This window comes from Petromyzon marinus, chromosome 59, assembly GCF_048934315.1.
Source record: "Petromyzon marinus isolate PM22_M1 ecotype Great Lakes invasive population chromosome 59, UKy_Petmar_22M1.pri1.0, whole genome shotgun sequence".
NCBI classification, from domain to species: Eukaryota; Metazoa; Chordata; class Hyperoartia; order Petromyzontiformes; family Petromyzontidae; genus Petromyzon; species Petromyzon marinus.
This window is the reverse complement of record NC_133725.1, coordinates 6,443,309-6,587,487: the sequence shown is the minus strand read 5'-3', so window position 1 is coordinate 6,587,487 and position 144,179 is coordinate 6,443,309. Positions and strand designations below refer to the sequence as shown.

Sequence of the window (144,179 nt, the reverse complement as noted above, 5' to 3'; positions counted from 1 at the left end):
ATTTGGAGTTTGTGCGTGTCTCTCTCTCTCATCATCATCACGGTGGCTAGGAGATGTTAACTACCCCGCCTGGTATACAGGAGGTCGTGGGTCCGATCCCGACCCTGTGGCCTGCTGAGTTTGTCCGTCTCTCTCCATCTCCCCGCGGTCTCGTGTTTTTTTTTCTTTCTCCAGGTGCCTCCGATTTTTACCTCCACATTTAGAATCAACGTCACGCGTTTAGATTGTTTGGCTGATATCAATGTCCACGTGACGGTAAGCCCCTTCATTTGTGGCCAGGTCGCTAATAAAAGGTAAGCTAATATCTCAGTGGGCCTTTCCCTGGTGAGATAAAAACAAGGTATATATAGTTTTAGTGTTTTTATTATCTTTCCTATACTTTGTGGTCGTCCATAAATGACTTCACGCGAATTTGAACGATTTTTGACCCCTACCCCCCCGTCGTTACAAAAAGTCAGACCCTCCCTCAAATATGACGTCACAAAGCTCTGCCCCCCCCCATCCCCCCCCAAAAAAAACATGCTTCAAATCGCTTTAAACTATTGTCATTGTAGTGCGTATTTAATGTGGCGCTGCACTCTGATGTTGTAGGAGAAAACATTTATTAAAAAGTCTATTTAATTAAGTAGAACGTGTTGTCTATATTTATTTAAAGTTGCGCATTTTGATGCGACGTCACATTTCTCAAACCTCCCCTTGTCACACATCGTCACAAATGTCTGACCCCCCACCCCCCACCCCTAGATGCGTGACGTCATTTATGGACGGCCCCTTTGCACTTTTTAAATGTTTGTTGTTGTAACGTTCCGACCTGCCGCTACTGGACAACTGTGAAAAAAAGAGCTTCATAGCTCGTCTGATTCCTCCGGCATAAGCGTCCCGATATAACGAAGGCGTTATCGTCCGGGTAAATATTGCACGTGCCTTTTGCACGCTTGTGATGGAGGCGACGTTTGTGTTGTACCGCCTTCTTCTGGCAGGGCCTGGGTATGGCTCCTCCTCGACCAATAACAATTCCCGCCACTAGGTGACTGTGACGTCACCTACCTTGCCACGGGCCAAGTCAGACCTGATTGGTCACCGCCGTGCCCCTTATAAATCCCAACGTTCATCCTACAAAGTCCCATCGCAATGGTGGAGAGTGTGTGCATCCACATTTCAAGCAAGCAAGCAGCAGCATCAGCATCAGCATGCAACATCACAGACGGTAACATGATAAGTAGCATCATTGGTACCAATGATCAACATTAATACGTAAAATATATTTAGCTTCGCAACATAATTTTCATCTATTTATTTGCGTTTCTCCCTTGCGATTGGACTTTGCAGGATGAACGCTGAGATTTATAAGGAGGCAGGGCACTGATAAGGGGCCGTCCATAAATGACGTCACGCACCTGGGGGGGGGGGGGGTGGTCAGACATTTGTGACGATGTGTAACGAGGGGGGAGGGGGTTGAGAAATGTGACGTCACATAAAAATGCGCAACTTTAAATAAATATAGACAACACGTTCTACTTAATTAAATTGCCTTTTTAATAAATGTTTTCTCCTACAACATCAGAGTGCAGCGCCACATTAAATACGCACTACAATGACGATAGTCTAAAGCGATTTGAAGCATTTTAAATTTTGATTTAAAGCTTTCGTGACTGCAGTAATTCATATTCTTAGTTTTTTCGGTAAAGTCACGTTGAAGAGAAACAACAAAATAACAAAATATATATAAAACAATAAAAAATTCTCACGACGTTTCGACCATAACTCAAACGGTCATGTGTTGATGATGACCGTTTGAGTTATGGTCGAAACGTCGTGAGAATTTTTTATTGTTTTATATATATTTTGTTATTTTGTTGTTTCTCTTCAACGTGACTTTACCGAAAAAACTAAGAATACGATTTGAAGCATGTTTTATATTTTTTTGGGGGGGGGGCAGAGCTTTGTGACGTCATATTTGAGGTGGGATCTGACTTTTTGTGACGCCGTGTGACTAGGGGGGGGGGTCAAAAATCGTCCAAAATCGCGTGACGTCATTTATGGACGGCCCCTAAGGGGTTGACAGCGATGGATGATTTCCAGTTCTCAGACGCGCGTTCAATACCCGTCCATGGTACGGTTTCTAATAGGCAAGGCGCGCCTTCCTGCTCATCCGTCGTACGGTTTTCTTATTGCCCGCGCGCCGTGTCTATGCGGTGTGCGTTTTACAATCGGCCGGTCCGCTCCGCGCCGATCCGATGTGGGAATTGTAATCCCCCTCCCCGCCTCGCCCCAAAGATCCCCGAAGTGCTGTTAGCGAGCAGCAGCAGCACCTATGCGGCCGTCCATAAATGACGTCACGCACCTATGGGGGTGGGGTCAGACATTTGTGACGATGTGTGACGAGGGGGGGGGGGTGTTTGAGAAATGTGACGTCACATCAAAATGCGCAACTTTAAATATAAACAACACGTTTTCTTAATTAAATACAATTGTTAACTATTTGATTATTTAAATTTACTAAGGTCACCTTTTATTTATTCCATGAAGGAGCATTACGCTTCTCCATGAGAGAATGGAGAAGCATACATTTTGATTTTTTTTCGAATAATTGTTATTAAACATTTTGATTCTAATTATTCTACCAGGGCTTTTCATTCTGTGGAATGAATGTGATTGTTATAATTATACTGTCCATTTTGCTTCGTTCTACTACAAAGTTTCAAGTATTTTTTAATAGCTATAATTACTTTTAATACATAAGTTCATTTCAGTTAATATATTTTGGTATAGCCCTGTGAGCCATTCGGCTCTTGAATCGGGTGCAACCACATCAAACAAAAACACGAACATGAAAAACATCTTAAAGTGACTATGTGTGACTGTGCAAACAGAAAAAATCCACGAAAAAAAAGACAGCAAAAACATTCTTGAAAAAAGCACCGCACACAAACGCTGTGTGCAAAAAATCCCAGTGGGATGCAAGTCAAACAACAACAACCACAAGACAACTTAGATTAAGGCCATCAGTCTAACTCCGTACTACAACAAAACAAACATGTCCAAACTAAAACACGTTTTCGAAATCACCAAAAAATAAAGCCATAATTGCAATGTAACCGTGATCATAGGGACTGTGACCGATTTTTTTTACAATAAACTACATAAATAACATGTAACACCAAATCCTAGAGCCATAGCTGGCTGCATGAGTTACTCCACAACAACAGAAGCATCAGTCGGAGTATCAAATTTTTCAATGCACCTTTAAGATCAGCACGCTAAATCAAAATACAGATAATACTTTGCAGCGTCATCTGGAGCGAAACATTTTATTTTATTTTACGCCAATGAATAGCAGTGGCAGCTAGGGGTGTACAACTCCTCTAGAGCAGTTTTGAGTGAAGATCTCATTGGTAGCGATTCAAGTTGCAGTTTATTGGCAATAGCATTCCAGACCCTGGGGGCATCAATAGCAAAGGCCCTTCCTCCAGTTTTTGTACGGCAATAGGGAATGTGAAGCTGGTAAATGAGCGAAGACCTGAGGTCAAATTTGTTCTTTGAAACAGAGATGAGATTCAGTAGGTAGTCTGCGGATTTTTTTGTAAGTACATCGTGAATAAATAAGATCTGGTGCCCAAGCCGTCAAACATTAAGAGATGTTAAGTTTGACCCAATGTAGAGATCACAGTGGTGAGTCCTATATGGGCAGTTCAATGTAAATCTTAAGGCCGAGTGATAGATGGAATCAAGCTTCTTCAGTACAGTACTTGGGGCTGATTTATACACGATGTCACAGTAGTCAAGTAGAGGCAGTATGGTATCTTTTATCAATTCCAAACGGAACATAGGGGGGGAAGCAGTGCTTGTGTCGATACAGAAAACCAATTTTTATTTTTGTCTTTTTACCAATATAATCAATGTGATCTTCAAAATTCAGTTTTGAATCCAGGATGACACCAAGATACTTAAAGATCTTGACTTGCTCTATTTGATAATTATTTAAGGAATGCAATTGGGGAAAAATAACTTCCTGCTTTAGTCCCGGTGAGAAGCATAGCGCCTTGGTTTTGGAGGTATTCAGGACTAGTTTAAGAGCAACTAGCTGATGTTGTAGTTTGTCGAAATCACCCTGTAGCTTAGCAATCACGTCATCCGGAGAGCGGCCAGCAGTACCCAAGTCATTGACATAAAGAGAGAATAAAAGGGGGCCGAGGATGGAACACAGCCTGGAGTCCGTGGCAATGTTGCCTTGGCAGGAACACAGGTTGGGGTCCGTGGCAATGTTGCCTTGGCAGGAACACAGCTTGGGGTCCGTGGCAATGTTTCCTTGGCAGGAACACAGCTTGGAGTCCGTGACAATGTTGCCTTGGCAGGAACACAGGTTGGGGTCCGTGGCAATGTTGCCTTGGCAGGAACACAGGTTGGGGTCCACGGCAATGTTGCCTTGGCAGGAACACAGCTTGGAGTCCGTGGCAATGTTGCCTTGGCAGAAACACAGCTTGGGGTCCGTGGCAATGCCGCCTTGGCAGGAACACAGCTTGGGGTCCGTGGCAATGTTGCCTTGGCAGGAACACAGCTTGGAGTCCGTCGCCATGTTGCCTTGGCAGGAACACAGCTTGGGGTCCGTGGCAATGTTGCCTTGGCAGGAACACAGGTTGGGGTCCGTGGCAATGTTGCCTTGGCAGGAACACAGCTTGGGGTCCACGGCAATGTTGCCTTGGCAGGAACACAGCTTGGAGTCCGTGGCAATGTTGCCTTGGCAGGAACACAGCTTGGGGTCCGTGGCAATGCCGCCTTGACAGGAACACAGCTTGGGGTCCGTGGCAATGTTGCCTTAGCAGGAACACAGCTTGTGATCCGTCACACTATTAACTAGGCCTCACTCAGGCTGCGCCATGGGTGCGATCAACCAGGCCTCACTCAGGCTGTGTCATGTGCAGTATTAACTAGGCCTCACTCAGGTTGCGCCAGGTGCACGATCAGCTAGGCCTCACTCAGGCTGCGCCAAGTGCACTATTTACTAGGCCTCACTCAGGCTGCACCAGGTGCAGTCAACCAGGCCTCACTCAGGCTGCGCCTTGTGCATGATTAACCAGGCCTCACTCAGGCTGCGCCAAGTGCACGATTTACTAGGCCTCACTCAGGCTGTGTCATGTGCAGTACTACCTAGGCCTCACTCAGGTTGCGCCAGGTGCACGATCAGCCACGCCTCACTCAGGCTGCGCCACGTGCACGATTTACTCGGCCCCACTCAGGCTGTGTCATGTGCAGTATTAACTCGGCCTCACTCACGCTGCTCCAGGTGCACTATTAACTAGGCCTCACTCAGGCTGCGCCAGGCGCACGATCTAGCTAGGCCTCACTCAGGCTGCGCCAGGTGCATAGTCAGCTAGGCCTTACTCAGGCAGTGTCATGTGCATGACCAACCAGGTCCCACCCAGGCTGCGCCACGTGCACAATCAACCAGGCCTCACTCAGGCTGCGCCACGTGCGCGACCAACCAGGCCTCACTCAGGCTGCGCCAGGTACACACACGAGTGCACATCACCACATTATTACACACACGAGTGTACACTATCACACACACACACGAGTGTACACCATCACACACCCACACACGAGTGCACATCACCACACCATCACACACACGAGTGCACATCACCAGACTATCACACGCATACAGAGTGCACACCACCACACTCATGATAATTATAAGATTTCAATATATTCTGAACATCTGCAGATTTAGTTAGACGATGAATATGTTGCAGTGAATTTTATTCTAAATTTCAGCTTTCCAACGCCTCCTTTTTAATGTTTCTCCTACAACATCGGAGTGCAGCGCAACGTTAAATACGCACTACAATGACAATAGTTTAAAGCGATTTGAAACATGGTTTATTTTTTTTGGGGGGGGGGCAAAGCTTTGTGACGTCATATTTGAGGGGGGGGGGTCTGACTTTTTGTAACGTCGTGTGACGAGGGGGGGGGTCAAAAATCTTCCAAAATCGCGTGACGTCATTTATGGACTGCCCCTAAGCAGGCGACCGGCACTGTGGCACACGAGGGGGATGGGTGGTCAGGAACCACGCCCCAGGCCGCCTTTGTCTCCCCCAGTAGCGATGTCTACTCTGCACCGCACCAGGTACTCATTTGAGGCCGAGTCGACCTAGGGGAGGCCCAGGACCGGTTCGGATAATCGCCGCCGGTGGTGTTGGCGGTGGCCGTGGGAGCGGGGATCGAACTCGGGTTCGCCCGGGTTCGTAGCGCAGTGTAGCGCGAACTGCTGCGCCACCGCTCCTCTCACCCCCTTCCCCTCACTCCCCCTCCCCTCACCCCCTCCCCTCACCCCCTCCCCTCACCCCCTCCCCTCACCCCCTCCCCCCCACCGTAGGGTCACGTGGGTCGGGGTCCTTCCTGGGCCGCGTCGCGTAGCGAGGGCGTCGCGGCGTGGAGCCCACGTGGGTGGGTACAGTGCGCGGCTAGTACAGTGGGTGGGTACAGTGCGCGCTAGGACAGTGCGTGGATACACGCGTGCTCGTACAGTGCGCGTGCGAGTGAGTCCACGCGGGAGCGACGCGTGTCGCGTGAGTACAGTAGGTGAGTGTACACACACACGTGTGAGTGAGTGAGTCTGTACACGCGTGTGAGTGAGTCTGTACACGCGTGTGAGTGAGTCTACACGCGTGTGAGTGCGGGTACACGCGTAAGTGAGTGGGTACACGCGTGTGAGTCTGTACACGCGTGTGAGTGAGTGGGTACACGCGTGTGAGTGAGTCTGTACACGCGTGTGAGTGAGTCTACACGCGTGTGAGTGTGGGTACACGCGTGAGTGAGTGGGTACACGCGTGTGAGTGAGTGGGTACACGCGTGTGAGTGAGTGGGTACACGCGTGTGAGTGAGTGGGTACACGCGTGTGAGTGAGTGGGTACACGCGTGTGAGTGAGTGGGTACACGCGTGTGAGTGAGTGGGTACACGCGCGCGTGAGAGTGAGTGGGTACACCCGCGCGTGTGAGTGAGTGGGTACACACGCGCGCGTGTGAGTTTACACTCACACGTGGGTCCGTGGGTACACGCACACGTGGGTCAGTGGGTACACACACACGTGGGTCAGTGGGTACACACACACGTGGGTCAGTGGGTACACAAACACGTGGGTCAGTGGGTACACACACACGTGGGTCAGTGGGTACACACACACGTGGGTCAGTGGGTACACAAACACGTGGGTCAGTGGGTACACACACACGTGGGTCAGTGGGTACACACACACGTGGGTCAGTGGGTACACACACACGTGGGTCAGTGGGTACACACACACACGTGGGTCAGTGGGTACACACACACGTGGGTCAGTGGGTACACACACACGTTGGTCAGTGGGTACACACACGTGGGTCAGTGGGTACACACACACGTGGGTCAGTGGGTACACACACACGTGGGTCAGTGGGTACACACACACGTGGGTCAGTGGGTACACACACACGTGGGTCAGTGGGTACACACACACGTGGGTCAGTGGGTACACAAACACGTGGGTCAGTGGGTACACACACACGTGGGTCAGTGGGTACACACACACGTGGGTCAGTGGGTACACAAACACGTGGGTCAGTGGGTACACACACACGTGCGTACGTGTGTGAGTTCACGCACGCGTGTCAAAGTGAGTTCACCAACACCGCTGATGAATATCGCCCCAGGTCGACTCAGCCTTAGATGTGTACCCGGTGCAGTTTTTAAGAAATCAGCGCTCGGGGAGACAAAGGTGGCCGGGCGTGGTGTTGGCCACCCCCCTCGCGTGTCGCGCGGGCCTTAATAGGTGCTCGCTAAAAGCACTTGCCCCAACCGAACTATAGGGGGAATCTTTGTCTTTGGTGTGTGAGAGCGGTGGTGCAGTGGTTAGCGCGCTGGCGCTCCGAACCCGACCACCCGAGTTCGATTCCACGCTCATCTGACCCGGTCCTGAGCCTCCCCTAGGTCGACTCGGACTCAAATGAGTACTTGGTGTGGCCTTTAAACATCACCACTGGGGAGACAAAGGCGGTCGGGCGTGGTTGCTGGCCAACCACCCCCTCGCGTGCAATTCCGGCCTTCACAGGTGCTGCTCGCTCACAGCACTTGCCCCAACAGTCTGTTCAAGGCTACACGGGGGACCTTTGTCTTTGTGGTGTGTGTGTGTGTACAGGGGCGGAGTATCTTGTGGTGATCGACTACTAAGGTGGACGTTGTTGAAGTGAAGTCATGTCGGCCGCCACAGGACGCAAGCCGGATAATAAAGTTTGTGTCCGGCTTGTGTGAATCTTCTCCATTCACTCACCTGCACAGACTCACCTGCACAGACTCACCTGCACAGACTCACCTGCACAGACTCACCTGCATTCACTCACCTGCACAGACTCACCTGCACAGACTCACCTGCACAGACTCACCTTCACAGACTCACCTGCACAGACTCACCTGCACAGACTCACCTACACAGACTCACCTTCACAGACTCACCTTCACAGACTCACCTGCATTCACTCACCTGCACAGACTCACCTTCACAGACTCACCTTCACAGACTCACCTTCACAAACTCACCTTCACAGACTCACCTTCACAGACTCACCTGCATTCACTCACCTGCATTCACTCACCTGCACAGACTCACCTGCACAGACTCACCTGCATTCACTCACCTGCACAGACTCACCTGCACAGACTCACCTGCACAGACTCACCTACACAGACACACCTACACAGACTCACCTGCACAGACTCACCTGCATTCACTCACCTGCACAGACTCACCTACACAGACACACCTACACAGACTCACCTGCACAGACTCACCTGCATTCACTCACCTGCACAGACTCACCTGCACAGACACACCTACACAGACTCACCTGCACAGACTCACCTACACAGACTCACCTGCACAGACTCACCTGCACAGACTCACCTGCACAGACTCACCTGCATTCACTCACCTGCACAGACTCACCTGCACAGACTCAACTGCACAGACTCACCTGCACAGACTCACCTGCATTCACTCACCTGCACAGACTCACCTTCACAGACTCACCTTCACAAACTCACCTTCACAGACTCACCTACACAAACACACCTACACAGACTCACCTGCATCCATTCACCTGCATTCACTCACCTACACAGACTCACCTGCACAGACTCACCTGCACAGACTCACCTGCATTCACTCACCTGCACAGACTCACCTGCACAGACTCACCTGCACAGACTCACCTTCACAGACTCACCTGCACAGACTCACCTGCACAGACTCACCTGCACAGACTCACCTACACAGACTCACCTTCACAGACTCACCTTCACAGACTCACCTGCATTCACTCACCTGCACAGACTCACCTTCACAGACTCACCTTCACAGACTCACCTTCACAAACTCACCTTCACAGACTCACCTTCACAGACTCACCTGCATTCACTCACCTGCATTCACTCACCTGCACAGACTCACCTGCACAGACTCACCTGCATTCACTCACCTGCACAGACTCACCTGCACAGACTCACCTGCACAGACTCACCTACACAGACACACCTACACAGACTCACCTGCACAGACTCACCTGCATTCACTCACCTGCACAGACTCACCTACACAGACACACCTACACAGACTCACCTGCACAGACTCACCTGCATTCACTCACCTGCACAGACTCACCTGCACAGACACACCTACACAGACTCACCTGCACAGACTCACCTGCACAGACTCACCTGCACAGACTCACCTGCATTCACTCACCTGCACAGACTCACCTGCACAGACTCAACTGCACAGACTCACCTGCACAGACTCACCTGCATTCACTCACCTGCACAGACTCACCTTCACAGACTCACCTTCACAAACTCACCTTCACAGACTCACCTACACAAACACACCTACACAGACTCACCTGCATCCATTCACCTGCATTCACTCACCTACACAGACTCACCTGCACAGACTCACCTGCACAGACTCACCTGCATTCACACACCTGCACAGACTCACTTGCACAGACTCACCTGCACAGACTCACCTACACAGACTCACCTGCATTCACTCACCTGCACAGACTCACTTGTATTCACTCACCTGCACAGACTCACCTGCACAGACTCACCTGCACAGACTCACCTGCACAGACTCACCTACACAGACTCACCTGCACAGACTCACCTTCACAGACTCACCTGCACAGACTCACCTTCACAGACTCACCTTCACAGACTCACCTGCACAGACTCACCTGCATTCACTCACTTGCACAGACTCACCTTCACAGACTCACCTTCACAAACTCACCTTCACAGACTCACCTTCACAGACTCACCTGCATTCACTCACCTGCATTCACTCACCTGCACAGACTCACCTGCACAGACTCACCTGCATTCACTCACCTGCACAGACTCACCTGCACAGACTCACCTGCATTCACTCACCCGCACAGACTCACCTGCATTCACTCACCTGCACAGACTCACCTACACAGACACACCTACACAGACTCACCTGCACAGACTCACCTGCATTCACTCACCTGCACAGACTCACCTGCACAGACTCACCTGCACAGACTCACCTACACAGACACACCTACACAGACTCACCTGCACAGACTCACCTGCATTCACTCACCTGCACAGACTCACCTACACAGGCACACCTACACAGACTCACCTGCACAGACTCACCTGCATTCACTCACCTGTATTCATTCACCTGCACAGACTCACCTGCATTCACTCACCTGCACAGACTCACCTGCACAGACTCACCTACACAGACTCACCTGCACAGACACACCTGCACAGACTCACCTGCATTCACTCACCTGCACAGACTCACCTTCACAGACTCACCTTCACAGACTCACCTTCACAAACTCACCTTCACAGACTCACCTACACAGACTCACTTGCACAGACTCGCCTACACAGACTCACCTGCACAGAATCACCTGCACAGACTCACCTACACAGACTCACCTGCACAGACACACCTGCACAGACTCACCTGCATTCACTCACCTGCACAGACTCACCTTCACAGACTCACCTTCACAGACTCACCTTCACAAACTCACCTTCACAGACTCACCTATACAGACTCACTTGCACAGACTCGCCTACACAGACTCACCTGCACAGACTCACCTGCATTCACTCACCTGCACAGACTCACCTGCACAGACTCACCTGCACAGACTCACCTGCATTCACTCACCTGCACAGATTCACCTGCACAGACTCACCTGCACAGACTCACCTGCACAGACTCACCTGCATTCACTCACCTGCACAGATTCACCTTCACAGACTCACCTTCACAGACTCACCTGCACAGACTCACCTACACAGACTCACCTGCACAGACTCACCTACACAGACTCACCTGCATTCACTCACTTGCACAGACTCACCTGTATCGCAGAGTGCTAAACACTGAACCTCCGCTCCTCACTTACTCACTCACCCACACACTCACCCACACACTCACTCACCCACACACTCACTCACCCACACACTCACTCACTCACACACTCGCCCACACACTCACTCACACACTCGCCCACACACTCACTCACACACTCGCCCACACACTCACTCATACACTCACCCATACACTCACCCACACACTCACCCACACACTCACTCACCCACACACTCACACACTCGCCCAAACATTCACTCACACACTCGCCCACACACTCACTCATACACTCACCCACACACTCACCCACACAACAACAGCAACCGCCATTCGCCACTGTGGCGGTGACGTCACCACGACGCTTGTGCCAGGCCATGTGCACCCATACACTCACTTACTCACCCACACACTAGCCCATACACTCACCCACACACTCACTCATACACTCACTCACACACTCACCCACACACTCGCCCACACACTCACCCACACACTCATTCACCCACACACTCGCCCACACACTCACTCATACACTCACCCACACACTCGCCCACACACTCACTCACACACTCACTCACACACTCGCCCACACACTCACCCACACACTCACACACTCACCCACACACACGCCCACACACTCACTCACTCACCCACACACTCACCCACACTCACCCACATACTCACTCACACAATTCACCCACACACTTGCCCACACACTCACTCACACACTCACTCATGCATTCACCTACAGCCGCTAGCCAACAGCCACCCCCACACTCACCCAGCTGGGGAGGACGTGGAGGCAGGGTGTGTGTGAGGAGGAGGATGATGATGGAGGAGGAGGAGGAGGGAGGAGACAGAGTGTGCATGAGGATGATGGAGGAGGAGGAGGAAGAGGAGGAGGCGGGATGTGCGCGAGGTTGAAGCTGCTCCCTGCGTGTGCAGCAGAAGCGCGGGGCCAAGCGCAGCCGGGAGACGGACGCCTCGGAGGAGGAGGAGGCAGCGGCGCTCAGGGGCCCAGCCAAGGCCTCCCGGGGCCGCGGGGGTTTGGGGGCCCGAGGGTCGGAGGCCAGGGGACGAGGGAAGGCCCGGGCGGGTGGACCCGGAGAGAAGTCCTTCCCCAAAACGTCGTCGCTCTTCAAAAACAACCCCAGCATCCCCAGTGTGGAGAGGTGAGAGTGCGAGCTTTGTGAGCCGGGCGAGCGGGCGCAGTTGGTGAGCCGGGCGAGTAAGCGCGGTTGGTGAGCTGGGAGAGCGCGGTTGGTGAGCCGGGAGAGCGAGCTTGGTGAGCCGGGCGAGCGTGGTTGGTAAGCTGGGCGAGCGAGCGAGCTTGGTGAGCCGAGCGAGCGAGCTTGGTGAGCCGGGCGAGCGAGCGAGCTTGGTGAGCCGGGCGAGCGAGCGAGCTTGGTGAGCCGGGCGGGCGAGCGTGGTTGGTGAGCCGGGAGAGCGAGCTTGGTGAGCCGGGCGGGCGAGCGCAGTTGGTGAGCCGGGCGAGCAAGCGTGGTTGGTGAGCCGGGCGAGCGAGCGAGCTTGGTGAGCCGGGCGAGCGAGCGAGCTTGGTGAGCCGGGCGGGCGAGCGTGGTTGGTAAGCCGGGAGAGCGAGCTTGGTGAGCCGGGCGGGCGAGCGTGGTTGGTGAGCCGGGCGGGCGTGGTTGGTGAGCCGGGTGGGCGTGGTTGGTGAGCCGAGCGAGTGAGCGAGCTTGGTGAGCCGGGCGAGCGAGCGTGGTTGGTGAGCCGGGCGAGCGAGCGTGGTTGGTGAGCCGGGAGAGCGAGCGAGCTTGGTGTTCGTTTAGATTATTTACATTATTTGACTCTTATACATTTCCACGTGATTGTGATGAGCCAACTTCGTTGAGCTGTCATTTGTGACGGCCAGGTCGCTTCTCAACAAGAGCTGCGCGGGCAGCTCAGCGGGGCACTTGCCTGGTAAAATGAAAAAATAAATTGATTATAGTTTGGTTGCCAGGAGGGGCAACCAGCAGCATCCTCCTCCGCCATCTCGGGGGCTCTTGACGCGGCTGCGGCTGCTGCCGCTGCCGCTGCTGCTGCTGCTGCTGCGACGTGACGGACGTGCGACGGGCGCCTTCGCATCCTTGACACGGCCGGCACCGCGAACCGGAGGGGGGAAAAAAAAAAAAAACCCCAAACCGCGAATCGTCAACGCCGGTCGCTGGAAGGCCCCAAACGCTGCGTTTTAGGTCGTAGTTTTTTTTTAGTTTCACGGCGAGGTCAAACGGCACCGCGGACGTCGCGCGGCGACGGCGACGCCGCCAGGTTTGTTAGTTTATTTGTTTTGCGTGCGTCGGTGTCACGGCTCTCTCGTGTCTCCTTCCCGCAACTCCCCCTAGGCCCGTGGTGTCGCAGTGCAAGGAGGCCGTGTTCGCCGGCAATGCGTTCTCAACGCTGGACCTCCACCCGTACCTGGTGCGGGCTCTTTCTTAGGCTGTAGCCCTGGTGGAGGCCACTGCGTTTCAAGGACAATGTGTAGATTGTTATTGAAGCGGGTGGCTGGGTGTGTGGCTGGGTGGGTGGCTGGGTGGGTGGCTGGGTGGGTGGCTGGGTGTGTGGCTGGGTGGGTGTGTGGCTGGGTGGGTGTGTGGCTGGGTGGGTGTGTGGCTGGGTGGGTGTGTGGCTGGGTGGGTGTGTGGCTGGGTGTGTGGCTGGGTGTGTGGCTGGGTGGGTGGTTGGGTGTGGCTGGGTGTGTGGCTGGGTGGGTGGTTGGGTGGGTGGCTGGGTGTGTGGCTGGGTGTGTGGCTGGGTGTGTGGCTGGGTGTGTGGCTGGGTGTGTGGCTGGGTGGGTGTGTGGCTGGGTGGGTGTGTGGCTGGGTGTGCGGATGGGTGGGTGTGTGGCTGGGTGTGTGGCTGGGTGTGTGGCTGGGTGTGTGGCTGGGCGTGTGGCTGGGTGTGTGGCTGGGTGTGTGGCTGGGTGTGTGGCTGGGTGTGTGGCTGGGTGGGTGGCTGGGTGTGTGGCTGGGTGTGTGGCTGGGTGTGTGGCTGGGTGGGTGGCTGGGTGGGTGGCTGGGTGTGTGGCTGGGTGGGTGGCTGGGTGTGTGGCTGGGTGTGTGGCTGGGTGTGTGGCTGGGTGGGTGGCTGGGTGTGTGGCTGGGTGTGTGGCTGGGTGTGTGGCTGGGTGTGTGGCTGGGTGTGTGGCTGGGTGTGTGGCTGGGTGTGTGGCTGGGTGTGTGGCTGGGTGGGTGGCTGGGTGGGTGGCTGGGTGGGTGGTTGGGTGTGTGGCTGGGTGTGTGGCTGGGTGTGTGGTTGGGTAGGTGGGTGTGTAGGTGTGCCGCCGCCACCACCACAAGGGGCGACTCGCCCTGCTGCCACCCTGTGACCCTGTGCCGTCTGTGTCGTCGTCCCTCCAGGTGTCCACCCTGGACAAGCAGATGAAGCTCACCCAGATGACCATGTGAGTGCCGACCGTCTGACCCTGCATCACAATGTCAGCTGTTGTCCCCTGCGCGTGTGTGCATGTGTGCGAGTGTGCGTGTGTGCACGTGTGCGCGTGTGTGTGTGTACATGTAGCGGTTCGCGCTATGAACCCGGCGACCTGAGTTCGATTCCGGCTCACGGCCAACACCAGTGACGATTATCTGAAGCGGTCTCGGGCCTCCCCTAGGTCGACTCGGCCTCAAATGAGTAACTGGTGCGGTGTGTCAACATTGCCACTAGGGAGACAGAGGCGGTCGGGCGTGGTGCTGGCCACCCACCCCCTCGTGTGCCGTGCCGGCCTTCAAGGGGGCACACTAACGGCACTGACCTGAAAAGTCTATTTAGGATACACGGAGGTGGAGGGAGGGGATCTTTGTGTGTGTGTGTGCGTGGAGCACACTGCGCTGCAAAGCGTCGCATTCCAAGCTGAATTCCCCGCCACGGCTAACATTGGTGGAGAATATTCGAACCGTCCCTGGGCCTCGCTTAGGTCAACCCAGGCTTATAAATGTGGTGTGGGGGGAGACAAACTAAACTAAACTATTTTAATTTCACCAGGTAAGGCCCACTGAGCTACGTGGCTCTTTTTCAGAAGTGACCTGGCCATCATCATCATCATCACGTGGGAATTTATAGCGGCAGCCAAATTCTCTGAAAGCATGACGTCGATTCTAAATGTGGAGGGGGAAACCGGAGGACCCCGAGAAAAATCCACACGACCACAAACCAAACACGCGAACTTCAGATATACGGCAGGCGTCAGGGTTGGGATCGAACCCACGGCCACCCGTATATCAGGCGAGGGAGTTAACATCTCCTCGTCACCACGGCGGAAAGGCGGCCGGGCGCTGCTACTCGCGAACAGCGCCTCGCCCCCAGCACGCCTGCTGAAGGCTACACGGGGGGCGGGACCTTTGTCATTGTGTCCGTCGTGCGTGCAGGGTGCAGAGGCAGGCCATCCCAGTGCTGCTGCAGGGACGGGACGCTCTCGTGAAGTCTCAGACCGGCTCAGGTCTCTTCTCCCTCGCCACTCGCTACTCACCGCTCCAGTCCATTCGTTCCACGCGCTCGGGACCCCCCCCCCCCCCCCCCCCCCGTGTCGGGGAACTTTTTGTTGTTGTTGTTGTTGTAACCGCAGGATGCGAATTGGGATATATATACGGTGATGCGATCGAGCGAACGGAACTACGTCGCAGCGCACACACAAGGCGTCGGGATGCTGCTGGATGCTTTCTAGATGCTGCTGCCCACGCGCCTCGGTCTTTTGTTCAGCCCGCGGTAACGCATCTCGCGTGTTAGCCGCGGCCTGTGCTTTAGCCCGCATTATTTGTTACGACGCGATTTTTGCACAACGCGGCGTTGTTCAGGAACTCGCCGACGTTGTAGGAGAACACGACGGTCGCGTTTGGGAGGAGGCAAATTGGGCAATGCACAACAAGTCCGCACGAATGGGTTCCCGGTCCAATTCCACTTCCTGTCCTGTACGTTGAACTTCTTTCGCGCCACCGTACGTAGCCAACCGTGCTGATCGGAGGTGCGGTGGAAAGACAACAAACACAAAAAGCAGTTCTTTAGAAATTAGTTTGTCAATCTAGACGACGATGATGATGATGATGATGATTTAAAAGTACACTGCTCCCAGTGGCTTTTTAATATCGGAAGGGAAGAGCGTTCCAGACGGCCGAAGGAGCGCATCTGAAAGCGCCGCGCGATGCAGCGGTGACCACCGCCTTTGTTCGATGGCCGAGCCAAAAGCCGCTGCTGCTGCTGCTGCTGCGAGGATGATCGGAGTGTCGCGTGATGATGATTTATGCTCTTTGAAGAGATCAGCGAGGTGTTCATTTGTGGCGAGCACATTGTGTGTGATGAGCGCTACTTTGTAACATTCTGCCACCTCGTGGCTCGCCTTTGCAGCCCCGTTGGGTTGTGGAGTTCAGCAAATGTCTGCTACCATCGCTTACCTGTGAACAGCTGGGATCACCGGCGCTCTAAACAACAACCATAGACACCGGCCCCATCCGTAGAGTCAAAGCCTGTCCCCCTGTCCTGTGGCGGTGGGACTTTAGGGCTCCACGGTGGCTAGGAGATGTTAACTACCTCGCCTGGTATGCAGGATGTTGTGGGTTTTATCCTGACCCTGACGTCTACTGCTGCTGTATATTTGGAGTTTGCGTGTCTCTCTCTCTCTCATCATCATCATCATGGTGGCTAGGAGATGTTAACTACCTCGCTTGGTATGCAAGAGGTCGTGGGTTCTATCCTGACCCGGACGCCTGCTGCTGTATATTTGGAGTTTGCGTGTCTCTCTCTCTCTCATCAACATCACGGTGGCTAGGAGATGTTAACTACCTCGCCTGGTATACAGGAGGTCGTGGGTTCTATCCTGACCCTGACGCCTGCTGCTGTATATTTGGAGTTTGCGTGTCTCTCTCATCATCATCACGGTGGCTAGGAGACGTTAACTACCTCGCCTGGTATGCAGGAGGTCGTGGGTTCTATCCTGACCCTGACGCCTGCCGCTGTATATTTGGAGTTTGCGTGTCTCTCTCATCATCATCACGGTGGCTAGGAGATGTTAACTACCTCGCCTGGTATGCAGGAGGTTGGGGGTTCTATCCTGACCCTGACGCCTGCTGCTGTATATTTGGAGTTTGCTTGTCCTCTCTCTCTCTTTCCCCGTGGTCGAATGGATTTTTCACCGGGTCCTCCGGTTTTTCCCTCCACATTTGGCATCCACGTGCGGTTAGAGTAATTGTCCCTTGCTATAAATTCCCACGTGATGATGATAAGCCACTTTCGTTGGGCTGTCATTGGTGATGTCCAATGACAGGCACTAACCAAGTAAAATAAAAAAAAATAGTTTAGTTTTCGTCCGTACTTATGTACTTAATTTATCAGCATTTATTTTTCATGACTTACCTTTTTGGGATCAAAATAATTTAAAAAACGCGGCGCATTTTCTGACCTGCCCTTTTACTGGCCATCTGAAATAAAAAAAATAAAAAATAGTTGGTCGTCTTTCTTCGTGACGGGGGCCGCACGCCGCTCACGAAGATTCCCCACCGCGGCCACGAAGCGTCTCGCACGTGGACAGCGAGCCGCGCAGCAGCGTCACCGCGTAGCCCCCGTGCGTTGGCACCACCGTGACCCACCCGTGACCCCCCGACCCCGACCCCCCACCGACTCTGACCCTGCCGCCCGCGTGCGCAGGAAAGACGCTGGCCTACGCGGTTCCCCTGGTGCAAGCCCTGCAGGCCGCGCGGCCCAAGATCACGGTGCGTACGCTGCCCGACCCGAGTTCGATTCGCGCTCACGGCAGTCAAGGCCAGTGACGGTTGCCCGAGTCGATCGTGCGACTTTACCCTTCGGTCTCGTATGAGGATCTGGTGCGGTGTGTAAAATCATCGACCACTGTGGAGACAAAGGCGGCCGGGCGGGCGCGGCGCTGGCCACCCACCCCCCTCGTGTGCCGTGCCGGCCTTCGTAGGTGCTGCTACTCGCTAACAGCACTTGCCCCAACAGTCTTGTCAAGGCTACATGGGAGTGTCTTTGTCTTGTGTTGGGGAGCGGTGGTGCAGTGGTTAGTGTACTGCGCTACGAACCCGGCTGCGACCCGAATTGGACAAACAACAAACGTGCTATTCAAGAATCAGAATTAAGAGACAAACAACGTATATACTATTTAATAGAAGAATTAAAATAAAATTAATACTTACAATTTCGTCAATGGTCTTCATATAAATAGCCCAACCAGGATATGTAAAGTTTAACACGTAGACTTTCGCGACCAGTATTATACATAAGAGGTTTTTTGGGGTTTGATCACGTAAGTATAAATGTGTCGTTAAACCCGCCACCACCCAACACAGCCAACCAGTGAGGGTTGTCACTTAAACAGAACGTGGCCAATTCGTCACTAGTACAGCACCACCGGTGTGCTGGAGAGCCAAGCCACAACATTTACAATCTTGAGTACGACGCTTCGCCAGTAATGACAACCAGCTTCATCAGGCATTATTGAGGATATTTAAACATTTTAAACTAAACTAACCTTAAACTCTTTTTATTTTACCACTGAGCTATATAGCTCATTTTCAGAAGCCACCTGACCACAAATGACAGCTCAATGAAGTGGTGCATCATCATCATCACGTGGAAATTTCTAGCGGCAACCAAATTACCTTATCGCGTGATGTTGACTCTGAATGTGGAGGGAAAAATCGGATGACCCGGGCAAAAAATCCACGCGTCCACGGAGGAAGAGAGAGAGAGAGACACGCAAACTCCAAATATACAGCAGATATCAGGGTCCAGATTAAACCCGCGACCTCCTGCATGCCAAGCGAGAGAGTTGACATCTCCTAGCCACCGTGGTGCCCCTGCCATCGGCCAACTGAACGCCGGCTGCAATAATCGATGCTCAAGTTTAAACCTGGTGTCTTCGTCTTCCCCTTCCTGGCAGAGAGCGGACGGTCCCTACGCCCTGATCATCGTCCCCACCAGAGAGGTGCGTACGGACAAATCCCCCAAACGCCCTCACCGGAGTGGGTGGGCCCTGCCGTCGAACCCCGAACTCCGCAACTCTGGTTTCGTGAGCGGCTAATCCGGGGGGTGGGCAAATTGTTTGACTCGCGGGCCACAATGGGTTGTCAAATTTGACAGAGGGGCCGGGCCAGGAAACAGATGGACGGAGTGTTTGTGTGAACTAATATAGATGACGTGTAAAAATCATTACATGAAAGGATTTGGCCTTTTAACAGTTAGCGAAGCATTTATTTGCAAGGCAATTGAACAAATTGCACGAACGTGAACAATATAAAAACGTGTCGTAACTCCCGGTCAAAGTGCGCCATCTAATGTGGAAATGAGGGCATTACAGGAGAAAGGTAAAATTTAATTTAGTAATAAATTAAATTTTACCTGGATTAAAAAGTCCAACGGGCCATGGTGTACTTTGCCCATGTCTGGGCTAATCCGGCGATTCCAGTCGGCGGCGGAGTCGTTTGGAAGCTTGCCGTGTTTTACGCGGAGGAGGTCAGTTAGTTTGCTGCTGAGCAGATCTACCTGCTACGATAGGCTCTCTGCAATTTTATTTACTTATTTTGCCAGGTAAGGCCCGCTGAGCTATACGGCTCTTTTTTCAGAAGCGACCTGGCCACAAATGATGGCTCAACGAAGTGGCTTGTCGCGTGGGAATTTATATGGAGGGAAAAACCTGGAGGACCCCGGAGAAAGGACCACGCCGACCACGGCCGCGAGAGAGACGTGCAAACTACAAATACGCATGCGTTGGCGGGGTCGGCATCGAACCCACGTCCTCCTGTATACCAGGCGAGGTAGTTAACATCTCTCCATCTCGGTGTCCCAAGCCTGGTGGGTCACTCAACTGCCGTTAATAAATCGTACAACGAATGGGCGAGCACTGTTAGGGCGTGGGGCGGTGTGCGGGGAGCCATTGAACGGTTCAACCCCTGCCTCCAGGTCAGGCTGTAACCAGGTCCCGGACTTGTCCAGGTGTGAACCTCAACACCAAATCTCGCAGCAAGACGAGAAGGCACGTGTACTGTATGTACGTAGCCTACTGAGCTTATCGGAGGTGCGGGGGAAAGGACATCAAACTAAACACACGAAAAGCAGTTTAAAATGAATTAGTTTTCAATGTACTATCGTAATGTAGTGTACTGTGAAGTGTATCGTAGCGTAGTATATAGCAGTGTATAGTATGGTGCAGTGTACTGTATAGTAGTGTAGTGTATGGCAGTGTGTATGTATGTACGTTGAACTTCTTTCGCACCGTACGTAGCCAAACGTGCTAATCGGAGGTGCGGGCGAAGGACAACTAAACTAAAACATACGAAAAGCAGTTGTAAAGAAATTAGCTGTCAGCCTGGATGATGTCCTCTGTGTGCTCCTCAGCTGGCCATGCAGAGCTTCAATGCTGTCCAGCAGCTGCTCAAGGTGAGGGTCTCTGGGGTGGAGGCATCCTGGCGGCCACTGGCAGGTGTTGCCACCGTGCCTGCTGCCTGTGTGGTGTGTGCGTGTCTGTGGTGTCCCTGTGGGGTGCCTGTGGTGTGCCTATGTTGTGTGCCTTTGGTGTGTCTGTTGTGTGCCTGTTGTGTGCCTGTGATGTGCCTGTGGTGTGCCTGTGGTGTGCCTGTGGTGGGCCTGTGGTGTGCTTGTGATGTGTCCGTGGTGTGCCCGTAGTGTGCATTTGGTGTGCCTGTGGTGTGCCTGTGGTGTGCCTGTGGTGTGTCTGTGGTGTGCCTGTGGTGTGCCTGTTGTGTGCCTGTGGTGGGCCTGTGGTGGGCCTGTGGTGTGCCTGTGGTGTGCCTGTGGTGTGCCTGTGGTGTGCCTGTGTTCGGCCTGTGGTGGGCCTGTGGTGTGTCTGTTGTGTCCCTGTGGTGTACATGTGGTGTGTCTGTGGTGGGCCTGTGGTGTGCCTGTGGTATGCCTGTGGTAGGCCTGTGGTCATCTGGCCCATGTGACACCTGCCCGTGTAACATCAGGCCCCTGTAACACCTGCCCATGTGACACCTGCCCGTGTAACCACCTTCCCGTGTGCCACCAGCCGTTTTCGTGGGTGGTGCCGGGCGTGCTGATGGGCGGAGAGAAGCGCAAGTCCGAGAAGGCCAGGTCAGTGACCCCCCCACCCCACCCCTCCACCACCCCCCCTCCCACCTGGGGTTTGTTTGGACCGGGTGGCTGTGCCACCCACGACCGTGCCAGCCTCCTCCTGGCCGCGCTCCACAGCCTCTCGCGCGATGCCATCCCGAATGCCACCCACTGGACATCATCATCATCTCATATTCTTGGTTCTTTCGGTAAAGTACCGAAAGAACCAAGAATATGAATCCCTGCAGTCACGAAAGCTTTAAATCAAAATCATCATCTCAGTTAAAAATTAAAAGAGCTTCGTAGCTCATCAGATTCCTCCTGCAGTCTAAATACAAATTCTGATCGGCGGTGCCAGCCTCCCGGTGGTGTCTTTGGGGCACTTTTGGGGAGGGCACCCCCGGCACCCTCTGCCAAGTTGACGCTCTCGTGAACGTCCTTACCCTGAGCCGCATAAAGTCGACCCGTAGCGAACTCGGAGAGATGCGGAGGGACACGCGGAGGCCCGTAGAGATACGTAGACCCGTCGAGACGCATCGACCCACAGAGGTGTACGTAGAGTAAGCCTCTGTAGTAGTCCGCGCTCCTTCAACGGAGGAGGAGGAGGAGGAGGAACAGCAAAACTCCACCGACTCTGTCTGCTGAAGCCCTCTCATCGTGGCCGGCAAGCAGGAGCGGACCTCGACATTGTGGTCATCTGTGCAGGCGGACGGACGGACACAGCTGATGCACGATCGCTCGCAACCTTCGCGCGAAAGCGTTCGGCTTCACTTTGGCCTTCGTGGAAATAGCCGGAGGGGGCGGAGGCGGGAAGGGGTTGTTTAATAGAAAATGGCGATGATGGAGCCCCCCCCCTCCCCCCCCTGCACTGCCCCCACCCCCCGCCTGTCCCCCACAACCCCTGAACGCAACCCGGTGTGTTCAGGCTGCGCAAGGGGATCAACGTGCTGGTGGCAACGCCGGGACGCCTCGTCGACCACATCCACCACACGGAGACGCTCTCCTTCGCTCGGGTCGCCCACCTGGTGCTCGATGAGGCCGACAGGTGAGAGGGGCGAGGGCGGGGAGTGGTGAGGGAGGGGTCGAGGGAGGGGTCGAGGGAGGGGTCGAGGGAGGGGTCGAGAGAGGGGCCAGGGAGGGTCCAGGGAGGGACCAGTGAGGGGTCAGGGAGGGGCCAGTGAGGGGTCAGGGAGGGGTCAGGGAGGGGCCAGGGAGGGGCCAGGGAGGGTCCAGGGAGGGTCCAGGGAGGTTCGAGGGAGGGGCCAGGGAGGGGCCAGTGAGGGGTCAGGGAGGGGTGAGGGAGGGGCCAGGGAGGGGCCAGGGAGGGTCCAGGCAGGGTCCAGGGAGGGGCCAGGGAGGGTCCAGGGAGGTTCGAGGGAGGGGCCAGGGAGGGGCCAGGAAGGGGCTGCCCCCGTCGGCTGTGGCGGTTTGTGGGTGGCTGCTGGTTAAACGCACAGCTCCCTGCAATGGCTGCCTCTCATCACCGCTGGCAGGAAGGCGATCCTTCCCCTAGAGGGAGCCCTAGAGAGAGCGCCCCCCCCCCACCCAGTGACAGGGTGTCTTGGCCTATTCAACTGGAACGAGGTTGTAGGTGGGGGTTGATGTGTCCCCCCGCACCGCCGGGAGATGTGTCGCAGGCCCGTCGGTTGGGCTGACTGTTAACCTCTTGGCGGCGCACCCAGGGGCGGTGTCACGTCGTGGATTGGCGGTCGATGGTTTTTTTTTGAAGATCGCCGCATTATACGCTTCGACACGTAGCCAAAGGTCTCCCCCGGGTAGCCTTGGACAGGCGGCTGCCCCGGGGCAGGCACTGTTAGCTGTGCGTAGCGCCTATTAAGGCCGGAACGGCTAAACGCGGTGGGTGGTGTGGTCAACATACCCCCCCGGCCGCCTTTTTCTCCCCATTGCTGATGTTTACACGGCGTGCCGAATACTCATTTATGGCTGAGACAACCTTACCAACATGGCTGCCCATGTCTACGGAGAATCCGTGTCTTCCCCTTACAAACATGGCTGCCCATGTCTATAGAGGCTCTGTGTCATACCATTATCCCCCTCCAACCGTGTCATTCCCTTACCAAAATGGCCCATGTCTATGGAGGCCCCGTGTCTTCTCCTTACCAACATGGCTGCCTTGCACATGCTGTGTGTGTGTGTGTGTCTGTGTTTGTCCAGGCTACTGGACCTGGGCTTTGAGAAGGATCTGACCGTCATTCTCAACCGCCTCGAGGAGCAGAGTCCCACTCACCAGAACGTGCTGCTGTCGGCCACACTGAACCAGGGTACACTCGCCAGCACTCCTCACCAGTACTCAATGTACATTAGATCATCGATTATCCGGCGGATTAGATTTTCAAAAACGCCGGATAATCAATAATCATCGTTATTTAAAATAGCAAACTTTTTCAATATTCTTTTGAAAAACATGCTTTTTAGGTGTTGTGTGTATGGTTTTTAATCACACTATGAAATTGGCATAAATAAGCATACAAATAGACCTTAAATAAACATCCTCCTGTAAAAATGCACCGTATTTACCGTACCGTACTTACCACGCCAATCTCGAAGGCTCTGCGTGGGGACGATGATGGGCGGGGTGTAACATGGCAGGTAGTTATTGTCTGAATCCCACGCCGTCGGCTCTGGTGGAGGTTCGTTGGAAGCCGGATGATCGATGATCTTACTGCGTGCAATGCTTGTTGAACTTCTTTCGCACCGTGCGTGGCCAACCGTGCTCGTCGAAGGGGCGGGGATGCGGGTGTGGGAGGCAGTGCCGGGTTACCCTCGTAGCACAAGTAGCTACATATGGCTACGGGCCCCGCACTTTCAAGGGCCCCGTGCTAAACGCTTTCAAGCTTCCGTCTTCAGGTGGAATAGTCAACGCAGAGTATCTGTGTCAGGAGCACAGTTCATTAGACGACCGGGATTATATACAGGTTAAGGGAGGGGGGAGGAGTCAGTAAGGGGGCGTGGGTGGGTGGGAGGGCTGGGTTAAGCAGCCTTTTGATAGACTGCTGCGGGTAACAGCCACTTCGCACTGCACGAGAGTGGGTAAAACCCACCTTTTGTTATGCTGCGTGGGGGGTCGGGGGGGAGGAAGAGACATGCTGCATTTTTTGAAAGTGGCGGCAAACGGCTGTTCAATTATAAGGTAGCTAAAATTTGACATACAACCACTGAGAAAAGGAAATGGCTGTACAAAAAATTGAAAGGCAGCTAACGTTTGACTTCATTTATAACATCTTTCCAGTGATTGCTTAATTTGAAACCATCCTCTCGGTTGAAGTTGTGTTTGTAAATCTGGATGGCCTCGTGGACAAATCTCTGATAATAACCGGTAGGTTTGCAGAGCACCTTGGTATCGGAAAAAACAATATCACGATCACCCACAGCGTTGTAACAATGATCAGCCACGGCAGAAGAATTCGTTCTGCCGTGTTTCAAATCTGATTTGTGCTCGCGAATTCGGCCATCAATTCCAGTTCAGTGGTCCTGCACTTGCTCTGTTACTAGAGTACTATACCGCCTTCAACTTTTATGAACGACCGGGTGTTTAAGGTTAGAGATTTGTCGTATTATCTGGGTGTTTAGCAAATGAAAAAAATACAATTGCTTTACTATGCAAGTAAAAAAAAATTGTGTTTTAATATTTACGTTTTTTTTTTTTTAATTTAGGGTCCCTTTATAACAACATTTGCTACAGGCCCCGCACTTAGCTTCATCCGGCACTGGGGGGGGAGGGGCAACAAACTAGACATAAACGCATCCCACTGTGCGTTGATTAACCGTGAGTAAACCAACCGATAACAGGAACTGCATATTCTCAGATTAGCCTGATCCACACTACATTACCCCCCACCACCCCCGCCGCCGCCGCCTCTGCTGCTAAACTCACAGTGATGACATCACCTTCACTTCCTCTATGTAAGGCCGAAACCAGCGGGGAGACGTCTTCACAATGTTGGCGAATCGCCTGATGTACTCACGGGGCGAAACGTCACGGGGACTCCATGCCTCTCAACCCCTTATCAGTGCCCTTTTTGGTCACCCCGTGCCCCTTATAAATCTCAACGTTCATCCCGCAAAGTCCTCCCACACACAACCGGTGTGCTGAACGAGTAACTAATTGTTACTTTTCGATTTAAAGCTTTCGTGACTGCAATGATTCATCTTCTTTGGTTCTTTCGGTAAAGTCACGTAGAATGAGAATAAAAGAATAAATTGATAAAATAAAATAACACAATAATATTCTCATTGTGTTATTTTATTTTATCAATTTATTATTTTATTCTCATTCTACGTGACTTTACCGAAAGAACCAAAGAAGATCATTGTTACTTTGTTTTGTTTACGTGACGAACCTTTACCACAGTTGGCTGTGTCGGGTGCTTTGGTGGGTTTAACGACACATTTACATTCAAGTGCTCTAACCCCTCCCCCCAAAAAAAAAACAACTCTTTATTACGGATAATATTGGTCGTGAAAGCCGACTCCTATGTGTTAAAATCACGAGCACTCGCCTTCTGGTGGTGGTTGCGGCGGTGGTGCTGGCGGCGATGGCCGTGTTAGCGAGCTCCATCGCGGTCGTCATGGGAATCGGCGCGGTTTTTATTGCCACGTCCTTGGCCGACTGCGGCGCCGCCCGGCGTTCGGCTGCGAGAGCCCATGCGTGTGCGTGCGCGTGCGTGTATGGGTGCATGCGTGTGGGGAGCGGCAGTGTAGCGGGTCAGCGCGTTGGGCTACGAACCCGGCGACCCGAGCTCGATTCCCGCTCGCGGCCACCACTGGTCCTGGGCCTCCCCTAGGTCGGCTCGGCCTTCAATGAGTATCTGGTGCGGGGTGTAAACATCGCCACTGGGGAGACAAAGGCGGCCCGGCGTGGTGCTGGTCACCCACCCCCTCGTGTGCTGTGTCAGTCTTCATAGGTGCTCGCTTAACAGCACTTGCTATACGGGGGATGTTTTTCTATGTGCGTGTGCGTGCGTGCGTCAGGGGTCACGTGGCTGGCCGGCATCCTCCTGGACGACCCCGTGAGCGTAACCGTGGAAACGCACGGGGGCGAGGTCGTTGCCGCGACGACGAACGGTGGGGCCCATCGGACGGGGGCGGCCGTGGAGGCGGACGAGGATGTGGAGGAGGAGGAGGAGGAGGCGGTGGAGGAAGAGGAGGAGCAGGAGGAGGCAAATAAAGAGGTGGCAGGGAAGAAGGAGGGACCAACGAAGATCTCGATGCCACCCGGGCTCGCTCAGCACTTTATCACGGTGCCCAGCAAACTGCGCCTCGTCACGCTCACCTCGTTCATCCTCGCCAAGGTGAGCGGTGAGCCGTCGGCGTGCCTTGCTCGTGGCCCGAGTTGTTCTGCGGTAGCCGTGCGGTGATTCATTCTCCTTCAGGGATCGGGCGTCGGTCGTCGTCGTCGTCGTCGTCGTTGTCATCGTCGTCGTCATGGTTGTCATCGTCGTCATGGTTGTCATCGTCGTCGTCATCCTCGTCGTCATGGTGGTCATCGTCGTCATGGTTGTCATCGTCGTCATGGTTGTCATCGTCGTCGTCATCCTCGTCGTCATGGTGGTCGTCATGGTTGTCATCGTCGTCATCGTCGTCATGGTTGTTATCGTCGTCGTCATCGTCGTCGTCATGGTCGTCATCATGGCTGTCATCGTCGTCATCGTCGTCGTCATGGTCGTCGTCATGGTTGTCCTCGTCGTCATGGTGGTTGTCATGGTTGTTGTCGTCGTCATCGTCGTCGTCATCCTCGTCGTCATGGTGGTCGTCATGGTTGTCATCGTTGTCATCGTCGCCGTCATGGTCATCGTCATGGTTGTCATCGTCGTCGTCATCGTCGTCGTCATGGTCGTCGTCGTCATGGTCGTCATCGTCGTCATCATGGTCGTCGTCATGGTTGTCATGGTTGTCATCGTCGTCGTCATCGTCGTCGTCATGGTTGTCATCGTCGTCGTCGTCATCATCGTCGTCATGGTCGTCGTCGTCATGGTCGTCACCGTCGTCATGGTTGTGTCATCACTGTCATCATCGTCTTCGTGGTCGCCATCACCATCGCCGTCATCTTTGTCATAATTATCGCCATCATCGTCGCCCTCTTCACTCGCCACCGCTGCCGCCACCATCACCGCCGTTGCCGCGGTGGGCTGACGCCCGCTGTCCGTGTGCAGTGCCAGGACGAGGCCAAGCTCGTGGTGTTCGTGTCGAGCCGCGAGGCCGCCGAGTTCCACTTCACGGTGCTCGGCCACCGTCTCGGAGGAGGAGGTGATGATGATGATGCTGACGAGGAGAACGATGATGGGGAGGGGAAGGGACCGCCGAAGGTCGCCCTGTGGCGTCTCCACGGCAGCGTGGATCAACAGGTGGGTGGAGCGGAGGGGGAGCGGGGGGGGGGGGGGGGGCGGCACCAACGGGAGCTCGCCGACTGACACGAAGCAGCAGGGGTGGGGGCACTCGACAAGCCGAACCAACGAATGAATAATCGATATCGATAGGTAGGCGGGCTTCACGCTGTCCGGCAATAATCGCGCAGGTGTTTAAAGACGTTCATAAACCCCAAGTGGGGGACCCCCATGAGGGGAACGCCTTCGGCGTGGGAGGTTCCAACGGCGCGGAGTGAACCGCTCTCCGTTTCGCACTTTGCTCACGGTCACCCTTCGGATTGCGAGCAAAGGACGTGCGGTGAAAGTAACGTCATGCATTGCGGAGAACCGTCAATTTGTGTTCTCGTTCATGTATTTGTACTTCAGCTTTGGCTTTCCGTGTAAAAAATGCGAAGTTCGCTATACCGATAGAATATACGAATCGAGGTTTCAGTGGGTAAGCCAACGGGTCTGCATTCGCCACGGTGGCTAGGAGATGTTATCTCCCTCGCCTGGTATGCAGGAGGTCGTGGGTTCGATCCCGACCCTGACGCTGCTGCTGTATATTTGGAGTTTGCGTGTCTCTCTCTCTCGCTCTCCCCGTGGAATTTTCTCCGGCTCCAGTTTTTCCGGAGGATCCGCCGATTCGAAATCGCGAATCGCGCGTCCACGCCTTCAGAGGATTTCGCCACTGCTATAAATTTCCACGTGATGACAAGCCACTTTTGTCGAGCTATCATTTGTTATAAGGCCAGGTCGCTTCCGAAAGAGAGCTACACGGCTCATTGTGCCTTAACCCCCGGGTACAATAAAAAAAATGGTTTAGTTTTAAAATAGAAAAAATATATATTCGGTGAAGTTTTTAGTTTTGGATTACGCTTGTAGTAAAGCAAAGTAATGCCCTGTCCTTGACGCTGATTGGCCTGCACCCCGAGCTGCAGGCCCCTTGATGGCCTCCTCTCCGCACCGGTGTCAGGCCGGAGAACAACGGCAAAAGGCGGACCGCACGGAGGCAACATGAATGACAAAGCGTCAGTTAACGTTTAATGGTTCGATATATGGGTTGCCTTTGGTCACGACTGTTGCCGGAATAGTAAAGGCGATCCTTCGTTTTCATCGGTGCGAGCGGGCGACACCGGGGCCCGGCAGCGCGTCGTTCTTCTTCGTCCTGGACATCTGACACGAAGAGCTTCGTGGCTCTTCAGATTCCTCCCTTCCAGTCTAAACGGAGTTTCTGATTTTCACGGTTCCTGCAGGAGCGGATGGAGGTGTTCGACTCGTTCTGCAAGGCACGCTCCGGGGTGCTCGTGTGCACGGTAAGCACGTGGCACCCTCCTGCTGGGTCTGCTGGGCAGTGTCGCTGGCAAGGCAGTCGTGCCGGCTCGCTGAAACCGCACTGGCTCAACAATGACGGTGGCTTGATAATCACAGCAGCTCACCAATCTCCGTGGCTGACCAATGATGGCGGCCGGCCAATCACAGCGGCTCACCAATCACAGTGGCTCACTGATAACTCTGGCTCACCAATATCCGTTGCCCACTGATAACATTGACTGACTAATCGTGGGCGCCGGCGTTGTGTGTTTGTTACACCAGGACGTTGCGGCGCGAGGATTGGACCTCCCGCGGGTATCGTGGATTGTACAGGTGGGTGGGTGGGTGGGTGAGTGGGTGGGTGGGCGAGTGGGTGGGTGGGTGGGAGAGTGGGTGGGTGGGTGGGAGAGTGGGTGGGTGGGTGGGCGAGTGGGTGGGTGGGTGGGCGAGTGAGTGAGTGGGCGGGCAAGTGGGTGGGCGGGCGAGTGGGTGGGTGGGTGGGTGAGTGAGTGGGCATGTGGTTGGGTGAGCGGCTGGGTGGGTGATTGAATGAGTGGGCGAGTGCGTGGGTGGGTGAGGGAGTGGGTGAGTGAGTAGAGTTGGTGAGTGTGAGGTGAGTGGGTGTGTGAGTCGGTCGGTTTGTGGGTGAGTGGGTATGGTTGGTGAGTGGGTGATTGAGTGGGCGGGTGAGTGAGTGGGCATGTGAGGGAGTTGGACAGTGAGTGGGTGAGTAGAGTTGGTGAGTGGGTGAGTAAGTGAGTGGGTGGGTTGGTGGGTGAGTGGGTGACTGAGTCGGTGAGTAGGTGAATGAGTGGGTGAGTGACTTGGTGAGTGGGCATGTAAGTGAGTGGGTGAGTGAGTAGGTGAGTAGGTGAATGAGTGGGTGAGTGAGTGGGTTGGTGGGTGAGTGAGAGAGTCGGTCGGTGAGTGGATGATAGTAAGTAGGGTTGGTGAGCGAGTAGGTGAATGATTGCTTGAGTGAGTGAGTGAGTTGGCGCGTGGGTGTGTTAGTGGGTCGGTGAGTTAGTGCTTGAGTGAGTGAATAGAGTTGGCGAGTGGGCGAGTTAGTGGGTCGGTGAGTGAGTGCGTCTTTGCAGGAGCAGTGACGCAGGGTCCACCAAACCAGGTGATGATTATATCTGGCCAGCCGTGGCTCAGACCACACCACGCTCTTACTTTCCGTGCCCGTCTTCAGGTGCTGCTACTCGCTCACAGCACTTGCCCCAACAGTGTTGTAAAGGCTATAACGGGGCACCTTTGCCTGTGGTGCGTGCGATCATCATCACCGGCATTGGCTACCCACCAATGCCGGTGATGATTATCTGAACCGGTCCTGGGCCTTTCCGAGGTCGACTCGGCCTCAAATGAGTACCTGGTGCGGTGCGTAACCATCGCCACTGGGGAGACAAAGGCGGTCGGGCGTGGTGCTGGCCACCCACCCACCCCCTCGTGTGCCGCGCCGGCCTTCACAGGTGCTGCTCGCTAAACAGCACTTGCCCCGACAGTCTGTTAAGGCTGCACGGGGGATCTTTGTCTTTCTTTGTGCGTGCGTGGATGCCTGCCCCGCGTGTTTGTGCAATTTTGGATTGGTCATTGTGCCCCTCCTTACTTAGCCGGCATTCGCAGGCTGCCCGCCGCTCGCTGCCGCCACTTGCCCCGCCAGCGTTGCGAAGGCTACCCGGGGCACCTTTTGCTGCGGTGTGCGTGCGTGCGTGCGTGCAGTACATGGCCCCGGCGAGCGTGGAGGAGTACGTTCACCGCGTGGGCCGCACGGCGCGCATCGGCCACCGCGGCAGCAGCGTCCTCTTCCTGGCGCCGTCCGAGCTCGAGTTCCTCACCGTGCTCGCGGAGCGCGGCATCAGGCACGCGTCCGGCGATACTCACCGGCACTCACAGACACTCACCGGCACTCACACTCACCGGCACTCACCGACACACTCACCGGCACTCACCGCCACTCACAGACATTCACACTCACCGGCACTCACCTACATTCACAGACACTAACAGACACACTCACCGGCACTCACAGATACTCACACTCACCGGCACTCACAAACACTCACACTCACCAACACTCGCACTCACCGGCACTCGCACTCACCGGCACTCGCACTCACCGACACTCACCGGCACTCACCGGCACTCACACTGACCGGCACTCACACTCACCGGCACTCACCGGCACTCACCGCCACTCACACTCACCGCCACTCACACTCACCGACACTCACACTCACCGGCACTCACCGACACACTCACCGGCACTCACCGCCACTCACACTGACCGCCACTCACACTGACCGCCACTCACACTCACCGACACTCACACTCACCGCCACTCACCGCCACTCACACTCACCGCCACTCACACTCACCGACACTCACACTCACCGCCACTCACCGCCACTCACACTCACCGACACTCACCGGCACTCACCGCCACTCACACTCACCGCCACTCACACTCACCGACACTCACACTCACCGGCACTCACCGACACACTCACCGGCACTCACCGCCACTCACACTGACCGCCACTCACACTGACCGCCACTCACACTCACCGACACTCACACTCACCGCCACTCACCGCCACTCACACTCACCGCCACTCACACTCACCGACACTCACACTCACCGCCACTCACCGCCACTCACACTCACCGACACTCACCGGCACTCACCGACACTCACCGGCACTCACCGCCACTCACACTGACCACCACTCACACTCACCGACACTCACACTCACCGCCACTCACCGCCACTCACACTCACCGCCACTCACACTCACCGACACTCACCGGCACTCACCGCCACTCACACTCACCGACACTCACACTCACCGGCACTCGCACTCACCGACACTCACCGGCACTCACCGGCACTCACACTGACCGGCACTCACACTCACCGATACTCACACTCACCGGCACTCACCGGCACTCACCGCCACTCACACTCACCGCCACTCACACTCACCGACACTCACACTCACCGGCACTCACCGACACACTCACCGGCACTCACCGCCACTCACACTGACCGCCACTCACACTGACCGCCACTCATACTCACCGACACTCACACTCACCGCCACTCACCGCCACTCACACTCACCGCCACTCACACTCACCGACACTCACACTCACCGCCACTCACCGCCACTCACACTCACCGACACTCACCGGCACTCACCGACACTCACCGGCACTCACCGCCACTCACACTGACCACCACTCACACTCACCGACACTCACACTCACCGCCACTCACCGCCACTCACACTCACCGACACTCACACTCACCGACACTCACCGGCACTCACCGCCACTCACACTCACCGACACTCACACTCACCGACACTCACATTGACCGCCACTCACCAGCACGGTGCAAGCGCCGTGCTGACGCCACTCAGTGGAAACTGGCGGTTATTGATGTTGCTTGTGTGTGTAGTGTTTGTGTGTATTTGTGTTTGACGTGTACCTGGTGTTTGTGTGTGTGTGTTTGTTTTGTACACGTGTGTATATGTGGTGTGTTTATCTGCACGTGGTGTGTGTGTTTGCGGTGTTGTGTGTACCCGTGTGTGTACGTGGTGGGTACCATGCGTGTACATGGTGTGTGTTTACCGGCGTGTACTTATTGTGTGTGTGTGTGCCGTGCCTGCGTGTGAGGGCAGCCTGCGGGAGCTCAAGATGGAGTCGGTGTTGAGGACTCTGCTGGGGAACTCTGGCGGCCGGGCCAAGCGGGTACGTGGCTCTGTGTGCGTGCGTCTGTGCACCTAGCCTGGCACAGTAGGGGGGCACAGGCGGTGGATCGGCCGGTCATCTCAGTCATTCGACCCGTGGCACCTACTGGGTCTGCCCCGTGACCTCCTGGTGCACCTAGCCTGGCACAGTAGGGGGGCACAGGTGGTGGATCGGCCGGTCATCTCAGTCAGTCGACCCGTGGCACCTGCTGGGTCTGCCCCGTGACCTCCTGGTGCACCTAGCCTGGCACAGTAGGGGGGCACAGGTGGTGGATCGGCCGGTCATCTCAGTCGACCTGTGGCACCTGCTGGGTCTGCCCCGTGACCTCCTGGTGCACCTAGCCTGGCACAGTAGTGGGGCACAGGCGGTGGATCGGCCGGTCATCTCAGTCATTCGACCCGTGGCACCCGCTGGGTCTGCCCCGTGACCTCTTGGTGCACCTAGCCTGGCACAGTAAGGGGGCACAGGTGGTGGATTGGCCGGTCATCTCAGTCAGTCGACCCGTGGCACCTGCTGGGTCTGCCCCGTGACCTCCTGGTGCACCTAGCCTGGCACAGTAGGGGGGCACAGGTGGTGGATCGGCCGGTCATCTCAGTCAGTCGACCAGTGGCACCTGGTGGGTCTGCCCCGTGACCTCCTGCCGGCGGGCGTTCGACACTTCACGTGGCCTGAACCTGCACATGGCCTGGCACAAGCGGCGTGGTGATGTCACCGCCACTTAGTGGCGAATGGCGGTTGTTGTTGTTGTTGTGTGTCCATGTTTGTGTTTTTCTGCATAGTGTAACAGTTAGCGCTCTGCGTTACAAATATACGAACGGGGCCCTCCTCTCGGTCGAATCAGCCTCAAAATGAGCACCTGGTGCGGTGTGTAAAAATCGCCGCTAGGGAGACAACGGCGTGGTGCTGGCCGTCCTCCACCCCATCGTGTTTCATGGCGGCCTTCATTGGTGCCGCTCGCGAACAGCACTTGCCCCAACAGTCTGTTTAGGCTATACGGCGGAGTTTTGTCTTTGTGTGTGTCCGTGTGTGGGCAGAGGCGTGATGCTCACAACAATGAGCGGAGCACCGGGCGGCTAAAATGCAGAAAGTTGTCAGAGTGGGAGCTCTGATGTTGCCACTGCCAGGCATCTATCTGGTGCATCAGCCGGTGATCTTAGTAACCCGTGGCACCGGGGTCTGTCCCGTGACCTCCTGCCAGCGGGCCCTTCGACACTTCACATGCCCGTAAAGTGCACCTAGCCTGGCACAGGCGCCGTGGTGACGTCACCGCCACTTAGTGGTGAACTGCGGTGGTTGTTTTTGGGGAGTGGTACTGCAGCGGTTACAAACCCGGCGGCCCAAGTTCGATTCCCGCTAACGACCAATAACAGCGATGAGTGCGGTGTGTAAACATCGCCACTGGGGGGAGACAAAGGCGGCCGGGCGTGGTGCTGGCCACCTTCCTCCCTCGTGTGCCGTGCCGGCCTTCATAGATGTTATTCGGCGACAGCCCTTGCCCCAACGGTCTGCTCAGGCTACCCGGGGGACCTTTGTCTTTGTCTGCGTGCAGGGTAAGTGGGAGGCGGCGCAGCAGAGGCAGGCTGCACACGAGAAGGCCACCGAGATGCAGCTGCAGTTTGAGAGCTTCACTCACTCCAGCCCCGAGCACCTGCAGCTCGCTAAGAAAGGTGCGCACGTGAGCTGTACCCTATACACACCTGTGATGTACCCTACACACACCTGTGCTGTACACTACACACACCTGTGCCGTACCCTACACACACCTGTGCCGTACCCTACACACACCTGTGATGTACTCTACACACACCTGTGCTGTACACTACACACACCTGTGATGTACCCTACACACACCTGTGATGTACCCTACACACACCTGTGCTGTACACTACACGCACCTGTGATGTACCCTACACACACCTGTGCTGTACCCTACACACACATGTGATGTACCCTACACACAGCTGTGATGTACCCTACACACACCTGTGATGTACTCTACACACACCTGTGATGTACTCTACACACACCTGTGCCGTACCCTACACACACCTGTGATGTACACTACACACACCTGTGATGTACTCTACACACACCTGTGCCGTACCCTACACACACCTGTGATGTACCCTACACACACCTGTGATGTACCCTACACACACCTGTGCCGTACACTACACACACCTGTGATGTACCCTACACACACCTGTGATGTACCCTACACACACCTGTGATGTACACTACACACACCTGTGATGTACTCTACACACCTGTGCCGTACACTACACACACCTGTGATGTACCCTACAAACGCCTGTGCTGTACTCTATACACACCTGTGCTGTACTCTATACACACACCTGTGATGTGCCCTACACACACCTGTGCTGTACCCTACACACACCTGTGATGTACACTACACACACCTGTGATGTACCCTACCTGTGTTGTACACTACGCACACCTGTGCCGTACCCTACACACACCTGTGCTGTACTCTATACACACCTGTGCTGTACCTTACACACACCTGTGATGTACTCTAGACACACCTGTGATGTACCCTATACCACACCTGTGATGTACACTACACTCACCTGTGCTGTACCCTACCTGTGATGTATCCTACACACACCTGTGATGTACACTACACACACCTGTGATGTACTCTACACACACCTGTGCTGTTCTCTATACACACCTGTGATGTACCCTACACACACCTGTGATGTACACTACACACACCTGTGCTGTACCCTACACACACCTGTGATGTACCCTACACACACCTGTGCTGTACACTACACACACCTTTGATGGGGGGCGTGGGCGTGGGTGGGGTGGGGGGGGCGTGGATTTACAATTCCCACAGCGGATCGGCCGATTGTAAATCCCACCCCATATAGACTCGGCGCACGGGCGAGCAGAAACCGCCCGTCGGATAGGCGCGACGCTCGCCGGAGAGCGGTAGAGGCTTCACGGTGGCTGCCGTGCTGTTTTTTGTGCGTGCGTCACAGCGTACCAGTCGTACGTGCGCGCGTACGCCACCTACCCCGCGTCGCTCAAGCACGTGTTCCACGTGCGCTCGCTGCACCTGGGCCACGCGGCCAAGAGCTTCGGGCTCAGGGAAGCGCCCGGGCAGCTGGCGGGGAAGCAGCGGGGTGCGGTGGGACGCCGGGCAGCGGGGACGCGCGCGAACAGGTGACGCACGCACGGGATGACGCACGGGATGACGCACGGGATGACGCACGGGATGACGCACGGGATGACGCGCACGCACGCAGGTGGATGCACACACGGAGGGGATGGACGTAATCGCACGCAGGTGACGCACGTAATCATACACGGTGGGATGCATGCCATCACACAGGTGACACACGTGGTGGTGGTGGTGGTGGTGGTCATGGGGGATTTCGTGTGGGTTGTGGTGGTTGTGGTTATAGCGGTGGTTGGTTGTGGTCATTGTGGTGGTGATCGTGGTGGCTTTTGTGTTGGTTGTGGTGGAGGTTGTTGTTGGTTGTGGTCATGGTCGTGGCCATGGTGGTGGTGATCGTGGTGGGTGGTGGTGGTGGTGGTGGTTGTTGTTGGTTGTGGTCATGGTCATGGTCATTGTGGTGGTGATCCTGGTGGCTTTTGTTTTGGTTGTGGTGGTGGTTGTTGTTGGTTGTGGTCATGGTGGTGGGTGGTGGTGGTGGTGGTGGTGGCGGCGCAGATTCACGTGGCTAATGGTCAGCGAGCGCCGACCGTGCCCCCTCTAACCGTGCCCCCTCTAACCGTGCCCCCTCTAACCGTGCCCCCTCTAACCGTGCCCCCTCTAACCGTGCGCCCGTGGTCTCCGCAGGCCGGCGACGAAAGCGAAGCCGAAGCGGCACACGGCCTTCAAGGAGCTCATCCTCTCCGAGTTTGCCAGCGGGCTGTGAGCGGGGGGCGGGGGGCGGGGGGCGGGGGGCGGGGGGGGGTGGTCGCGCGTGTTGCAGCGTGCGCGCGCGTGTGTCAGGTGTCGTTGAGGAGGCTCGTGAAGGACGCTGCTGGGCAGTGGGAGGCAGTCGCCTTCCATCAACAGCGAAGGGCGGAGAAGGGACGCTCACAACAACGAGCGGGGCTCCGGGCGGATAAAACACAGTGAGTTGGCACAGTAGGGGGGAGCACACGGGTGGTGCATCTGCCGGCCGTCTCAGTCAGTCGGCCCATGGCACTTGGGTTCGTGACCTCCTGCCAGCAGCGAGCCTTCTACAATTCATGTTCGCATTTTGACTGCAGGTATTGTGGTTAATGCAGGCATGAATCCTCGTAAAAAAAAAAAGGTTTCAGTTTTGTTGCCGGAAAAAAGGGGAAAAACCCTATTATTACATTTTCGTACTGGCAAAGGAGGTCTAATGATGTAAGTGTAGATACATTTGTGTATTTTTCGTAAAAAAAAAAAATACAACGGTATTTTCTCCGTGGAAGAACACGGAGAAGCGCCTGCTCAGATGGGGGGGGGCATGACCACCACCGTACCCCCGTGACCTTCCCGTCTTCCGTCGTGGGTGCCCCCCCCCTCCCCCCGCGCCTCGGGTCTACGTGTCTCCAGTGCCCCCCCCCCCCCCCCCCCAACGTGTCAATTCAAGTCCATCGCGATTGCCCTGCGAGCGAGTCGGTGAGCGAGCGAATGGGCTCGTGCAATACTTCGTGATTGCCCTGCGAGCGAGCGAGTCAGCCGGTGTCGCACGTCGTGAATACTCCGTGAGCGAGTGAGAGAGCGAGTGACCGGACGATTCCAATGTAATCTTCTTCTGTAACATATGCAACGCATTGAGACGGTCGCGCGTGTCCATGTCCCGATGGCGGAGCGGACTTTTGTATTGTGCTTTTAAAACTTTTCATAAACGAGAGTGTCAAAGTGGTGGTCGTTGCGGCCGCTCCTTTCTCGTGGCGTTTGACAAGCTTGCCGGAGGCGTTTATAGCCGAGTGGTCGCTCCGGCGCCAGGCACGGGCCCGTGAGACGAGGCCAATCGTCCGCTGATCGATCAATATTATTTCATCTCACGTGCCAATGTCGCCCTCAATAAAAGGGGGCATCGAAGTACATTGCACAGGTGGGGGGGGGGGGGGTTACACGGGGCAGCAGGGATGAAAAACATTAAACACGTTGTGACATCATTGGCCAACAATCAACATCCAGTGACACGAACAACACCGAACGCCTCGCCCAATTACAGCGTCTTCCCGAACTCACACGATGTCTAATGACCCCCCCCCCTCCCCCATATCATCGGTGTGTTGTTTTGAAGGTAGATTGATCAGTCCGTGGAGTTTAGCCCCAGACTCGTCGATGGGGGCCTTTGTGTTCTCCGTCCGTGGCTGTAAAGTTATGGCGTGATTCGGATGGCGATGATGATGACTAAATGTTGTGCAATCGTTTCGGTGACCGTAAACACAAGTCAGTCCCAGCTTCGCGCAGTACGGGACACTTATTCACAATTATATATCCTGGCTGGATACAACATCTGTATAGATGTAGATAGATATATATATAGTGGGGGAGAGCGGAAGTGTAGTGGTTAACGCACTACGTTACGAACTCTACGACACAAGTTCAACATCGGTGATGAATATCTAAACCCATCCTGGACCTCCCCTAGGTTGGCCCGGCCTTTAATGAGAACCTGGTACAATGTGTAAACATCAGAATTGGATAAACAAAGGCGGCAGGGTGTGGTGCTCGCCACCCACCCCCAAGTGTGCCGTGCCGGCCTTCATAGGTTCTGCTTGTTAACCAGCACTTTCCCCAATGGTCTGTTGTGGCTATACGGGCAATCTTACGACATAGAGAGAGTGAGCTGGCATTTAATGTATGAAGTTCTGAGTCAGCTTGGCCAGGATTGGACAATAGACGTGGCCTACTTTTCACTCAGGTGAGATATTTCTCAATCTACAAAACAACAAACAATTGCATCCACTTGTAATGAGGGAGCGCACCGATGGGCGACGGAGGGCTCAGTCATAGCCAATCAGTGCTAACGGTTCCATCTGGGCCAATGTTAATGGGCGGAGCTCGTGAGTATATGGAGGAACCATCGGGAAGGGTCTGAGGGGGGCGTGGTTAGAGGGATATAAGGAGAGGCAGGGGGAGCATGGAGTCCGGACTGCATCTCCGCCATCTCGTCACACCACCGGCCACGTGGCAGCCTCGAGGGCCGAAGCTCAGCCCTCTCGCTGCGCGCCGTCAACCAGCGGTGCGCGGGAGAGAGAGAGCGAGGGACACCGCACCGGGAACGGAGGAGCAGTGAGCACGCGCATGCAGAGCAGAGAGAGAGGGAGGGTGACCAGAAGGGAGTGCGGTACCGAGCAGTTGTCACTAAATAAAGAAAGGACGCAAGTCTCAACCCGTCGTGTAAGTAGTTTATTACACACTTAAGGTCTCGCACGTTTAAAAAAAAAACCCACATACTTTTCAGAAGAATTATAATTGTGTTTTTTTAAAACTTAGTCTGTCAATGTTTCTCACGACACCTTGGACACTGCCAGCCGTGTTACAAGGCCCCGCACTAAACAATTCACACGTGGACTCGCACTTGCGAGGGTCGGTTATCCGTTTGTGACGTCAGATGCAAATGAAATGGTTCCCCCCTCTCACTCCCCCAATCAGCCAATCAGGACCACTGCTCGCTACGCCAGCCCCGCCTTTCCACCCATAGCCCGCCCACCTCTATAGAGGCGCGGGCGAGCTGCTAGCTCAGAGGGTCGGCAACAGAATCGACACGAAGATACATTTAATTTTCGGATTCTGTAAAAGAATAATACAGTCTGTTCTCCCACAGCGCGTAGTTTTGATAACGCGAATTGCACGTAACGCGTTGAATGCACGAGGGCACATTTTTTTCTGTTATAACCCGGGATGCAAATTGACGCGGATGCAAATTGTATAGAACGCGATTGAGTGAGCAATACGTCTCGGCGCGAGTAGGAATAAACGGTCGTACGGCTGCCTCACACAAGGCATTGGGATTCTGCCGGATGCTTCTAGATGCAACACAGGGGCCTCGGTCTTTATACAATTCTGCATCACGCATCTCGCGTGTTATCGCGGACTATGCTTTACATTATTTTACCACCTTGTAGTAGAACACGACTGCCTTTCAAGAGGTGCAATGCTATGTGAATACGAGACGATGGTGGTCCTTAATAAATAACGTCACGATGCAGTCCTTAATGAGCCACTCACAGCTCCGGAGCCACAGGTTGTCGACCCCTGCCCATGGTAAACTGAACTTTCATGGTGAACTAGACTTCTGTGGTCAGGGGTCGGCACCCAAAATAAACAATAGCCTTTTTGTTCGAATTTTAAAGAGCCACATCTCGGCTCCGGAACCGCAGGTTGCCAACCGCAGTGCTAGAACAATAGGGTACAAGACATTATACGCCATAAAGATGGCGCCGCACCTTCTACACGATTTCCATTCTCCCTCCCTCTCCGTGCCTTCGAACATTGAGCAATCCCACTCCGCCTTCACCTCCTTCCCTTCCTCTCAAAGCCTCGCCTCGTCTCCATTGTCCATTCCCTTCTTCCATCCCCTCTTCTCTCTACTTATTCCCATCAACTGTGACCACCTCCCCTACCCTTCCCTATCCCCTACATCACCCCTCTCGTGACCCCCTCCCCTACCCTTTTTAACCCCTATCCACCCCTCTATATATAATATACTAGCGGGAAGTACCCGGCGTTGCCCGGGGGAAAAATATATTTGAAAACTTATCTTAAAAACAACATATACATACACAAATACTAAGCTATTGTGAAAGCTTTGGCGTGCCATCTGTCCATTTGTCCGTCAACAAACTTATAAGAGGCTTGCAGAAGTCCAAAAAGTTATAAAAAGTGGGGGGTAAATAGTTGATCTAAAAGATTTCCGAAAATTGTTGACCCCCCTTCAAAAATATTTTTACCCCCGCGTAGGCATATATACCTACACACCCTACACACAATACTGAGTAGTATATATTGACTATCGTAGTATATCCTGACTCTGTAGTTGTATCTACTGACAGTACAGTAGCATCTAAGGAGGCCTGCAGTAGCTACTGTCTGTATAGTATATACTGACTGTAGTAGTAACTACTGACCGTAGTAGTATCTACTGACCCTACAGTAGTATCTACCGACTCTATAGTAGTAACTACTAACTCTATAGTAGTATCCACTGACTATAGTAGTAACTACTAACTTTATAGCAGTATCTACTGACTATAGTAGTATCTGATGACTATAGCAGTATCTACTGACTCTATAGTGGTATCGACTTACTCTGCAGCAGTATATACTGACTGTAGTGGAATCTGCTGAACAGTATTATCTATTGACTCTATAGTAGTATCTACCAACTCTACGGTATTATCTACCGACTCGATAGTAGTATCTACAGACTCTACGGTAGTGTCTACCTACTCTACGGAAGTGTCTACCGACTCTACGGTGTTATCTACAGACTCTACGGTAGTGTCTACCGACTCTACGGTAGTGTCTACCGACTCTACGGTAGTATCTACAGACTCTACGGTAGTGTCTACCGACTCTACGGTATTATCTACAGACTCTACGGTAGTATCTACCGACTCTATAGTAGTACCTACCGACGCTACGGTAGTGTCTACCGACGCTACGGTATTCTCTACAGACTCTACAGTAGTATCTACCGACTCTATAGTAGTACCTACCGACGCTACGGTAGTGTCTACCGACTCTACGGTATTATCTACAGACTCTTCGGTATTGTCTACCGACCCTACGGTAGTATCTACCGACTCGATAGTAGTATCTACCGACTCTACAGTAGTATCTACCGACTCTACGGTAGTATTTACCGACTATAGCAGTAGTATCGAATGACTATAGTACCTACTGAATCTATAGTAGTATATATTGACTCTAGAAGTGTCATCTGATTCTATACCAGTATCTACTGACTCTATAGTCGTATCGACCGACTCTACAGCAGTATATACTGACTGTAGTATTATCTACTGACTTTATAGTAGTATTTACCGACTCTATGGTAATATCTACTGACTATAGTAATATCTACCGACTCTATAGTAGTATCTACTGACTGTAGTAGTATTTACTGACCGTAGTAGTATCTACTGACCGTAGTAGTATCTACTGACTGTAGCAGCATTTACTGACCATAGTGGTATATACTGACTGTAGTAGTATTTACTGAAAGTAGTATCTACTAACTCTACATTAGTATCTACTGACTAGTAGTATCTACTGATCGTAGTAGTATCTACTGACTGTATAGTTAAGCTACTGACTTTAGCAGTGTTTACCGACCGTAGCGGTATCTACTGACTGCAGTAGTATCTACTGACTCAATAGTATCTGCTAACTCTAACAGTATCTACTGACTCTATAGTCGTATCTATCGACTCTACAGCAGTATTTACTGACTGTAGTATCTACTGACTATATAGTAGTATCTACCGACTCTATGGTAGTATCTACTGACTATATAGTAATATCTACTGACTCTAGTAGTAACTACTGACTATAGTATTATTCACCGACTATAGTAGTAACTACTAACTCTACAGTAGGATCTGCTGACTCTATAGTAGCATCTACTGACTGTAGTAGTATTTACTGACCATAGTAGTATCTACTGACCGTAGTAGTATCTACTGACTGAAGTAGTATCTACTGACTGTAGCAGCATTTACTGACCGTAGTGGTATATACTCACCGTAGTAGTATTTACTGACAGTAGTATCTACTAACTCTACATTAGTATCTACTGATCGTAGCAGTATCTACTGACTGTATAGTAAAGCTACTGACTTTAGCAGTGTTTACCGACCGTAGTGGTATCTAATGACTGCAGTAGTATCTACTGACTCAATAGTATCTGCTGACTCTTTGGCAGTATCTACTGACTCTATAGTAGTAATTACTAACTCTATAGGAGTGTCTGTTGACTATATAGCAGTATCTACTGGCTATAGTAGTATCTGATTACTATAGCGTATCTACTGACTCTATAGTGGTATCTACTAACTCTGCAGCAGTATATACTGACTGTAGTGGAATCTGCTGACTAGTATTATCTACTGACTCTATATTAGTATCTACCGACTCTACGGTAGTTTTTACCGACTCGATAGTAGTATCTACCGACTCTACGGTAATATCTACCGACTCTACGGTAGTATCTACCGACTATAGTAGTAACTCCTGACTGCAGTAGTATCGAATGACTATAGTACCTACTGAATCTATAGTAGTATATATTGACTCTAGAAGTGTCATCTGATTCTATAGCAGTATCTACTGACTCTATGGTAGTATTTACTGACTCTACAGTAATATCTACCGACTCTAGTAGTAACTACTGACTATAGTCTTATCCACCCACTATAGTAGTAACTACTAACTCTACAGTAGTATCTACTGACTCTATAGTAGTATCTACTGACTGTAGTAGTATTCACTGACCGTAGTAGTATCTACTGACTGTAGCAGCATTTACTGACCATAGTGGTATATACTGACTGTAGTAGTATTTACTGAAAGTAGTATCTACTAACTCTACATTAGTATCTACTGACTAGTAGTATCTACTGATCGTAGTAGTATCTACTGACTGTATAGTAAAGCTACTGACTTTAGCAGTGTTTACCGACCGTAGCGGTATCTACTGACTGCAGTAGTATCTACTGACTCAAAAGTGTCTGCTGACTCTATAGCAGTATCTACTGACTCTATAGTCGTATCTATCGACTCTACAGCAGTATATACTGACTGTAGTAGTATCTTCTGACTATATAGTAGTACTGTATCTGCAGACTCTATAGCAGTATCTGCTGATTAAAGCAGTATCCACCAACTATAGTAGTAACTACTGACTCTACAGTAGTATCTACTGAATCTATAGTAGTATTTATATATTTTATAGTAGTATCTACTGACTATAGTAGTAACTAAAGACTCTCCAGTAGTATCCACTAAATCTATAGTCGTATCTTTTGACTCTAGCATAGTATGTTCCGACTATAGTAGTAACTACTAACTCTATATCAGTATCTGCTGACTCAATAGTAGTATCAGCTGACACTATAGCAGTATCTGCTTTCTCTATAGCAGTGTCTACTGACTCTACAGTCGTATATCCCAACTTTACAGTAGCATCTACCAACTCTGCAGTAGTATCTACAGACTCTATAGTATCTACTGACTCTACAGTTGTATCTCCCGACTCTGCAGCAGTATCTCCCGACTCTACAGTAGTATCTCCCGACTTTACATAGTATCTACCGACTCTATAGTCGTATCTACCAACTCTTTAATAGTACAGTATATATTGTCTCTATAGGAGTTAACTACTAATTTAACAGAGTGCCGTGGTGAGGCCTAGTCCCGTGCAGAGCCCTTTGCCTCGTCGAGATTGCCCAGCCAGCTGCGGTGGCACCTTGGCAGGCTGGGGCTGGGCTGCTATACCCGCCTACCCCCACCGCCCGCTCTACAGTAGCAGTAACTCAAAACTCTACAGTAGTATCAAACTATTCTACAGTAGCATCTACCTACTCTATAGTCGTATATACCGACTCTATAATAGTACTAACTTCACAGAGTGTTGTGGTGAGGCCTAGTCCCGTGCTGAGCCTCCGGCTTCGCCTAGATTGCCCAGTCGGCTGAGGTGGCACCTTGGCAGGCTGGAGCTGCGCCGCTACCCCCCCCCCCCCCCACCATTAACGCGAATGACAATTCCCCCTCCCCCCACCGATCGCGTGTGTGCATTTCTAGGGCAACCACGGGTCAGCTTTCTCAAGCATGCGCAGATACGTGCTTTGGCGCACACTCAGCGTAGTAATATAATAATTAATAGTGCAAAATTGTTCATTTAACTACTTTAAAGTTGACAGATGTGAAATACGAATAGCGCTGGCTCACCCCCAGGCTTATCGCGTGTTAGCTCGGTACTTTTTTGAAACGTACACCCCACAGTTTGCGAGTTAAATCCATCGCAAGTTGTGTCCACAGACAGACAGACCCACAGACAGACAGACAGACAAAAAAATACTTCTATAGGTAAGATATGTTAAGCCCCTCGGTCAAAGGCGTTCTAAAAATATAAAGTAAGGCTGCGGTGGACATCCGCTCCAGTGCGCCTACTTAACTTTTTCCGCCACTCCATCATCGGTCTCGACCGCCGAACATCGTCCGCGCCTAGCGATGATGCGTCCTGCCCAGGCCCAGCCACTCATCACGTTCACTGTACAGTGAACATCTCTGCGAAGGGTTCACTCTTGTATACGGATGATAACGCAGTGGGGCATCCTGGGAAAGTCGCCGTTAACTTTTGCAAAAGAGGCACACCCCTCTCTCCCCATCTCTGTGCCAGCTATTGCCCAGAGGCAGCTTTGTAGCCAATAACAAACCGCCATGGGTCAATGCTGAACGCACCGGCAGCATCTTGCGGTCGTTAAGTCTAAGATTCTCGAGATCTCGCATACAATCGTAGCACTGGCTGCACACCGGTAACACGAGTGTCGGAATGTCGCCCCTGGTCAATCCGACATGCCACTCAGCCTTCATCAAGTGTAGAATGTCGTGTGGTATAGCCACGCACCATTAGCCCCACGGGAGGCTGCAACTGAGCCAATTCATTGATAATTTCCCCTGCATTGCATCCGCAGTATATACCACCCCTCTCCCCCCCACCCTATATCACTAAAGTTACATTGAGGCTAATTTGAGTAAACAAAGCTGTACAAATGAGAGAAGAGCAACCAATCAATCGCGATGATTGTGGAATTGCGACCCTGAGCCTTGGCGGTCGGGGTGCTGTCGTGTGGGTGCGGCTGGTTCACCGTTCAATGCCGACTGGAGATGATTAACTCGGGTTGTGTCAACATTGTGGTTGGACAACAAACAAAAAACAACCCTCTCCATATCTGAAATTGGTTATCACCGTCGTCGCTGTGCGGAGTGTACAGGCACACCTCTTATAGCACTGACTCTTATAACGTCATTTCATTATAACGCTCTTTGCCCTGGAGGAAAATTACCGCGTGGATCAGCCCGCATAGTGAAGAAAGTGGGCGTGCCGTTGCCTTTAGGGCCGTATCTTCGCCCATATATATACGGTCTTGCGAAACCTAGAACGAGGTTTCTGTTGTGATCGATTCTGCTCACAGATGGTCCGACAGCCATGTCAGCGTATCGATTAATCGAGGGTTAATCGCCGCGTAGATTCACTGGCGATCCACGGGTTGAGTCATCCCATTTGGTTAGTGCGGCTTCCCACGGCACGTACGTTTACGGCAGACAGTGGTTAATTTTCCGGAGGCTCCGACCAAATGCACTGCTGAGTACATACATTTTGTACATTTTTTTTAATAAAATGCTTTAGTAAATGTATCATGTGTACAGTAAGGGGCCGTCCATAAATGACGTCACGCGATTTTGGACGTTTTTTGACCCACCCCCCCCTCGTCACACGGCGTCACAAAAAGTCAGACCCCCCCCCTTCAAATATGACGTCACAAAGCTCTGCCCCCCCCCCCCAAAATAAAACATGCTTCAAATCGCTTTAAACTATTGTCATTGCAGTGCGTATTTAATGTGGCGCTGCACTCTGATGTTGTAGGAGAAAACATGTATTAAAAAGTATATTTAATTAAGAAGAACGTGTTGTCTATATTTATTTAAAGTTGCGCATTTTGATGTGACGTCACATTTCTCAACCCCCCCCCCCCCCCGTCCTCTCGTCACACATCGTCACAAATATCTGACTCCCCCCCCCCCAGGTGCGTGACGTCATTTATGGACGGCCCCTAAGACTAATACCGATAGCTAAATGAAGCCCTCATATATCACCCATAGGTAAAAAAATATATAGCGGTTGGTAACGCATCTCCATTGGAACCATGTTATAGTTACCTCCTATAGCACTGTTTCATACAGCGCTGTTGGTAATGCATCTCCATTGGAACCATGTTATAGTGACCTCCAATAGCACTGTTTCATACAGCGCTGTTGGTAACGCATCTCCTTTGGAACCATGTTATAGTGACCTCCAATAGCACTGTTTCATATAGCGCTATTGGTAACGCATCTCCATTGGAACCATGTTATAGTGACCTCCAATAGCACTGTTTCATACAGCGCTGTTGGTAACGCATCTCCATTAGAACCATGTTATAGTGACCTCCAATATTACTGTTTCATACAGCGCTGTTGGTAATGCATCTCCATTGGAACCATGTTATAGTGACCTCCAATAGCACTGTTTCATACAGCGCTGTTGGTAATGCATCTCCAATGGAACCATGTTATAGTGACCTCCAATAGCACTGTTTCATACAGCGCTGTTGGTAACGCATCTCCACTGGAACCATGTTATAGTTACCTCATATAGCACTGTTTCATACAGCGCTGTTGGTAATGCATCTCCATTGGAACCATGTTATAGTGACCTCCAATAGCACTGTTTCATACAGCGCTGTTGGTAATGCATCTCCAATGGAACCATGTTATAGTGACTTCCAATAGCACTGTTTCATACAGCGCTGTTGGTAATGCATCTCCAATGGAACCATGTTATAGTGACCTCCAATAGCACTGTTTCATATAGCGCTATTGGTAACGCATCTCCATTGGAACCATGTTATAGTGACCTCCAATAGCACTGTTTCATACAGCGCTGTTGGTAACGCATCTCCATTAGAACCATGTTATAGTGACCTCCAATATTACTGTTTCATACAGCGCTATTGGTAATGCATCTCCAATGGAACCATGTTATAGTGACCTCCAATAGCACTGTTTCATACAGCGCTGTTGGTAATGCATCTCCAATGGAACCATGTTATAGTGACCTCCAATAGCACTGTTTCATACAGCGCTATTGGTAACGCATCTCCATTGGAACCATGTTATAGTGACCTCCAATAGCACTGTTTCATACAGCGCTGTTGGTAATGCATCTCCAATGGAACCATGTTATAGTGACTTCCAATAGCACTGTTTCATACAGCGCTGTTGGTAACGCATCTCCACTGGAACCATGTTATAGTTACCTCATATAGCACTGTTTCATACAGCGCTGTTGGCAATGCATCTCCATTGGAACCATGTTATAGTGACCTCCTATAGCGCTGTTTCATACAGCGCTGTTGGTAATGCATCTCCAATGGAACCATGTTATAGTGACCTCCAATAGCACTGTTTCATACAACGCTATTGGTAACGCATCTCCAATGGAACCATGTTATAGTGACTTCCAATAGCACTGTTTCATACAGCGCTGTTGGTAACGCATCTCCATTGGAGGAGCCACGTTATAGTGACCTCTAGCACTGTTTCCTATAGCGCTGTTTGGTTATCGCGCTCCGTTGATCAAGAACGCATCCCAAGCGCTATAGGAGGTTGTGCCTGTGTTATAAATAATATGAATAGTCAAACGACGTCCCCTTTGCGTAGAATCCGTCCCTCAACATAAAAAAAATGCGTAACGCGGCAAGGCCTCAGCGAGGGATAGGTTTTTGAAAGTCTGCGCACAATTAGACTTTGCGAATGTTGATAGCACGCTTACACGGGAAACAGGCGGTTAGGTTCCCATGTCTGAGTGAACAATACGGGAGAAAATGGAAATGTGTTATAGCGTGACTCATCTGCGCTACACGTAAATAACACTGACCAGAATTGCACAATACTACACGTAGATGATGACGTACATAATGCAACAAAATAAAATGTGAATACGTTATACTGTACATTTGGATGTTTTATTTTAGCCCAACACAAAACGTCATGGCGTACCTGAATGTTAATCTAGGGGTGTCGTGATGGCCAGGAGATGTTGACTATCTCGCGTGGTGTGCAGGAGGTCGTGGGTTCATTCGCGACCCTGACGCCTGCTGCTGTATATTTGGAGTTTGCGTGTCTCTCTCTCATCATCATCATCATCACGGTGGCTAGGAGATGTTGACTATCTCGCGTGGTGTGCAGGAGGTCGTGGGTTCATTCGCGACCCTGACGCCTGCTGCTGTATATTTGGAGTTTGCGTGTCTCTCTCTCATCATCATCACGGTGGCTAGGAGATGTTAACTACCTCGCCTGGTCTACAGGAGGTCGTGGGTTCGATCCCGACCATGACGCCCGCTGCTGTATATTTGGAGTTTGCGTGTCTCTCACTCATCATCATCATCACGGTGGCTAGGAGATGTTGACTACCTCGCCTGGTCTGCCGGAGGTCGTGGGTTCGATCCCGACCCTGACGCCTGCTGCTGTATATTTGGAGTTTGTGTGTCTCTCTCTCCCCGTGGTCTCGTGGATTTCCTCCGGGACCTCCGGGTTTTCCCTTCACATTTAGAAGCACGCGTTCAGGGTATGTGGCTGCTAGAAACTTCCACGTGATGATACGTCACTTGGTTGAGCTATCATTTGTGGCCAGGTCGCTTCTGAAAAAGAGCTACGTAACTCATCAACCCCAATGAGTTACAGTATATAGCCCTTTTTCAGAAGCAACCTGGCTATCACGAATGATAGCCAGGTTGCTATGATAGCCAGACATAGCGGCTCATGTGGAAATGTATAGCAGCCAAGTACTCCAAACGCACGTTGATTCTAAATGTGGAGGTAAAAAACAACCAGAGAACCTGAAAAAAAATCCACGCGAGCACGGGGAGAGAGACAAAATCTGCAGGCGTCAGGGTCGTGATCAAACCCACGACCTCCTGTACATCAGGCGAGGTAGTTAACATCTCGCCATGGAGAAGAGAGAGACCCGCAGACTCCAAATATACAGCAGGCGTCAGGGTCGTGATCAAACCCACGACCTCCTGTACATCAGGGTCGTGATCAAACCCACGACCTCCTGTACATCAGGCGAGGTAGTTAACATCTCGCCATGGAGAAGAGAGAGACACGCAGACTCCAAATATAGAGGAGGCGTCAGGGTCGTGATCAAACCCACGACCTCCTGTACATCAGGCGAGGTAGTTAACATCTCGCCATGGAGAAGAGAGAGACACGCAGACTCCAAATATACAGCAGGCGTCAGGGTCGTGATTAAACCCACGACCTCCTGTACATCAGGCGAGGTAGTTAACATCTCACCGTGTTTATAAGCAATGGCTGATACGCACAATCAGTGTTTCATCACCAGCAGTCAGGCTCAATTGAATTAATGCTGGTAAGCTGCCAAATGTTTACAGGCCAATAAGTGGTTTCAACAATCAGTGCTTGATCAGCAAAGTCAGGCCGGGCCTGATCCAATGCTGGTGAACGACCAAAATAAATCGTCAGCGCTGCTATTGCTGCCGATGCTTTGGTGTTGGCGCACACAACAATTAACACCAATGGGGGTCTCACCAGCTCACACGACAGCGACTGAGAGTTCGGCTGGGTGCAACACTTGTCGTGGAAAACATTTTTTTTTTACGTAGAAAACAGGGAGAGCATAGACATCGAGGAGGGTAGAGAGAGAGGCTGGGTAGAGAGAGAGGGGGTAGAGAGAGAGAGAGGAGGGGGGGGGGGTAGAGAGAGAGGGGGTAGAGAGAGAGGGGGGTAGAGAGAGAGAGAGGAGGGGGGGTAGAGAGAGAGGGGGTAGAGAGAGAGGGGGGTAGAGAGAGGGGGTAGAGAGAGAGGGGGTAGAGAGAGAGGGGGGGGGTAGAGAGAGAGAGGAGGGGGGGGGTAGAGAGAGAAGGGGTAGAGAGAGAGGGGGTAGAGAGAGGGGGTAGAGAGAGAGGGTAGAGAGAGAGAGGGGGGTAGAGAGAGGGGGTAGAGAGAGAGGGGGTAGAGAGAGAGAGAGTGGGGGTAGAGAGAGGGGGTAGAGAGAGAGAGAGTGGGGATAGAGAGAGGGGGTAGAGAGAGGGGGTAGAGAGAGAGGGGGGGTAGAGAGAGGGAGTGGAGAGAGAAGGTAGAGAGAGAGAGTGGGGGTAGAGAGAGGGGGTAGAGAGAGAGGAGTAGAGAGAGAGAGGGGGTAGAGAGAGAGGGGGTAGAGAGAGAGGGAGTAGAGAGAGAGGGGGTAGAGAGAGGGGGGTAGAGAGAGGGGGTAGAGAGAGGGGGTAGAGAGAGAGGGGGGGTAGAGAGAGGGGGTAGAGAGAGAGGGAAGGGGTAAGAAGGAGGAGAGCAGAGCGTGAAATCTTTTGTGAAATCTTTCATTTTAAAAAAAGGGGGGAGGGGGGGTTACATAAAGCAAAGCATTGAAAAAAACCCAAACAAACCAAAATGATGAATGAAGCAAAGTGCCGACTACACCGAGCATCTTCTTGTTTCTTCCGATCGTAAAAAAAGAGAGTTCCTTGTTTAATTCACGAACATTTAAACGTCCAACAGCGGTCGCGGTTTGACAAATATTTTGAGAAGGAGGAGGAGAGAAAAAACGTACGATAAGATTATCTTGTATGTGAGATATATATGTGTGTGTGTGTGTGCGGTATTGATGCATTTTATCGCCAGATCGAGGTCACCGTGCTATGACTGCTGATGAGACACCGAGCATCGAAACCGGTCAGCAGTCTTGCCTTGTCCTGAATCAACGCTGACGAAATTCTGAACACTCCCAGGAGGAGAGCGTGCGGCCTGATGGGCTGCGTCAAGACTTGGTGGGGTCCCACGGTGGCTAGGAGATGTTGACTACCTCGCCTGGTGTACAGGAGGTCGTGGGATTGATCCCGACCCTGACGTCTGCTGCTGTGTATTGGGAGTTTGCGTGTCTCTCTCTCTCATCATCATCACGGTGGCTAGGAGATGTTGACTACCTCGCCTGGTGTACAGGAGGTCGTGGGATTGATCCCGACCCTGACGCCTGCTGCTGTGTATTGGGAGTTTGCGTGTCTCGCTCTCATCATCATCATCACGGTGGCTAGGAGATGTTGACTACCTCGCCTGGTGTACAGGAGGTCGTGGGTTCGATCCCGACCCTGACGCCCGCTGCTGTATATTTGGAGTTTGCGTGTCTCTCTCTCATCATCATCACGGTGGCTAGGAGATGTTAACTACCTCGCCTGGTGTACAGGAGGTCGTGGGTTCGATCCCGACCCTGACGCCCGCTGCTGTATATTTGGAGTTTGCGTGTCTCTCTCTCATCATCATCATCACGGTGGCTAGGGGATGTTAACTCCTCGCCTGGTATACAGGAGGTCGTGGGTTCGATCCCGACCCTGACGCCTGCTGCTGTATATTTGGAGTTTGCGTCTCTCTCTCTCTCTCATCATCATCACGGTAGCTAGGAGATGTTAACTACCTCGCCTGGTGTACAGGAGGTCGTGGGTTCGATCCCGACCCTGACGCCTGCTGCTGTATATTTGGAGTTTGCGTGTCTCTCTCTCTCATCATCATCACGGTGGCTAGGAGATGTTAACTACCTCGCCTGGTATACAGGAGGTCGTGGGTTCGATCCCGACCCTGACGCCTGCTGCTGTATATTTGGAGTTTGCGTGTCTCTCTCCCGTGGTCACGTGGTCCTCCAGTTTTTCCCTCCCACGTTTAGAATCGAGGTGCGTCTTGAGCATTAGTCTACTGCCATACATGTCCACGTGATAAGCCACTTCGCTGAGCGATCATTTGTGACAGCCTGGTCTCTTCTGAAAAAAGCTATAAATCCAAGTGGGCACTTACCTGGGAATTTTTTTTGTAAATAGTTTAGTTGAGTATCTGGCAGGTTACCAGCATTGGTTCAAGCGAGCCTGACTGCTGCAACTGATGATGAAACAATGGATTGTAAATTCGTCCAGAAGTTTGCTTGTCTTGAACGAATGCAGCTGAAAGTATACTCTGCCATAAGTTCGATTGTACATATTCTTGGTTCTTTCGGTAAAGTCACCACGTAGAAGGGAAACAATAAAGTAATAAAAATAGAAAACAATAAAATTCTCACGACGTTTCGACTGCAACACAAGCAATCATCATCAGGTGTGAAAACCACAGCAAGAAAATCTGAAAAAAGTGGCGTTTTTTTTTACGTTAGCACCACGGAGAGCGATTTGGCAATCATTCACTTTTTTCAAAATTTCTTGCTGTGGTTTTCGCACCTGATGATGATTGCTTGTGTTGCAGTCGAAATGTCGGGATAATTTTATTGGTTAATATTTTTATTATTTTATTGTTTCCATTCTACGTTATTTTACCGAAAGAACCAAGAATATGAATCCCTGCAGTCACAAAAGCTTTAAAACAAAATTTAGATTGTACATGTTGTGGATTTGCTCTCCAACACACCGGTGTGCTGTACTAGTAACGAATTGGACACGTTCTGTTTACGTGACAAACCTTACTAATTGGCCGTGTCGGGTGGTGGCGGATTTAACGACACATTTATATATTTATTGCGCGATCTAACCCAAAAAAACCCGAAGTATGGATGATATTGGTCCCGAAAGCCTACGTGTTAAACTCTACCATAAGGCCTTGTGGCTGATGGGTTGTTTAACAAATGTTGGGGTTTCACGTGGAGATCCGGACATGTAAAGGATATATTGGGTGCCGGTTTATTTTGCGTACACATTTACATATTATATATACAGGGTGACCCAACAGTCAGGAAACACAGGGTTATTTCACGTGTTTTAACACGGGCATTAAAACGTTACATTGTTTAGTCTTTAAGTTAATATTGTATCTATTATTATTAATGATAACTTAAAAAAAAAGATTCCTTTCAGATGACATTTACAGAACTCGACCCAGAACTCTGAATGAATTGAGACAACACATAATTGACCCATGTTCAAAGATTACACTTGTGATCATTTCAAAGTCCGAAATTTCGATTCAAAGGAGAATTAATGCATCATCCGTCGATCCTAATGGGAGTCAGTTTACAATTTACGAAATGCCTGTAAAATAAATTAAATAACCCTCTGCGATTTGTTTAAAAACAAACTCTGCACAATCAAACTTGATTTGGAGCTTTCGTGACTGCAGGAATTGCTCTCTGGTTCTTTCGGTAAAGTCACGTGTATGAAGAGAAAATAACAAATTAAATAATAGCATTCGACGTTTCGATTGCAACGCAAGCAACCATCATCAGGTACGGCACAATCGCCCTACGTCTCCGTTCGATCACCAAGTTGCGGAACCGTCACAACGACGCTTGTGCCAGGCCACGTGCAGCTCCACGTCCTCTCGAACCGCATCAGCTCCGTCTCTTCTCCAGCCCGTCGCAGGCCCCCCCAACCCACTCTACCCGGTCACGGAGAAGCTGCGTGGGCATGCGGTGGCCGGGCACGCGGGGCTACACGACCCAGCCAACTCCAGCCTCGCCGGGCCGGAGGAGCTCACCGATGGGAATGTGCCACAGAGCCACGCGCATACAAAGATCCCCCGTGTAGCCTTCACAGACTGTTGGGGCAAGGCGCTGTTAGCGAGCAGGGGCACCTATGAAGGCCGGCACTGTGGCACAACAGGGGCGGGTGGGTGGCCAGCAACCACGCCCGGTCGCCTTTGTCTCCCCCTGTGGCGATGGTTACACACCAAAGGCAAAGATCCCCCCGTGTAGCCTTAACAGACTGTTGGGGCAAGGTGCTGTTAGCGAGCACCTATGAAAGCCGGCACGGACACACGAGGGAAGCGGGTGGCCAGCAACCACGCCCGGTCGCCTTTGTCTCCCCCAGTGGCGATGTTTACACCACACGGCACCAGGTACTCATTTGAGGCCGAGTCGACCTAGAGGATGCCCAGGACCGGTTCAAATGATCGTCACTGGGTGTCGGCCGTGAGCGAGCGTAGCACAGCGCACTGACCGCTACACACACAGCCCCCACCCCCCCCAACCACTCCACCCACCCGGTCACCCCTCCCCTCGGCAGACGCACCTGGGACCGTCCCCATAACGCGGTGGGGGAGCCCCCCCCCCCCCCACCCTGCGCGGGTTCAATAAGAGGCGCGTGGGTGAGACGGGAGCCGTACAGAAAGCCAACACGGGAGCAGGCATGGCCGGGGCTCTGCCATTCGCCGTTCTCTTCCTCGCCACCGCAGCCGGCGCCTCCGCTGCCTCGGTGCGTGACGGAACTCCGCCCGTGTGCTCCACCTGTGCACTCACCTGTGTGCACGCGCACTTACCTGTGCACTCACCTGTGCACTCACCTCTGTGCACGCGCACTCACCTGTGTACTCACCTGTGTGCACGCGCACTCACCTGTGTACTCACCTGTATACTCACCTGTGCACTCACCTGTGTGCACGTGCACTCACCTGTGTACTCACCTGTGTGCACGCGCACTCACCTGTGTACTCACCTGTGAACTCACCTGTGAACTCACCTGTGTACTCACCTGTGTGCACGTGCACTCACCTGTGTACTCACCTGTGTGCACGTGCACTCACCTGTATACTCATCTGTGTACTCACCTGTGTGCACGTGCACTCACCTGTGTACTCACCTGTGCACTCACCTGTGCACTCACCAGTGTAATCACCTGTGTGCACGCGCACTCACCTGTGCACTCACCTGTGTGCACGCGCACTCACCTGTGTGCACGTGTACTCACCTGTGCACTCACCTGTGTGCACGCGCACTCACCTGTGTACTTACCTGTGCACTCACCTGTGTGCACGCGCACTCACCTGTGTACTCACCTGTGTATTCACCTGTGTGCACGTGCACTCACCTGTGTACTCACCTGTGTCCTCACCTGTGTGCACGTGTACTCACCTGTGTGCACGTGCACTCACCTGTGTACTCACCTGTGTACTCACCTGTGTGCACGCGCACTCACCTGTGTACTCACCTGTGTACTCACCTGTGTGCACGTGCACTCACCTGTGTGCACGCGCACTCACCTGTGTACTCACCTGTGAACTCACCTATGTACTCACCTGTGTACTCACCTGTGTGCACGTGCACTCACCTGTGTACTCACCTGTGTGCACGCGCACTCACCTGTGTACTCACCTGTGTGCACGCGCACTCACATGTGTACTCACCTGTGTACTCACTTGTGTACTCACCTGTGTGCACGCACACTCACCTGTGTACTTACCTGTGTGCACGTGCACTCACCTGTGTGCACTGCACTCACCTGTATACTCACCTGCGCTCACGTGCACTCACCTCGGTGAACGTGCACTCACCTGTGTACTCACCTGTGTGCACGTGCACTCATCTGTGTGCACGCCTGTGTACACGTGCACACACGTGTACTCACCTGTATATTCACACATGCACTCACTTATGTACACGTGCATTCACCTGTGTACTCACCTGTGTGCATACACGTACACTCGTCTGTGCACTCACAAATATACACGTGCACACACCTGTATACTCACGTGTGTATGTGTGCACTCACCTGTCCACACGTGTACACACCTGCGCATCCGCATATGTACACGTTCGCTCACCTGTATACATGTACACTCACCTGCGCACCCACATATGTGCACGTTCAATCACCTGTTCTACACGTGCACTTACCTGTTCACTCACATATGCACACGTTCGCTCACCTTTCTACACGTGTGCTCACCTGTATACGCGTGCCCTCCACCCACGCGCAGAGGGCACGCGTACACAGGTGAGTGCCGCGTGTACAATCACCATCGCGACACAGCTGGCTCCCGACAAGTATGTTCAAGGCTTCACGGTGTGACGTTGGGGGGTGGGGGTTGGGGTTGCCCGCTTTGTCTCTGTCGCAGCTGGGTGTGGTCACGACCGAGTGGGGCAACGTGGAGGGTCGTCGCGTCTCCACGGGCCTTCTCTCCTCCGTCGACGTCTTCAAGGGAATCCCTTTCGCTGCTCCGCCGCGCCCCTTCAGCAAACCCGAGCCTCACCCGGGATGGAGCGGTAACACTTCGCCCGCGCACACAAAGATACCCCCGTATAGCCTTAGCAGACTGTAGGAGCAAGTTCTGTTATCGAGCACCTATAAAGGCCAACACCACGCCCGGCCACCTTTGTCTCCCTAGTGGCGATGTTTACACATCGCACCAGGTACTCATTTGAGGCTGAGTCGACCTAAGGGAGGCCCAGGATCGGTTCAGATAATCGTCACTGATGTTGGCCGTGAGCGGGAATCGAATCCGGATCGCCGGGTTCGTAGCGCAGCGCGCTAACCGCTACACTACCGCTCCCCACACATACACACACAACAACAACAACAACCACCATTCGCCACTAAGTGGCGGTGACGTCACCACGACGCTTGTGCCAGGCTATGTACACCTTGAGGCCACGTGAAGTGTCGAACGCCCGCTGGTAGGAGGTCACGGGGCAGACCCAGGTGCCACGGGTCGACTGAGATGACTGAGATGAGTGACTGATGCACCACCTGTGCCCCATACTGTGCCAACCTGCTGTGCTTTAGCCACCCGCGCTCCGCTCGTTGTTGTGAGCGTCGCTCCTCCGCCCTCCGTTGTTGTTGGAGGGCGACTGCCTCCAACTGCCCAGTAGCGTCCTTCACGAGCCTCCTCCTCCACAGAGGCCGATCTTGACACCGCTGGTACCAGTCATCGGCAAGTCCACTCAGCTAGCTCCACGTCCTCCTGTACCACATCACTCCATCTTTTCTCCAGCCCGTGCCGCGCCCGTTTAGCCCCCCTCTATCCGGCCAAACAGAAGCCGCTCGGGCATGCGGTGACTGGGAATGCGGGCTCCACCGTAGACTCGCTTGCCGGAGGAGCTCACCGATGATGGGGCCGTACCCAGATATTTCCTCGCCACTATAATTGAGTTTGGTAACATCCGGGATGGAGCGTAGGCAGGCCCCACCCCCCCCCCCCCCCCCCCGAATATTTCATCCTAACCTCTTCACCCGTCACCTCTTACATCCCTCACCTCTCAACGACGCAGCTGATCCCCGGACAGAGCGCTCATGCTTTGACCTCACGACCCCTAACACCGTGACCTCTTGAATCATCACTCGCTGACCTCCTACCCTGCGCGTGTGGTGTGTCCATGTGTGTATGTGTGTCAGCGTGTGTGTCCATGTCTTTTTTTGTGTCCATGTCCGTGTGTTTGTGTCTGTGTGTGTGTGTGGTGCTGGTTGGTAGCGGAGCCAGGTTCGTAGGGGGAGCGATAGTGTAGCGGTTAGCGTGCTGCGCTATGAACCTGGCGACCCGGGTTCGATTCCCGCTCACGGCCAACACCAGTGACTATTATCTAAACCGGTCCCGGGCCTCCCCTAGGTCGACTCAGCCTCTTATGAGTACCTGGTGCGGTGTGTAAACATCGCCACTGGGGAGACAAAGGCGGCCGGGCGTGGTTGCTGGCCACCCCAGCATCCACGCATGCCGTGCCGGGCCTTCATAGGTGCTCGCTAACGGCACTTGCCCCAACAATCTGTTAAGGCTACACGGGAGGGGTCTTTGTCTTTGTCTTTGTGTTTGTGTCAATGTCTGTGTCTGTGTGTGTGTGGGACCCGTGGGCGGCGGTAGTGTAGTGGTTAGCGCGCTGCTCTACGAACCTGACGACCAGACTTCAATTTCCGTTCACGGCCAACACCAGTGGCACTTATTTGAACCGGTCCTGGGCCTCCCCTCGGTCAACTCGGCCTCAAATGAGTACCGGAGACAAAGGTGGTCGGGCGTGGTGCTGGCCACCCACCCACCCCCTCGCTTGCCCTTCCAGGTCTTTATAGGTGCTACTCACTCACAGCACTTGCCCCAACATTCTGTTAAGGCTATAGGGGGGATCTTTGTCTTTTTTGCCCCGTTTGGAGCGGTAGTGTAGCGGGTTAACGCGCTGTGCTCCGAACCCGGCGACCCGAGTTCGATTCCGGCAAACTCCGGTGACTTTTATCTTGAGCCGGTCCTTGCGCCTCCCCTGGGTCCACTCAGCCTCAAATGAGAATCTGATTGCCACGTGTAAAAATATCGCCACGGGGGTGGTGGCCGGGCGTGGTTGCTGGCCATCGCCACCCCCTCGTGTGCCGTGCCCGGCCTTCGTAGACGCTGCTTGTCGCTAACAGTACTCGCCCCCCCCCCCCCCAACAGTCTAAAGGACTACAACAGGGGAGCGATCTTTGTCTCTAATTGCGTGAACGTGCATGCGGGGGGCGCGCCACAGGTACCCTGAAGGCCTACGACTACCGCGAGCGCTGCCTGCAGGCGACCGCGATCGAGACGGGCAGGCACGGGTCTGAGGACTGCCTCTACCTCAACGTCTGGGTGCCGCACGGCGTCAAAGGTAAGGACTGCGTGTGTGGGTATGCGTACACGGGAGCGGGAGAGTGGGAGAGTGGCGCACACGTGGAAGGCGGAGATTGGCACGCACGTGAAAAAGAGGGAAAGTGGCCCGCACGTGCAAGCGAGAAAGTGTGCTGCAATGGTGTGATGCCGTGCGCGTGGGCGGCGGGGGGGGGGGGGTGGTGGTATGGATTGGTCTCACACCATCATGCACATTTAAGGTGAACGTGCGAACGCGCTGCGACTAGAATAATGTTTTTTGTCTTTTATTTAACATTTGTTTTAATTGCAACAAAAATAATTCGCGGGCGCGGTCCAATCCGCCGCTGTTCAAAATGCTGAGCGATGGGGGGGGGGGGGGGGCATAAAGAAATCGACAAATTTCCAAACGGCGTGTCAAGTACAATAAATAGAGGAGGTGAGCGCAGAGGCTGTACATGTGGAGTTTGCGTGTCTCTCTCTCTCCCCGTGGTCGCGTGGATTTTTCTCCTGGTCCTCCGGTTTTTCTTCTCTCCGCATTTAGAATCAACGTAACGCGTTCATAAAGTTTTTTGGCTCAAGCTATAAGTTTCCACACGATGACAAGTCACTTTTGTTGAGCGATCATTTGTGGCCAGGTCGCTTCTGCATAAGACCTATATAGCTCAGTGGGCCTTACCTGGTAAAATAAAAAAAGTTTTTTTATTAGTTTAGAATTCATAGAGGACTGTGGGGATACGAGGGGACGTCGGAGGAGGGACCGGAGGAGAGAGCTGTGGATGAAGAGAAAGCGATGTGGATAATGGAGGGCACTGTGGATGTAGGGAACTGTGGATAGCGAGGAGAGAGCTGTGGATGAAGGAGGGAGCTGTAGATGAAGGAGAGAGCTGTGGATGAAGGAGGGAGCTGCGGATGAAGAGAGAGAGAGACTGTGGATGAAGAGAGAGAGCTGTGGATGAAGGAGGGAGCTGTGGATGAACGAGGGAGCTGTAGATGAAGGAGAGAGCTGTGGATGAAGGAGGGAGCTGTGGATGAAGAGAGAGAGAGAGACTGTGGATGAAGAGAGAGAGCTGTGGATGAAGGAGGGAGCTGTGGATGAAGGAGGGAACTGTGGATGAAGGAGGGAGCTGTGGATGAAGAGAGAGAGAGAGAGCTGTGGATGAAGGAGCGAGAGAGCTGTGGATGAAGAGAGAGAGAGAGCTGTGGATAAAGGAGCGAGAGAGCTGTGGATGAAGAGAGAGAGATAGAGAGAGAGAGCTGTGGATGAAGAGAGAGAGCTGTGGATGAAGAGAGAGCTGTGGATGAAGAGAGGAGGGAGCTGTGGATGAAGGAGGGAGCTGTGGACAGAGAGGAGAGAGCTGTGGATGAAGGAGGGAGCTGTGGACAGAGAGGAGAGAGCTGTGGATGAAGGAGGGCGCTGCGTGTGATGGAGGTGGTGGAATAAACGGACTAGAATGCTTACCTGCCTACGCGTGTTTATGTGGAGAGTGCCCACTACAGGAACACCGACCGGCCCTCTCACACCCCCCCCCCCATTCCCAACGCTCATCCCCTGCCCCCCCCCTTCCTCTTAGTGTCACGGAACCTGCCCGTGATGGTGTGGATCTACGGGGGCGCGTTCATCTTCGGCTCGAGCCAAGGCGCCAGCTTCCTCGACAACTTCCTCTACGACGGACAGGAGCTGGCGGACCGTGGCAAGGTCATCGTGGTGACCTTCAACTACCGTCTGGGGCCCTTGGGCTTCCTCAGCACGGGCGACGAGCACGGGCCTGGTGAGGGGTGGGGGTGGGGGACACGTGGGAGTAACACGGTGGGGGAGGGAGGGGGGAGAAACGTGAGGAACACGGGATACTAAACCAAGCTAAAAGCTCAACTTATTTTTTCTCTTTGATTTACGTTGCTTTGATATTCGTCATCGCACCTTTGAGGACCGCATCCCCGATGCAAACCGCGGTTTTGCTGCAGATAGTGTCCCTCGCAAGAGATGTAGCACACCCAAAAACCAAGGTCAATTCAATGCAAGGAAAATGTATGATGTTAAGGGAGGAAACAAGGTTCTTCCAAAACGTTGATGCTGCAATGGCAAAGGCCTGTCACCTACTCAAATTCTTGTTCTAGGGATAGTTAAAAGGCAATGAAATGAACTAAACTATTTTTTTTTTATTTTACTAGGTAAAGTCCGCTGAGCTTTGTTGGAAGCAATCTGGCTATCACAAATAATAGCCCAACGACGTGGCTTATCATCATGACGTGGAAATTGATAGCAGACAAATGCTCTAAATGCACGTTGATTCTAAACGTGGAGGGGAATACCGGAGGCCCCGGAGAAAAGTCCACGCAACCTCGTGGAAAGAGAGAGAGACACCGCAAACTCCAAATATACAGCAGCAGGTGTCAGGGTCTGGATCGAACCCACGACCTCCTGTATACCAGGCAAGATAGTTAACTTCTCATAGCCACCGTGATGATGATGAGAGAGAGAGACACGCAAACTCCAAATAAACAGCAGCAGGTGTCAGGGTCTGGATCGAACCCACGACCTCCTGTATACCAGGCAAGATAGTTAACATCTCCTAGGCACCGCAGCGAGGACATGCGGGAGACATGGGGCACTCTGGAGGAGATGGAGGAACACGAGGAGAGCGAGGGGGGTGGGGGACACAGCGATATGGGTGAGACGCAGGGGGGACACGGTGGGACACGGGGGTGTGTGCGTTGCTATCACTCGCCCTGGTATCCCCGAGGCTACATGGCGATGGGGGATCTTTGTCTTTGTGTCACCCAGGTAACTACGGACTCTGGGATCAGCACGCCGCCATCAAGTGGGTGAAGAGGAACATCTTCGCGTTCGGAGGAGACCCCGACAACATCACCCTCTTCGGAGAGTCCGCAGGGGGCGCCAGCGTCTCCCTGCAGGTGCGGGACAAGGGGGGGAGGGGGTGGGCATGGTGATGGTGGAGGTGATGGAGGAGGCATGGTGATGGGAGGGGTGTGATGATGGTGGTGGTGGGTCTGGTGATGGGGGTGGCATGGTGATGATGTCCTCCCACGTGTCATTCATTGACTGAAAACATCTTTAATTTGTTTTTTTTTTCAACCGACGTTGAGGCGGGAGCCTCGTGAGAAATATCGCCACGACTCGGCGTGTGTGTGGAGGCTTCCCCGACCGATGTCACGATTCGTGATGATGATTTAAACAAAACAAAACAAAAACTCTTCGCCCTTTCTGGCAATAATCCGGCGGGTGTTAAGATGCGTCACAAAGCAAAGAACACCAGAAAGCGGACAGCACAAGGGCCATGCAAACGCCGTAGCATTCGTTAGCTCGGGTTTAAGGCGTTTTACCACCGCTGAGACAAAGAAGCCATAGCGGAGACTGAAGCTCTGGTGCAGGCCAATCAGCTTCAAGGACAATTCGTTATTACACAGGCGGAGTGAGACTTCTATATTGGGGGGGGGGGGGGGGCAGGAGTTTGCTTAATAGAGACTCATAAAGACTAATAGAGTTATACAGATACTAATAGAGATACATACAGACTAATAGAGCCTATTCGAGATACACAGAGACTCATAAAGATACAGAAACACATAGAGACTGTTAGAAACACATTGAGCTACACAGAGATACATACAGACGCATAGAGATACATTGAAACTGGATGGACAGTGGGCGAGGTGTTGGCCCATTCATGTACTGCTGGCTCAAACCACGTAGGTATAAAATAAAATATACCTACGCGACTTTACCGAAAGAACCAAAGAGTATGGATTCCTGCAGTCACGAAAGCTTCAAATCAAGATTGGCTCAAACCACGTAATATATAAATAAGCAAAAAGCCCTCCACGACCCGGCGACAGAGCCAATCAAGTAAAGTCGTTAACGTCGTGGGAAAGCGTGCCCCGGTGATCAATGTGCTTCATCGGCAAAAAGCAGAGATAGGAGGAACGTTGAGAAGCCACGTCGGTTTACCAGACGCTCAACTCCTGCGTGGATCTTGGGCGTCTGTCGACGCCTTACGATGCTCCATGTAATTTCCAGTGCGAACGTCGGACAACGTTGTAAAACATGAAAATGTTGCTGGCTTTTCAACAGGCTGGCCAAAGTAGGCCCCCTAGGTTCACGACGAAGATGATATTGTGGATGATGATGATGATGACGAGGGGGCATGATGATTATGATGATGATCACGAGGGGGGGTGATGATTATGTTGATGACGAGGGGGGATGATGATCATGATGATGATGATCACGAGGGGGGGGGGGTGATGATTATGATGATGATCACGAGGGGGGGTGATGATTATGAGGATGATGACGTGGGGGGGTGATGATTATGATGATGATCACGAAGGGGGTGATGATCATGATGATGATCACGAGGAGGGGACGATGACGATGATCACGTGGGGGGGGGGGGGGGGGGTGACGATATCGTTACAGATGCTGTCTCCGGTCAACAATGGCTTCATCCGTCGCGCCATCAGTCAGAGTGGGTCGGCCCTCGCTTCCTGGGCCATTCAGAGGGACCCGCTAACCTGGGCCATCAAGGCACGCACGCACACACGCAGCACGCACGCAGAGCGCACACCGCACACAGCACACACCACGCACACACACACACCATGCACACACACCACGCACACAAGCACACGCACCACGCACGCACACACACACCACGCACACAAGCACACGCACCACGCACGCACACACACACACACCATACACACGCACCACGCGCACACGCACCATGCACCACGTGCGCATAGCACACACCGCACACAGCACACACCACGCACACAGCATCATGCACACAATATGCACGCAGCGCACACACACACAGACACACGCGCACACAGACACACACGCACCACGCACATCACACCGGTTGCGATGTGTAAATATCGCCTCTGGAAGAGACAAAGGCGGCCCCGGTCTTGGTCTCGGCCTTGGCCATCGCCCATAGGTGCGCCGGTACTCGGCCTTCAGAGGCGACACAGACTCTCTTCTCCTCCATCGCCTCGTATTCAGAACGCGAATTGGATATGACACGATCGAGCGGACGGAACTACGTCGCAGCGCGAGTGGGAATCAGTGGCCGTGCGGCTGGAAACGGCGTAGCATCGCACAAGGCATGGCTGTGTGAAAGGCTACACGGAGTGGGGCGGGGGGGGGTGTGTGGAATGTTGTCTCTGTCCAGGTGGCGGAGGTGGTCGGCTGCCCGACGGACGACTCAGCTCGCCTCATGGGCTGCCTGCGCATCAGCAACCCCGTGGACGTGATTAACGCCGTAACAGTCGCCCTGCCCCCCACCATGGGTGAGGAGTGCCTCACGGCGCCCGTGTGGCCTAGCAGCACCCGCGTGGCCTCCCGTGAGGGCCCACGGGAACGCTGTCCTTGCGTGGCCTCCCCAGGAAACATTCGTAGTGGACGACGTTTTTGGGCAATGGCCCTTCGAAGTAGCGTAATTGGTAAGGGCGTCGACGGTCCATCAGGGGCGTCCCTCATTGTACCCCCCTCGCCGAACCCCCTCTCTACACCCCTCGCCACACACCCTCACCGCACCACCACCACCCCACCACCCCTCCACCCCTCCCGACCATCTCCTGGTACCGCAGGTCCCTTGGTGAACTCTCTCACATGGAGCCCCGTTGTGGACGGCGACTTCCTGCCCGAGGAGCCGTACCTCCTCGTGGGCAACGCGGCGCGGATCGACTACATGGCGGGCGTCAACAACATGGACGGACACATCTTCGCAGGCTTCGACCTGCCGGCCATCAACATGAAGGGCAAGACCACCAGGTGGGCTGACAACAGCAACGGCAGGAACGGACGCAGGCATACCGTGTGAACCCATACGGTTTACCCCGCATTCTTGTGCAGGGAAAATGAGTTTTCAGGTCCGTACGACATACTGCCGTTTCAGTACGGATGTAGTGGGTTCGACTGAGACGTGCTCTTCAACTCGGAGGCAGCGTATTTCATTCTCAAACACAACAGGACAACTTAACACAACGACCTAGGGTGGTGACCACCCTGGCTAGCTACGTAACAACTGCTAGCTAACGTGGACCGGAGCTAACGGCATACTGCCCGGACCACGTGCCCGAAGACTCGCGGACCATAGAACGTAAATGAACGTAGATGAAGGGTTTCTTCCCCGGGATGGACAGCCAAGAGCCCTCCCGAGATTCGGCTTATATTCTCTCCGGCGTGGCCGGCTCCACTTCTGGCCACGCCTCCCTTCCAGAACCTTCAGGAAGAACCTGGGTTCCATCACGTGACCCTCACAGCCCCGCCCCCCCCCCCCCTCCCACGGGGGCCCCTCTTTTGCCTTAACTGGTCACGTGTCCACCCGGGTCAACCAGACTGTCATGGCCTTACCCGACCTTCCCTTCGGGTCGGCAAACAGCCTGCCCGCTCGGGCCGGTACTGTCCTTACAGCATGGTGACATCCATTGATGTCATTGCCCTCACGCCATGCCCCTATAGGGCCGGCACTGCACCCACAGCATGGTGACTATGAAGTCCCAACACAGGCAAAAAAAAAATAAAGATTACCTGTTTGTGTTTCTCGCCTTGTGATGGGACTTTGTAGGATGATGGTTGAGAATTGTAAGGGCACGGGGGGACCAATAAGGTTTGGAATTGGTCTATAATAAGGTAGGGCACTGATAAAAGGTTGACAGGTATGAACAGGCAACAAGCAACAGCACCCGCCGTTTTTCCCCCCCTCCCCACGTGGTGGTGACGACGTCACAAAGGCGCTGTGATGCGATACCCAAGTGGGCACTTGGAAGTGGGCGTGGCTGTGTCGTGACGTCAAAAGGGGGCGTGTTAGGTGTTTTGGATCGATAATTGCGATCCAGTACATCGATTCTGCCCCCTAAAAACATCGATGTCTGTGAACGTGAGTGCGAATTTGAGTTTGTGTGTGAATGTGTGGAGAGTTTGTCTGTTGTCCCCATGGACTGTAGTGTGAGGTCGTGTGTGAGTGTGTGGGGAGCCGGAGTGCAGCGGTTAGCGCCATGCTGCGCTACGAATCCGGCGACCCGAGTTCGATTCCCGCTCACGGCCACCAACACCAGTGACGATTATGTCAACCAGTGCTGGGCCTCCCCTAGGTCGACTCAGCCTCAAATGAGTACTGGGGAGACGAAAGTGGTCGGGCGTGGTGTGCCTTGCCGGCCTTCAGAGGTGCTGTTTCGCTAACAGCACTTGCCCCAACAATCTGTTTAGGCTACATGTGGGATCTTGGTCTTTGTACGAGAACAGAGTGAAGTTTTTTCTCCCCCTGTCCGGTATGGGTAGTCCCCTGGGTTCTCCGGTTTCCCTGCACAGGGCTAAAACCCCAGAGGCCCAGTGCCAAAGGGTATTGGGCCGAAACATCCCAATGCTGCAGAATCACCTGGGACATTTCATGACAGGTGCTGAGGTTTCGGGTACACGTAGCACCGTCGCCCCCTACTGCAAAGACTCAGAAAGACCCTCTTGGCAGAATCTTGAGGCTCCCTTGGGTAAAGTAGGGTAACAATAACGATCATCATCATCAACATCTACATCACCATCTACATCAGCTGTGTTGGAGTACTATTACCATTTTCATAACTATTTGTATTTTACCAGGTCCGACCCACTGAGCTATATGGCTCTTTTTCAGAGGCGACCTGGTCGCTTAACGAAGTGGCTTATCATCGTGTGGACATTTATAAGCAGCCAAATACTCTGAACAGGAGGACCCGGACAAAAATTCACGCGGCCACGTGGAGAACATACATACTCCAACAATACGGGTGGTCAGGGTTGAGATCGAACCCACGAACCTCCTGTATACCAGGCGAGGTAGTTAACATCTCGCCACCGATGTGCTTAAGTAGTAAGGGGCCGTCCATGAGAAATGTGACGTCACATAAAAATGCGCAACTTTAAATAAATAGAGACAACACGTTCTACTTAATTGAATAGACTTTTTAATAAATGTTTTCTCCTACAACATCAGAGTGCAGCGCCACATTAAATACGCACTACAATGACAATAGTGTAAAGCGATTTGAAGCATGTTTTATCTTTTTTGGGGGTGGGGGGGGCAGAGCTTTGTGACGTCACATTTGAGGGGGGGTCTGACTTTTTGTGACGCCGTGTGACGATGGGGGGGTGGGGTTAAAAATCGTCAAAAATCGCGTGACATCATTTATGGACGGCCCCTAACTAATTGGCACGTTGGGTTCACGTGACAAACCTCACTGATTGGCCGTGTCGGGTGGTGGCGGGTTTAACGACGCATTTATATTTACGCGATCTAACCCATAACCAAAACTTTTACGGTTCAACTAATCACTGACATCTGATCTAATAACCCACAACAACCCCAACTACTCCCCTCTGCCCTCCATCCTTCTACCCTCCCCCCCCCTTCCTCGTTTCCATCCCCCGTCGCCCCTCCCCCTCCAGGAAGGACATCTACGAATTGGCCATGGGCTTAGTGAAGGGCCACCGTGACGTGGGCATGGAGGTGTCGAACATCTACTCGCGCGACCAGCAGGTGGCCGACTACTCGGAGGAGGCGGCGCGCGCCTTCGTGGAACTCGAGACCGACTTCCTCTTCATCGTGCCCTGCCAGCGCCTCCTGCGGATGCACTCGCAGCACTCCACGTGAGGAACGCGGTGACGTGGGAGAGCCGCCCTCGCCTCGCTCGCCCTGCACTACCCTGCACTCACCCTTGCACTACCTGGTCACCTGCAATACCTGGTCACCTGCACGCCTGGTCACCTTGCATGCGTGGTCACCTGCACGCCTGGTCACCTGCAATACCTGGTCACCTGCACGCCTGGTCACCTTGCATGCGTGGTCACCTGCACGCCTGGTCACCTGCAATACCTGGTCACCTGCACGCCTGGTCACCTGCAATACCTGGTCACCTGCACGCCTGCCTGGTCACTTGCAATACCTGGTCACCTGCACGCCTGGTCACCTTGCATGCATGGTCACCTGCACGCCTAGTCACCTGCAATACCTGGTCACCTGCACGCCTGGCCACCTTGCATGCGTGGTCATCTGGCCACATGCGCACCTGCTCATGTACAAAGACAATAATTATCATTATTGTTATTAATGCTGTAGTATATGGAACCCTTGTATTATTGTCGGAAAGGCTAAAAGGCGATGATTTTTTTTCCATCATCTGATACCGGCAAACAAGGATCCCATAGATACAACTAGCCCGACCCCAGATTTTAGCGCTTTGATATATGCGCAGCCTCTGTGATGTCCACATTTTCACGTTGTTCTCCGGCCTAACACCGGTGCAGAGGCAAGGCCATGAAGGAGGCTGTGTAGCTCTGGTGCAGGCCAAGCGGTTTCAAGGACAGTGCCTCCATGATTGTTATTATCAAGGCGTGTTTGTGTGCCTGTCTCACCACAAGCACGATGTGCGGTCAGTGCAGACTTGGTGGTGCGTTGCGATATTTAGGTTTCTATTGCGTGTTTGAACACCTTAACACCTCCCGTGTTATTTCCGGACAGGGTAAAGCCGTTGATTTCTATCCTCCCCATTATATGACTCGTGCCATGCGGAGCCACGCGACTTAAAACACTTGGGTTCGATTCCCGCTCGCGGCCACCAACACCGGTGCCGATTATCTGGGCGTCCCCTAGGTCGACTCAGCCTGAAAACGAGCATATCTGGTTCGGTGCGTAAACATCAGCACTGGCGGGGAGACAAAGCAGCGGCTTCTGGCTAAGCCATCGAACAAAGGCGGTGTTCACCGCTGCATCGCGCGGCGCGTTCGGTTGCGCTTCTGCGACCGTCTGGAACGCTCTTCCCTTCCCATATTAGGAAAGCCACTGGGAGCTGCGCACTTTTACATCATCATCTAGATTGACAAACTCGTTTCTTTAAAACTGATTTTTTTGTGCTTAGTTTGTTGTCCTTCCCCCGCACCTCCGATTAGCACAGTTGGCTACAGGCGGTGCGAATGAAGTTCAACATACATACACATACCTGTCAACCCCTTATCAGTGCCTATCTTATTACAGACCAATTCAGACCTAATGGGTCACCCCGTGCCCCTTATAAATCTGAACGTTCACCCTACAAAGTCCCATCACAAGGAGAGAAACACAAACAAATATACAACAAATGTGTTTTTTTTTTCCCGTTTTGAAACGTCTGTGCGCCATATGGACCTGAAAACTCAATTTCTGTATACAGGAATACGGGGTAAACCCAGAGGCGGGCGGTAAGGGCCAGCAAGGCCTTCTCTGCTGGCCTAGACATTGTCAGAATCAGAAAATATTTTTTGGTTATAATCTTAAGTATATTTTCATTAATGCTATATGTATTTTACAAAGTTCGTTCCCATCAGTCTATTAACGTCATTTCATTGCTACTCTCTTCCTCAGTTGCGCTGCTTCTAGTGCAGCTCATAAATTATAGCTTTTATCCAATCAGATTTTCCACCTGTGCTGTCTCCGCCTCTACGGGTGAAACATCTACCCTGAGGCCTTTAGAATGTCGAGTGAATCCCCTCTGTTGTTGAAGCAAATGGGGACGATGTTATTGATTGTCATCTTCTTTAACCAATCAGATTTCGAGTTTGCCATGTTGGGCGTATTATTTGACACGCCGGAGCCTTCTAGCTGGCCTAGCCGCCTAAATTAGCATTTTTCATGTGGCGTGATCGGAGGGCCAGTTAGCTGACTGAAGCAAAATTAGCTAGCACATAACGTAGCATCATCTAAGATTCATTTAAACTTTCTTATGTGACGTTAAGATTTTTAGATGTAGTTAGTGCTTTAGATTGTTTCTTTTTCTGTGGGGAAGCCATTTTGCAGCCTGATTGTGTTATTTGTGTTTTACGGCATTTTTGCTTGCTTGGTGGTCGTGTGAGTAAATGTGACTGGTTGTTGTGAGTTTGTTCTTGTTTCTTTGGTAATGACATTGATTTGGGTTATGCGATGTCTATTTGTGACGCATCATGGTTTCAGTCACCATGTATTCATGTCTCTGCAATTAGTGTATTGTAACTCTCGTAGGTGTTTGAGCCTCGTGTTAAATCACTTTATTCCACTCGATGAAGGTTCCTGTCACTGTGAATATGGGGTGGTTACGTCGAATGACAATAGCCTATAGCCTGTAGCCCTCGTGTCATGGTGCGGTTATTCGAAGGCGGTTGAATTGCGGGAGGATAGCACTGATGGCCTCGATGTAAAATACACGACCCGCCACTGGGTAAACCACATGGGTTCTCAGCGATGTACTTGACCCTGTCCCGTCTCGATGCTTTAACACGGGCGCGCCCCCCCCTCCCCCCCACCCCTAACTTTGTGCGCAGTGGTGCCCGTACATACTCGTACCAGCTGTCCCACCCGAGCCGCATGCCCTTCATCTACCCCAACTGGGTGGGCGCCGACCACGCGGACGACCTGCAGTACGTGTTCGGGAAGCCCTTCCAGACGCCGCTGGGCTACCGGCCGAAGGATCGCGACGTCTCCGCTGCCTTCATCGCCTACTGGAGCAACTTCGCCAAGACCGGGTAACGGCAGCGGCATGGCATGGGGTGGCAGGGGACGGCACCTCGGATTAGCACGGTTGGATGCGTACGGTGCGAAAGAAGTTCAACGTACATACATAATGCCCATTGACTAACACTGCCCATAGACTCAGCACTGTCCATTGACTAACACTAACCATAGACTCAACATTGCCCGTAGACTCAACACAACTGATAGACTCAACACTACCCATAGACTCAACACTACCCATAGACTCAAAACTGCCCATAGACTCAACACTGCCCATAGACTCAACACTGCCCATAGACTCAACACTGCCCATAGATTCAACACTGCCCACAGACTCAACACTGTCTATAGATTTGAACACTGCCCGTAGACTCAACACTACCCAGAGACTCAGCACTGCCCATAGATTCAACACTACCCAAAGACTCACACTGCCCATAGACTCACACTACCCGTAGACTCAACCACTACCCATAGACTCAGCACTGCCCATAGATTCAACACTACCCAAAGACTCACACTGCCCATAGACTCACACTGCCCGTAGACTTAACACTACCCATAGACTCACACTGCCCGTAGACTTAACACTACCCATAGACTCAGCACTGCCCACAGATTCAACACTACCCATAGACTCAACACTACCCATAGACACAACACTATCCATAGACTAACACTACCCATAGACTCAGCATTACCCATAGATTCAACACTGCACCTCCGGTGAGCACGGTTTCCTATGTACGGTGCAAAAGAAGTTCAACATACATGCTCACATATGTATATACATGCAGGCGATGCAAACTGTGCACAGACGCACCACGGGCAGGTAGAGGGGAGCACGTACCAACCCCCCATGTGGTGGGGGGAGGGTGCAGGGTGAAGGGGAGGGTGGTGACATGGTGATGGAGGGGGTGGTGGTGATGGGGTTGGGGGAAGACGATGATGGAGCTGACACGGTGATGGGGTTGAGTGACTGGGTGAGTGGGTGAGTGAGTTAGTGGGTGAGTGGGTGAATGAGTGGGAGAGTGGGTTGAGTGAGTGAGTAAGCCGGCCTTTACCCCCCCGTCTCGTTCTGGTCGTGTACCCTGTAGGTTCTGCCTATTTCCTCCTTTCCACACAAGGTGGCGCATTGGAATCCTCGGGTGGAATGCTCCGCTTTGTGTCTGCCTTTTTAGCCTGGGCAACGCCGGGTACTTACCGCTAGTATAAATATAAATTACTAGCGGGAAGTGCCCGGCGTTGACCGGGCAAAAAAGACGCACACACACATCGACTTACACACACACAACAACAACCGCCATTCGCCACTAAGTGGCGGTGACGTCACCACGACGCTTGTGCCAGGCTATGTGCACCCTGAGGCCACGTGAAGTGTCGAACGCCCGCTGGCAGGAGGTCACGGGGCAGACCCAGGTGCCACGGGTCGACTGACTGAGATGACTGGCTGATGCACCACCTGTGCCCCCTACTGTGCCAACCTGCTGTGCTTTAGCCACCCGGCGCTCCGCTCGCTGTTGTGAGCGTCGCTCCTCCGCCCTCCGTTGTTGTTGGAGGGCGACTGCCTCCAACTGCCCAGTAGCATCCTTCACGAGCCTCCTCCACAGAGGCCGATCTTGACACCGCTGGTACCAGTCATCGGCAAGTCCACTCAGCTCCACGTCCTCCTGTACCACATCACTCCATCTCTTCTCTAGCCCGTGCCGCGCCCGCTTTGCCCCCTCAATCCGGCCAAACAAAAGCTGTTTCGGCATGCGGTGGCTGGGCATGCGGGCTACATGACCCAGCCATCGCAGCCTTGCCTGCCGGAGGAGCTCACCGATGGGACCCTGCCCAGATCTTTCAAGGATTTGTGAGCTCCTCACACAATCCAGTCTGGTTAAACCCAGGATGGATCGTAGGCAGGTCAGCCTAAATGTTTCTAACCGGCGAAGATGTTCCATTAGGGGGGTCCACGTTTCGCAAGCGTAGAGAAGGGAGGGAATGACCGTGGCCGAGAAGACCTGAAGCTTAGTGCGGAGCGACAGACCAGGTAGCTTCCACACAGCGTTACGCAACCGATGAAAAGATATTGCCGCTCGACTGATTCGGAGTGAGACCTCTGCTGTTAAACTGGAGCCAGTCATAAGCACACTGCCCAGGTATGGGAAACTCTCCACTCTCTCCACAACTGCCCCATCACCGATTGGGAGTTGTGGGGGTGGAGTGTCCGATGGTACAAAATACCCAGGCAGGTGCTTAGTTTTGGTGGGGCTGATGGTAAGGCCCCACCTCTTAGTGGCACGCTCCAGTCTCAGCAGCAGCGTCTCCAACTCCTCCTCTGACTGAGCAGCTATTACCAAGTCATCAGCATACATAACGTGGTTGAGCAATAGGGAGCCATCCCTTGACCGCACCCGGGCATCGATTAGCCTCCCATTATATCTGTACCATATGGAGATTCCCCCGGTACAGCTATTGAAGGCTTCACGAACTACGTGGTCAAAATAGATGTTAAATAATGTGGGAGCCAGAGGACATCCCTGTCGCACCCCAAGGTGTACAGGGAATGGCTCTGACTCCCGGCCACGTAGTTTTACCCGGGCCCGCTCACCATCATGAAGGTCCTTAATGATCGTGAGCAGAGGGTCAGGTACTCCAAAAGCACGAAGAACGACCCAGAGCCCAGGCCTACTGATGGTATCATAGGCCTTGACCAGGTCAATAAAGCAGAGATGTAGGTCTTGTTGGAATTCCCTACACCTCTGCTGTAGCAGACGGACAGAAAATATGGCATCTGTGCAGGACCGCCCTTTCCTGAAACCGCATTGGGGCTCCGCAAGCCTCTCCTCAGCGTGCCTGGCAAGGCGATGCTGAATAATCCTTGCCAGGACCTTTCCCGGCACACTGAGGAGTGAGATGCCCCTGTAGTTGTTACAGTCTGTGCGGTCCCCCTTCTTAAAAAGGGGGACCACCAGGGCATCCTTCCAATCCTGCGGAACCCGTCCAGTGGTCCAGACTGTTGTTATGATGTCATATAGGGCAGTCTGTGCACAAACGCCACCCTCCCTCAGCATTTCGCTTGGGAGATCATCTCTGCCCGCTGCCTTTCCTGGTCTCAGACTCCGGATCGCCTTCAATACTTCCTCAGCAGATGGCACCTCAGCCAGCCACTCACAGGGGGTGACTTCATCCAATATTTGAGGCACCGCAGCCTCAGCAGGGTCATCCTCACTTTGTGCCACGATGTTTTCCTGGCTGTGGGATTTTCCCTCCCCCAGGACCTCACAGAAATGCTCAGCAAATCTGCGAACCTGTTCCTGGGGGTCGGAAATTGGATCACCGTTTTTTCCCCTAATGATGGTAATAGGTGTGGCGCTGCAGGTTACTTTTTTGATGGAGTTAAATAGCGATTTGTGATCACGGGCCACTGAGGCAGACTCCATCTCCTCAGCAACCCGCGACCACCACCCATCCTTGCAGCGCCTCACGGCTCTCCGAACCTCTGAGCGAAGGCTGCGGTAAGCCTCCTCATTCTCTGACGTGGGATTCTGTAGCCGATGACAGTGGGCCTGTCGCTTTTTCTCAACCATCCTGAACAACTCCTCTGTCATCCAGGGTGTCTGGGGAGGTCTGGACCGCGTACCCAAAGCAGCCATTGCAGCTGCATGAGTCACAGTCCTAAACCTCGCCCATTTACCCTCGACATCAGGAGGAGTCGGGGACGATGCCAATCCCAGCCGCAAGCGATGATGAAATTCTCGCTTGCAACTTTCATCAGATAACTGAGACCAGGCCACTTTAGGTTGGAATGGGGTCCTGGGTGTACACCCACCACCGGAGTGGAAGAATGGCAGGCGCATCTTACAGATGACTAGTCGATGGTCAGAGGGCAGATCAGCTCCACGGTAGGTCCTGGTGTCAAGGACATGGGCTCGCATTCGCTGGTCCGTCACTATGTAGTCCAGCAGATGTTCTTGCTTGGACCCGGCATGCATCCATGATGTTGTGTGGATGCGCCGATGCCGGAACAGCGTGTTGGTAATTACAAGCCCATGGGCTGCACAAAAATCTAGCAGCCTCCTACCATTGTTATTGAGCTGATCTGGCCCATGCCCTCCAATCACTCCAGACCAGGTGCCAGTATCATGACCAACTCGGGCATTGAAGTCACCCAACATGATGACTCTATCCCGAGGGGCCACTTTAGCCAGCACCTGTGACAGGAGGTCATAGAAGGCATCTGACTCATCGGCTTTGCCTGCATCCCTCCACGGATGTTCATCTTCGGTGGGGGCATAAGTAACCACGACCACCATTCCTCGCCTCCGGTTGATGGGAAGGCGAGCCCAAAGTAGCCTGGGGCTTACAGCTTCCCACACCTCACCGCCACGCTCCCACGCCCCCTTCATTCTTTTGTTCAAAAGAAGACCCACACCCTGTTGTTTGGCAGTCTGCTGCCCCGAGTAGAGGACTGTCCACCCCTCATGGTGGCAGGAGCCAGAGCCGGTCCACCGGACCTCCTGAATGCCGCATAGATCCAGGCGGTACCGGTCCAGCTCCCGACAGAGGAGTGGCAGCCTCTCCTCTGCAGTGAGCGTTCGAACATTCCACGTGGCCACCCGTAGTGGCTTTTCGTTGTTTCTGGAGTAGCCCCGAGGGTAGGTATTCAATCTCCTGGCTCCGCCAATTGGGGTTTGGCCAGGAGACGTCATAGACGCCTGGCCCCCCGGGGCCTCCGGCACAAGCTTAGTTGTTACATATTTCACTTTAATTCGTGGTTTTGTGGTAATTAATTGAAGGTGGAGGGGTTATCAGCCCCTCGCACCCGTCCAGAGCCCCCGTTTAGCCCCTGTGGTGGACACATATGCCATGAGGGGAGGAGCCAATCAAAATTGGAACTCCCCCCACAGCACTGTCCACGACAGAGCCACACACACAACAACAACCGCCATTCGCCACTAAGTGGCGGTGACGTCTCAACGACGCTTGTGCCAGGCCATGTGCACCTTGAGGCCATGTGAAGTGTCGAACGCCCGCTGGCAGGAGGTCACGGGGCAGACCCAGGTGCCACGGGTCGACTGACTTAGATGACTGAGATGACTGGCTGATGCACCACCTGTGCCCCCTACTGTGCCAACCTGCTGTGCTTTAGTCACCCGGCACTCCGCTCGTTGTCGTGAGCGTCGCTCCTCCACCTGCCCAGTAGTGTCCTTCACGAGCCTCCTTCACAGAGGCCAATCTTGACACCGCTGGTACCAGTCATCGGCACGTCCACCCAGCTCCACGTCCTCCTGTACCACATCACTCCATCTCTTCTCTAGCCCATGCCGCACCCGTTTAGCCCCCTCGATCCGGCCGAACAAAAGCTGTTTCGGCATGCGGTGGCTGGGCATGCGGGTTACATGACCCGGCCAACGCAGCCTTGCCTGCCGGAGGAGCTCACCGATGGGACCTTGCCCAGATCTTTCAAGGATTTGTGAGCTCCTCACACAATCCAGCCTGGTTAAACCCAGGATAGTCGTAGGCAGGCTAGCCTAAATGTTTCTAACCGGCGAAGATGTTCCATTAGGGGGATCCACGTTTTGCAAGCGTAGAGAAGGGAGGGAATGACTGTGGCCGAGAAGACCTGAAGCTTAGTGCAGAGCAACACACCAGGTAGCTTCCACACAGCGTTACGCAACTGATGAAAAGATATTGCCGCTCGACTGATTCGGAGTGAGACCTCTGCTGTTAAACTGGAGCCGATCATAAGCACACTGCCCAGGTATGGGAAACTCTCCACTTTCTCCACAACTGCCCCATCACCGATTGGGAGTTGTGGGGGGTGGAGTGTCCGATGGTACAAAATACCCAGGCAGGTGCTTAGTTTTGGTGGGGCTGATGGTAAGGCCCCATCTCTTAGTGGCATGCTGCAGTCTCAGCAGCAGCGTCTCCAACTCCTCCTCTGAATGAGCAGCTATTACCAAATCATCGACATACATAACGTGGTTGAGCAATAGCGAGCCATTTCTTGACCGCACCCGGGCATCGATCAGCCTCCCATTATATCTGTATCAAATGGAGATTCCCCCGGTAAAGCTATTGAAGGCTTTATGAACTACGTGGTCAAAATAGATGTTAAATAATGTGGGAGCCAGATGACATCCCTGTCGCACCCCAAGGTGTACAGGGAATGGCTCTGACTCCCGGCCACGTAGTTTTACCCGGGCCCGCTCACCATCATGAAGGTCCTTAATGATCGTGAGCAGAGGGTCAGGGACTCCAAAAGCACGAAGAACAACCCAGAGCCCAGGCCTACTAATGGTATCATAGGCCTTGACCAAGTCAAAAAAGCAGAGATGTAGGACTTGCTGGAATTCCCTACACCTCTGCTGTAGCAGACGGACAGAAAATATGGCATCTGTGCAGGACCGCCCTTTTCTGAAACCGCATTGGGGCTCCGCAATCCTCTCCTCAGCGTGCCTTGCAAGGCGATGTTGAATAATCCTTGCCAGGACCTTTCCCGGCACACTGAGGAGTGAGATGCCCCTGTAGTTGTTACAGTCTGTGCGGTCCCCCTTCTTAAAGAGGGGGACCCCCAGGGCATCCTTCCAATCCTGCGGAACCCGTCCAGTGGTCCAGACTGTTGTTATTATGTGATATAGGGCAGTCTGTGCACAAACGCCACCCTCCCTCAGCATTTCGCTTGGGAGATCATCTCTGCCCGCTGCCTTTCCTGGTCTCAGACTCCGGATCGCATTCAGTACTTCCTCAACAGATGGCACCTCAGCCAGCCACTCACAGGGGATGACTTCTTCCAATATTTGAGGCACCGCAGCCTCAGCAGGGTCATCCCCACTTTGTGCCACGATGTTTTCCTGGCTGAGGGATTTCCCCTCCCTGAGGACCTCACAGAAATGCGCAGCAAATCTGCAAACCTGTTCCTGGGGGTCGGAGATTGGATCACACACATTGACCTATACACACACATATATGGACTTACACACACACATCTTGACTAACAAACACACACATGGACTTACACACACAGACATCGACTTACACACACAGAACTTTTAGAGCAGGTTGGCAGCAAATGGGTAACTTTGGCACAAAACAAAGAACGACATCAGGGTAGTATATTGTGGAGCCAGGGCCTGTTGTTGGTCATTTCCTTTGGTGAAGTAGATGCGTTGACCATTTTCGAGTTGAACTGATAAATGGACGACTGTGGGGGAACGATCATGGATGGGGGAGCCAAGAATGATCGACATGGTCTGATTGCTGCTGATGTATCTTCCTTGGACAAGAAGTGTAACCTCATCCACGCTTTGCCCCTCTTTGTGTAAGGCAAAGACAGGCATGTCAGAGCCGTTGTTGATGTATTTGCAAACATATTTGATGGCTTGCACCGAATTGCAGAATTCCACATTAATGTGGGCCTCGAAGATCTTGCACAGAAGAGGGCACTAGGGAACGATCCACCGGCTTTCAACCTTCATTTGAGAGTTAGTGGCAGGTCTGAGCGTTTTTTGAAATCCACCATGCTCAGTATTTCTGCGACGATATAAAGTATAGCTATGATGGCCTGACTGAGTGTTTTTCAAGAAGTTGCGTGGATACTTCTTGGTACATCTGCGGTCTTGCCTACATAGCGAATTTGGATTGAACTGCCCACATGGGCCATGGACCATTTGCTTGCAGATCACATCAAATAGGGCAGGGTCTTTATGGGGGTCAGGTAGCTCAGAACTGAGAAATGTGTAAATGTCACTTGCATGAATTGTTTCTGTCATCCATAGCAAAATGTGAGCATGAGGAAGAGCACGTTTTTGGCACTCAATGGTTTGCAAGTTACATGTTGTCTTTCCAAAGACACCGCCTTCCTTAGTCCTAATAAGCCTCATGAGTTAATCAACTTTGAGTTTGAAGACCCTTGCAATGGTGTCATGTCTGTCTGTTGCATTTAGGTTTGGATAAACCTCAACCTGGATCTCCTTCCATTTAGGATTGCAAGTGAAGGTGATAAAGAGATTGGGGCCTGCCATATTGCCTGATGTACGTCATTGCATGCTGAGTCTTCTCATGCATGTATCTTGGTCCACCTGTGAAAGATTAAGGCAAAATAACTAATCACCCCACATTCTGAGCGTTCGCGTGTACGTCAGCATTGATAGTGAACTGTGAGATGAGCATACAGTGTTATACGCAGGCGTTTTTGATTAAGCTGAATGTAAAGAAGGTGCTAACTCTCAATTCTGGCATACTCATCGACAACATACTTAGTTGAAGAGGTTTGCGCACCGTAATATGTGGTTTCCTCCTTCTCTGTCCATGATCATGAAGGAATAGAAGTCTTTAGAGGAGATCGTTTTGTGAGGATGTCTTTGTCGTGTAGCTTTGATAATTTGAGGAATCTGGACGTGGTACCCATCTTGGACTTTGCACAGTATAATGGGGTATTGTAGGGCATCATAAACTCTGCTTGTCTCAGGAAATTGTTTGATGGTGTTGTCTTGGTATCGAAGCACAATGTCTCATACCGACTTTAATGGTACCTGCTTTCAGTACAGCAGTGCATACTGACTGTGGTTGTACAGTACCTGCTTTCAGTACAGCAGTGCATACTGACTATGGTGGTACCTGCTATCACTACAGCAGTGCATACTGCTGTGGTAGTAGCTGCTATGATTACAGCACTGCATAGTGCTGTGGTGGTACCTGCTATGATTACAGCAGTGTATACTGACTGTGGTGGCCCCTGCTATGATTAGAGCAGTGCACACTGACTGTGGCGGTACCTGCTATGATTTTAGCAGTGCACACTGACTGTGGTGGTACCTGCTATGATTACAGCAGTGCATACTGACTGTGGTGGTACCTGCTATGATTACAGCAGTGCACACTGACTGTGGTGGTACCTGCTATGATTACAGCAGTGCATACTGACTGTGGTGGTACCTGCTATGATTACAGCAGTGCATACTGCTGTGATGGTACCTGCTATGATTACAGCAGTGCATTCTGTGGTGGAATATGCTTTGACTACAGCAGTGCATACTGACTGAGGTGGTACCAGCTATCACTACAGTAGTACATGCTGACTCTATAGCAGTATATATGGGCTCTATAGCACAAAGTACTCACCTGACAGAGTGGGCTGGTGAGGCCTAGTCCCGTGCAGAGCCCCCGGGCTCGCCTAGATTGCCAGCCGGCCGAAATGGCACCTTGGCAGGCTGGGGACTGGGCCGCTTACCCCCCCCCCCCACCACCTTGCCTGTGCTACAATAATACTATGTAAGCGCTATAATATTAATATTTACAGACTCTATAGTAGTAACTGCACGCATCGGGGTGGGGGGAGGGGGGAAGGGGGGAGGACATCACACTGTGAAGAATTAACCTCAGCGTTTTGTGTTTCTATTGCATTTTTAACGCTAAAGAAAATCTCCTCCTCACCCCCACCGAAGGCGGGTAAGTTGGTATGGTCGAGCGGCGAAAGTAAATAAAAAATTAAGAAAAATCGCACTAAATCGCTAATTTTACTAATTAAAAGTTGACGGACGTGAAAAAGAAATAACGCTTACCCACCGAGGGGCTTACGGCGTGATACCTGGCTATTTTTTTTAATGTAAACCCCATCATTTGAGAGCCAAATCCTTATTCTTGGTTCTTTCGGTAAAGTCACGTTGATGCGAAACAATAAAATATTAAAATATATATAAAACAATACAATTATCACGACGTATCGACTGCAACACAAGCAGTCATCATGACTGTCATCATGACTGCTTGTGTTGCAGTCGAAACGTCGTGAAGATTTTATTGTTTTATATATATTTTATTATTTTATTGTTTCCCTTCAACGTGACTCTACCGAAAGAACCAAGAATATGAATCACTGCAGTCACGAAAGCTTTAAATCAAAAGCCAAATCCTTCACAAGTGTGCGAACACACACAGACAGACAGATAGACAGACAGACAGACGGACAGACACACACACAGACAAAAAAATGCCTTTTATAGGTAAGATGATTTACCATTATTATTATTAATATCATTGAGTACGAAGACTGCTATGCAGAGCATCGCTGTCGGGATGTAGAGCAGAGCGCGACGTTGCGTTGCGCAAGTTCGACCCCCTCCCCGACCCAACCGATCGATTCGCTGGCGTAGCTTTTTTAAAAATTTTGGCAAAAGTTTAACCGTGTCTCCGGCCGGCACACAATGGCCCAGCATGACATGCGGGATCTTTAACGTGATGGCTGCTACTGATTTAGATGCAGAGCCAACGAGTACAATTGTCACATTCAGGTGGCCAAGCTCAGACAACCGCGGTAGTGTCTCTATGAGTCTATGCGTTTCCATGGATCTCGATGAGTCTATGGATTTCTATGGGGTTTATGAGTATCTGTGCGTCTCTATTAGTCTGGATCTCTATGGGTATCTATGAGTCTCTGTGCGTCTCTATTAGTCTGGATCTCTATGGTGTATCTGTGAGTCTCTGTGAGTCTCTATTAGTCTAGATCTCTATGGGTATCTATGAGTCTCTGTGCGTCTCTATTAGTCTGGATCTCTATGGGTATCTATGAGTCTCTGTGTGTCTCTATTAGTCTGGATCTCTATGGGTATCTATGACTCTCTGTGGGTCTCTATTAGTCTGGATCTATATGGGTATCTATGAGTCTCTGTGCGTCTCTATTAGTCTGGATATCTATGGGTATCTATGAGTCTCTGTGCGTCTCTATTAGTCTGGATCTCTATGGGTATCTATGAGTCTCTGTGGGTCTCTATTAGTCTGGATCTCTATGGGTATCTATGAGTCTCTGTGCGTCTCTATTAGTCTGGATCTCTATGAGTATCTATGAGTCTCTGTGCGTCTCTATTAGTCTGGATATCTATGGGTATCTATGAGTCTCTGTGCGTCTCTATTAGTCTGGATCTCTATGGGTATCTATGAGTCTCTGTGCGTCTCTATTAGTCTGGATCTCTATGGGTATCTATGAGTCTCTGTGCGTCTCTATTAGTCTGGATCTCTATGGGTATCTATGAGTCTCTGTGCGTCTCTATTAGTCTGGATCTCTATGGGTATCTATGAGTCTCTGTGCGTCTCTATTAGTCTGGATCTCTATGAATATCTATGAGTCTCTGTGCGTCTCTATTAGTCTGGATCTCTATGGGTATCTATGAGTCTCTGTGCGTCTCTATTAGTCTGGATCTCTATGGGTGTCTATGAGTCTCTGTGGGTCTCTATTAGTCTGGATCTCTATGGGTATCTATGAGTCTCTGTGCGTCTCTATTAGTCTGGATCTCTATGGGTATCTATGAGTCTCTGTGTGTCTCTATTAGTCTGGATCTCTATGGGTATCTATGAGTCTCTGTGCGTCTCTATTAGTCTGGATCTCTATGGGTATCTATGAGTCTCTGTGTGTCTCTATTAGTCTGGATATCTATGGGTATCTATGAGTCTCTGTGCGTCTCTATTAGTCTGGATCTCTATGGGTATCTATGAGTCTCTGTGTGTCTCTATTAGTCTGGATCTCTATGGGTATCTATGAGTCTCTGTGGGTCTCTATTAGTCTGGATCTCTATGGGTGTCTATGAGTCTATGTGCGTCTCTATTGTTCTGGATCTTTATGGGTATCTATGAGTCTCTGTGAGTCTCTATTAGTCTGGATCTCTATGGGTATCTATGAGTCTCTGTGGGTCTCTATTAGTCTGGATCTCTATGGGTCTCCATGAGTCTCTGTGAGTCTCTATTAGTCTGGATCTCTATGGGTATCTATGAGTCTCTGTGCGTCTCTATTAGTCTGGATCTCTATGGGTATCTACGAGTCTCTGTGCGTCTCTATTAGTCTAGATCGTTATGGGTATCTTTGTGTCTCTGTGGGTCTCTATTAGTCTAGAGCGTTATGGGTATCTTTGTGTCTCTGTGGGTCTCTATTAGTCTAGAGCGTTATGGGTATCTATGAGTCTCTGTGGGTCTCTATTAGTCTGGATCTCTATGGGTATCTATGAGCCTCTTCTTCCTCCGTATTGCTGCTGATGTAGATGCAGAGCCAGCGACTACAATTGTCACATTCAGGTGGTCAAGCCCAGGCAACCGCGCCAGGATCCAGCGGAGTTGTTGCATCGCTGTGATGTCTCCTCCTTCGAATTTGCGAATCGGGGCGTTGTTGCCTCGTTAGACCTTGCACTGAATCTGTTCTGGATGACCACAATCGCCGCACCACTACCGGAGAGTTTTAACATTTTCCATTCGCGCGTCAAGTTATCATGCGCATCTACCGCTGCCATGGTATGTGCGGTGGGTGATGGTCCACGACGCCAAGTGATGGTGGGTTTATATCCGGGCTGTGGTGATGGTGGCAAAGCTGTTGCTACTGCTGTTGCTGCTGCACGTGGCGCGGCTTGCCTGTGATCCAGCGGTGCTGTGCAGACAGCAGCAGCGAGGTTGTTGGTGGATCACCGCACACCACAGATGCTGATGTGAAACTCCTTTCTACCCCTGGTCCGGGCGTCTCGGAGGGAGCCGTACCCCTGGCTCTGCCAGGAGATGGCAACACAGCAAAGTGCGAACTAATCTCCATCTGTTCCAACTCCGCTCCCGTGTGCGTCGAGGAGGAGCCGTACCCAGGCACTTGCCATCCGCTCCACAACTCCATTCTCATGGGATAGAGTGTTTCCCCCTCGCGCGCGTGGGTTTCCTCCAGGCGCTCCAGCTTCCTCCCGCGCGCGTAAGCACTCAACAATCGTCCGATGACACCGCCATATCTAGAGGACCGCAGAGCTTTGGGCAATTGTTGGTAACGGCGACCGCTCACCACCGCGTGGCTGCCGCCGCTGCCGTCGCCGCCGCCGCCGCCGACGACTTCTGTGCTTGCCCCGCACCTCCGAGTAGCGACGGCGGCGCCACGCGGGCCCCTCATCAATTCCCTCTCGCTCGCTCGCTCGCAGGGACCCGAATTACGGGGGCAAGGCGGTGCCCACGCACTGGCCGGTCTACGACCCGAGCACGGAGCAGTACCTGGATATCACCAGCAACATCGACTACAGCTCCGTCAAGCGTCACCTGCGCGGTGACTACATGGACTTCTGGATCGACGTCAACTCGAGATACCACGATCTGGGCACCGAGGGCCCGTCTCAACCCGCGACCGAGCCTCGCACATCCACGGAAGCCTGATCCGCGTCCGCGGACACACGCGCGCGGACACGCTCACACGGGACACACACGCGCACGGTACACACACACGCGCACGGTAAGCACACTCACACGGTTACACGCACGCACACGTGGGACACACACACGGCAATACACACACACACGGGACACGCACTCACACGGGACACACACAAGGAACACACACTGACATGGTAAGCACACTCACACGGTCACACACACACAGTAGGGACACACACTCACACGGGACACACAATAGGGACACACACACACATGGTCAGCACACTCACACGGTCACACACACAGTAGGGACACACACTCACACGGGACACACAATAGGGACACACACACACATGGTAAGCACACTCACACGGCACACACACACACGGAACACACACTCACACGTGGGACACACACACGGAACACACACACACGTGGGACACACACACACGGTGCACACACACACACAGTACACACACACACACGGTGCACACACACACACGGTACACACACACACAGTACACACACACACACACGGTGCACACACACACACGGTGCACACACACAGTACACACACACACGGTGCACACACACACACACAGTACACACACAGTACACACACACACACACGGTGCACACACACACACGGTGCACACACACACGGGGGATACCAATACAATAGGAAGAAAACACGATCATTAACGTTGTGTTGAGTCTATGGCGTGTGGTGAGCGTGCACATGAGGCATACAATAAACTTTTGTAAAACCAGCAGTGTGTGTGTTCACGTGTCGGTATGTTCACTTGTGTGTGTGTGTGTGTTCACGTGTCGGTATGTTCACGTGTGTGTGTGTGTTCACGAGTCGGTATGTTCACGTGTGTGTGTGTGTTCACATGTCGGTATGTTCACTTGTGTGTGTGTGTGTTCACGTGTCGGTATGTTCACGTGTGTGTGTGTTCACGTGTCGGTATGTTCACTTGTGTGTGTGTTCACGAGTCGGTATGTTCACGTGTGTGTGTGTGTTCACGTGTTGGTATGTTCACTTGTGTGTGTGTTCACATGTCGGTATGTTCACTTGTGTGTGTGTTCACGTGTCGGTATGTTCACGTGTGTTTGTGTGTGTGTTCACGTGTCGGTATGTTCACTTGTGTGTGCGTGTGTTCACGTGTCGGTATGTTCACTTGTGTGTGTGTGTTCACGAGTCGGTATGTTCACTTGTGTGTGTGTGTTCACGTGTCGGTATGTTCACGTGTGTTTGTGTGTGTGTTCACATGTCGGTATGTTCACTTGTGTGTGTGTGTGTGTGTTCACGTGTCGTATGTTCACTTGTGTGTGTGTGTTCACGTGTCGGTATGTTCACTTGTGTGTGTGTGTTCACGTGTCGTATGTTCACGTGTGTGTGTGTTCACGTGTCGGTATGTTCAATTGTGTATGTGTGTTCACGTGTTGGTATGTTCACGTGTGTGTGTGTTCACGAGTCGGTATGTTGACGTGTGTGTTCACGTGTCGGTATGCTCACTTGTGTGTGTGTTCACATGTCGGTATGTTCACTTGTGTGTGTGTTCACGTGTCGGTATGTTCACTTGTGTGTGTGTGTTCACGTGTCGGTATGTTCACTTGTGTGTGTGTTCACGTGTCGGTATGTTCACGTGTGTTTGTGTGTGTGTTCACATGTCGGTATGTTCACGTGTGTGTGTGTGTTCACGTGTCGGTATGTTCACTTGTGTGTGTGTTCACGAGTCGGTATGTTCACTTGTGTGTGTGTGTGTTCACGTGTCGGTATGTTCACTTGTGTGTGTGTTCACATGTCGGTATGTTCACGTGTGTGTGTGTGTGTTCACGTGTCGTATGTTCACTTGTGTGTGTGTTCACAAGTCGGTATGTTCACTTGTGTGTGTGTGTTCACGTGTCGGTATGTTCACGTGTGTGTGTGTTCACGTGTCGGTATGTTCACGTGTGTGTGTGTTCACGTGTCGGTATGTTCACGTGTGTGTGTGTTCACGTGTCGGTATGTTCACTTGTGTGTGTTCACGTGTCGGTATGTTCACTTGTGTGTGTGTGTTCACGTGTCGGTATGTTCACGTGTGTGTGTGTTCACGTGTCGGTATGTTCACTTGTGTGTGTGTGTTCACACGTCGGTATGTTCACTTGTGTGAGTGTGAGAATAAAATAATAAAATAAAACAATACAATTCTCACGACGTTTCGGACACAACACAAGTGGCCTTCTTCAGGTGAAAGGAACAAACCTGTCGGGACGATAGAGCTACAATGTCTGTTCGCGTGTGTGTGTTCACGAGTCGGTATGTTCACTTGTGTGTGTGTGTGTTCACAAGTCGGTATGTTCACTTGTGTGTGTGTGTTCACGTGTCGGTATGTTCACTTGTGTGTGTGTGTGTTCACGTGTCGGTATGTTCACGTGTGTGTTCACGTGTCGGTATGTTCACGTGTGTGTTCACGTGTCGGTATGTTCACTTGTGTGTGTGTGTGTGTGTTCACGTGTCGGTATGTTCACTTGTGTGTGTGTTCACGTGTCGTATGTTCACTTGTGTGTGTGTTCACGTGTCGTATGTTCACTTGTGTGTGTGTTCACTTGTGTGTGTGTTCACTTGTGTGTGTGTTCACAAGTCGGTATGTTCACTTGTGTGTGTGTGTGTGTGTTCACGTGTCGGTATGTTCACTTGTGTGTGTGTTCACATGTCGGTATGTTCACTTGTGTGTGTGTGTGTTCACGTGTCGGTATGTTCACTTGTGTGTGTGTGTGTTCACAAGTCGGTATGTTCACTTGTGTGTGTGTGTGTTCACGTGTCGGTATGTTCACTTGTGTGTGTGTGTTCACGTGTCGTATGTTCACGTGTGTGTGTGTGTTCACGAGTCGGTATGTTCACTTGTGTTTGTAGCTCTGTCGTCCCGACAGGTTTGTTCCTTTCACCTGAAGAAGGCCACTTGTGTTGTGGCCGAAACGTCGTGAGAATTTTATTGTTTTATTTTATTATTTTATTCTCATTCTACGTGACTTTACCGAAAGAACCAAAGAAGATGAATCCTTGCAGTCACGAAAGCTTTAAATCGAAATTGTGTGAGTGTGTTCACGAGTCGGTATGTTCACTTGTGTTTGTGTGTTCACGAGTCGGTATGTTGACTTGTGTGTGTGTGTTCACGTGTGAATGTGTTCACATGTAAGACAATCGATGATCGACCGATGATGGAGACGTGCTGCATTGGGGAGCGGTGGTGTCGTGGTTAGCGCTACGCTGCGCTATGAACCCGATGACCCGAGCTCAATTCCCGCTCACGGCCAACACCGGTGACGATTATCTGAACCGGTCCAGGGCCTCTCCTAGGTCGACTGGTGCGGTGTGTAAACATCGCCACTGGGGGAGACAAAGGCGGTCGGGCGTGGTGCTGGCCACCCACCCCCTCGTGTGCCGTTCCGGCCGCCATAGGTGCTCGTCAACAACACGCACGCACGCATACAAAGACAAAGATCCCCCGTGTAGCCTGTAACAGACTGTTCGAGCAAGTGCTGTTGGCGAGAACCTATGAAGGCCGGCACGGCACACGAGGGGGTGGGTGGCCAACACCACGCCCGGCCGCCTTTGTCTCCCCAGTGGCGATGTTTACACACCGCACCAGGTACTCACATTTGAGGCTGAGTCGACCTAGCAGAGGCCCTGGACCGATTGGGAAAATCGTCACTGGTGGTGGCCGTGAGCGGGAATCGAACCCTGGTCGCCAGGTTCGTAGGGCAGCGCTCGAACCGCTATACTATCACTCCCCACACACACGTACACACACACACATGTGTGTATGTGTGTACGTGTGTGTGTGTTCCTATGATAACAAACCTCGGGTGACCACATCCTTAACGCCTGCACCCATCCATCCTCCCTATCAGTAGCAGCAGAGGAGGAGCAGTGTTAGGGTTGACGCCCTGGTTCAGTCGACTCCACCTCTTCTCGCCCCCCACTAACCCCACCCCCAGTCCTCGCGAACCCACACGGAACCCACCTTGCCGTGTCTACCAATATTCGCAGTGTCCAATATATAAGTTAAATTGTTGCACGCCGGCCGCGCCCGATGATTGGTAAACTTCTCGCTCTCGCTCGCCTCTCCCTCCCCCAACCTCCCCGTAGATTCAACACTGCCCATAGACTCAGCACTGCCCATAGACTCAGCACTGCCCATAGACTTAGCACTGACCATAGACTCAATACTGCCCATAGACCCAACATTGACCATAGACTCAGCACTGTCCATAGACTCAACACTACCCATAGACTCAACACTGCCCAAAGACTCAACATTGCCCATAGACCCAACACTGACCATAGACTCAGCACTGTCCATAGACTCAACACTGCCCATAGACTCAACACTGCCCAAAGACTCAACACTGCACATAGACTCAGCACTACCCATAGACTCAACATTACCCATAGACTCAACACTGCCCATAGACTCAACACTACCCATAGACTCAACACTGCCCATAGACTCAACACTGCCCATAGACTCAACACTGCCCAAAGACTCAACACTGCCCATAGACTCAACAATACACCTTAGACTCAACACTACCCAAAGACTCAACACTGCACATAGACTCAGCACTACCCATAGACTCAACATTACCCATAGACTCAACACTACCCATAGACCTAACACTATCCATAGACTCAACGCTACCCATAGACTCAACACCGCCCATAGACTCAACACTGCCCATACACTCAACGCTGCCCATAGACTCAACACTACCCATAGACTCAACGCTGCCCATAGACTCAACGCTGCCCATAGACTCAACACTACCCATAGACTCAACACTGCCCATAGACTCTACGCTACCCATAAACTCAACGCTGCCCATAGACTCAACACTGCCCATAGACTCAACACTGTCCATATACTCAACACTACCCATAGACTCAACACTGCCCATAGACTCAACACTGCCCATAGACTCAGCACTGCCCATAGACTTAGCACTGACCATAGACTCAATACTGCCCATAGACCCAACATTGACCATAGACTCAGCACTGTCCATAGACTCAACACTACCCATAGACTCAACATTACCCATAGACTCAACACTGCCCATAGACTGAACACTGCCCATAGACTCAACGCTGCCCATAAACTCAACGCTGCCCATAGACTCAACACTGCCCATAGACTCAACACTACCCAAAGACTCAACACTGCCCATAGACTCAACACTGCCCATAGACTCAACACTGCCCATAGACTCAACACTGCCCATAGACTCAACACTGCCCAAAGACTCAACACTGCACATAGACTCAGCACTACCCATAGACTCAACATTACCCATAGACTCAACACTGCCCATAGACTCAACACTGCCCCTGTATGCTATGCATCCACATCGCCTTTGGTGATAGTGGATGCAGTTGTCACGGAGTCGTGCTGAATTGAAGACGTGGATGCAGCTGATGACGGAGTCGTGTTGCATTGAAGACGTGGATGCAGCTGATGACGGAGTGGTGTTGCATTGAAGACGTGGATGCAGCTGATGACGGAGGCGCGCCACTGCTGCCGTGTGTCGGCCCCGTGTTGTTCCGCGCCCTGATTGTACTTTGTCCGCTTGGCCGCAGGCTCCGTGTGAACGCGACACGTGCCCCAAACGAAACAAATCAAACAGAAATAAACCAGAAAGCTCTCCCCTCCCGCGGCCTTGAGCACAGCGCGTGTTCTATTGACCGGGCGCCCCGAAAATCTCACGTCCCGGACCCAGGGCACCTGGTCGCGTGAAGGGGGTCGCGGTATAATGGGTGGTGGTGGTGGAGTGGTGGTGGTGGTGGAGTGGTGGTGGTGGTGGTGGGTGAGAACATGTATCTGGACGTGGTGGTAATGTGCAGAGGTGGGTTAGGGCAGGTGGTGGTGGTGATTGGTGGTGGTGATCGATGATGGTGGTGATTGGCGGTGGTTTGTGATGATGGTGAGTTGTGGGAATTGGCGATGGCGGTGGTGATTTGTTATGATTGATGGTGGTGATCGATGGAGATTGGTGGTAATTGGCGATGGTGGTGGTGGCGGAGGTGGTGGCGGTGGTGGTGGTGGCGGTAGTCGTGGTGGTAGTGGTGGTGGTAGTGGTGGTGGTGGTGGAGCGGTAGTGCAGTGGTTAGCGCTCTGCGCTATGAACCTGGCGACCCGGGTTCGATTCCCGCTCACGGCCAACACCAGTGACGATTATCTGAACCGGTCCCGGGCATCCCCTAGGTCGACTCAGCCTCAAATGAGTACCTGGTGCGATGTGTAAACACCGTCACTAGGGAGACAAAGGCGGCCGGGCGTGGTGTTGGCCATCCACCCCCTCGTGTGCCGTGCCGGCCTTCATAGGTGCTCGCTAACAGCACTTGCCCCTACAGTCTGTTAAGGCTAAATGGGGGATCCTTGTCTTTGGCGGTGGTGGCGGTGGTGGCGGTGGTGGCGGTGGTGGCGGTGGTGGCTCAGCTGGCCCACCGCGGCGTGCCACGCGCGGCTCCATTCATTCACCAAGACAATGGAACTTCAACAACAACAAGACAACGACTCGGACACACCCAGAGAGGGCACGCTCACAGACACACAGACACACACTCATAGACACGCAACAAAGACAAAGATCCCCCGTGTAGCCTTAGGCAGACTGTTGGGGGCAAGTGCTGTTAGCGAGCAGTAACTTTAAAAGCCGGCACGGCACACGAGGGGGTGGGTGGCCAGCATCACGCCCGCCCGGCCGCCTTTGTCTCCCCAGTGGCGATGATTTTACACACAGCACCAGGTACTCATTTGGAGGGGGGGGGGGGTGGAGGGGGGGTTGGAGGGAGGTGGTGGGGGGGAGGAGGGGGGTTGGAGGGGGGTGGTGTTGATGGTGGGGGGGTGGAGGGGGGTTGGAGGGGGGTGGTGTTGATGGTGGGGTGGGTGGAGGGGGGGGGGGTGTGGAGGGAGGGTTGGAGGGGGGTGGAGGGGGGGGGTGATCTCGTGGGACACGGCGCAGGTGCCGTGGGACTGCGCTGTTTGCTCTCGGCGGCTGGGGAGAGAAGATTGAAGGCGCGTGCAGATTTGTGCATTACGACACTGGGGGGGGGGGGGGGGGCTGTGGGGGGGGGGGTGGGTGTGGAGAGAGCACGTGTGGGATAGGGTTACAGGATGCGGGCTGTAGGGCTGCAGAGGAGGAGGAGGAGGAGGGTCGTGACGATGATGACGACGATCTTCTACAACATCTTCGTCTTTCTTTCGTGCGGCGGCCGACGTAGATGCGGAGTCAACAACTTCACAACGCCACATTCAGGTGGTCGAGCCGGCAGATTACCCGCAGCGCCAGGATCCGGCGGACTTGTTGTATCGCTGTGACGTCTCGTCAGACCTTGCACTGCGTTTGTTCCGGATGACCACAGTCGCCGCACAGCTACCGGAGAGCTTTTAACATGTTCCATTCGCGCGTCAAGGTATCATGCGCATCTACTGCTGCCATGGTATGTTGATGGGTTTTATAGCCGGGCTGTGGTGATGGTGGCTACGCTGGCTGCTGCTGCTGCTGATGATGATGCACGTGGCGTGGCTTGCCTGTGCCCGTGAGCAGCTTTTCGAAAGATCAAACCCAGGGAGGGGGTGGGGGATCTTCCCCGTTTGGTCTTTCAGGTCATCGCGAGGAGTTAGGAGGGCGGTGAGGGTTCGAGATCATTCTGGCTCACCCCGTGCCCATATTGGACATCTGTGAAAAAAAGAGCTTCACAGCTCTTCGGATTCCTCCTACAGTCTAAATAAAGAGTCTGGGGCGTTTAGCGCCCTGCGATGTGAACGCGGCGACGATTATCTGAACCCGATCTGGTGCCTCCCTTAGGTCGACTCAGCCTCAAATGAGTACCTGGTGCGGTGTGTGAACATCGCCACTGGGGAGACAAAGGCGACCGCGCGTGGTGCTGGCCACCCACCCCCTCGTGTGCCGCTCCGGTCTTCATCGGTGCTGCTCGCTAACAGCACTTGCCCCAACAGTCTGTTAAGGCTGTACGGAGGTTCTTTGTCTGTTGTGTGTGTCAAGGCCGTAGCCATAGAGTCAACATTGGGGGGGACCAAATTTTCCAGGGGGTCTGGGGGTCCCCCCCCCCAAAAAAAATAAAAAAAATCTAAATTTGAAAACTCATTTCCTGCCTAAAATCTAAAAAAAAAATCACTTACACATATGATGGACTTTTTATTTATTGTTTACAACAATGTCTAATAGTGTATATTGTATTACATTGCTCTGTTTTTTTCTTTTTTACCTTTTCTTGTTTCAGTGTATGTAATGGCAGAGATTAGGGATTTATAAAATACAACCATAACTACAATCGTATCAACAGAAATCTCTTTTATAGCAATGTATTGGGGGGGGGGACATTTTGAGCATATTCGAATATTGGGGGGGGGGGGATGTGTCCCCCCCCCATATAAATTATAATTACGGCCTTGGTGTGTGTTGAACTTCTTTCGCACCGTACGTAGCCAACTGCGCTAATCGGAGGAGCGGGGGAAGGACAACAAACTGATACACAGGAAGCAGTCCGAAAGAAATGAGTTCGTCAATCTAGATGATGATGACGATGATTTAAAAGTGAGTAGCTCCCAATGGCTTCCGAACATCGGAAGGGCAGAGCGTTCCAGACGGCCGCGGAAGCAGCGCGTCTGAGAAAGCGCCGTGCGATTGCGGTGAGTGTGCGACACGTGGCGCGAACGAGGTGGTGAGTAGGAAGGCGATGAGGAGGATGAAGAGGGGTAGAGGAGGGAGAAGCTGGCTGGCGTGCGTGAGCCTGGGTCATTCTAAAACTTACAAAATGAAAAATAAATATTTATTTCACCAGGTAAGGCCCCACTGAGCTGCGTGGCTCCTTTTAAGAAGCGACCACCCGGCAACCGCATATTGACAGCTCGACTAATGTGTATCATCATCGTCGTCGCGAGGAGAAAGTGGAGCAGCCGAATACTCTAAACGCGCGATGTTGATTCCAAATGTGGAGTCAGATAACAACAACAAAAATCCACGCGGCCACGGGGAGACAGAGAGAGAGAGGCACGCAAACTCGAAATATTATACAGCAGGCGTCAGTGTCAGGATCGAAGCCACGAGTCAGAGGAGAGAGTGGGGAGGAGAGGGAAGAGTGAGGGAGCGAGAGAGGTGAGGGAGAGGAGAGTGAGGCGAGATTGAGGGGTGAGGGCAGGGTGAGGGGGGCCCTGGGAGGTGCCCCGGTGCGAGCCGCAGAGAATGCGAACGGAGTCCCTGGGCGCACCACGCGCAACCTGCGCCCGGTGTGAGAGACACGGAGCACACAGAGACACAGAGAGAGACACACACAGAGAGACACACACAGAGAGACACCGAGAGACACACACAGAGACACAGAGAGACACAGAAACACACAGAGACACACAGAGGCACACACCGAGAGACACACACAGAGACACAGAGAGACACACACAGACACAGAGAGACACACAGAGACACCGAGAGACACACACAGAGACACAGAGAGACACACACAGAGACACAGAGAGATACACACAGAGACACAGAGAGATACACACAGACACAGAGAGACACACACAGAGACACAGAGAGACACACACAGAGAGACACACACAGAGACACCGAGAGACACACACAGAGACACCGAGAGACACACACAGAGACGCAGAAAGACACACACACAGACACAGAGAGACACACACACAGAGACACACACCGAGAGACACACACAGAGACACAGAGAGACACACACAGAGACAGAGAGACACACACAGAGACAGAGAGACACACAGAGACACAGAGAGATACACACAGACACAGAGAGACACAGAAAGACCACACAGAGACACCGAGAGACACACACAGAGACACGGAGAGACACACACACAGACACAAAGAGAGAGAGACACACACAGAGACACACACACACACAGACACCGAGAGACACACACAGAGACACAGAGAGACACACAGAGACACAGAGAGACACACACAGAGACACAGAGAGAGACACACAGAGACACAGACACAGAGAGACACACAGAGACACCGAGAGACACACAGAGACAGAGAGACACACACACACAGACACAGAGAGACACACACACAGAGGCACACACCGAGAGACAGTCACAGAGACACAGAGAGATACACACAGACACAGAGAGACACACACAGAGACACAGAGAGACACACACAGAGAGACACACACAGAGACACCGAGAGACACACACAGAGACACCGAGAGACACACACAGAGACGCAGAAAGACACACACACAGACGCAGAGAGACACACACACACAGAGACACACACCGAGAGACACACACAGAGACACAGAGAGACACACACAGAGACAGAGAGACACACACAGAGACACAGAGAGACACAGAGAGACCACACAGAGACACAGAGAGACACACAGAGCCACAGAGAGAGAGACACACACAGAGAGACACACACAGAGACACAAAGAGACACACACAGAGACACAGAGAGACACACACAGAGAAACAGAGAGAGACACATACAGAGACACAGAGAGACACACACAGAGACACAAAAACACACACACATACACACACAGAGACACAGAGAGAGACATACACAGAGACACAGAGAGAGAGACACACACAGACACACACACATACAGAGAGATACACAGACAAAGAGACAGAGAGAGATACACACACACACAGACACAGAGGGAGACACACACACACACAGAGACACACACAGAGACACAAAGAGACACACACAGAGACACAGAGAGAGACACACACACAGAGAGACACACACATAGACACAAAGAGACACACACAGAGACACAGAGAGACACACACACAGAGACACACACACAAACAGGTGGACTGACAGACACACACACACACACACAGACACACACAGAGACACAAAGAGACACACACAGAGACACAGAGAGACACACACAGAGACACACACAGAGACACAGAGAGACACACACAGAGACACAGAGGGAGACACACACACAGAGACACACACAGAGACACAAAGAGACACACACAGAGACACAAAGAGACACACACAGAGACACACACAGAGACACAAAGAGACACACACAGAGACACACACAGAGACACACACACAAACAGGTGGACTGACACACACACACGAAGATCCCCCGACAAGGCTTAACAGACTGTTGGGGCAAGTGCTGTTAGCGAGTAGCACCTATGAGAGACACACACACAGAGAGACACACACAGAGACACAAAGAGACACACACAGAGACACAGAGAGACACACACAGAGACACACACACAAACAGGTGGACTGACAGACACACACACACACAGATCCCCCGACAAGGCTTAACAGACTGTTGGGGCAAGTGCTGTTAGCGAGTAGCACCTATGAGAGACACACACACGCGCACACCCACAGGCAGACAGGTGTCGGACAGGTGTTGTGACCCTACACCACCACAGGTAACTCGGCCCGGGAGGAGGAGAGAGCAGAGGGAGGAGCGGAGAAGGGAGCAGGAGGAATCAGGCAGCAGGAGGAAGCTATCAGATGCAGCTTCTGCGGCCGTCTGGAACGCTCTTCCCTCCGATGTTAGCAATAGACGGTGTGCTACGCACTTTGAAATCATCGTCTATATTGACAAACTCATTGCCTTCGAACAGTTTTGCGTGCGCGTGTGTTTAGTTTGTTGTCCATCCTCCATCCCCCACCCCTTCCCCCGGCATCTCCGATTAGCGCGGTTGACTACGCGCGCTGGTGTGGAGGAAGTTCAACGCACGCACAGACACACACAAGGAAGCGGGGGGGGGGGGAGGGGTGCAGAATCATCAGCTAGCAAAGAGCAGAAGGGCCGAGGAGGAGAGAGGAGGAGGAGGCGATGCCGCGCTCGTTCCTCGTCAAGACGCGCGCGGTCCGCCGCGCTCATCCGCAGCTGCTGCTGCTGCGCCCTCTACCCGGTGCCGCTGCTGCCGATGCCGATGCGGCCACAGGTACGGCACCAGCCCTGGCACACAGGGGCCCAGCTGCACGAAAGATCTCACGCGAACGCTGCCCTTACATCGCTGAGAGTGATTTAAATCCTAGCTAAAGGCGGCGGCGGTGCAGTGCTGCTGCAGCTGCTCGTGGCTACGCTGGTGGTGGTGGTGGCTACCCTGGTGGTGGTGGCTACCCTGGTGGTGGTGGCTGCCGTGGTGGTGGTGGCTACGCTGGTGGTGGTGGCTACCCTGGTGGTGGTGGTGATAGCTACGCTGGTGGTGGTGTCTGCCGTGGTGGTGGTGGTGGTGGCTACGCTGGTGGTGGCTGCCGTGGTGGTGGTGGCTACGCTGGTGGTGGTGGTGGCTACCCTGGTGGTGGTGGTGATAGCTACGCTGGTGGTGGTGTCTGCCGTGGTGGTGGTGGTGGTGGCTACGCTGGTGGTGGTGGTGGCTATCCTGGTGGTGGTGGTGATAGCTACGCTGGTGGCTACGCTGGTGGTGGTGGCGGCTACCGTGGTGGTGGTGGCTACGCTGGTGGTGGTGGCTGCCGTGGTGGTGGTGGTGGTGGTGGCTACGCTGGTGGTGTTGGTGGCTACGCTGGTGGTGGTGGCTGCCGTGGTGGTGGTGGTGGTGGCTACGCTGGTGGTGTTGGTGGCTACGCTGGTGGTGGTAGGTGGCTCAGGGGTAGAAAAAAACCTAATCCTTTCACATCCGAATTTGAGGTTTAAGGTTCAACACTTAATAAATCTTAACGAACCTTAATACACCGTAATAAACCTCATGGTTTTATTCGCAATGCTCCCAGATCAGTATGAGTCCTCCTCCGACGAGTCCATGTCGTCGCCCTCGGACGTAGAACTGCCTTTGGCGAACGCCCCATAGTTGCCCTTGAGGTAGACCAACTCTTCTTTGGTTCTTTCGGTAAAGTCACGTAGATTGAGAATAAAATAATAAATTGATCAAATAAAATAACACAATAATATTCTCACGACGTTTCGGCCACAACACAAGCGGCCTTCATCAGGTGAAGGGACGAGACTGTCTGGAGGACAGCGCTGGAGTGAAAAAGCCACGCTCAGATCACGACCTTTAAGGTCTTGACCTTTAAGGTCGTGATCTGAGCGTGGCTTTTTCACCTTTAAGGTCGTGATCTGAGCGTGGCTTTTTCACTCCAGCGCTGTCCTCCAGACAGTCTCGTCCCTTCACCTGATGAAGGCCGCTTGTGTTGTGACCGAAACGTCGTGAGAATATTATTGTGTTATTTTATTTTATCAATTTATTATTTTATTCTCAATCTACGTGACTTTACCGAAAGAACCAAAGAAGATGAATCCTCGCAGTCACGAAAGCTTTAAATCGAAATGTAGACCAACTCCTCCACCGAACTGAGCGCCAAGCTGTTCCTGAGCTCGCTGTGCATGAAGCCGAGGAACGTCGCCATCGTGAACAGCTTGACGCCGATCTTCTGAAGATCGGGCCAGGCCACGCCGTCAGACTGCCAATACCACAAAGGTGTCTTACGTCCCTTGAGCAGCCTAATGAATCTAAACCCGCCAGCATCCTTCTTCTGCTTCGCCGAAATGATGTGCTCGGTGAGCTGCGTAAACATCACCTCTCGCCTCTCGTCTTCAACCGCCGTCTCGTCGTCGATCGGTGTCTCCAGAAAGATGTTCTCCAGCTCTTTTCGATTTGTCGGGCTGAAGCCCTCTCCAATAGAATCGAGGATCTAACAGATAGGTCAGCCCATGGGCCTTTCCGTACATGAACTGGAAGCGACTCGCTGCCAACTTGATCAGGTAGTTGCTCTCTTCAGTGGTCGCTGGGCCGTCTTCATGCAGCTTGGCAAAACTCAGCAGGGATTGCGTGAAAATCCGGAAACGCTTCAAGAGACTGATACGGAATCGGATTGATATTTAACAATCAATGCGTCGATGGGCGTGAGAATGGCGAGGGACTTCTGCAGCAGGTAGACGAAGTCGTCGCTCGTAATGACGGTCTTGATTGGCGTGCGCTCGGATTTCTCAGCTGCCGTCCCCCTCATGAAGTCGCGAGCTGTGACAATGGAATTGCAAAATCCTCTCCGACGACAGCAGCGTCTCGAGACAGCCTTTGATCGTTCCCCAACGTGTGAGAGCCGGCCGGACCAACACTCGAACGCCAGCGATCTTCTGTTCAGCCTGCAGCTGTGCCTTGAGAACGCGACTATTGTGAAACAATTTGGCCGTGTCCTTGCAACCTCACGATGAACTCAAGCAGGTACTCGAACGGATAGTCGATCGGGTATGTGCGTTCTTATCGGCCGGCTCTCTTCATCTTCGTGGAAGAGAATTTGTCCTTAACAAGCAAATGCAGACCATGCGACGTACAGCCTTTGAAATAGGATGGGTGAGCCTTCGAGAGCTGTTCCCACGCATTCTTGTTGGTGGATGTGTTGTCAGTGACCGCGCCAGCGAATGTAGTCTTCGGGTGGGACAGCCATCACACGTTGAAGATCCGAGGCGATCCAGTCAGCGTCGTGGTCCTGCTCTCCAGTGGACGCCGACTCGAGGAACAACGTTGTGGACGGCGATGTGACCGTGTAGTTCACAATCGGATCATTCTTGATGTTTGACCACGCATCAGATGTCAGGCAAACGGTCTTATTGTCCAGGACGGTGTCAACGTTCTCCTTCATGTCGATGTGCACGCCTTGTCGAGCAATGGTCCGGCCAGCCTCTTCCTGTTCGGCAGCACTGCATCTGGGCAAAGGGCCTTCACAGCCATCACCAGGTTCTCATCCTCGGCCCGCTGGAACGACGTGCCCGAGACATTAGAAATTCATTGCTGTGGCCTGCTCCAACTTCTCCTTCGTTCGCCTATCGAGCTTGGGTATTATTAGGTGATCTTTGATGGATCCTTGCTTCATCGACGAAGCATTCGATGTAGATGGAGTTGAGCTGCCTCTTGCCTTCGAGGGCTTCACCCGCTTCTTGTTCGAAGCATACCACTCGGGACGATCATCTATCTCGGTGCCATTCATTGCCCTCCGTAAAGTGGCGCATGCGTTCAGGTGCCTCATCGCCCCGCTCACTCTCCTTGTGATGGTTGAATCTGGTGCGACAATGTCTGCAGACGGCACTCTTTAACTTGCGCGGTTCCGGATCATCGGTCAAGTAGTGCCAAAACTGGCCCATCAAGCGTCCTCTGGCCTACCCTGCGTTCGCCGGCGCCTCGTCGGCCACTCCATCCTTCTCCGCGTCGGCCACTCCCGTTCTTCTCCATCACAATTGCGACACCACTATCACATTCTTCGGAATCGAGTAAATCCTCATCCAGGTCCTGATCCATGATCCTGCTCGCGGTGAGAAATTGGGTTCGTTTGATGACACTAGTAACTCAGGTAATGCCAAGATTTCTGATTTCCGGTCTCCGGCGTTCCACAGTCCGTTGCTTCAGTCAGACTTCCTGCAAAAAAAAAGGCGTCTTTTTTAAATAAACCTCAAAACCTCACCCTAATTGGCCCTTCGAAATATTGAGGTTTTTCACTTAAACCTTATCAAACCTAATTGTTTTAAACCTCGCCTTGCCCCCATGTGGTGGCTACGCTGCTCGTGGTGGTGGTCGCTATGCTAGTGGTGGTGGTGGTGGCCACGCTGGTGGTGGTGGTGGCTACGCTGGTGGTGGTGGCTACGCTGGTGGTGGTGGTGGTGGCTACGCTGGTGGTGGTGGTGGCTACGCTGGTGGCGGTGGTGGTGGGGAGCGGTGGCGTAGCAGATTTAATGCCCCGCGCTACGAACGTGGTGACCCGAGTTCAATTCCTGCCCACGGCCAACACCGGTGACGATTATGTCTGAACCCGTCCTGGGCCTCCTCCCCCTAGGTCGGCTCAGCGTCAAATGAGTAACCGGCGCGGTGTATTAACACCCACGTAGTTACCCCACGGCGTCTACAGAGGGGCTCCCTCCTTCTATGGTGGTGGAGACCCATTTCCGTCAGCCGTATCGTGAGCAACAAACCTGCACGGGGTTCTGCGCGTTCACCGTTCACACCTGGACCTGCGTCTCCCCTTCTCCCACCTTGCCCTCCCTCCCCGTCTCCCACCTCGCCCTCCCTCCCCGTCTCCCACCTCGCCCTCCCTCCTCGTCTCCCACCTTGTCCTCCCTCCCCGTCTCCCAGGGGAGCTGTGGACCGGGATTCGGGGTCCCAGATCGGGGGAGCAGGGACCCCAGCCAGGTATCCTTCCTCTGTGCGAGTCGAGTTTTATTATTGACGATTTTTGTGGGGTAATTATTTTGCACCGGGCAATGCCCCCTGAGCTGTGTTAGCTCTTTTTTTCAGAAGCGACTTGGCCACAAATGAAAGCTCAACTAAGTGGCTTATCGCGTCAACATTTGTAGCAGCCAATCACTCTAATCGGACGTTGTTTCTATATGTGGAGGAAAATACTGGAGATCTCTACGTGAGTCTATGGGTCTTTACGTGAGTATATGGGTCTCTTTGTGAGTCTATTGGTATCTATGTGAGTCTATGACTCTTTCTGTGAGACCTATAGCTCTCTATGTGAGACTATGAGTCTCTGTGTGAGTCTACGGGCCTCTGTGTGAGTCCATGGGTCTCTATGTGAGTCATTAATAACCATGGTTGAGAGCATCAACTAGCAACACTTGAGAACGCTGTTTAATCTCGGGCAGCAGCTGGAACCCGGATTGGAACCCAGGCATCTCAGCAGCACCGGCTCAACCGTAACGACCCGACCCACGTTCTCATCATCAACACGACTCCACACTGGGGGGCATTGTTCAGGTCGAGGATGAAGTCGGTAACAAAAGCAGGCAAACAAAGGCAACAATTTTTATCTAAAATTTTATTTCACCAGGTGTAGACCATGAGCTACTACGTAAGCTCTTTTTTTCAGAAGCGACCTGGCCACAAATGATAGATCAACGAAGTGGCTGATCAACACGTGGGCATTTTTCGCAAGTCAAGTACGCATGTTTCTAAATGTGGAGGGGAAAAAAACCGGAGGATCCGGAGAAAAATCCACGCCGATGACGGGGAAAGAGACACGCAAACTCCACATATACAGCAGCAGGCGTCAGGGTCGGGATCTAACCCACGACCGCCTGTATACCAGGCGAGGTAGCTAACATCTCTTAGCCACCGTGATGATGATGAGAGAGAGAGACACGCAAACTCCAAATATACAGCAGCAGGCGTCAGGGTCGGGATCGAACCCACGACCTCCTGCACACCTGGCGAGGTAGTTAACATCTCCTAGCCACCGTGATGATGATGAGAGAGAGAGACACGCAAACTCCAAATATACAGCAGCAGGCGTCAGGGTCGGGATCGAACCCACGACCTCCTGCACACCTGGCGAGGTAGTTAACATCTCCTAGCCACCGCGATGATGATGAGAGAGAGAGAGAGACACGCAAACTCCAAACATACAGCAGCAGGCGTCACGGTCGGGATCAGACCCACGACCTCCTGTATAATAGGCGAGGTAGTCAACATCTCCTAAGCCACCATGTTCATTTAGTGTGTATTGGCCTGTTCTGAGTCAACGGTGCTGTGTAACTCGGGGAAGAGGCAGCAGAGAACGTGTTCACGGTTCGACACCTGCTCCCGTGTGTGTGTGACGTGTCGGGTGATACAGGCCTCGCCCAGTGGCGCCCTAAACCCCCCCCCCCCCCCCAATGTTGGTTATATTATCCCCCTTACCTGGTACGCAGGAGGTAGTCTGTTCGATTCCCATCCCGATCCCGACGCCTGCTGTATATTTGGAGTTTGTGCGTGTGTGTCTCTCTCTCTCTCTCCCCGTGGTCGCGTGGATTTTTATCCAGATCCTCCGGTCTTTCCCTTCCACATTTAGAATCAACGTCGCGCGTTTAGATTATTTGGCCGCTTGTATATTTCCACACGATGGCATGAGCCACTTCGTTGGGCTATCATTAGCGGCCAGGTCGCTTCTGAAAACGAGCTACATGAGCTAATCTGGCCTTCCCCCGCGCCTCCGATTAGCACGGTTGGCTACGTACGGTGCGAAAGAAGTTCAACATACACACAACAAAGATTCCCCATTATAGCCTTAACAGACTGTTGGGGCAAGTGCTGTTAGCGAGCACCTACAAAGGCCAGAACGGTACACGAGGGGGGTGGGTGGTCAGCAACAACGCCCGACCGCCTTTGTCTCCCCGGTGGCGATGTTTACTATACAGCTACTCAGGACCGGTTCAAATAATCGTCACCGGTGTTGGCCGTGAGCGGGAATCGAACCCGGGTCGCCGGGTTCGTAGCGCGGCGTAGCGCTAACCGCTACACTACCGCCGCTCCCCACATACAAGCACACGCACACACGTGCACAGCTGGACAATAAAATAATTTCGTTTGAGATCTCAATCCCACCCACCACCTCGTGACGCCGACTCGCGGGGTACCGCCAGCGTCTCGCGTTGTCCACCGCAGTGCATTGCGACTCTGGCAGTAGTGATGGGCGGTTGTTTCTTTCTTTAGCGAATCGCACCTCCACCCCCAAAATCCCCACCCCAAAGGGAATGCCTCTTGTCTAGATTACGACTACATCAGTGCCCCCCACAATATTACCATCTACTGATGCCCCCTTCCCCTATCCCCCCTCTCCATCCCCCTTACCCCCCCTCCCCCTCCCCCCCCATCCCCTCTTCCCATCCCTCCCCTATCCCCACTCTATACCCTCTCCCCCTCCCCTCTATCCCCTCTCCCCCCTATATCCCCCCTCTATCCCCCTCTCCCCCTCCCCCCCTCTATCCCCTCTCCCCTACTATCCCCCCCACTATCCCCCTATATCCCCCCTCTATCCCCCTCTCCCCTCCCCTCTATCCCCCTCTCCCCCCACTATCCCCCCCACTATCCTCCCCTCTATCCCCCTCTCCCCACCCCCCTCTATCTCCCCCTCTCCTCCCCCTCTATCCCCCCTCTATCCTTCTCTCCCCTCTATCCCCTCTCCCCCCACTATCCCCCCCCTCTATCCCCCTCTCCCCACCCCCCCTCTATCCCCCCTCTCCCCACCCCCCTCTCCCCACCCCCCCTCTATCCCCCTCTCCCCACCCCCACCCCCCACCCTCTATCCCCCCCTCTCCCCACCCCCCCCCCATTCACAGGCGACCCCCCCCAGCTCCCAGCGGCACCCCCCGCCCTGGGGCCCCCACCCCCTCTCCTCCACCTGCACCCCGCCCCGCGCCTGCCCCCCGGCTGGGTCACGACCCCCGAGGCTGGGGGTGGGTGGAGGTCGCAGGCACCTCGAGGTCACGGTTCGACTCCCGGCTCGGGGCTCGAGTTGCTGAGGGCGCGACTGCTGCTTCACGGCGGCGCCTGTACCTGCGTGCAGTGCAAAAAGGTGAGGCAAGGGCAATGACAAAGGTCCACCACCCTCACCGTTGTAGCCTCAGCAGATGGTTGGGGCAAGTGCAGTCAGCGAGGTAGAAGCGGCGACGACGCCGGCCCGGCGTGGCGCTCCCGGACAATTTTGTTCCCACCGAATGCCGACGTTTGACACGTGGGTAGCCGTGACGCGATTTTATTTATGTTTGTTGGGGCCGAGTCGATCTAGGGGGAGGCCCAGGACCCGCTGTTGGCCGTGAGCGTGTGGAATGGAACTCGGGGCGGCGAGTTCGTATCGCGGCGCCAGCGCGCTAATTGCGGCGCCACCGCTCCCCCGCAGGAGCGGGCAGGGGCACCTTTCACACTGAGCGTGGTGGCTATGAGATGTTAACTACCTCGCCTGGTATACAGGAGGTCGTGGTTTAGATCCCGACCCTGACGCCTGCTGTGTATTTGGAGTTTGCGTGTCTCTCTCTCTCATCATCATCACGGTGGCAAGGAGATGTTAACTACCTCGCCTGGTATACAGGAAGTCGTGGTTTAGATCCCGACCCTGACGCCTGCTGCTGTATATTTGGAGTTTGCGTGTCTCTCTCTCTCTCTATCATCATCATCACGGTGGCGAGGAGATGTTAACTACCTCGCCTGGTATACAGGAGGTCGTGGTTTAGATCCCGACCCTGACGCCTGCTGTGTATTTGGAGTTTGCGTGTCTCTCTCTCTCATCATCATCACGGTGGCAAGGAGATGTTAACTACCTCGCCTGGTGTACAGGAAGTCGTGGTTTCGATCCCGACCCTGACGCCTGCTGCTGTATATTTGGAGTTTGCGTGTCTCTCTCTCTCTCTATCATCATCATCACGGTGGCGAGGAGATGTTAACTACCTCGCCTGGTATACAGGAAGTCGTGGTTTCGATCCCGACCCTGACGCCTGCTGCTGTATATTTGGAGTTTGCGTGTCTCTCTCTCTCATCATCATCACGGTGGCTATGAGATGTTAACTACCTCGCCTGGTATACAGGAAGTCGTGGTTTCGATCCCGACCCTGACGCCTGCTGCTGTATATTTGGAGTTTGCGGTGTCTCTCTCTCTCTCTCTTTCCACGAGGTTGCGTGGATTTTTCTCCGGGTCCTCCGGGATTTCCCTCCTCATTAAGAATCAACACCACGCGTTTACGATGATGATGATGATGGTGGTAAGCCACTTCCGTTGAGCTATCATTTGTGGTAGCCAGGTCGCTTCTCAAAAAGAGCTACGTAACTCAGTGGGGCCTTAACCTTGAAAAATAAAATGAAAAGTTTAGATCTTAGTTTAGAATCCGGACTGGGCCACGGGAATTCCAATGTGGCAGGCACGCGAGACGCGGGATCTGTGCCTCTGCAGGGACTCTTCAACTTACGAACGAGTTAGGTTCCAGATGATGTCTGTTTCTTAAGTCGAATGTTCCTAAGTCGAATGTTCGTAAGTAGAGGACTCCCCGTACCTGTTGCGCGTGCGCGCGCGCTGCTGCCCCTCCCCGCCAGGTGTTCTCCACGCCGCACGGCCTCGAGGTGCACGTGAGGCGCGCGCACAGTGGAGCGAGGCCCTTCGCGTGCGCTCGCTGCGACCGCAGCTTCGGCCACGAGCACAGCCTGGAGCAGCACCACGCCACGCACACACAGGTAGCAAGACTGCTCGTGATGATGATGTTGATGATGATGCAGCCACCATCACAACCACCACCATCACAACCATCACCACCACCATCACCAACACCACCAACACAGAACCTGGAGCAGCACCACGCCACGCACACACAGGTAGCAAGACTGCTCGTGATGATGATGTTGATGATGATGATAATACAGCCAGCATCACAACCATCACCACCACCATCACCACCATCACCAACACAGAGCCTGGAGCAGCACCACGCACACACAGGTAGCAAGACTGCTCGTGATGATGATGATGCAGCCACCATCACAACCATCACCACCACCATCACCAACACCACCATCACAGAGCTTGGAGCAGCACCATGCCACGCACACGCAGGTAACCGGCACTGCTCACGATGATGATGTTGATGATGCTGGTGATGATGAAGCCACCACCATCACAATGACAGCGACGAAGGTGATAGCGGCAAAAGGATGGTTACTGGGTGTCCCAATCGCCGTTTGTTTGGTTAAAAAGTGCTGATCATTTGATTTAAAATCAAATTCGAGAAGTCACAGGGTCAACAGCAATGTGGTCTCAACGCCCTTCCAATGACGAAAGTTTAAAGATAAATTTTAAACGTAAACAAAGAAAGCAGAGCTCCTTTGTTATAAATCCATGACCGGGTGAAGGCCTTGCTCACCACACCAGGTCGGTGACGGGGGATTCTTTGACCATACTTCACCACGCTGGTCAGTGCGGGCTGCTAAAGGCGGCGATCGAGACAGGTTCAGGCATCGCTCGTCACGCGGTGCTTATGGCCCTGGCCGGGATTCTAACTCAGGTGGCGAAGGTTCGTTTCAAAGCGCAGTGCGCCAAACCACTAAAGGGCTCCTCCCATCAGCCATCCACGGAGGGAGCAGGCAACTTGGCTCCCGTAATTCCTCAAATCAGTTTCGAGCAGAAAAGCACGATTTGTGGGGCAATGATTCCTGCAAATTGAGGAGGTGTTCGATTTCTGTGCAAACGTTCAGTAAGCAGATCCTGCGAATTCTGTTTAAACAGCTGCTCCCATTATTTGATGATTGTCCACTGTTATTGTATCGGCCTCCGACGCCTTGGGGGGGGGGGGGGGGGGGCTGAGTTTTCATGCCGGTGGCTAGGAGATGTTAACTCCCTCGCCTGGTATGCAGGAGGTGGTGGGTTCGATCCCGACACTAACGCCTGCTGCTGTATATTTGGAGTTTGCGTGTCTCTCTCTCTCTTATCATAATCACGGTGGCTATGAGATGTTAACTACCTCGCCTGGTACACAGGAGGTCGTGGGTTCGATCCCGACCCTGACGCCTGCTGCTATATATTTGGAGTTTGCGTGTCTCTCTCTCTCTCATCATCATCACGGTGTCTAGGAGATGTAACTACCTCGCCAGGTATACAGGTCGTGGGTTCGATCCCGACCCTGACGCCTGCTGCTGCTGTATATTTGGAGTTTGCGTGTCTCTCTCTCTCTCCCCGTGGTCGAGTGGATTTTTCTCAAGGTCTTCCAGTTTTTTCCCCCCTCCACATTTAGAATCAACGTCACGCTTATATATGTCCACTCGACGATGACGTCATCGTAACCGGAAGCGTTAGGCCCGTGGGCGTTGTCAAAGTCCAGCCAATCGGAGGCGCCCTAAACGTTCCCGCCCCCCCCCGCGCTCGCGGACGCAAACCGCACGTTCCGCGAGCGCGTGCGCTCATTGGCCTGGCGGGCGCGTGACGTCACACAGCCCGTAAGCCGCGGCTCGTCGAGATTGTCGCCCGAACGCGACCATTCACCACGCACGCACGCATGCACAGCACGTCCGCCCGTGTTGTGTGTGTGTGTGCATGTTTCATAGTTTCATAGTTTTCATAGTTTAATTTATTTGGTATAGCCCTGTGAGCCATTCGGCTCTTGAATCGGGTGCAACCGCAACAATATAAAAAAACCAAAACACGAACAAGAAAGTATCTTAAAGTGACTGTGTGTGACTGTGCAAACAGACAATCCAGGAGAAAAATAATCAAAATATTCCTGAAATAGCACCGTACACAACCAACGCTGTGTGCAAAAAATCCCAGTGGGATGTAAGACAAACAACAACAACAACAACCACAAGAAAAACTTAGATTAAGGCCATCAGTCTAACTCCGTACTACAATAAACAAAAACATGGCCGAACCAAAAAACTTTTAGAAATCACCAAAATAAAGGCATGAATGCAATGTAACAGCGATCATAGAATGTTGAGCGGCGGTGGAGCGGTTAGCGCCACGCTGCGCTACGAACCCGGCGACCGGACTTCGATTCCCGCTCACGGCCAACACCGGCGACGATTAATTTGAACCGGTCCTAGGCGTCCCCCTAGGTCGACTCGGCCTCAAGTGAGTACCTGGGTGCGGTGCTGAGTAAACGTCGCCGCCGGAGAGACAAAGGCGGCCGGGCTTGGTGCTGGCCACCCACCCCCTCGTGTGCCACAGTTCGGGCCTTCACAGGTGCTACTCAGCTCACAGCACTTGCCCCCAACAGGTATGTTCAGGCTATACGGGGGATCTGTTTGTCTTTGACTTGTGTGTTGAACCTCGTTCGCACCGTCCCCAGCCGACCGTGCTAAACGGAGGTGCGGTTCGCGGTAGCGTCATAGCAAGGCGCTCTGTCCCCCCCCTCCCCATCGAATGCACCTCGTGGTCGCATCGTCGTCCTTACCTGAGAAGTGGTTTATTTTCTTCCTCCCGTGGGGTTGCGGTGACATTGATCTCTCTATCTCTCTCTCTCATTTTTCGCACATTGTCCAAACGGGAATATAAGCTAAACCATATTTTTTTTGTAAAATAAATAGCAAGTAAGTGCGCACTGAGCTATTATGTGGTTCCTTTTCAGAAGCGACCCGGCATTCACGTCGTGATAAGCCCCAATGAAGGGGCTTATCACGACGTGGAAATTCAAAACAGCCAAACGCTCTCAACGCCACGTTTCTAAATGTCGTGGGAAAAACCGCAGGACCCGGAGAAAAATCCACGCGACCATGGACAAAGAGAGAGAGAGAGAGAGACGCGCAAACTCCAAATATACAGCAGCAGGCGTCAGGGTCGGGATCGAACCCACGACCTCCTGTATACCAGGCGAGGTAGTTAACATCTCCTAGCCACCGTGATGATGATGAGAGAGAGAGACACACAAACTCCAAATATTCAGCAGCAGGTGTCAGGGTCGGGATCGAACCCACAACCTCCTGTATACCAGGCAAGATAGTTAACATCTCCTAGCCACCGTGGTGATGATGAGAGAGAGAGACACGCAAACTCCAAATATACAGCAGCGGGCGTCAGTGTCGGAACCGAACCCACGACCTCCTGTATACCAGGCGAGGTAATCAACATCTCCTAGCCACCGTGATGATGATGAGAGAGAGACACACAAACTCCAAATATACAGCAGCGGGCGTCAGGGTCGGGATCGAACCCACAACCTCCTGTACACCAGGCGAGGTAATCAACATCTCCTAGCCACCGTGATGATGATGAGAGAGAGAGAAACGCAAACTCCAAATATACAGCAGCAGGCGTCAGTGTCGGAATCGAACACACAACCTCCTGCGCACCAGGCGAGGTAGTTAACATATCGCGGCACTCCAGTCACTGTAGGGATCAAGATAAAGTCTTATCACTGATTCCATGGCCTTGTCGCTATCAGGGTCCACCTCGCTGCCTCAACAGTTACCAATTGCGATGTAACAGCCATCGCACCCGCGATTTGTGGAAATCAAATGAAACGCGAGACGCGAACGGGCGAAGACCGAATGCCATTCGCGACGTGTTTGACAAACAAATGAAAGTGATTGTTTGAGCAACACAATACCCTAATAATTGCCCAATGTAGATGCACACATACGGTGCCAATTCACTGCAGGCGCAACATGGATGAGGATAATTAAATAAAGAGGAAGACGAGACGGCGGGTAGATGGCTTTAAAAAAAAATAAGTTCACTTGATAACGAAACGCATTTGGGTGCACAATACCCGCACTGGCTCATGGTGAGTGGTTGAGTTGTTGAGTTAATGGTTGAGCGAGTGTTTGTGCTCATTGCGTCGTTGAGTGGTGGTGCCGGTGAGTGGTTGAGTGGTGGTGTGAGTGGTAGAGTGAACGATGAGTGGTTCAGTGGTTGAGTTAATGGTTGAGCGGGTGCTCGTTGCTTGGTTGAGTGGTGTTGTTGGTGAGTGGTTGAGTGGTGGTATTAGTGAGTGGTAAAGTGGTTGTGCTGTAGTTGAGTGGTTGTGTTAAGCTGGTGAGTTTCCCTGTTAGGGAGTGAGTTGTCGTGTGGGTGGTTGAATGATTGTCAGGGAGTGAGTGAGTGGCCGTGTGGGTGGTTGTGTGGTTAAGTGGTTGAATGTTTGTGTGGTTATGTGGGTGGTTATATGGTTAAGTGGCTGTGTGGTTGGTTGTGTGGTTGGTTGTGTTGTTAAGTGGTTATGTGGTCATGTGGTTGGTTAAGTGGTTGAGTGGCCGTGTGGTTGGCTGCCGTGTGTGCAGGAGCGCAGCTTCGCGTGCGACATCTGCGGCAAGGCGTTCAAGCGCTCGTCCACGTTGTCCACCCACCTGCTCATCCACTCGGACACGCGGCCCTACCCCTGCGCCTTCTGCGGCAAGCGCTTCCACCAGAAGTCCGACATGAAGAAGCACACCTTCATACACACAGGTGAGACACACGCACACCTACACAACAACAACCGCCAATCGCCACTAAGTGGCGGTGACGTCACCACGACGCTTGTGCCAGGCCATGTGCACCTTGAGGCCACGTGATTTGTCGAATGCCCGCTGGCAGGAGGTCACGGGGCAGACACAAGTGCCACGGGTCGACTGACTGAGATGACTGGCTGATGCACCACCTGTGCCCCCTACTGTGCCAACCTGCTGTGCTTTAGCCACCCGGCGCTCGGGTCGTTGTTGTGAGCGTCGCTCCTCCTCCATCCCTTGTTGGTGGAGGGCGACTGCTTCCAACTGCCCAGTAGCGTCCTTCACGAGCCTATTCCACAGAGGCCGATCTTGACACCGCTGGTACCAGTCATCGGCAAGTCCACTCAGCTCCACGTCCTCCTGTACCACATCACTCCATCTCTTCTCTAGCCCGTGCCGCGCCCGTTTAGCCCCCTCGATCCGGCCGAACAAAAGCTGTTTCGGCATGCGGTGGCTGGGCATGCGGACTACATGACCCAGCCAACGCAGCCTTACCTGCCGGAGGAGCTCACCGATGGGACCTTGCCCAGATCTTTCAAGCATTTGTGAGCTCCTAACACAATCCGGCCTGGTTAAACCCAGGATGGATCGTTGGCAGGCCAGCCTAAATGTTTCTAACCGGCGAAGATGTTCCATTAGGGGGGTCCACGTTTCGCAAGCGTAGAGAAGAGAGGGAATGACCATGGCCGAGAAGACCTGAAGCTTAGTGCGGAGCGACAGACCAGGTAGCTTCCACACAGCGTAACGTAACCGATGAAAATATATTGCCGCTCGACTGATTCGGAGTGAGACCTCTGCTGTTAAACTGGAGCCAATCATAAGCACACTGCCCAGGTATGGGAAACTCTCCACTCTCTCCACAACTGCCCTATCACCGATTTGGAGTTGTGGGGGTGGAGTGTCCGATGGTACAAAATACCCAGGCAGGTGCTTATTTTTGGTGCTGCTGATGGTAAGACCCCATCTCTTAGTGGCACGCTCCAGTCTCAGCAACAGCGTCTCCAACTCCTTCTCTGAATGAGCAGCTATTACCAAATCATCGGCATACATAACGTGGTTGAGCAATAGGTAGCCATCCTTTGATCGCACCCGGGCATCGATCAGCCTGCCCTTATATCTGTACCAAATGGAGATTCCCCCGGTACAGCTATTGAAGGCTTCATGAACTACGTGGTCAAAATAGATGTTAAATAATGTGGGAGCCAGAGGACATCCCTGTCGCACCCTAAGGTGTACAGGGAATGGCTCTAACTCCCGGCCACGTAGTTTTACTCTGGCCCGCTCACCATCATGAAGGTCCTTAATGATCATGAGCAGAGGGTCAGCGACTCCAAAAGCATGAAGAACAACCCTGAGCCCAGGCCTACTGATGGTATGATAGGCCTTGACTAGGTCAATAAAGCAGAGATGTAGGTCTTGCTGGAATTCCCTACACCTCTGCTGTAGCAGACGGACAGAAAATATGGCATCTGTGCAGGACCGCCCTTTCCTGAAACCGCATTGGGGCTCCGCAATCTCTCTCAGCGTGCCTGGCAAGGCGATGTTGAATAATCGTTGCCAGGACCTTGCCCGGCACACTGAGGAGTGAGATGCCCCTGTAGTTGTTACAGTTTGTGAGGTCCCCCTTCTTAAAGAGGGGGACCACCAGGGCATCCTTCGAATCCTGCGGAACCCGTCCAGTAGTCCAGACTGTAAATATGATGGCATATAGGGCAGTCTGTGCACAAACGCCACCCACCCTCAGCATTTCGCTTGGGAGATCATCTCTGCCCGGTGCCTTTCCTGGTCTCAGACTCTTGATTGCCTTTAGTACTTCCTCAACAGATGGCACCTCAGCCAGCCACTCACAGGGGGTGACTTCTTCCAATTTTTGAGGCACCACAGCTTCAGCAGGTTCATCCCCACTTTGTGCCACGATGTTTTCCTGGCTGAGGGATTTCCCCTCCCCCAGGACCTCACAGAAATGCTCAGCAAATCTACAAACCTGTTCCTTGGGGTCGGAGATTGGATCACCGTTTTTTCCCCTAATGATGGTAATAGGTGTGGCCCTGCAGGTTACTTTTTTGATGGAGTTAAATAGAGATTTGTGATCGCGGGCCACTGAGGCAGACTCCATCTCCTCAACAACCCGCGACCACCACCCATCCTTGCAACGCCTCATGGCTCTCCGAACCTCCGAGTGAGAGCTGCGGTAAACCTCCTCATTCTCTGACGTGGGATTCTGTAGCCGATGACAGTGGGCCTGTCGCTTTTTCTCAACTATCCTGAACACCTCCTCTGTCAGCCAGGGTCTCTGGGGAGGTCTGGACCATATACCCAAAGTGGCCATTGCAGCTGTTTGAGTCACAGTCCTAAACCTCGCTCATTTACCCTCGACATCAGGAGGAATGGGGGACGATGCCAACCCCAGTCGCAAGCGATGATGAAATTCTCGCTTGAAACTTTCATTAGATAACTGAGACCAGGCAACTTTAGGTTGGAATGGGGTCCTGGATGTACACCCACCACCGGAGTAGAACAATGGCAGGTGCATCTTACAGATGACTAGTCAATGGTCAGAGGGCAGATCAGCTCCACGGTAGGTCCTGGTGTCAAGGATATGGGCTCACATCCGCTGGTCCGTCACTATGTAGTCCAGCAGATGTTCTTGCTTGGACCCGGCATGCATCCATGATGTTGTGCGGATGCTCCGATGCCGGAACAGCGTGTTGGTAATTACAGGCCCATGGGCTGCACAAAAATCTAGCAGCCTCCTACCGTTGTTATTAAGCTAATCTGGCCTATGCCCTCCAATCACTCCAGACCAGGTGCCAGCATCATGACCAACTCGGGCATTGAAGTCACCCAACAAAATAACTCTATCCCGAGGGGCCACTTTAGCCAGCACCTGTGACAGGAGGTCATAGCAGGCATCTGACTCATCGGTATTGCCTGCATCCCTCCACGGATAATCGTCTTCGGTGGGGGCATAAGTAACCACGATCACCACTCCTCGCCTCCGGTTGATGGGAAGGCAAGCCCACAGTCGCCTGGGGCTTACAGCTTCCCACACCTCACCGCCACGCTCCCACGCCCCCTTCATTTTTATGTTCAAAAGAAGAGCCACACCCTGTTGTTTGGCAGTCTGCTGCCCCGAGTAGAGGACTGTCCACCCCTCATGGTGGCAGGAGCCAGAACCAGTCTACCGGACCTCCTGAATGCCACAGAGATCCAGACGGTACCGGTCCAGCTCCAGACAAATAAGTGGCAGCCTCTCCTCCGCAGTGAGCATTCGAATATTCCACGTGGCCACACGAATTGGCTTTTCGTTGTTACTGGAGGAGCCCCGAGGGTAGAGATTCAATTTCCTGGCTCCGCCAATTGGGGTTTGGCCAGGAGACTTCATAGACGCCTGTCCCCCCGGGGCCTCCGGCACAAGCTTATTAGTTACATTTTTAATTTGTGGTTTCGTGGTAAAATTTTGAAGGTGGAGGGGTTACCAGCCCCTCGCACCCGTCCAGTGCCCCCGTTTAGCCACTGTGGTGGTCACAGACGCCATGAGGGGAGGGGCCAATCGGAATTGGCCTTCCCCCCACAGCACTGCCCACGACAGAGTTGCCCGTCCGCCATCGCGAGGAGGTAGGGGGTTGTGTTGCCGGACACACACACACAGGTGACACAAACACAGGTGACACACACACGTGACATACACACACAGGTGATACACACGGGTGACACACACACAGGTGACACAAACAGGTGATACACACAGGTGACACATACATGTGACACACACACAGGTGATACACACAGGTGACACACACAGGTGACACACACACACAGGTGACACACACAGGTTATACACCCAGGTGACACACACAGGTGACACACACACAGGTGACACACACAGGTGATACACACAGGTGACACATACACACACAGGTGACACACACACGTGATACACACAGGTGACACACACAGGTGATACACACACAGGTGACACACACACGTGATACACACAGGTGACACACTCACAGGTGACACACACACACAGGTGACACACACAGGTAACATACACAGGTGACACACACACAGCTGACACACACACACACTAGTGACACACACAGGTGACACACACACACACACAGGTGACACACACACACAGGTGACACACACACAGGTGATACACACACAAGTGACACACACAGGTGATACACACAGGTGACACACACAGGTGACACACACACAGGTGATACACACAAACGTGATACACATACAGGTGACACACACAGGTGACACACACACAGGTGATACACACACAGGTGATACACACAGGTGACACACACACAGGTGATACACACACAGGTAACACACACAGGTGACACACAGAGGTAACACACACACAGGTGATACACACAGGTAACACACACAGGTGACATTCACAGGTAACACACACAGGTGATACACACAAGTGACACACACACACACAGGTGATATACACAAACGTGATACACATACAGGTGACACACACAGGTGACACACACACAGGTGACACACACACAGGTGATACACACACAGGTAACACACACAGGTGACACACACAGGTAACACACACAGGTGATACACACACAAGTGACACACAGGTGATACACACAAGTGACACACACACAAGTGATATACACAAACGTGATACACACACAGGTAACACACACACACACAGGTGAAACACACAGGTGACACACACAGGTGACACACACACAGGTAACACACACACAGGTGATACACACACAGGTAACACACACAGGTGACACACACAGGTAACACACACACAGGTGACACACACAAAGGTGACACACACAGGTGACACACACACAGGTGACACACACAGGTGACACACACACACAGGTGACACACACACAGGTGACACACACACAGGTGATACACACAAATGACACACATACAGGTGATACACACAGGTGACACACACAGGTAACACACACACAGGTGACACAAACACAGGTGACACACACAGGTGACATACACACACAGGTAACACACACAGGTGACACACACACACACATGTGACACACACACACGTGATACACACAGGTGATACACACGCAGGTAACACACACACACACAGGTGATACACACAAAGGTGACACACACACACAAGTGACATAGACACAGGTGGTACATACTGAACCGACCCACCATCCCCCCCCCCCACCCCAATCGTGTTACTTCCCGTGCGCGTCGCGCGCACACACACACAGGAGAGAAGCCTCACAAGTGCTCCGTGTGCGGCAAGGCGTTCAGCCAGAGCTCCAACCTCATCACGCACTCCCGCAAACACACTGGCTTCAAGCCCTTCGCCTGCGACCTCTGCGGCCGCGGCTTCCAGCGCCGCGTCGATTTGCGGCGCCACCGCGACGCGCAGCACGGGGGCGAGGGGGTCGCGGGGGGCGAGGGGGTCGTGGGGGGCAAAGGGGGCGAGGGGGGCGAAGGGGGCAAGGGGGTCGTGGGGGGCGAGGGGGAGTCGCGGGGGTCGACATCATCTGAAACTGCTGGACGTGTGTGAAAGAAGAGCTTCATTGCTCGTCGGATTCCTCCGGTAGAAATAAATATTCTGATTGTGATTCTGCGTGCGTGTCACTTGCGTGTGTGTGTCACCTGTGTGTGTCACCTGTGTGTGTCACCTGTGTGTGTGTCACCTGTATGTGTATCACGTTTGTGTGTGTCACCTGTGTGTGTCACCTGTGTGTGTCACTTGCGTGTGTGTCACCTGTGTGTGTGTCACCTGTGTGTGTGTGTGTCACCTGTGTGTGTCACCTGTGTGTGTCACCTGTGTGTGTGTGTCACCTGTGTGTGTGTGTCACCTGTGTGTGTCACCTGTGTGTGGTGTGTGTCACCTGTGTGTGTGTCACCTGTGTGTGTGTCACCTGTGTGTGTGTCACTTTTGAGTGTCACCTGTGTGTGTGTGTCACCTGTGTGTGTGTGTCACCTGTGTTTGTCACCTGTGTGTGGTGTGTGTCACCTGTGTGTGTGTCACCTGTGTGTGTGTCACTTTTGTGTGTGTAACCTGTGTGTGTGTCACCTGTGTGTGTGTGTCACCTGTGTGTGGTGTGTGTCACCTGTGTGTGTGTCACCTGTGTGTGTATCACCTGTGTGTGTGTCACCTGTGTGTGGTGTGTGTCACCTGTGTGTGTCACCTGTGCGTGTGTCACCTGTGTGTGTGTCACTTTTGTGTGTGTCACCTGTGTGTGTGTCACCTGTGTGTGTGTCACGTTTGTGTGTGTCACCTGTGTGTGTCACCTGTGTGTGTCACTTGCGTGTGTGTCACCTGTGTGTGTGTCACCTGTGTGTGTGTGTGTGTCACCTGTGTGTGTCACCTGTGTGTGTGTCACCTGTGTGTGTGTGTCACCTGTGTGTGTCACCTGTGTGTGGTGTGTGTCACCTGTGTGTGTGTCACCTGTGTGTGTGTCACCTGTGTGTGTGTCACCTGTGTGTGTGTCACTTTTGAGTGTCACCTGTGTGTGTGTGTCACCTGTGTGTGTGTGTCACCTGTGTTTGTCACCTGTGTGTGGTGTGTGTCACCTGTGTGTGTGTCACCTGTGTGTGTGTCACTTTTGTGTGTGTCACCTGTGTGTGTGTCACCTGTGTGTGTGTGTCACCTGTGTGTGGTGTGTGTCACCTGTGTGTGTGTCACCTGTGTGTGTGTCACCTGTGTGTGTATCACCTGTGTGTGGTGTGTGTCACCTGTGTGTGTCACCTGTGTGTGTGTCACCTGTGTGTGTGTCACTTTTGTGTGTGTCACCTGTGTGTGTGTCACCTGTGTGTGTGTGTCACTTTTGTGTGTGTCACCTGTGTGTCACCTGTGTGTGTGTCACTTTTTGTGTGTGTCACCTGTGTGTGTGTGTCACCTGTGTGTGTGTCACTTTTGTGTATGTCACCTGTGTGTGTCACCTGTCTGTGTGTCACCTGTGTGTGTCACCTGTGTGTGGTGTGTGTCACCTGTGTGTGTGTCACCTGTGTGTGTGTCGCCTGTGTGTATCACCTGCGTGTGTGTCATCTGTGTGTGTGTGTGTGTCACCTGTGTGTGTGTCACCTGTGTGTGGTGTGTGTCCCCTGTGTGTAGTGTGTGTCACCTGTGTGTGGTGTGTGTCACCTGTGTGTGTGCGTCACCTGTGTGTGTGTCACCTTTGTGTGTGTCACCTGTGTGTGTGTCACCTGTATGTGTCACTTTTGTGTGTATCACCTGTGTGTGTGTGTCACCCGTGTGTGGTGTGTGTCACCTGTGTGCGTCACCTGTGTGTGTGTGTGACATGTGTGTGTGCGTCACCTGTGTGTGGTGTGTGTGTGTGTGCGTCAATTGTCTGTGAGACCTGCCCCCTACCGGACACGTGTGAAAAAGAGCTTCATAGCTCATCGGATTCCATCCTCCAGTCGAAAATAAATATTACGATTGCGTCTGACGCCCACCCCGGCTCGAACTGAGCACGATGCTCCTCTCGACGACGCTTGAGGACTTCCAAGACGCTCGCAGGCCGCTTGATTCTCCTTCTTTCCGTACGGCTGCTGATGGAGATGCAGAGCCAACAACGAATTCTGATTGTCACCCGAACACGTGACGAACGTTCAGGTGGTCAAGCCACTGACAACCGCGTCAGGAGCCAGTTGCATTGCTATGATGTCTTCTTCGTATTTGTGGATCGGGGCATTATTGCGTCGGTATACGTTGCACGGTCTGTGTTGAGCCTATGGTGTAGTGATGAGTCTATGGGCAGTGTTGAGTCTATGGGTAGTGTTGAATCTATGGGTAGTGTTGAGTCAATGGGTAGTGTTGAGTCTATGGGTAGTGTTGAGTCTATGGGCAGTGTTGCGTCTATAGGTAGTGATGAGTCTATGGGCAGTGTTGAGTCTATGGGCAGTGTTGAGTCAATGGGCCGTGCTGAGTCTATGGACTGCAGTGCTGAGTCTATGGACTGCAGTGCTGAGTCTATGGGCAGTGCTGAGTCTATGGACTGCAGTGCTGAGTCTATGGACTGCAGTGCTGAGTCTATGGGTAGTGTTGAGTCTATGGACTGCAGTGCTGAGTCTATGGACTGCAGTGCTGAGTCTATGGACAGTGCTGAGTCTATGGACTGCAGTTCTGAGCCTATGGGCAGTGCTGAGTCTATGGACTGCAGTGCTGAGTCTATGGACTGCAGTGCTGAGTCTATGGACTGCAGTGCTGAGTCTATGAACAGTGCTGAGTCTATGGACTGCAGTTCTGAGCCTATGGGCAGTGCTGAGTCTATGGACTGCAGTGCTGAGTCTATGGACTGCAGTGCTGAGTCTATGGACTGCAGTGCTGAGTCTATGGACTGCAGTGCTGAGTCTATGGACTGCAGTGCTGAGTCTATGGACTGCAGTGCTGAGTCTATGGACTGCAGTGCTGAGTCTATGGGCTGAGTCTATGGACTGCAGTGCTGAGTCTTTCACATTCTGGCTGTCAACCCCAGACAACCGCGCCAGTGTATAGCTGTGATATCTCCATGGGTCTGTGCGTTTCTGTGAGTCTCTATGAGTCTGGATCTCTATGGATTGTTACTAGTCTCTTCTTCTTCCGTATGGCTGCTGCTGATGATGTCGGTGCAGAGCCAGCAACATACAATGTCACATTCAGGTGGTCAAGCCAGCAGATGACCGCGTCAGGAGACAGCGGAGAAGTCGTTTCATCGTCATCATCGCTCTTGACGTCTCCTTTGTCGTATTTGCGGATCGCGGCATTGTTGCATCGTTAGTCCTTGTCACGGTGTGTCCTTCCTGCATGACCCAAGTCGCCACACCGTCTACCGGAGAGTTTTTATTTTGGTTTAACACGTAGGCTTTCGCAACCAATATTATTCATAATAAAGGTTTTTGGGTTAGATCGCGTTTATTTATAAATGTGTCGTAACCCTCCACCACCCGACACGGCCAATCAGCAAAAAAAGTGTCACGTTGACAAAAGACAAAAATAATTCACTACTTTAGCCCACCGGTGTGTTGAAGAGTGAATCCACAACATTTACAGTTTGAGTACGACGTTTCGCTGGTAAATACATCCAGCATCATCGGGCAATTCGCCAGAATGGTAAAGCCCTCGCTTGCTCCCGGTTTTATATAGAGCAGCAGGGTGACGTCATCACTTAACTCATATCAGGTGCAGTTTTTATTTTTTTAAATGTTTCCATTTGTGCATCAAGGTATCATCCGCACCTCGTGCTGCTTGCTTGCTGCCGTGGCTTGTGCAGTGGATGATGTTTGTTTGCGAGGTTCTCTTTGAACTCCGTTCGGCTCTCCAGGCTCGGCCGCATTTACATCATCAGAGGTCTCCACGGGCCGCTAACCGTGCAGACGCTCCATCGCGTCTGAGTCATCCACCGTCGGATTAAATCCACCAACACCACCGTGCACATCACGGGCGCTGCGATGTAACAAAGACAACTATCCCCTGGGTTGCCTTGACAGACAGTAAGGGGACAAGTGCGTTTTCAGTTTTCAGTTTTTTAGTTTAATTTATTAGGTATAACCCTATATGCATATTCTTAGCTCTTTCGGTAAAGTCACGTTGAAGGGAAACAATAAAATAAAAAATATATATAAAACAATAAAAAATTCTCACGACGTTCCGACCATAACACAAACGGTCGTCATCAGGTGACGACGTCACAAAGCTCTGCCGGTCGTCATCACTTGATGACGACCATTTGTGTTATGGTCGAAACGTCGTGAGAATTTTTTATTGTTTTATATATATTTTATTATTTTATTGTTTCCCTTCAACGTGACTTTACCGAAAGAGCTAAGAATATGAATTACTGCGGTCACGAAAGCTTTAAATCAAAATTGATTAGGTATAACCCTGTGAGCCATGCGGCTCTTGACTCGGGTGCGACCGCGAGAAAACAAAAACACGAACAAGAAAAACAAATCCTGGAAAAAAACAGCAAAGTCTTCCAGAAAAAAAAAACACCGCATTTCAACGCTGTGTGCAAAAAAAAAATATTCCCAGTGGGATGCAAGTCAAACAATAACAACCATAAAGACGATGTAGGTTAAAGTTATTAAGGCCAACTCTGTACTACAACAAACAAACATGGCCAGACCAAACCGTCCACAAAATCACCAAAATAAAGCCACAAAAACAAATGTAACAGTCGTCACAGGAACTGTGATTCAAATCCAACAGCAAACAATCACACGCACTGAGCGAGTAGCAACCGATGAAGAACGCTGCGGCCGTCTGGAACGCTCTTCCTTCCCATATTAGGAAGCCGCTGGTAGCTACGCACTTTTAAATCATCATGATCTAGATTGACCAACTCCTTTCTTTAGAACTGCTTTGTTGTGTTTAGATTGTTGTCCTTCCCCCGCACCTCCAATAATCACGGCTGGCTACGTACCATGCGAAATAAGTTCAACATGCGTGCATTATACACTATACTACTATACACTACGCTACACCACTATACTACGCTGATAACTCATTCATTTAGTACTGCTTTGTGCACCTCCGATTAGCAAGGCTGGCTTCGTAAGGTGCGAAAGAAGTTCAACACACGAGAGGGCTGGGTGACCAGCACCACGCCCGGCCGCCTTCGTCTCCCGAGTGGGTCTGAATCAGACTCAGGAACCCGATGAGCTATGAAGCTCTTTTTCCCACAGATGTCCAGAATGCAGTAAAAGTGAAGAGGGCCAAATCCTGGAATTCATAGCAGCGGTTCTCAAAGTCGTCTTTGGCCCGCGGATCACTCGGACCATACAGCCACCCACTCCGTGGTGACAAGACGCATTCACTTCTCTCTCTCTCTCTCATGTACTACGTTGAACTTCTTTCGCACCGTTCGTAGCCTACAGTGATAATTGTACGTGCGGGGGGAAAAAAAATTACTAAATGGCAGTAATACAAAATTATTCATATTACCCGAGCACAACAACATTACTTTATTTTTATAACGCAGCCCCCAAGTTTAGTTTAGTTTAGAGGAGGGGGGGGGCGGGCATTTAAATGCTAGGGTACGTTCAATCAGAGTAGTTTACCTAACTTCATTTGTGAATTAAATAGCGTAAGTAACGTCTAAAACTACAAAAGTTTCACAATGAACGTGGTCATTATTTCCGCATCAAACTTCGTTTTTTGCATCGCAACCCCGCAGACGAACCTGGGATAGGGGAAACCATCGCGGATTCACACTCTTTGAGAACCGCTGATTTATAGCGTTCCTGGCCCCGAGCAAAATGAACACCCTTCGATATTCTAGATTTTGAAGTTTTCGTGACTTCGGTAAAGTCACGTAGGTGAAAATAAATAAATTAAATCACGACGTTTCGGAAGCAACACGAGCAACCGCCATCAGGTTTTGACTGCTCCAGCGAAATTACTGAAGAATTTTAATTTATTTTATTTTTCACCTACGTGACTTTACCGAAAACAAATTCCGTTAGTAGTTACAACAAACATCGATATCAACAGATGGACGTGTTGGCGCAACGCGCCGCTGTCCGTAGCAACCCGCTTCTGCGATCAAAATACAAACTGACGCTCGTCTTCCGATCGCTTACGATCATGATCTCGATTCCCAACCCAGGGCGTTGGGAATCGAGATCAAGTGAATATCGATTTAAAGCTTTCGTGACTGCAGGGATTCATATTCTTGACTCTTTCGGTAAAGTCACGTAGAAGGGAATTGTTTTTTATTTCCCTTCTACGTCACTTTACCGAAAGAACCAAGAATATCAAATAAAAAATTATTGCTAAAATTGTGATTGTTTTTTTTTTCCACGCACCAAACGGGTGAACCGCCAATGACGTTCAAGTCAAGAAGCGGCACGAAAGGAGGGCAAAACAACAACAAAGACAGCAACAACAAAGACTAAATTTTGATTTAAAGCTTTCGTGACTGCAGTAATTCATATTCTTAGCTCTTTCGGTAAAGTCACGTTGAAGGGAAACAATAAAATAATATATTTATAAAAAAATATATTTTATTAATAATATATTTTATTATTTTATTGTTTCCCTTCAACGTGACTTTACCGAAAGAGCTAAGAATAATAACAACAAAGACGTTATCACCAAATGAGTCTATTAAGTCTCTCACATCGCAGAACACAATCCGATCGTTTCATTGAAACCGGGGAAACCTTCCCAGGACCCACACCTCCGTACCTACCTCCCTCCCTACCTCCCTCCCTTCACACCTCCCTACCTACCTCCCTACCTACCTACCTCCCTACCTGCCTCCCTCCCTACCTGCCTATCTCCCTCGCCCCCACCCACCCCACCAGCCCCCAGGGGGAGACACATGGGTGGATGTGGGTGGGTGTGGGTGGGTGTGGGTGGGTGTGGGTGGGTGGGTGGGGGGGTACCATGGCCATCGAGCATTCTAGTTTAATATATTTACCGAAGGACACCGGGAGGCTAAAACACAGATTGACAAAGGGGGGAGGATGTACACAGGCAATTATCTCAAATGGGTCTCATAGCCTCGCTCCCCCCAGCCTCGGGGCAACGTGTTTTTTATGTTTTTTCGCCGCCAGCTAAGGCCCACTGAGCAATTATATAGCAACACTGCACCCCAATAATCCCAAATGTGTCTCAGTCTGGCTCTATGAGCGCTGTTGTGCCACTTGGTACCTCTGTTTGCTTCTGCTCAGGGTGGCCCAAATGTCAGGGCAAATTGGGTTATTTCATTTAAACCCCCCCCCCCCAAAAAAAAAACACCCCTGGAATTAAAATAGTTTAATTGTTTATTCATTAAGTGAGATTTTTTTAGTATATATTATTGTTATTTAATAGCTACGGTTCTTCTTCTTCTTCCTTGCGGAGGGGTCACCCCGCATCCGTCGTTCGCAAAACTCTACCATGGAACCGTGAATGAATTGAGACGTAACACAGAATTGGTGAAAATGATTACACCTGTGATCTTGATTTGAAGCTTTGGTGACTGCAGGAGTCCATACTCTTTGGTTCTTTCGGTAAAGTCGCGTAGAAATAACATGAATTAAATAATAGAACACGACGTTTCGATTGCAACACAAGCATTCGTCATCAGGTGGAACTAAATTTGAGAGAAAGAGACAAAACACAGACACGGAGACACACAGACACACAAGCATAGAGAGACAACACAGAGACACAGAGAGAGAGACACACAACATAAACACACAGAGAGAGACACAGACACGGAGACACACAGACAGACACACACGCAGAGAGAGACAACACAGAGACACACAGAGAGAGACACAGACACGGAGACACACAGACACACAAGCAGAGAGAGACAACACAGAGACACAGAGAGAGAGACACACAACATAGACACACAGGCAGACACACAAGCAGAGAGAGACAACACAGAGACACACAGAGAGAGGGACACACACAACATTGACACACAGACAGACACACAAGCAGAGAGAGACAACACAAAAACACACAGAGACACACACAGACAGACACAGACAGACACAAGCAGAGAGAGACAACACAGAGACACACAGAGAGAGACACAGACACGTAGACACACAGACACACAAGCAGAGAGAGACAACACAGAGACACAGAGAGAGAGAGAGAGACACACAACATAGACACACAGACAGACACACAAGCAGAGAGAGACAACACAGAGACACAGAGAGAGACACACAACATAGACACACAGACAGACACACAAGCAGAGAGAGACAACACAGAGACACACAGAGAGAGACACACAGACAGACACACAGACACAGAGAGAGACACACAACATAGACACACAGACAGACACACAAGCAGAGAGAGACAACACAGAGACACACAGAGAGAGACACACAGACAGACACACAGACACAGAGAGAGACACACAAAATTGACACACAGACAGACACACAAGCAGAGAGAGACAACACAGAGACACACAGAGAGAAACACACAACATAGACACACAGACACACAAGCAGAGAGAGACAACACAGAGACACAGAGAGAGAGACACACAACATAGACACACAGACACAGAGAGACACAGGGAGAGACACACATACAGACACACAAGCAGAGAGAGACAACACAGAGACACAGAGAGAAAAACACACAACATAGACACACAGACACACAAGCAGAGAGAGACAACACAGAGACACACAGCGAGAGACACACAACATAGACACACAGACACAGAGAGAGACACACACATAGACACACATACAGACACACAAGCAGAGAGAGACAACACAGAGACACAGAGAGAGAGAGAGACACACAACACAGAGACACAGAGAGAGAGACACACACAATATAGACACACAGACACAGAGAGAGACATACAACATAGACACACAGGCAGACACACAAGCAGAGATAGACAACAAAGAGACACACAGAGAGAGACACAGACACGGAGACACACAGACAGACACACAAGCAGAGAGAGACAACACAGAGACACACAGAGAGAGACACAGACACGGAAACACACAGACAGACACACAAGCAGAGAGAGACAACACAGAGACACACAGAGAGAGACACAGACACGGAGATACACAGACAGACACACAAGCAGAGAGAGACAACACAGAGACACACAGAGAGAGGCACAACATAGACACACAGACAGACACACAAGCAGAGAGACAACACAGAGACACACAGAGAGACACACAGACAGACACACAGACACAGAGAGAGACACAGAGAGAGACACACAGACAGACACACAAGCAGAGAGAGACAACACAGAGACACACAGAGAGACACAGACACGGAGACACACAGACAGACACACAAGCAGAGAGAGACAACACAGAGACACACAGAGAGAGACACAACATAGACACACAGACACAGAGAGAGACACAGAGAGAGACACACAGACAGACACACAAGCAGAGAGAGACAACACAGAGACACAGAGAGAGAGAGACACACAACATAGACACACAGACACAGAGAGAGACACACACATAGACACACATAAAGACACACAAGCAGAGAGAGACAACACAGAGACACACAGACAGAGACACACAACATAGACACACAGACAGACACACAAGCAGAAAAAGACAACACAGAGACACAGAGAGAGAGACACACAACATAGACACACAGACACAGAGAGAGAGAGAGACACACACACATAGACACACAGACAGACACACAAGCAGAGAGAGACAACACAGAGACACAGAGAGAGAGAGACACACAACATAGACACACACAGAGACAGTCTATATTGTATGTCTCTCTCTGTGTCTCTGTGTGTGTCTCTATGTGTTTCTGTGTTCTCTCTCTCTCTCTCTCTGCTTGTGTGTCTGTCTGTATGTCCCCGTGTCTGTGTTTTGTCTCAGTCTCAAATTGAGTTCCACCTGATGACGAATGCTCGTGTCCCAATCGAAACGTCGTATTCTATTATTTAATATCTTTTATTTCTCCGTTACTTTACCGAAAAAAAAACACAAAGAATGAATTCCACACTTGAAGAGTGCCGATGTCTTGCTGGCCGCTTGGCGTTTTGCGCCTTTGGATCAGTGCTACAGCCAAAACAATTGTGATAATAATAATAATAATTAAAAAAAACAAACCCCACACCCACCACTGCCAAACAAACACTGCTTTAATGGCTGTATCATTCTCTTTGAGGCGAGCCGCGTGCACGCTCTCGCGCGCGCGTGCGCGTGCACGCTCAATCCGCCACAGTCATCCAGCTATTGTCTCAGGTGAGGTTTAGGGAGGGCGGGGGGGGGGGGAGGCTGGGCTGTGGTAATGCGGGAGGAGGGACGGGGAGAGAGGGAGGAGGGGTGATTTAACCCAACACAATGTGCGTGTGTACGTTGAACTTCTTTCGCACCGTACGTAGCCAACCGTGCTCATCGGAGGTGCTGGGGAAAAGACAACAATCTAAACACACACACACACATACACAAAGGCAGTCCGTCAGTCTAGACGACGACGATTATTTCAAAAGTGCGCAGCTCCCGGTGGGCTTCCTAACATCGGAAGGGAAGAGCGTTCCAGACGGCCGCCGCAGAAGCAGCGCGTCTTGAAAGCGCCGCGCGATGCAACGGCGACCAACGCCGCCCTTTTTTTCGCTCGATGGCCGAGAGCAGCCCCCCCCCCCTCTCCCCCCTCCCCCTCCCCCCCCCCAAAAAAAAACACAAAAAATCTTACCGCCGCAATTTCGCCTGCCAGGTCGATTTCTCCCTTCGCGAATAGACGCGAGCACGGACGGCGTCAGGCTCAAAATCGTCCCACGTGACCTGTTCGCCCACAGCGCCAGCTGTGTGTGCGCTCTCGAAATCCCACCCCCCCCCACCCCCTCCCCGCGCCCCCCCGCCCCCACCCCCCGGGGGGGTTTTGCGTGAATTGAACCTGAAACCCCGCAAGAGCCCCGAAGCCACTCGAGCCTAAAGGCGGGACCTCGTCTGTTTGTCCTCAACAATCAGAATCGGCGGAGGGCCACGCGTGCATTGTTTCGCCCTCACGTGTTTGGCTTTACGCGTCACGTGTTTGGCTTTACGCGTCACGTGTTTGGCTTTACGCGTCACGTGACGTCGTCTCATTGTTGGTTTTGAGAATCGGGACGAGGTTGGGGCGGTAGGGCGGGGGGGCGGGCGGGCTGGCGGGGATGTCCCCCCCCCCCCGCCCGCCCACCCACCACCATCACCACCATCACGCATAAGTTCTGGTGGCGGAATCCTAGTGTCAACGCCGCCGGCAACGCAGACAATGCAACCCTCAGTCCTGATGATGGTGGTGGTGGTGATGGTGGTGATGATGGTGATGGTGGTGATGATGGTGATGGTGGTGGTGATGGTGGTGATGGTGGTGATGGTGATGATGGTGGTGATGGTGGTGGCGGTGGTGGTGATGGTGATGATGGTGGTGGTGATGGTGATGGTGGTGGTGATGGTGGTGATGATGGTGATGGTGGTGATGGTGGTGATGGTGATGATGGTGGTGATGGTGGTGGTGATGGTGGTGATGGTGGTGATGATGGTGATGGTGGTGATGATGGTGATGGTGGTGGTGGTGATGATGGTGATGGTGGTGATGGTGATGATGGTGGTGATGGTGGTGGTGATGGTGGTGATGGTGATGATGGTGGTGGTGATGGTGATGATGGTGGTGATGGTGGTGGCGGTGGTGGTGATGGTGATGATGGTGGTGGTGATGGTGATGGTGGTGGTGATGGTGGTGATGGTGATGATGGTGATGGTGGTGGTGGTGATGGTGATGATGGTGGTGATGGTGGTGGTGATGGTGATGATGGTGGTGATGGTGGTGGCGGTGGTGGTGATGGTGATGATGGTGGTGGTGGTGATGGTGGTGATGGTGGTGATGGCGATGAAGGATGATGATGATGATGAAGCTTGGCAAAACCAGATGTGAGGTCACGAGAAGTCTCTTGAAGTTCACCTTGCTGCGTTTGCTTTTTGGTCCTCGCCACCCGCGCCTCCAATTAGCACGGGGGTTGGCTACGTACGGTGCGAAAGAAGTTCAACGTACAGTGCATACAGAGCGTACACCTCTTCTGCGTTGCCAATTCTCTTCCCTCCCCTCCACTCCTTCCCGTCCCCCCTTGCACCGTTCCGTGACCCGCTAAGTAGCCCTCTCTCGCGGTCACTCGTCCCTTGACCCTTGCACGGCCCCTGCCATCTCAACCATTCTCTCCTAAAAACTGTTTCGTGTGTGTGTGTGTGGGGAGCGGTGGTGCAGCGGTTAGCGCTACGCTGCGCTATGAACCTGGCGACCCAGGTTCGATTCCCGCTCACGGCCAAAACCAAGTGACGATTATCTGAACCGGTCCCGGGCCTCCCCTGGGTCGAATCAGCCTCGAATGAGTACCTGGTGCGGTGTGTAGTAAACATCGCCACTGGGGAGACTAAGGCGGTCGGGCGTGGTGCTGGCCACCCACCCCCTCGTGTACCGTTCCGGCCTTCATAGGTGCTGCTCGTTAACAGCACTTGCCCCTACAGTCTGTTAAGGCTACACGGGGGGATCTTTGATCTTTGATTAAACTACGTTAAGCTCCTTGAGTGAAGGGGGCTTGCTATCTGCGAGCTGCTTCAAAAACACGTTAACACTTAAGTGGGACAATCGTTTCTAATGGGGAAAAGAACGGATGATAATAACAACAAATGTGACTTTACCGAAAGAACTAAGAATATGAATTACTGCAGTCACGAAAGCTTTAAATCAAAACAAATGTGATGTTAATAGCTTCGAAAAAAGTCGAAGAGTCTCACCCACGTGTTCGCCATCGTTGTCAACGCATGGCCTTGGAATCTTCTCAAGGTGGCCTCCAGAGGCATCACATTTCTCGTGCAAACTTCTCGGAAGTGTCAGCATTTTTTTTGAAGCACCCTGCATGTGTAACAAATATATATAAAATAAAGGATAAATGACCTCCTCGTGATATGAGAGCCGCCCGTCGGAGGAGATCCACCCTGGGCCGGATGGTGGTGGGAATCAGGCTTTAGATAGGAATCTGTGTGGGTGGCTTTCCTGTAGACGGAATGTCCAAACGAGCCATCAGGCCTCTTCTCGATCAAAACATCCACGAATGGTAGCTTGCCATCATTTTCCACTTCCATGGTGAATTTGATGGATGGGTGTATGGAATTGATGTGGTTGAAAAATTGGTTCAGTGTTAGCTGGCCATGTGGCCAGATGACGAAAGTGTCATCTACATATCTCTTCCACAGGGAAGGACGTACGTAGGGTGGATGTCAGGATGGCATCTGTTTCAAATTTCTGCATAAAAACATTCGTCGGCCGCGAAGCTTCTGGGCCGCAACTGCTCAACCGCATCAACTGATCACGAATCATGGCAGCGGCAGCAGCAGCAGCGAATGATGGGGACAACCTGATGGCGTTTCCACTGCGGATGTACACAGTGTGGAGATAAGAGTTTAGGGCACCACGGTGGAAAGATGTTAACTCCCTCGCCTGCTATACAGGAGTTCTTGGGCTCGATCCCGACCATGATGCATCTATATTTGTGTGTCCGTGTGTCTCTCTCCGCGCGGTCGCGTGGATTTTTCTCCGGGTCCTCCGGTTTTTCCCTCCTCATTTAGAATCAACGCCACGCGTTTAGAGCGTTCGTGGCGCAGCGCGCTAACCACTGTCCCACCGCTCCCACACAGGAGCAGGCAGGGGCACCTGTCGCGTTGAGCGCGCGTGGGGCGCCACGGTGGCTATGAGATGTTAACTACCTCACCTGGTACACAGGAGGTCGTGGGTTAGATCCCAACCCTGACGCCTGCTGCTGTATATTTGGAGTTTGCGTGTCTCTCTCATCATCATCACGGTGGCTAGGAGATGTTAACTACCTCGCCCGGTGTACAGGAGGTCGTGGGTTAGATCCCAACCCTGACGCCTGCTGCTGTATATTTGGAGTCTGCGTGTCTCTCTCTCGCTCATCATCATCACGGTGGCTAGGAGATGTTGACTACCTCGCCCGGTGTACAGGAGGTCGTGGTTTAGATCACTCTCTCTCGCTCATCATCATCACGGTGGCTAGGAGATGTTGACTACCTCGCCCGGTGTACAGGAGGTCGTGGTTTAGATCCCAACCTTGACGCCTGCTGCTGTATATTTGGAGTCTGCGTGCCTCTTTCTCGCTCATCATCATCACGGTGACTAGGAGATGTTAACTACCTCGCCTGGTGTACAGGAGGTCGTGGGTTAGATCCCAACCCTGACGCCTGCTGCTGTATATTTGGAGTCTGCGTGTCTCTCTCTCGCTCATCATCATCACGGTGGCTATGAGATATTAACTACCTCGCCCGGTGTACAGGAGGTCGTGGGTTAGATCCCAACCCTGACGCCTGCTGCTGTATATTTGGAGTCTGCGTGTCTATCTCTCGCTCATCATCATCACGGTGGCTATGAGATGTTAACTACCTCGCCCGGTGTACAGGAGGTCGTGGGTTAGATCCCAACCCTGACGCCTGCTGCTGTATATTTGGTGTTTCTGTGTCTCTCTCTCTCATCATCATCACGGTGGCTATGAGATGTTAACTACCTCGCCCGGTGTACAGGAGGTCGTGGTTTAGATCCCAACCCTGACGCCTACTGCTGCTGTATATTTGGAGTTTGCGTGTCTCTCTCTCTCATCATCATCATCACGGTGGCTATGAGATGTTAACTACCTCGCCTGGGGTACAGGAGGTCGTGGGTTAGATCCCAACCCTGACGCCTGCTGCTGTATATTTGGAGTTTGCGTGTCTCTCTCGCTCATCATCATCACGATGGCTAGGAGATGTTAACTACCTCGCCTGGTATACAGGAGGTCGTGGGTTAGATCCCAACCCTGACGCCTGCTGCTGTATTTTTGGTGTTTTTGTGTCTCTCTCTCTCTCATCATCATCACGGTGGCTAGGAGATGTTAACTACCTCGCCCGGTGTACAGGAGGTCGTGGGTTAGATCCCAACCCTGACGCCTGCTGCTGTATATTTGGAGTTTGCGTGTCTCTCTCGCTCATCATCATCACGGTGGCTAGGAGATGTTAACTACCTCGCCCGGTGTACAGAAGGTCGTGGGTTAGATCCCAACCCTGACGCCTGCTGCTGTATATTTGGAGTTTGCGTGTCTCTCTCTCTCCTCATCATCACGATGGCTAGGAGATGTTAACTACCTCGCCTCGTATACAGGAGGTCGTGGGTTCGATCCAAACCCTGACGCCTGCTGCTGTATATTTGGAGTTTGCGTGTCTCTCTGTCTCATCATCATCACGGTGGCTAGGAGATGTTAACTACCTCGCCCGGTGTACAGGAGGTCGTGCTTTAGATCCCAACCCTGACGCCTGCTGCTGTATATTTGGAATTTGCGTGTCTCTCTCTCTCATCATCATCACGGTGGCTAGGAGATGTTAACTACCTCGCCCGGTGTACAGGAGGTCGTGCTTTAGATCCCAACCCTGACGCCTGCTGCTGTATATTTGGAATTTGCGTGTCTCTCTCTCTCATCATCATCACGGTGGCTAGGATATGTTAACTACCTCGCCTGGTGTACAAGAGGTCGTGGTTTAGAGCCTAACCCTGACGCCTGCTGCTGTATATTTGGTGTTTCTGTGTGTGTCTCTCTCTCATTATCATCACGGTGGCTAGGAGATGTTAATTACCTCGCCTGGTGTACAGGAGGTCGTGGGTTAGATCCCAACCCTGACGCCTGCTGTATATTTGGAGTTTGCGTGTCTCTCTCTCATCATCATCACGGTGGCTAGGAGATGTTAACTACCTTGCCTAGTGTACAGGAGCTCGTGGGTTAGATCCCGACCCTGACGCCTGCTGCTGTATATTTGGGGTCTGCGTCTCTCATCATCATCATGGTGGCTAGGAGATGTTAACTACCTCGCCTGGTATACAGGAGGTCGTGGTTTAGATCCAGACCCTGACGCCTGCTGCTGCTGCTGCATATTTGGAGTTTGCGGTGTCTCTCTCCCAGTCGGTCGCGTAGGATTTTTCTCCGGGCTCTAAACATGTCCACGTGATGATGACGACGACGATGAGCCACTTCGTTGAGCTATCATTTGTGGCCAGGTCGCTTCTGAAAAAAAAAAGCTATATAGCTCAGTGGGGCCTTACCCTGGTAGAGTTCGTGTTGTGCCAGCTCAATGGGAAGTCCCGGGGGTTGGGGGGGGGGAGCTGTCTGCTTGCCGCTCAACTGATGGGGGGGTCCCCACAATCCGAGGAGGAGTGGAGAGTGAGGCGGTGCCTAGCACTCCACCCCATTCAAGGTGTGGAGGGGGGGGGCCGTAGGAGTGAGGGCGAGAACGTTCAAGAAGAGGGGCGAGGCTTAGGCTTGGCACACAGCCAATCAGCGTGGGAAGCACTGGCTGGAAAATAAACCTGATACATACTGGCTTGGGGGGGGGGGAGAAATGTGACGTCACATCAAAATGCGCCAACTTTAAATAAATATAGACAACACGTTCTACTTAATTAAATATACTTTTTTTAATGAATGTTTTCTCCTAAAACATCAGAGTGCAGCGCCACATTAAATACGCACTACAATGACAATAGTTTAAAGCGATTTGAAGCATGTTTTTTTCTTTTGGGGGGGGGGGGGTGGGGGCAGAGCTTTGTGACGTCATATTTGACGGGGGGGTCTGACTTTTTGTGACGACGTGTGACGACAGGGGGGGAGGGGGGTCAAAAGTCGTCCATAAACGCGTGACGTCATTTATGGACGGCCCCTTATTAGTCACCCCCGTGCCCCTTATAAATCTCAACGTTCATCCTATAAAGTCCCATCACAAGGGGATAAAACACTAAGAAATAGACAGAAAATATAAACTTTTGCCCGCATTCAAACGGCTGTACGACTTATGGACCTGAAAACTAAATTTTCCGGTGACAGAATACGGGTAACTCGTATGAGTTGAAATGTTTGTTGATGAAGAGTTTAAATATCAGTGAATCGGAATCTTTATCTTGGAGAAATCCGATGAGCTATGAAGCAATGTTTCACAGATGTCCAGTAGGGGCGGGTATTTGCCTGCTATAAATTTGCACATGATGATAAGCCACTTCATTTGTGATAGACAGGTAGCTTCTGAAAATATTGCTCAGTGGCGGGGGGGGAGGCGATCCTCACCACGTGGTCTGTGCTGCCACGTGACCTGTGCTGCCACGTGGCCTGTGCTGCCACGTGACCTGTGCTGCCACGTGGCCTGGACACCCTCCGAGATATCTCCTCGACGAACAACAGCTGCTCCACCTCTGGGCTACTTTTCTGAAGCCTGCACTGTTCAACATGGTCCATGCCGATTGATGTTCAGTGAGCCTAGAATGCATGGAATTTACATTTCTAAAGTTGCTTGTCGAGTTGTGGCCCAGGGACCTCGATGGGGAAATCCTTTTTGAACGTGCTGAAGTTTGAGCGAATTGTTCAGGGACTCGGCGTTTTAGTTATTTCAAGGCTGTTGACGGAAGGCCTAAACACAGAGCCACAGAGTGAGACAGAGACACCGATACAGATTGAGACAGAGTTAGACAGAGACACGGGGACACACATGGAGACTGAGACACACAGAGCAAACGCAGAGTCACTGAGAGACACAAGAAGACAAGACACAAAGACTCTCATATCGCCTTGACACTTGGGGCAAGTGCTGTTAGCGAGCACCTATGAAGGATGGCACGGCACAAGAGATGGGTGGCCAGCACCACGCCCGGCTGCCTTTGTCTCGTTAGTTGCGATGTTTCCACACAGCAACAGGTACTCATTTGAGGCTGAATTGACCTAGGGGAGGCCCAGCATCGGTTGAGATAATCGCGCTAACTGCTACGCTACCGCTCCACACCAGGGAGACACCCAGAAAGAGAGACACACGGGGAGACACTGAGAGACCAAGTGAGACACACGCAGAGACAGACACACAGGAAGACGCCGAGAGACACAGTAAGACACACGCAGAGACAGACACACAGGGAGACACTGAGAGACACAGTGAGACACACGCAGAGACAGACACACGGGGAGACACTGAGAGACCAAGTGAGACACACGCAGAGACAGACACACAGGGAGACACTGAGAGACACGGTGAGACACACGCAGAGACAGACACACAGGGGACACTGAGAGACACAGTGAGACACACACACAGACAGACACACAGGGAGACACCGAGAGACACGGTGAGACACACGCAGAGACAGACACACAGGGAGACACTGAGAGACACAGTGAGACACACGCAGAGACAGACACACAGGGATATACCGAGAGACACAGTGAGACAAACGCTGAGACAGACACACAGGGAGACACTGAGAGACACAGTGAGACACACGCAGAGACAGACACACAGGGAGACACTGAGAGACACAGTGAGACACACGCAGAGACAGACACACAGGGAAACACCGAGAGACACAGTGAGACACACGCAGAGACAGACGCACAGGGAGACACTGAGAGACACAGTGAGACACACGCAGAGACAGACACAGGGAGACACCGAGAGACACAGTGAGACACACGCAGAGACAGACACACAGGGAGACACTGAGAGACACCGTGAGACACACGCAGAGACAGACATACGGGGAGACACTGAGAGACACAGTGAGACATACAGTGAGACACTGAGAGACACAGTGAGACACACGCAGAGACAGACACACAGGGAGACACTGAGAGACACAGTGAGACACACGCAGAGACAGACGCACAGGGAGACAGTGAGACACAGTGAGACACACGCAAAGACAGACACACAGGGAGACACCGAGAGACAACGTGAGACACACACAGAGACAGACACAGGGAGACACTGAGAGACACAGTGAGACACTGAGAGACACAGTGAGACACACACAGAGACAGACACACAGGGAGACACTGAGAGACACAGTGAGACACACAGAGAGACACTGAGAGACACACGCAGAGACAGACACACAGGGAGACACTGAGAGACACAGGGAGACACTGAGAGACACAGTGAGACACACGCAGAGACAGACACACAGGGAGACGCCGAGAGACACAGTGAGACACACGCAGAGACAGACACACAGGGAGACACTGAGAGACACAGTGAGACACACGCAGAGACAGACACACAGGGAGACACAGTGAGACACACGCAGAGACAGACACACAGGGAGACAGTGAGACACAGTGAGACACACGCAGAGACAGACACACGTGGAGACACTGAGAGACCCGGTGAGACACACGCTGAGACAGACACACAGGGAGACACTGAGAGACACAGTGAGACACACGCAGAGACAGACACACGGGGAGACACTGAGAGACACAGTGAGACACACGCAGAGACAGACACACAGGGAGACACTGAGAGACACAGTGAGACACACCCAGAGACAGACCCACAGGGAGACACTGAGAGACACAGTGAGACACCTAGAGACAGACCCACAGGGAGACACTGAGAGACACAGTGAGACACACGCAGAAACAGACACACGGGGAGACACTGAGAGACACACGCAGAGACTATACAGGTGTGACAGACTATACAGGTGTGACAGAGATCCAGGCTAACAGTGAGCAGTAAGTCACCCGGGATTAAATGCTGAACTTTATTTACCTGCTGATAGTGATTCCGGGCCATGGTTTTGACAACAAAGCGGTGTGGCGGTGTGTTGCAAGTCCTACCAGTATCAGTCTAACCCTGCTCACCTATTGCAACCACAGTCCAGTGCGACAGCGGGGTAGGAAATCATAGGGATTTAAGCACAAAGCGGCCGTCATCGCTTGGTTACATCTTGCGGCGTAAGAGGAGACGCTGGGCTTGGAAAATCAGGTTGGGGGCCATCCATTTAGTACGCGCCCTAAGGGCCGTCCATTTAGTACGCGCCCTAAGGGGCCATCCATTTAGTACGCGCCCTAAGGGGGCCATCCATATACTACGCGCCCTAAGGGGTGATCCATTTAGTACGCGCCCTAAGGGGCCATCCATTTAGTACGCGCCCTAAGGGGCCATCCATTTAGTACGCGCCCTAAGGGGCCATCCATTTAGTATGCGCTCTAAGGGGCCATCCATTTAGTACGCGCCCTAAGAGGCCATCCATTTAGTACCAGCCCTAAGGGGCCATCCATTTAGTACGCGCCGTAAGGGGCCATCCATTTAGTACGCGCCCTAAGGAGCCGTCCATTTAGTACGCGCCCTAAGGGGTCGTCCATTTAGTACGCGCCCTAAGGGGCCATCCATTTAGTACGCACCCTAAGGGGTCGTCCATTTAGTACACATCCATTTAGTACGCTCCCTAAGGGGTCTTCCATTTATTACACGCCCTAAGAGGCCATCCATTTAGTACACATCCATTTAGTACGCACCCTAAGGGGTCGTCCATTTAGTACGTACGCATGGAGTGGGGATGGGGGGGGGGGTAACCCAAATGCGTACCGCTTGTGTAAGGGGGGGGGGGGGGGTCTACTGACAATGTCCGTACGCATAGGAAACGGGGTGGGTGGGAGTAGTGAAGCCTCGATAATAATTTGTCTACATCGGCCTTCAGATGAGTTCGATAGTCCGGCGGTGGACTATCTGTTTGCTTAAACACGTTAATAGTATTAATCCTTGGTGGTTTCTGCGTGGATTAAATATCGGCCGTTCTATAGGATTCGGGGGGGGGGGGTGGGGGGGTGGTGTAAAAAGTCCGCGTGCGTACAGGGAGGAGGAGGGGGGTGGGAGGTCAAGTTTTTGACAGATTTTCTGCGTGCGGACTTAATGGATGACCCCTTGTCAGGCGCTCTTGGCTTACCGCATGTTCGCTGGTGGTGGCTCTTAGTTGTGTCCGGCGTGCGTGTTGGATGACATCGCGGACTCAACCTTTGTTAGGGCGTTCGTGCGCTTCGGCACGCGTGGCCCTGGTGTCTGGCTCAGCTCGGTGCTGACCCCTATGCGTTTGTGAGCATCGCTACACTCGGGGTACAATTCTGTAATGAGCTGTGCCCTAAATGCCTCCGTGTTTTCCATGCTCCACGTGGGACAGCGTACCGTGGTGGTCTCGCTAGTGTTTATAATTCGAATCTCACTTGACTGTTCACGTCAAATTCAGTTTTCTCACCTTTACATTTGAGTTTCAGTCACTGTCTGTCCTCACTCGCTATTTCAACTGTTTCTCTCATTCTCCTCACAGCTGTGTCACTACTCTTCGGTTATTTCGGTAAAGTCACGTGGCTCGAAATAAAATAAAAACGAATCACGACGTTTGGATCGCAACGCAAGCGGTCGTCATCAGCCTTTTTTGCCTGATGACCTACGCTTGGTGTTGCGATCGAAACGTCGTGATTTGTTTTTATGTTCATTTTATTTCTACCTACCACGTGACTTTACCGAAAGAACGACCGCTCCGATTTACTGTACCCACTTCCTAATCGTCTCCCATTGACTGATTCCAGGAGACGACTTTAACCGCCCCAGCCAGAGCGCAGCAAACACCGACGACAATCAACCTCCAGGTCATGCTCACGTGCGACCAACTTTAATTATTGGTCCAATTCGAGTAATCCTCATCGGGGGGGGGGGGGGGTCTGAGTATGCTTGTACTGGTCATCGAGCCTGAAACCGACCATCCATGTCTCGGGTCAGTCCAAGTTCGTTTTTTTCAGATCACTATCTTATTCTCACATCGTAAAAAAATATAATACCTCTCAGACCACGCGCTATCAAAAATGACTTGTTCCCCACGTGACTTCCAAGGCATTCGTTTCTCCACTTTCCGGCAGCTGCTTCTATTCTCAACCCGTTCTCTGATCCTGCCACCTGTGCCTGCCGGCTGGAAGTAAATCTCGCTAGGGTGCGAGGTAAACTCGCTCCGTTAAAATCTCAGAGCAAAACGCGCGTCTTCCCATGATAACCGCTGGCTAGCCATAGAAGCCATTCTCGCGCTAAGCGGTACAGGAGACATTGGGAGCGGATCCTTTCCCGTAGCGGACTTGACACTGAACATTACAGAGTTGCCTGCAATACTGCAAATAAACGGATCCTTGCCTCACGGTCTCCCTATATAAAATCACGTAGCAGCTGCTTCTGACAATCCCAAGCACCTCGAGAAAACGCTTAAAGACCTCCTCCACCCAGGCAGAAACTTGGTTCCTGCTCTGAGTGACTCACTTGCCGCATCAACATTCGCCACTTCGTTCAGCACTTCTTTTTTTTTACAAACAAACTAATATATTTAGATTTAAAGCTTTCGTGACTGCAGGGATTCATATTCTTTATACTTTCGGTAAAGTCACGTAGAAGAGAAATAATAAAATAATAAAAAATTTACAATAAAATTCTCACGACGTTGCGATTGCAACACAAGCAATCATCATCAGGTGTGAAAAACCACAGAAAGAAAATTTGAAAAAAATTGGCTTTTTTTTCTGAACTTTAGCACCACGGACAGCAACTGGCGGTTGTTCAGACGGACGAGTCCATCTATGCTCGGAACGGAGGAGGGGGGAGAGAAGGAGAATGGAATGCGGTCTGAAAGTCACCGTAAGCGTGAACACAATAAAACACATTCCTGCGGAGGGAGCTGGTAGGAACGTTGGGTTGCTCGGTCAATGGTGGTGTATTCCGCAAATATGCCAAGGCGTGAGTAGGTTAAACGTTGAGTTTTATAAGGGCACCACGGGGTGACCAGCCCCTCCCCACCCAGCCCCACCTCTCCCACCCCCCACCCAGCCCCTCCCCACCCTCCCCTTCTCCACCCAGCCCCAGCCCTCGCATTTTTGAATGCACGACGGACGGACGGACACAATAATCCCCTGTGGGCTGGTGGTGTAACCAGGAGGTTTCTACCAGTATTTAAGCTTATATATATACTCATTACAAGCCACATCACTGCTTGTTTGAATTCCTACTCAAATTCCCTTGGTTTCCCAGCTCCAATTTCTAACACTCCCCCTGCTTTCTTATCTACATTCGCACCTGTATCATGGAATGATGTTCTTGGATTAATTATATCACTTCACATTAAGCCTTCTCTTTTTAACATCCTCTTGGGCCCCTCTTTAAAAAAAAATCCATTGAACTCGCGACTGCGATTGCACGCATCGCCAACGCTTAATTTTCGGCTGGGTGTTTCCCACCATCTTTTAAAAGAGGACAAGTTTCACCACACGACTAAAGAAATCCGGACTAGTTACTGACAGCCCTGCCAGTCAACGGCTGATTACTAACCTAAATTTCGATTTAAAACTTTCGTGACTGCAGGGATTCATATTCTTGGTTCTTTCGGTAAAGTCACCACGTAGAAGGGAAATAATAAAATAACATAAAAAATTTAACATAATAAAATGATCACGACGTTTCGGCCACAACGCAAGCAGCCGTCCTCAGGTGAAGAGCAGAGTTTACATATCAACAGAGGAATTTAGCATTTTTATGATCTGCATTTGTCATCAATATGCTAAATGCCTCTGTTGATGTGTAAACTCCTTTGTCAAGGCGCTCGCCTCCTCCCACCCAGCTTAAAAGGCGCTGCCAAGCTTAGCGGTGTTCATTAGGACGCTGTCTTTCTGACAGCTCTGTTTCTTCACCTGAGGACGGCTGCTTGCGTTGTGGCCGAAACGTCGTGAGACTTTGATTTTATTTTGTTTTATTTTTATTATTTTAGCATTTCCCTTCTACGTGACCTTACCGAAAGAACCAAGAATATGATTACTAACCTCTCCACTTCTTGTAAACCCCTTGAGCGTCTTGCTGTTGTTCAACTTTAAGACTCACATCACCTCTTCCCCGATCAATATGCCCACAGCCAGAGACTTACTCCACGGAGACTTCAATTTCCAGAGTCTTCGATGACATTTCAATCGGCGACTCTGGTGCATTCACATTTCGCCAGCTTGTGATGCTGTTAATTACCCACAGCTTACTAGTCTTCTTGAGTCCGACTTTGAATCTAAAGTACGGGATCACGAGCATATACCTCCAAGGCCAAATCAGCATGCATCTGACCTTGACCACGTAGACGAAGCCCAGCCTAACGCACAACTCACCACTCATCTTCCATTGGCCACTAGGGGGTGAAGGGGAGGGCCTCGTTTGCACGGTTATACTCGTAAAGGTCCGAGGACCGGTACATACATGACGTCACGCGATTTTGGACGATTTTTTTACCCCCCCCCCCTCGTCACACGGCGTCACAAAAAGGCAGACCCCCCCCCCTCAAATATGACGTCACAAAGCTCTGCCCCCTTCCCCCAAAACCATATTTCCATTTTGGAAATAAAACAAGCTTCAAATCGCTTTAAGCTATTGTCATTGTAGCGCGTATTTAATGTGGCGCTGCACTCTGATGTTGTAGGAGAACACATTCATTAAAACGTAATTAAGTAGAACGTGTTGTCTATATTTATTTAAAGTTGTGCATTTTGATGCGACGTCATATTTCTCAAACCCCCCTCCCCCCTCGTCACACATCGTCACAAATGTCTGACCCCCACCCCCCCCCCCAGGTGCGTGACGTCATTTTTGGACGGCCCCTAACCACTCATCTTACATTGGCCACTAGGGGGTGACGGTCATACTCGCACAGCTACTACCGCCTACTCATTGTGTACAATACAAGTGGGTGTAAAGGCAAGTGGTGGTGGCAGGGTCGGGGGGGGGGAGTTTGTGGGCCACTTGCACCTGGTCAAGCGTGTGGATGAGCTCAGTCGACGCCGCTCAGAGCTTGCACACCTGGGGAATAAGACGCAGCGGTTTGGTACGGTGGGGAGGAGAGGAGAGGGGGGGGGATGAGCTCACTTGTACCCAAGGCCAGTGATATTGTTTGATATTGTTAGACAATGCTCATAGGACGTTCGGGTAAATAATTCTCGTAAGCCGCATCCATCTCGTGCTAATTTGTATTCATGCCATTGCTGTGGTATGTATGGTGGTGTTAATAAATGTGTTCATATTGACCTCGGGTTATCAGATGTCTTTTAGGACGGTGCTTAATATGTGCTTCCTTGTCCTTAAGATACACTTTTTAATGGCGATGCCTACATGTCTGTAATGTCAAATAAAAATGGTATATAGGACATCGGCATTCCGGAAAATATTGAGCAATAAATTAAGCCCTGTCTCATCCCTAGTTACCCCTCTGACACTTTGTAGCAGAATGTGTCACGAGCCATCACTTCTTTCACTGAGGCTAGTGACTTGCCCAGAGGAGGCTCGCTGCCTCACTGCTGACTGTCCATGCATATCCACATATTACCTATTTCACAAAAAATAATGAACCTAACAACTCCGGCCACCCTAATTTGTCTGAATGCTTGCGTCCAACAGCTCACATCCCAGCTGTAACTTTCCCCTATCTTTGAACACATTTCATGTTCGCAGGAACCGACACCAATGTTCACCAACATTCATTAAATGACTCTGCACAGTGAACCCTCAACATGGTATGCAAGCCCTAGAGCAAGGGTCGACAAACCATAATAACAAGAAGTTGCATTTTTCCAAATTCAATTAAACAAAGAACAACTCAGTATTTTGGAGCCGCACTGTGTGGTGAATACGAGACGGGGTCGGGTCCTTAATAAATGACGTCACGACTTAATCCTTAAAGAGCCGCAGGCTGCCAATCACTGCCAGAGAGCACATTGCTTAGCAGGGCGATAGAGTAAACTTTTCGCCAACCCACATTGCCGATTCACTTGGCGCTTTGGGTGGCAGATCTGTGCGAGAAAGGCATCAGGTGTTTAAGCAAAAAAAATAAAATTGACCTGACCTGACCTGACTTGGCCAGCCTTGTTCTGAAGGCGAATTCTCGAGTTAAGGAACGTTGTTCCCAACAGGTCGGCACAATTAGCATGGACAAAAAAAAATATGGGTCTATATTTTAGCAAACTTTTTTGCTCTGGCTGGGTGAAAAAAAAACTTTTCTGTCCAGGTTCGCAGGCCCCAAACATCTATATATGTATAAAAGGGAGATTTGTGAATATCTCTGTCTGTTCGAAATGTTTAGCATACTTCCCAACATGCATGGCAAGTGAGCGGTGACGTCACATCTGTGATGTCACCCGCACGCGGAGGCGTCACGCAGTGTGCCTGCTGACGTCACGCACCCCCCCGACCCCCCCCCCCCCCCAGGGCGAAGCCGGGTATTAAAGCTAGTCAACTAGATAATAGCAACATTTTCGACGTTGGAGACATATCGTTAACTTGGGACGAACTCCGAATACCCGTCGATGGACTTACATCTGCTCCCCCACCCCACCATTTGAATTTGCAGTACAAACACCTGACACCAGCCTTGCCTTTTTGCCCGTACATCTGTCTGAACATAGTACCAGATAACCAGATAAGTTCACGTAAAAACATAACAATTCTCAGTTTAACACGCAGGCTTTCGCGATCAGTATTATTCATAATAAACGTTTTTTGGGGTTAGATCGTGTAAGTATAAGTGTGTCGCAACACCTCCACACCCGACAAGGCCAATCAGTAAGAAATGTGTCACGTTAACAAAACGCCAATTAGTTACTTCTTCAGCCCACCGGTGTGTTTGCAGAGTGAATCCACAACATTTACAATTTGAGCACGCCGTTTTCGCTGGAAATTACATCCAGCATCTTCGGGCGATTTGCCAGAATAGTGAAGCCATCCACCTGCTCCCACACCTTAAACGAAATGTCAAAGCAAAAAAAATCAATGAATCGCTCCAAATAAATTCAAATTCACGTAAAATAAAACCTCAAGAGCGGCCAACAGGACAGCAATCTCGCAATGTTGATCTTGAAACAGCGAAGAAAAATGAAGCGCTAACAATGGAATCAAATAGTTGTTTGACGCATAAAATCATCATCAGCCATGATCAATCCACTGCTGGATGAAGGCCGTCCCCATACCTGTAGACCCACACGGCTTACCCACGTGTTCTTGTAAAGGGAAATTTAATTTTCCGGTCCATACGGCGTACAGCCGTTTCAATACGGGCCAAAAAAAAATTCGTGTCTATTTGGTTCTATTCGGTAAAGTCACGTAGGTAAAAAAATAAAACAACAAAAATCACGACGTTTCGGCCACAACACAAGTGGCCTTCATCAGGTGAAGGGACCAGACTGTCTCGAGGACAGCGCTGGAGTGATCACAGCCAAGCTCCGACGGCGACCTTTAAGCTGTGTGAGAGGAATTAAGGTGCCTTGACAAAGGAATTAGCATACAAATTAGCATTTAATTGGCGGACTTAGCATGATGAACGGTGTAGAGGGGGTGAACATGTGCAGGTCGGCGAGGGGGGGAGGGGGAGTTTACATTTTGATGGTGTGAAAAGGGAATTTTTAAGAGCTGCGAAAGTTTGGGGTACCACTACATGAAAAAATATAGTGTACCATTGAAAATTAGTTTAATTAATTGTCAAGGCACCTTAATTCTTCTCACACAGCTTAAAGGTCGCGGTCGGAGCTTGGCTGTGTTCGCTCCAGCGCTGTCCTCGAGACAGCCTGGTCCCTTCACCTGATGAAGGCCGCTTGTATTGTGGCCGAAACGTCGTGATTTTTGTTGTTTTATTTTTTACCTACGTGACTTTACCGAATAGAACCAACGAGTATGGATCCTTGCAGTCACGAAAGCTTCAAATCTAGAATTGTGTCTATTTGTTTGCGTGTCTCTCCTTGTGATGGGATTTTATAAGGGGCACGGGGTGACCAATACTGTCTGAATTTGTCTCTAATAAGGTAGGGCTCTGATAAGGGGTTGACAGATGTGTGACTGTGTCCATCCACATATCAAGCAAGCAGCAGCATCAGCATGCAAGATCACAGACAGTAAAGCATGATAAGTAGCATCATTGATACATATTAGAAAAATTTATACATAATACTGTTTTTAAATTTTGATTTAAAGCTTTGGTGACTGCAGTAATTCATATTCTTAGTTCTTTCGGTAAAGTCACGTTGAAGGGAAACAATAAAATAATAAAATATATAAAACAATAAAAATTCTCACGACGTTTCGACCATAACACAAACGGTCGTCATCAGGTGTGTCAGTTTGCATAAATTTATTTATTTTTAAACGGTGTATTTATTTATTAAAAACACGTTAGCGACACGCGCAGCGATATGGCAGTTTATTTAGAAGGACTAGTCCATCTATGTTCTGAAGAGAGGAGGGGGGGGACGAAGAATTTAATGTATGCTGTCAGAAAGCCACTGTAAGCGTGAACAATCAATTAAGACCTGAAATGGTTTATCAAATCTTTCCAATGATTGCTAAGCCAGAATCCATCTTCTCGGTTGAAATTGTCTCTGTGCTTGTATATGTGGATAGCCTCATGAACGAATCTCTCATGGTAGCCATCTGGCTTACAAAAAACCTCTGTCTTGGAAAAGTCAATGTCATGTGAGCCTACTGAATTATACCAATGATCTGCCACGGCCGAGGTGTTGGACCTACCGTGTTTAAGGTCTGCTTTGTGTTCACGAATGCGGTCCGAAACATGGCATTTGGTTTCTCCAATGTAACTACTACCACAGAGGCAACTTAGTTTGTAGACACCAGGGTATTGTATGTCCGGAATCACATCTTTTACAGACGGAACCAGATCACGGATTTTATGTAATGTGTTGAAACGGACCTGGATCTTGTGTTTATTCAAGATTTTGGAGATCTTTTTTGTGATCCCCGCAATGTAGGGTAAAGTGATGGTTTTGAAAGGCTCCTCAAGAGGGTCCTTCTTCATGGTTTGAGTCATAGCTTTGCGGATTGTATAGTCGGAGTAACCATTAGCCTTAAGAGCTTGGTGTACGTGCTTGAGTTCACTGCCTATGTGTTCCTGGTCGGATATGCATTGGGCTCTATGATACAGTCTTGATGAGATAATTCTTCTGTGATGGATGGTGGTGGGAATCCGGTTTCAGATAAGCATCCGTATGGTTAGCTTTGCTGTAGACAGAGTGGCTCATTGAACCATCAGGTCTCTTTTTAATTAGGAATCCAAAAAAAGTAGCTTGCCATCTTTTTCGACCACCATGGTAAATCTGATGGCTGGGTGTATGGAATTGATGTGCTCGAAGAATTGGTCTAGAGCAGGCCGGCCATGTGGCCAGATGACAAATGTGTCATCCACGTACCTCTTCCATAAGGTTGGGCGCAGAGTGGCAGTCTGGATGGCGTCAGTCTCAAATTTCTCCGTGAAAATGTTAGCTATAACCGGAGATAGGGGGGAGCCCATTGGGGTGCCCTCAGTTTGTTTGTAGAAAGTTCCATTCCAAGCGAAGTATGTATTGGTTAAACAGTGTCTCACCAGGGGGGGTACCTCAGTGTTTAGTCCTTGATGA

The 144,179-nt window shown here is 52.0% G+C and overlaps 3 protein-coding genes and 1 long non-coding RNA gene across 9 annotated transcripts; 3 read left to right on the top strand and 1 right to left on the bottom strand.

The window, feature by feature from the left end:
* Window positions 1-5,969: 5,969 nt before the first annotated feature.
* Window positions 5,970-37,808, top strand: DDX31 (DEAD-box helicase 31). 6 transcript variants are annotated; one of them, XM_076053051.1, is made up of 22 exons: window positions 5,970-6,127; window positions 6,377-6,447; window positions 8,175-8,266; window positions 12,399-12,625; window positions 13,802-13,877; window positions 14,816-14,859; window positions 15,824-15,894; window positions 18,093-18,157; window positions 19,345-19,389; window positions 20,799-20,840; window positions 21,451-21,515; window positions 22,420-22,539; window positions 23,670-23,776; window positions 26,487-26,806; window positions 27,668-27,859; window positions 29,116-29,175; window positions 29,456-29,506; window positions 30,896-31,035; window positions 32,860-32,929; window positions 34,479-34,596; window positions 35,944-36,127; window positions 36,768-37,808. In XM_076053051.1, the coding sequence occupies exons 3-22, from the start codon at window positions 8,231-8,233 to the stop codon at window positions 36,844-36,846; spliced, it is 2,112 nt and encodes a 703-aa protein (XP_075909166.1). In that variant the 5' UTR covers window positions 5,970-6,127; window positions 6,377-6,447; window positions 8,175-8,230; the 3' UTR covers window positions 36,847-37,808. The 6 variants fall into 6 exon arrangements, with proteins under 6 accessions (XP_075909166.1, XP_075909167.1, XP_032832316.2 ...); XM_076053052.1 differs by lacking the exon at window positions 6,377-6,447; XM_032976425.2 differs by lacking the exons at window positions 5,970-6,127; window positions 6,377-6,447 and adding an exon at window positions 6,454-6,582 and having other exon boundaries at window positions 12,402-12,625.
* On the bottom strand, window positions 35,073-35,745 carry LOC142905834 (uncharacterized). The gene is made up of 4 exons (XR_012929830.1): window positions 35,650-35,745; window positions 35,556-35,583; window positions 35,309-35,368; window positions 35,073-35,176 (listed from the first exon to the last, which is right to left on the bottom strand). It is a non-coding gene; the product is annotated as an uncharacterized LOC142905834 (long non-coding RNA).
* Window positions 37,809-54,801: 16,993 nt separating the features above from the next.
* Window positions 54,802-84,456, top strand: CEL (carboxyl ester lipase). The gene is made up of 11 exons (XM_032976463.2): window positions 54,802-54,910; window positions 56,550-56,697; window positions 58,918-59,037; window positions 60,590-60,787; window positions 61,801-61,931; window positions 63,457-63,564; window positions 64,214-64,331; window positions 64,632-64,815; window positions 67,465-67,665; window positions 70,348-70,548; window positions 83,461-84,456. The coding sequence occupies exons 1-11, from the start codon at window positions 54,845-54,847 to the stop codon at window positions 83,687-83,689; spliced, it is 1,704 nt and encodes a 567-aa protein (XP_032832354.2). The 5' UTR covers window positions 54,802-54,844; the 3' UTR covers window positions 83,690-84,456.
* Window positions 84,457-95,564: 11,108 nt separating this feature from the next.
* On the top strand, window positions 95,565-114,979 carry GFI1B (growth factor independent 1B transcriptional repressor). The gene is made up of 6 exons (XM_076052933.1): window positions 95,565-95,691; window positions 99,832-99,888; window positions 102,798-103,033; window positions 104,542-104,679; window positions 109,213-109,378; window positions 114,675-114,979. The coding sequence occupies exons 1-6, from the start codon at window positions 95,580-95,582 to the stop codon at window positions 114,977-114,979; spliced, it is 1,014 nt and encodes a 337-aa protein (XP_075909048.1). The 5' UTR covers window positions 95,565-95,579.
* The last annotated feature ends 29,200 nt before the right edge of the window (window positions 114,980-144,179 follow it).

Excerpts from the sequence above, each read along its gene's own strand:
- DDX31 (XM_076053052.1), top strand. The coding sequence starts at position 8,231 with ATGTCGGCCGCCACAGGACGCAAGCCGGATAATAAA. Across the intron at positions 13,878-14,815 it reads TGGACCTCCACCCGTACCTG|GTGTCCACCCTGGACAAGCA; the intron begins GTGCGGGCTCTT and ends TCGTCCCTCCAG. Across the intron at positions 32,930-34,478 it reads CTGGCGGCCGGGCCAAGCGG|GGTAAGTGGGAGGCGGCGCA; the intron begins GTACGTGGCTCT and ends GTCTGCGTGCAG.
- CEL (XM_032976463.2), top strand. The coding sequence starts at position 54,845 with ATGGCCGGGGCTCTGCCATTCGCCGTTCTCTTCCTCGCCACCGCAGCC. Across the intron at positions 54,911-56,549 it reads CCGGCGCCTCCGCTGCCTCG|CTGGGTGTGGTCACGACCGA; the intron begins GTGCGTGACGGA and ends TCTCTGTCGCAG. Across the intron at positions 67,666-70,347 it reads ATGCACTCGCAGCACTCCAC|TGGTGCCCGTACATACTCGT; the intron begins GTGAGGAACGCG and ends CTTTGTGCGCAG.
- GFI1B (XM_076052933.1), top strand. The coding sequence starts at position 95,580 with ATGCCGCGCTCGTTCCTCGTCAAGACGCGCGCGGTCCGCCGCGCTCAT. Across the intron at positions 95,692-99,831 it reads CGATGCCGATGCGGCCACAG|GGGAGCTGTGGACCGGGATT; the intron begins GTACGGCACCAG and ends CCCGTCTCCCAG. Across the intron at positions 104,680-109,212 it reads ACCACGCCACGCACACACAG|GAGCGCAGCTTCGCGTGCGA; the intron begins GTAGCAAGACTG and ends CCGTGTGTGCAG.